Consider the following 144,179-nt stretch of genomic DNA (forward strand, 5'->3'; position numbering starts at 1 on the left):
GAAGTACTTTGCTTAGGTTATGATTAATATTTTCATTGCTGTTAATAGATTGACTTAAATTCATACCAATTCATCAATTCATTAGAATTACCAAAGCTTTATAACAATTTTTCTGTTAAGACATTTTATGGTGAAAGAACGAATTGGTTCCTTTTTGACCCTGTGGCCTTCTTTGGTTGTTATCACTTATCTGTTCTCCTCCTTTTGACCAATTTCTCTTTCCACTTTCTCAACACCTCCCCCTCTGTTCACCCAGCTGTCTACATCACGCTGGTTTATATTTCCCCCTTTGTTTATTGAAATTGCTTTGGATGTGGTCACTAATGATCTCCTGATTGTCAGATTCTATGATAACAGTAACAATAATAATGAGGATGATAGCTAAATTATCATCTTCAGGTTAATGATGTCAGCATGGTTCTAAGTGATTTACTTGTATTAATGAATTTAACTTTACACTGTCCTATGAAGTAGGCACTATTATCAATCGGATTTTAACAAGAAGGAAACTGTGGCACAGAGAGGTGTCTCTTGCCTCTGTCACAGAGTTAGAAAGTGGCAGAGCCAGGATGTGAACCCAGACGATCGTGCTCCAACCCCACACTTGTAACCACTACGTTATGCTACCTCTCCATTTGACTCTGCCCTCCGCTAGATGTGGATGTTGCTTCCACTGACAGTTGTTGGTTGGGGACATTGAAAAGCAGAGTGGGTGGGTGTACTAGAGCAGCGGAGCTGGCAGTTAGGTGTCGAGATGCCCCTACTCTTGACATTGAGATGTCTGCGGCATGAGCCACAGTTGGCAGCCTTTCTGAAAGTCCTTTGGTCTAGGGCTGTGACCGGGCAAGCGCAGAAGGGCTGGCTGCAGAGGCTGTAACTTAGGGATCCAAGGACATCTTAGCTGGGCATTTGGATGAGTCACTGGCAGGGAGAAGGGCTCAGTTCCTCCAGATCCGGGGCACAGGAAGGGTCAGGAGGATGGTCCCTGGGGAACCATGAGGACTTTCAAAGCCTCTCTGTGGCACTTTAGGGGCTTTAGGATCTGTGGTTTCCTGTCTACGAGTGGCTCTGTCTTTTCTTCAGGCTCCGTGATGATGATGAAAACCTAATGTGCCTTGGTGGTCCACACGTCTTCAGGACTTGGGTTCAAATGGCCCACTGGCTATTCTAATAAAGCAGACGGTATCCTCTTCTACCCTCATTGGTTCCCTCTCAGTCATCCGAGGGGAACAGTGAAGCTGGACGGAAAAGGCAGAGCCCGAGGCAGTGTACCCATGTACCTGTGTGTATCCTACAGAGATGTGAGAAAGAAGGAGGGAAGAGAAAGTGACATTTTGGAATGCTGTTTTGAGTAAAATCCCTCAACAATGAAATAAAGCTTTAATCAACTAGAATACAGATGCATTAGCTTGCCTGTTTGGGGACAAGTTATTTTTTTCAGATGTACATAAAGCAATTTAGCCACTCAAATTTGACGAGTCAAGACATGGTCCCTTAAAAAGCAGCGTTGAGTAATTTCCCTGTTATTTTACAGAAACCATTTAGTAACCATATAAAGTAAGTGAGAGTCGACAGCTTAAAGATTCCTAACACTCCTAATAAGTGAAGAGAATCGCTAAGGGAAGACCCTGGAAGCATCCTGGAGCAAGCTCACGCACTGTGTCTGTGAGTGTACACAAATGTGTGCGTGTGCACGTGGATGTGAATGTGTCATGGGTGAGGACAGCTTTGCTCGTGTAAGGACATTTTATTTTGTTAACAGAATGAAAATACTTTTACCATGGCAATCCTGACTCTGTATGGCAGAGAAGGCTTTGATTGGTCTCTCTCCAGAATAAGGCACCTTGGGTCTCTGGTAATCTTATGGCTACTTAAATAATTTACTCAAATAGGTGCCAAACAGGACAGTGTCTATTTTGGGAGCTCAATTTCTTCCAGAAATTTCCCACCTCCTTCTGAAATCCATACCCCTGTTGGAAACATCGCTCTGCTGCTCTGCTAATCCTATAGAAGCGCCCCAGTCTCTGTTCCCTGGGCAGAGGCTCTAATTACTTACCATTATCCTTTCTCACTCTCTTCCTCTTAATAATAGCACATTACCCCCACCCTGAGTTTTCGCTGGAACATGGCTGGCGTCCACCCAGATAAAGGCTGATTACTCAGCCTCCCTACTGTCTAACTGTGGCATGTAATTAAATTTTGGCCAAGAAAGTGAGAATGGAAGTGATGTATGCAAACTTCCAGATTGAATTTTATAATGAAGCTATGTGTCTTTCCCTCTTTCTTTCCCTCTCCCCTCTGGCTAGGGAATGGCAGTAGAAGCTGCTTTCTTGGACACAGAGATGGATGCTTCAGACTGAGGATAGCAAAGCTGCCCGAACTTCCTGGACTGTTTGATGAGAAAAATGAACTTTTATTTATTTAATCCTCCGGATTTGGGGTCTCTTTGTTATACCACCTTAACCTGTAACCCAACTAAGACATGACATAAAAGATCTACATGTAAAGCTCATTTGCACCCTGAAAAATTCTGGTCAACTTCTTCCCTGAGAGCCCAGAATTTACTTCCTGAAGACCAGACAGAGTTTCGTGAGAGCAGAACCCAAGACACTATGGTTTGTTTAATCTATTACTGCTCAGAGAGCTAAGAAATGGAATTCAGAATAGTAGCTGGGAGAACACCCCCAGAAATTCACAAGTAAATTGTTTTGTTGTTGTTGATTGTGTAACTTTATTTTGGTATAATTTCAAACTTACGCAAAGCTTATAGAAAAGTCTCAAGAACAGTACAAGAACTTCTACAAACCCCTTTTACAGATTCACCCACTGTTTTTATTATGTCCATTTACTCTATCATTCTCCTCTGTTATATGTGTGTGTGTGTGCATGTCAACCAATAAAGTATTTTTTTTATGAATTACTTGAGAGGAAAGAGACTGTCTTTCCTGATCTTGCACTTTTTGAAAAACGTAGCCCAGTTATTTGTAGAATGTTCCTCAGTCATGATTAGATTCAGGTTGTGCATTTTGGCAGGAATATCACAGAAGTGGTGAGCCTTATCAGTGCCTCATATCAGGAGGCAAACGGTGCCCTTTTGTCACTTTGATCACTGGGTTAAGATGGCATCCATCAGATTTTTCCATTGTAAATTCTCGACATTTTTTTTTTCTATCTAACTAGTAAATAATGTGTGGGCAGATTCTTTGAGACCATGTAAATGTTCTGTTACTCATTGCACTTTCACCAGCTGTTTTAATATCCATTGATGATTTTATATGCTAGGAATTTGCACATGGATTTACTTGGAGAAAGTGCATTATCTCAAAAGGGGTCTTAGGACTATCTACCTTGGAAGAAAGAGGACTGGAATCTAGTTTCAGTCCATCAACTCCAGAACTTGATTTCCTCTTTGGTGAAACAGATGGGAGGAGTCCTGTGCTTGGATGAAGTGCCCTCTATCCAGCTCTCCGAATCTGAGGATCTTGTGTTTGTGGACAGGAGCCCTCCTGGCATCCTGGGAAGACTAGGTCTTTGAGGTGCAAGACTATCATCTGCTTTGTAGGATTTTTTTTAGCATTTTTGGCTGCTGTTCACTGAAGTCTTCTGTCTTATTGCCTTGACACTGAAGACTGGGTAAATGGGGAGAGTGAGCACTTGTGAGTGATCCCTGTCTTGGCTTGACAGAGGTGCCGTGATTGCCTTCTCTTGACGTCTAAGGGCTGCCCAATCTGAGAGGGAAGCAGAACTCTAAATATTCCTCATTTGTTCATTCAACAAACCAGGAACTGTACTAGGCTTTGGTGATAGAGCATTGAAGAAGGCGCAGTTCCTGCCCTCATGGAGCTTACAGTAAACCTAGTAGGGCAATGAACAGTTGACTTACAAGTTTGGTGAATATGATAGCACTGTGCTTCTCAAACTATCTGTGGCAAAGGACCTGTTCATTCTTTCTATCTATCTATCTATCTATCTATCTATCTATCTATCTATCTTTCTATCTATCTTTCTAGCATTTTTGATTTCTAATCTGTCATGGATATATATATCTATTACATGTGACTGAATACAGTTTGAGCCAATGGGATTCACCACCCAAGTCTGACAATGCCCAGATTAATCTCTGCACTGTTCGAAAAAGATGAGTCCACAGATTACTTCCTTGGATGTTGTGGCAATGTAAAATTGCTATACAAGTATTGACATGTTTACTTTTAATTTCTGTATTTATCTCATTGCAGATGACTGACAAATAGTTCACACACTCGCCCTAGTCCAAGGACCACACTTTGAGTGACACAACTGTAGAGAAGTAGTGCAGGACGATATCACGTTGTCAGTTCCCCCCTTCACATCTTTCTTGACAAAAATAAGAAAATCAGAGGGAGTTTTCTCACAATGCACAGCCTGTCTTAACTTCTTATTCTTTAAGTCTAGGCTGATCAAGGAGAATTGATGAGCAGACGCCAGGAGTCATCACTTCATCTCTTAGACTCTACTAGGACATGCAGGGTCCTTTCTCATTGTTCCCAGGATCATTTGGTTCAGGGCATGGTGGGGAGGATGCAGACAGAGTTAACTTGTGGTATCTAAGTTCCTACCTAGTGCTGCTATGATTCTTGAAGGTACAGAGTTCTCTGGAGGGAAATTCTTAAGGAAGAAAGTGACTCTTAAAATAGCTTTAAATCACTCCACTTATGAAATTCTCAGTGATATCATCTGAATTTTACAGGTAAAGAAATGGTAACCTACTAATTAAGGAACTCTCTTGGGTGAACAGGTAAGTAAGAAAAGGGAACTCAAATTCTGAATAATTTTTTTTAGGATTTTAAAAACTGGAATACAAAACCAATTTCAAAGTTTGGAGGAGGGTAGCTTTTTATGACCCAGAATTTCTAAATAATTCCAATTAAAAATATTTTTCTTGTAAATAATTTCTCCTTAAAATTAAATAATCCCAAATGCAATGAACTATGAAGCAGCTAGGCAGAATATTGCCCTCTAATCCTAGCTTGATTTGAGCAAAATGAGGAAAAAAATGTGCCCTATCGCATGCTCTATCTCCCAGCCTGACCTGGGAGGACTGGCCTTGGGAGAATGCAGGGGGTGAGGGCTCCAGGGAAGATCACGTGATGCCTCTACTGCTCGTGTTGAATCTGGCCACAGAGCAGAAATTTGCAACAGAGTAGGGAAATCAGCTAATCGTTGACATCCTGCCAGCTGTGGAGTATATTCAGGGAGGAACTGGAGCTGGCAAATAAAGTCCTGTTGCTTGTGTCCAGATCTATTTGTCTGAAAAAAATTATTCCCACCTAAAAAAAAAAATACCAAAATGGCAACATGCAAACCACACAATAAATATAAAGGCCACCCAGTTGTCCTTTCTCCTGCTTTTCCTTCAAAATACTAGTGTTTATTTAGTAGACACACAATTCCAGGACGGAAACAAACAGATCAATTACTAGGGTGTTCCCCTGTGCCCAGCATCCTGATGTCTGTTGATGGTATTTATCTGAGTCTGAGAGTCAGCACCTGGTCACAGGTGCAGCTGATGTGGCATGACATTGGTGCTATATCAAGGGCTGTGAGTGACAGCGTAGAGGTAGAGGAAATTATGCCTGAGCACTCCAGGCAGCCAGCCCACCTCCCAACCCTCCTGCCTCCCTCTGCCTTACCAGAGTCACCTCCTGGTCATGGCCACCATGTCTCATCATCGACTTCAATAGCAGTTGGCCTTCTGCTTGCTTCCTGCTCTGCCTGTGTTCAAGACTGAGATGAATGTCTAATGGGCCCATCTTTCTCTGCTGGAAGGAGTTCATTTTTGTGTTACTCCCTCGCATGGAGCTGTGTTTATTTCTCAGACAGGATACAAGTTCCTGCGGATAGTCTGCCCATATCCAGAAGACAAAGACTGAGGCTTGAGATTTACGAGCTAAACAAGACTCTCGCACAAACCAGGAACTTAAGGACAGCAAAGGCAGTGCCTCAGCATTTTAACCACTGATTTGTGAATGGGGGAGAACAACTATCTGCCATGAGGGAGTCAAATCAAAGCTAAATAAATGAAATGCCACAAGAAACTTGAACTTGTCCTAGTCTTGCTGCGGGACTGGTGGCTTGAGTTGAAGGTCACACCCTGGGGATTTGGGCATGGTCATTGTGGAGAATAAGCAGCAGTCAGCAACATTTTGGTGATGGGCAAAGAGTCACCATCTACCCAGGATCTCAGAGTTGAAGCTCTGGTAGGAGCATCTGTCTACAAAGTGCATCTTTTGGGAGCCACTTGTGTGTTCTTAGGACGTAAAGTCTTATATAGAAAATTTCATAGATGTTCACGACTCCCCAAGAGCCCCGTTTCCAACCAGGAAGGAAAATATATCACTGAAGTCTGTCAAGTATGACGTGCATAGAACAAGCATGCACTAGGGCCCATGGCATGTTCATGGTAGGCATTGCCATGGGAGATGTGATGACCTACGAGTATAGGATAAGAGTAAAGTAGGTTAGGCCCATCTGGAAAGGAGATCACAAGGGAACTAAGCTAAGGAGTAGTAGGGATAATAACACCACCCTTATCCCTGTCCTGGTACCAGCATTCTAACCCAGGAAGCACACACACACACAAAGTCCAAATCATAGCATCCTGAAATGGTTATAACTCAAACTCAATCTAGATCAGTATCATTTTTCTCATCTGTAATGGACTGGTTTTGATGTCACTAAGGGCTCCCTAGGTAACTCAGTAGATTTTGTGGTCACCTGAACTTAGGACACTGTGCAAGGTGGGTTGTGTGTATAGGGGCAGTTGGGCTGGGGGTAGGAATGGGGCTAGGTGTCTTGTAGGACTCAGTGAGGGGAACTGGAAACTTTAGCTCTGCTACTGTGGCAAGCGTGGCTGTGTACAAGCCAGGCTAACTTCCCTCTCCTTCTCTTTACCCATTCCTCAAGCTTCAGCTCATGTGCCGCTTCTTCGAGGAAGCTCCCTGATTACAGCAGCTTGGTTATATACGGCTCCTCTGAGCGTCTCCATCTCTTAGTATCTGTCTGTACATTTCATGGAGGCCTCGAGGGCTTCATAGATCACGGAGGGCATATTGTCTCTCCCTGCCTAGACTCTGGCCTGCTTGGAGAGCAAGCACTAAGTGCTATCGCCGCCGTCTGTTCTTGAACAGTGCACACGTTGTTCCGCGGGCACTGATGACTTCATGATGCTACTTCAGTGGCCAGGTAGGTAGTTGGATCACTCTCTGAAGTTACCTTGGTGGGGTTTTCCGTACAGGAAAAACATAACCCCTGCAGCAGTGAGGCCCACCTCCAGCTGTTTCTGCTAGATGTTTAGTCCTTCGTGGTGCCTGGAGGGCTCCTGCTCTCATCTCTGCAGTTTCCTGTTGGAACTTTGCATGTGTCAGTTTGTCTGCCGACACGGCTATGGTGTCACAATTGCAACTTGATGAGAGTAATTTTCCCAAGTGAAACAATCCTGGTGATTAGCTCCAGCTTCCTTCTGCCAGTCAGTGCAGCTGGGATGGGCTGCACTGTCTATACACACACACACACACACACACACACACACACTCACACACACAGCATGGCATGAGGGTCCGGTTTCCTGGGTGCTCTAGGACCCACCGGAGTTCGCACTGTAAGCCCTCCCTCCCAGAGTTAACAGCAGTGTCCCAGATACATGCATAACAGGTTTCCAATTTATTTCTTTTCAACAGCCCTTGGCAAACATTTCTTCCCCTCTTTCTCTTTTTATTGCTTGCCTTTACTTTATCTGCTAAATCCCTGCTTGTGGGTCTCCAGCTGCCTTTATAGCACCTGCCCTTGTTAATATCTTCGTGTTGTTGCACTTGCTGCCTTGGGGTCTTAATGAGGAGCAGGTGGATATTATCAGGTCACTTTCAGGAAAGGAAGGGAAGGAAACCTATTACCAACCAAGGCATTATGTAGGTTATCTCATTTAAAACCATCCTTGTGCAGTAAATATTATTTCCCTGACTTTATGATGAGAAAACCTATCCCCAGGAAAGCCCCCAAATACCGTTCTTTTGAAATTCCCTCTAAGAGTCAATCTCTCTTCTGCTCAAGTTCTTTCAATGGAGTCCCAGGATCTATTACAGAATAAAGATCACATTCCTTGGCCTGATAGTCAAAAGCCCTCACAGCCTGGCGCCAGTCTACAATTTCTGTCCCATTGCTCCCGACATTATAAATATTTAGTTATAATCAAATTGAGCTTTTTATCCTTCTGCACAAGGACCTCTTTCCCACCTCTATGCCTTTGTTCCCGTAAGTCTCCCCTTTAGAATGCCCTTCTCAAACCATTTTTCCCACAAACACAGATTATGCTTAACTTTTAAGAAGCAGCTCAAAAATCATAATCTCCACACACCCCCCCGCCCCCCGACCTCCTCAGTTGGAAGTGAGAGCTACCAGCTCCACCTATTAGAGCATCTAATCCAGACCTCTCTCCTTATCATTGCCCCTTGTGAAGCTGTGATCTCTGTGAAGGTGAGACTCATGTCTGATTTTATTGTCCCACAGTATGGCCAGGGCGGGGCCTTTCTCAGAGCAATGCTTAACAAACAAGTTGTTGAATTAATGTTTTGGGAAAAGTCACTTCATCTTCTTCTAACTACCTTCTCCATCTGTGGTTAATAACTAGTCTAATTAAGATAATTCTGACTAAAACTTAAACACAAAAATCAGTGCTAAATGATTAGCTTTCTGAAAATTTTGCCTAATGAGGCTAGTTCTTTTATACTTCCTAAATGGTTTATCTTCAGTGCCTATCTTTGTATTCAGTTAAATAGACATGGGTCTATTTTAATGTAAATTTGAAGTTTCAAAATAGTTAAAATTTTTTTCCCCTCAGAATAGGACATATGCAAATCAGGTTCAAAGTAGGCTAATCCTTTTATCCATAGACAATTGGTGGTTATGCAAAAGGGTACACATGAAATATGAAATATGCTTACCAAAGAACTCATTTAGTGTTGCCTTACCTCTCTTGACCCGCATTTAACTATTCGTTTAATCAACAAACATTTATATGCATAGACATCTATCTTACCTAAATTTCAGACCTGTATATTCAATGATCAACTCAACAACTCTATGTAGATGATCCACATAGATGGAGATGTTGAGCCTTCTGGAACCCAGGTCACATAAAATTGAATTTATAATGCCATACCCTTGTCCAGCGACCAAGCCAAGTGACATATAACCTGTTCTGTCTGTTCTGTCTAGATCAAATAGCACTGCCCACACCATCTCCTTAGTAAATCTGATAATTATGCTGTATTTTACTTCTTCCCTCTTTTTCCTCAATCCTGCCCAACCAATCAATTATTCAGCAGTATTGATTATAATGTAGAAATATCTGTAATATATCCCTCCTTTTCCTTACCTCCACTGCTATTGTGTGCAGGTTTTTTGAATAAAACAATAAACTGGCCAATATCATTAACAATAAATTTAATGTATTAAGAATCTATGATGTCCTGACAACATACCAGCTTCTTTATAGAGGTTATCTCATTTAGCACTCACAGGAACCCCTTGAAGGAAGGCAGTACAAACAAAGTTTTTCTTAAGTTAAGAGACTGAGACTTAGAAAGTTGAACCGCTTGGAGTTTCACATCTAATAAGTGGCAAAATGTGATTTAAAGTTGGTCTCTGTGACTCCAAAGTCTAATCTTTTTGGCTATACTGTATTGTTTCTCAGTGAAGAAAATGATAGTTTCTATTAACAGCAGCCGTGAGTTTATTCAGCAGATCCATTGAGCACGCATATGTGCCTGGCTTTGTATTAGACTGAGAGCATCGTGATGGATACATTCCTAGAGGAACTCCCGGGATTGTCAGGATGGGCTAGGCTGTGCTGCTGTAACAGACATCTGGCACTTCTCAGTTGCTTCAAAACTACAAGTTGTATTATTGGCATTTATCACTTGCCTAGTGATGGTTGGCTGAGGGCACCACTCTGTGTCATCCCCTTCCTCACCCTGGGACCCAGGATGATGGAGCAGCCACTTTCTGGAATATTGCTAGTTACCATAAAGGTGGGATAGGAGAGTTTGATGAAGCAGGTACTGGCTTTTAAAGCTTCCAACCACAAGTATTGTCATCTAGTTGGAAACTCATACTTTGTTGGCCAAAAATAAAATCACATGACCACAGGCAGGAAAGCACGAAAGTATAGGGGAGGGCAGAAAATATTGTTGAACAGTAATGCAGTTTATCACAGGTAGCAAACACATCAATGTATAAAGTTAGTCATACACATACTACTGGGAAAGGATGTTTCAGTCCCATTGCCCTTCATCTGAAATGCCCTGAGGAAGGAAAACTTGCTGATATGGCTGATCATTGTTCAAGGTACTAATTGTGCTCCTTGGCACTTCCTGCTGCCCTGACATAGCCAGACCCTGATGGAGCTTGTCCTTAGGAAACAGCTAACTCACATCCTTCTCTCTCTATTCTGCAATATTTGATAAAGTTGGCAAAACAGGGTGGCACCTTCTTTGGTACCTGACCTCTCTTTTCCTCCTTGCTCTGGTCTTCCTTTCTTTATGTGGCCATCAAGATGGTGGTAAGAGGCCAGGTTTAGACTTCACAGCAGTGGGAGGGAGGAACCAGGAGGCCCTAGTTAGGCCTTGAACCAAATCCACTTCTCTAACCCAACTTTTAGGAGAGCTCAGCATATGGTGTGCGGCATTCTTTGAGCTATTAGCAGAATAGAGCCTTGTATCCCATTTGGCTACAGTTCCTTGAGACTATTTCCATCAGATTCCCATTGGGAGAAGTATTGATTAGTAGGATTCATTTTTTCTTTTTTGGACCTTTGCCTTAATACCATCAAATTCCCATCAGTATTCATAAAACATGCTGGTGGAAGCATACACATAATTTATGGATCACAGAGGAAAACAAAAGGAGCAGTATATTCTGCAGGTAGGTGAGTCAGGGAAGGATGAGTTCCTTAGGTCCTGAAGAGTGGGAGGAATGAGCAAGGTGGAAGAAATAACAAATACACAGAGTGGAGAATGAGCATAACTTCCTAGGCAAACAAAATGTGAATATGATGGATTCAGAGGAAAGGCTTGTTGGTGGACTTTATCAAAAACCAAAGCCAGAAAGGCCATTATTAAAGGCTGATGGACAATAAAAACCTTAAACCTCTATTTTTCATTTCAGAATCTCTAGTGCTTATTGTCCTTTCTAGGACAGAGTAGACCCTTAATTGTTATTCAGAGAATGAATGAATTAATGGATGAATAACATGTACACTGTGTATAGGTTATTTCCTATATGTGAACATTAGATTATTATATCTCTACAAGAGCTCAATATAATAAATTACTATTGTTATGCCCATAGTAAAGATGAGAAAACCGAGGCTTAGAGATATTAAGAATTTGATGGATCATGCATTTGTTAAGATGCCTTTGGCTGCAAGTAAAGCTATACTTGTTGTGAGATAACAGAAAATATATATATTGATCTCTGTCCCTGGTTCCTGGCACAGAACTCCTAAAACCCTGGTAATTTCCTAGTGATGAGAACACTAGGAGCATCTTTTCTTCTGTTGAGGTGACCCTGGGTGGGCTTCTGGATGGGGCTGGTCACAAGAAAGACTAATCTGTGGTTATAAGCTTTGAATTTTCAACAGCCTCCTCACCCCCTGCCCACACACACTTCTCCAGAGAAGGGAGAGGGGCTGGGAATGGAGTCAATAATTGATCATGCCCCTCAGTGAGGAAGGCTCTATAGAATCCCAACAAAAGGGGGTTCGAAGAGCTTCCAGGTTGAAGTTCTGTGAGCCACTCTAGCAAGTTAACTGAACCCAAGTTGGGGTTGTTGGAACCTTTGAGCTCTAGCCAGTTGGTCAGAAGCACAGGTGATAACCAGGCCTTGAAACGGGCATCTGAAGTGTGTGTGTATGGGGGCAGTCTTGTGGGACTGAGCCTTTAACCTGTGGGATCTGATGCTATCTCCAGGTAAATAATGTCAGAATTGAGTTGATACACTTATCTAAAAATGTTTTAGGGGCCAGCCCAGTTTGCCAATTCAGATCCTGGGCATGGACCTACACCCTCCTGGTCAAGCCATGCTGTGGTGGCATCCCACATACAAGGTAGGGGAAGATTGGCACAGATGTTAGCTCAGCAACAATTTTCCTCAAGAAAAAGGAGAAAGTTGACAACAGATGTTAGCTCAGGGCCTATCTTCCTCACCAAAAAAAAAAAAAAAGTTTTAAATAATGATAGAAAGGAACATTTATTATTTCTTGTAAAAAGAGTTATGGTGGTAATTCCTCCCAGGGTTAATTTTGCAGCTCAATAATGTTATAAGGGCTCTAGGCCCTTTCTACTCTTGTATTCTTGGCCTTATGTTTTCTCCCTATCGTTACAAAATGACTGCCACAGTCCCGGACATCACATGAAAGCATGATGACGTCAGCTGACAAAGAGGGAAGCTTACTCTCTGCTTGTCCTTATTATGAAAGAAGTCATCACCAACTATCTTTAGGAAAATATCTCAATAAACCTTTTGGTGTGGTCATGAGGGCATGAATCATCTGTAAATAGCAAAACAGAGAGTTACATTGCTCTGTTTATGGGGTTAGATAAAATTTGGGGTTCGGGCAAGCAGAGAAGTGAGAGAGAGGTAACAAGATTAAAACAGAAAAAAGGCAGTGAGTTGAGCAACATTACAGGGGCTAGTATTTAATCAGAAGTCTGGGAGGCTGAAGGAATTTTTTGAGAATTAAAAATTTTTCAATTTAAAACTTAAAGTATTTGTATTCCTGTGGTCTAGATCCCCCCCATTTTCCTGATTCCTCTCTAAAGACTGAAGCATGTACAAATTCTACATGTTTGTTTTGGAGAGAAAGTCAAGAAAAGGACTTTATTCTCTGACCTTAGATGGTATAAAGTTCTGAATTACGATTAATGTTGGAAAGACTTAGATCTCACTTGAAGAGCAAGCCCTGAGACTCATAAGAAATCTTGAAGAGGACATTGGAATTTCCATAGAATATGAGATAGAGTCTTGGGATGATTTTATTTAATTTTCAAAAGACAGGAAGGCCTCAGATGACATGTGGGTCACATACAAAATGTTGCATTAAGTATTCCTAAATGTCAATCTTCGCCTATATTTCTGATAATTCCCCATGTATAAATTCCCTTAAAAGCAATCACTGGTCGGAGGTTGTGGACATATAGAAAGCCCTTGAAATGCACTGCCAAGTGCTGTGAGGGGCCTCACTTCCCTGTACCCTGACCAACACTGGAAGGTATTGTGATGTTTCCAAAATCTCATGTCTGAAGATTTTAAGTACCTGGGCACTGATCCTAAGAAAGTGCCCATGTTTTCTTTTGGAAATCCCTGTCCGTCTCCAGCCACGGTCACTTTCCATAGTCTGGGTGTCTTTGATTATGTCTCCTCAATAGAAGAAGCGGAAAAATGTGTGGGGAGGAGACGAAAGGAGCATGGGTTGAATGAGGGATCCTGGATGCTTAGTGTCTAAGAAAGTGGAAATAGCGAGTGGTGAGGTGTTCAAGGAAATGAGCACCTACCCCGAGAAACTGAATTTCTGTGGAGGACCTTTAAGGCTGAGATATCTCAGCCCTGCACTTGAGGTGAGCTGCTGTCTGCAGGATGTCCTAATTTCCTCTTTATCTTTCCCACTACCTACTACCTCCACCGCCTGTAAGCACACACACACACCACAGTCCTGTGCCGCTTTCTGAGGTTGCAAAGCTATTGCTTCGTCCTGAAAATGTAGAGTGTAAGATTTTATCAAAACTCATCTCTTCGGAGTAGCTTTGAAGGCAGGACCCAGAGTGGCAAGGGGGTGGGTGAGGCATTCATTTTGCACGGACCAGCACACTCTCCTCTCAGCAGGCATCCACCTTCTGCCTTTGGCTACCCGGGTTAGAGGCAGGTCCACTCACAGGAAACAGAAGCCAGCACAGCTCTGGATGCCTGGGCTGTATTTGGGCCCCAGGGGGGATACCTAATGAGGGATAACACTAGGAAAAATTAACTAACCAGGTAGTATCTTGTTTCTTTTCTGCATCTGCTGCTGTCTGAATGCTGCATGCATCTGAGGGACAGAGCAGGACATGAGAAACGCTGCTGGGCACCAGAGAACTTGAGGTCCTTCCACGGGGAATTTCTATGTGATGGAGAGGCAGTTTCAATGACCTCCAGAGGAAACTTACCAAGCTCCAAAATCCCATTTGCCTAAATTAATTTCATTTAAATATATATGCTAATGAGGTTTGGGAATTCTTAAACTTAGGTTATGTCACTTCAAATGTAATGTTGTCATCCTCATCATCTCTCACCATGAGCACCATCATTTTCATCATCATCTTCATTTCCCTTAGACTCATAGAAGCCCAGAGTTGATTTACTCACAGTGGTCAGTTGTGTTCCTCAGTCCATCAGTATGAAGTTGCCTGGGGGCAGGGACCTTTCCTGTCCATTCATCTTTGTAATCCTATTGTACTTACAAGGCGCTCAACACGGACGTACCAGATCAATGAATGAATGCAGGCACAAATGAATAGTGCATTATCATTTGTGCAAGCTGCCGCTTTTGTTTTATTTAATTTTAATTTTTTCCCTAACTCCAATTCCCACTTCCCTTCTTGCGTAGGCATTCTCTGCAGTATATTAATGTGCATCCTCCCAAATGAACTTCCATATTTATTTATATATCTGTGTATCTTTAAAAAAACTGGTATTATGTGGATTTTAATTCATATGAACAACCTGTTAAATTTCTGTCTTTACTTTACTCTCTCACGTTATTCTGTATAAAACTAGTTGACAATTTCTGACTGTTGCAGAGTGTTTCAGGGCGGGCCTATAGCGCATTTCATGTGTCTATTTCCTAGTCACAGGCTTCTAGGTTGCCTCCATCTTCCTGGTCACAAATCATGTGGATGTGGGCCACATGTGAATAAATGTCTCCCTGTGGACCTATGAGAGGACTCCTCGGGGATATCCACTCAAGGATGGGAAGATTGGGGCATCATAGTCTACGTGTATGTTTAATTTCACTAAGTTTTACCAGATTCTCTCCAGAAAGGCACCTGCGGTGCATGAATATTTCTATTTCCAACATTTAGTTTTGCCTACATTCTAATTTTTGCTTATCAGATCATTGCACGGTGAAACTCACTGATGACTACTGAGTGTGAGAGTCTATCACTAGCCTTCTGGATCCCTCTGAGCTGCCTATTCTTATCCTTTGTCTAGATGGTCTATATTGCTTCTTATCTCTTCTAGGTGATTTACAGAAATTCTTCATATGTATAGATAGTAATTCCTTATTAATATCTTCTTCCAGGCTGCTCTTATTATTGCCTTGGCACAGAATGACATTTGAGGTACAAGGATCTTTTTCTGTTTAGTTTTTTTCCTCATGGTTTATGTATTTTTGAGTTTTGTTTAATAAAGCCTTTCCCACTATAAGATAAACACCTGTCCCATCTGAGGTAAATATATATTCTACATTTCCTACTACTGCTTTTCACAATCTGTGTTATTAATGCACATAGATAGCTGAACTTGGTATATGAGAGACAGCATCACAAATCAGTGGAAGAATGAATAGATCATTTAGCAAAGCTCTGAGAAGAATTAGCTCATCATTATGTTATAAGAAAATAAAATCCAAGCCAATTAAAGACCTAAATGTATTCCTTTTGGTGTATAGTCTATCTTCTGCTATTGCTTGTTCCATTTGTTGTTGTTTTTTTAATAGTGCATGTTGTCTTCAGATATCTCACTTTTCTCTGTGAGCTGCCCTTTCACACCCTTGGGGTCATCTGCTGCCTTGGCTGGTAAAGCCATAAGGATGGAAGAGAAACTTTAGGTCCTAGATTGTTGCTTTTGGTGAGTTTAGGGGGATGTGGAGGCTCTGGTGTTGATATTTGTGCTCGATCATTCCTTGTACCCTTTCTAGAGAATTTCCCAATGCTTCCTATTCCAGGGCATCCCCCCTGTGGTAATGTGGTGGGATGGTCGGGGAGTGGTAAATAGGTGCATTCCCACCCTGTGTTGAAGCAAACCAGAAAATGGTATTCTGTGGCCATCCTTGTACTCAAAGTGGTGGTATACCAGCTGTCTCCCAATTGAGCCCTGGCCTGACCCAGTTGAGGCCACTGCCCAAACTCAACCATCAATCTTCTGCCTCCCTAGAAACTTCACACACATTTTACTTAGTTTTTGAGTAACCGTCTTAAGTACGCAAGCTTGCTTTTCCTCTTCCGACTTCTTCACAGTTAGTTGGGGAGAGTGCCAACAGCCTGTACTCATTGGCCATGATGTGAAGAACTGGAAGCCTGTCAGAAACTTGTCACATTGGGCATCTGGTATTGGAGATTTGTGCATGTCAAGCGTAATTGTGGGATGCTTTATGAGATTTTACTGTATTAAATTGTTTTATTCAGATTGCATTTGTCATCTTTTAAGTTAAAAAGAAACTTTCAATATTTAGTCTTACTTGTTGGACACATAATTATAACATCAGCTTTGATTAAAATAATCATGTTAAACTGAGGAGCAATCTTCATGAAATTCTATGTGCTCATAATTAATCATTAATTTGATCTTCCAATTTCTTTGTAAGAGTAGTAGGGTTTCTGTTTTATTTTACAAGCGAAGAAACGAGGGTAAAGTTGCAAGTCACATACTCAAAACTACAGTCGGTATTGGTGACACTTCCTGAGACCCAGTTGTGGAAGTCTCTGTTAAAAGCCTTCTGCTTCAATGACAACATGTCATAGGGTCTCTGGTTAGGTCCTGCAGCCAGCCTGGCTCTATTTTCAGGTCGATGGAAGCTGTATTCACCGTTCAGCTCTCAGTAGGAAGGAGCAAACCACTGCCCATGTCACCCCCATTTAAGATAAGATGTGTGAATGGAAACCCAGAGATGTGGCTTCCAGCCCTGGTCCTGTGACCACCTGGATGCATGACTTTGGGCCAGTTTCCTATCTTCCCTCGACCTCAAGTTTCCAGTCTGTGAATGATGAAGATGACTTAGTACATCTCCCTTTTCACTCACTCTAAAGAGGTTGGGGTTTGTGAGTGGGGGTGGGGGCTCAAGCAGTCCCCATCCTTTATCCAGAAGAACTGAATTTGCTTCCCTTCCAGACCAGACAGTCTCAGCATCAAAGGTGGGAAAGGCCCTTTAGAGACAACCTAGGTAGATGTCAAGGCTGGGATTCCTTTTGCATTGTGTGAGTCCAGCAATGCATTAGGAGCGGAGATATCTTCCAGCATATTCCTAGGTTTTCCACGGAAGGGGCAGACAAAACCTGTTTGCTACAAGCGTTCATTGCCTTCAGAGTAGACCTGCCCCAACTTCTTTGCCTCACTCCTTTCCTGCTTTCGCCTTTTCTAGCCACCCTATGGTTTCCAGAGGCTGCTTTTGCAAGTGTGCAGTCTGGCACAGGGCCATGCCCACAGAAGGTACTCATAGAATATCTGTTTGTGATGTGATCATTGATCCCATTTTTGCAGCCATAATCTATTACTATCAACTCTGTCAACACGTGGGCCAGTTTTCATATTTGAAATCCAGGCAGATGCTACCCTTTTAAAGCTCCCAGTTGTGGAATGAGTTTGAATGGGGTAGGAGGAGACTAGGTGATATCCAGCACTGGGTGGAAGGATGAGAAGAGCGGCGGAACTGAGCAAGCCTGCCCCAGGCAGAGAGCTTCTGTTGCCGGCAGATCAGCAGGGAATAAGTGAGCTCAGCATCCCATCTTTCTGGGTTATCACTGAGACCCTGCTGAGGCCCAGGTGACTGCTCCCTTCCCGGAGGCAGCAGAGAGGTAAAGGATATCTTTAAAACTGCACAGCAGACGGCCGCTCCATAGGAGTATCCATTTTGACAAAATAAACTGTGGATTTGTCCTAAGAACTCAGGCAACAGAGATGGCATCCTCCTGCCTGGCCTCATGCTTGAAGACTTTTTCTCCCAGTAATGAGAGTGCCGAGCGAGCAGGCCTTTCCCCGACAGTGCTGGCAGCAGGACAACTTGTGGCCAGGATGGATTTTTCTTCATTGATTCTAATCTTCTTCCTGAGTGTCTGTCTTGGCTGCTTTGACATATTGAACACTGAATAGTCCCTGAGTAATTCTTGAACATTTGGGGATCGTTTTTATTTTTACAAGACAGTCGAATCCAATGGAGTGATTTATACATGTACTAGAAGAAAATGAAGAAAAAAATAACAAAGTGGTTTCCTTCTGGGAATAAGCACAGACTCAATGACGATTAAAAACCACACCAAACAAAAGGTTCGCAGCCAATCTTCGATAATTTCATAATTTCGTAAGGATGCACAGAATCATGTAGAGATGAACAGGAATGGGCAAAGGGCTTTCACAGCTGTGACTTCAGCCATGATTGATGAGAAAATGCTACTGGAGGGAGAAAAGGAAAATTAATATTTATTAATGGAATAAAGTGTCAGGGGCTTAAAATCTAAGGAGATCCATCATTTCATATTCAAGGTTGGATGCATTCAAAACAGAAGGTTCAATACAACAGCCCCATAGCTGAGCCATAGAGCAGAAAAATTCACAGGCAATTCTGTAATTTGGACCAAGGGGGACTTTCCAGAGATGTTATTCCCATCTCAGCCCCCATTAACATCACCTGAACAGGGCAACGTTACATGAGTTATCACTCCAAGAATGCTATGACAACAATTGCCTTCACATTTTAGAACACCCAGAGCTATGTGGTCTGGTCATTCACCCAGAAATTAATATATCATGTCTGCGTACTTTCTCTGTATATGGTAGTTATGTTCTCTGTGCTGACAGCTTGGGAATTATTGGTAAGATTTTTTCTATCATGCCTTCATCACTTCTCCCTTGTGCCTTAGGAGGGTAATGTTTAGCCAACTAGCAGCACCTCTTCAAACGTCCTTACATATGTTCCTCCCGTAGAACCCCTTCCCTCTGCTTGCTCTTTTTACCTTGGTCAATTAGTTAAGACTCAGAAAAGACTGTTTCCTTTTGGTGAAATGTTACTTACCTGACCTTAACATCTTTAAAAAAATGAAAATTGGAAATCCAAGGAAGGCACTGTGGATCTCTTTGGTGATGATATTGTTTCTCCATGTAAGCAGCTTGTTCAGACAATTAACAATAGTGATATCGTGGCTTGTGGTTTTGACAGGGAAGGAGAAATTGACCGATGGCATTTAACTACCTAACTTAACTTAAGGTGTTGAAGTTGTACTGGAAGTTTCAGTGTGTAGACTCCAGCTAATGGGTAGCCCCCAAGCACATCACCCCTACCCATGTAACCATATGCACACAATGTCCTCAGCTCCCCGGGCTTCCTTGGGATCTATCTTACTTTATTATAGAATATGGCAGCAGTGGCTTATTGGTCCTATAAATCCACCTACACTAAGCTTTTGAAATGACTGTGCTGATAGATGGTCTCGGTCTTTAGACTGTCATACTCTTATTATTTCTAGATATGGCTATTTCTAGGTGGCAAATCTTGGGCTGCAGGAGCTGGCTATTACTGGTTTTTTGTATATGTTATGCCAGAAGAAAAGTTGCTATTCTGTTAGACAGTGTGTTTCAATTTATTTTAAACCACTGTTTCTAGCAAATCCTTAGCAATAGACGTGGATGAGTTATCTCTGTCGGCTATTTTCAGGAGAAGGCCAAGAGAGTATGAATTTCATTGTTCATTCTTTTATATCATGTATATTTCCTACCTCCCAAGATACACTGGGCAGTTTTGTCCTTAGGAAAGGACTGGACGTAAGGTAGGTACCCAGCAAATATTTGGTGGGTTATCTAATTAATACAGTTTGTTAGTTTGACAAAAAGCAATATTGGAGTTTTATTCTTCTGGAGAGGAAGATTTGGATCCACTGATAATTATGTAACAATGGCCAGAAGGTATGTGTTCAGAGACACTGCCAATCTCAAAGGATATGGTTTAAAAAGACTCTGAGTTGAACAAAAACATCGATGATCTCTGCAGAGAGTTGTCTGGAATGACTGCAAATAGGGTGCTGGGCAAATGAGGAAGAATGATGAGACATGAAGCTAGAAATGGGTAGTTAGGGGCAAGACCCAGAATATCCTGGTATTTTCTGGGTAAAGACTTTCGTGTGTGCCCTACAAGCAATGAAGCATTAAGAATTTATGAGACCAAATTAAACAGATAATGCCTGATCATATTTGGATTTTAGAAAGATTTCCTTAACAGTCATAGATGGAATGGAAGTTGGCAATAGTGGAGGAAGAAAAAAAAAATGATGGAAGACTATTTCCACAAACTAAGACAATAGCCATAGTGTTACGTACTTAATTGTGTTTCCCCAAAATTCTTATGTTGAATTCCTAACCCCCAGTATCTCAGAATGAGATTGTTTTTGGAGAGAGGCCTTTAAATAGGTAATTAAGCTAAAGTGAGGCTGTTAGGGTGGGTTCCAATCCAATCTGACTATTGTCTTTATAAGAAGAGGAGGTTAGGTTACAAGACACACACCAAGGATGTGCATGCACAGAGAAAATTCTATGGGAGGATATGATGAGAAGGCGGCCACCTGCAAGTCAAGGAGAGGGGCCTCAAGAGAAACTAAACCAGCTGACACCTTGATCTGGGACTTCCAGAACTGTGAGAAAATAAATTTCTTTTGTTTAAGCTACCTAGTCTGTAGTATTTTGTTATGGCATCTGTGTTAGTCAGAGTTCTCCAAAGAAACAGAACTAACAGGATGTTTGTCTGTCTGTCTGTTTATCTGTCTATTTAATTATTTATTTTAAGGAATTGACTCACACAATTATGGAGGCTAAGAAATCCTTGTAGCTGGCAAGCTGGAGACTCAGGAGACCTGATGGTGTAGTTCCAGTCTGAGTCCAAATGTCCGAGAACCAGGAGAGCAGATGGTATAAGTTCCAGTCCAAAAGCCAGCAGGCTTGAGATCCAAGAAGAGCCAATGTTTCAGTTCAAGTTTAAAGGCATGAAAAGACTGGTGTCCCAGCTCAAGCAGTCAGGCAGGAGGAGTTCCCTCTTACTTAAGAAAGGGTCAGACGTTCTGTTCTATTCAGGTCCTCACCCAATCAACAGGTGACTGATGGACTGGGTGAGGACCACCTGCATCAGGGAGGTCAATCTACTCAGTCTACGGATTCAAATGTTAATCTCATCCAAAAACCCCCTCACAGACACATCCAGTATAATGTTTGACCAAATATCTGGGCACCCCATGGCACAGTCAAGTGACAAATAAAATTAACCACCACAGCTGCCCCAGCACACTAAGATACATAGTGATGGAATGCATAAGAGGAGATGGGTTTGAGAAATATTGGAAGTAGAATCAGAAGGACTTGGGGACTGATCAGATGTAAGGAGTAAAGAAGACTGATGACGAGTCAGTAGTATCTTCAGTATTCCTACCCCAGATGGCGGAGTGTGTGACGTGCAGGAGAAACACAATACACACACACACACTCACACCAGCTTCTATTAGATATGCATGAAAGTTAAGGGGTAATTTGAATTTTATTCACTACAAATATTCTTTGCAGCTATTAGCAACAAAACTTAAATAAGGATATATGCAAATTAATAAAGGTAAAGATGATGCATTAAGCTCATAGGAGAGACCTTGAGATCTTTAATCGAAACCTTTTAACTCATTTTTCATGGGTATGTTTTTTTTGTATTTCCACCCAAGCCCACATGGGATGAGAAGCACCACATTAGAGGGGAGTGTAAGTGGATGTGTGTTTTGATTTGCTTATAGGAGAGTGTTCTAGTCAGGCAGGTTAACCACATGTAGTAATGACTGTGAAGTCTAATTTTGAGAGAAGAGAGAACAAATCTGTAGGAAATGGCACATAAACTTAAAGGCACAAAGATTTGGGGCCATTTTGCCCAGAAACAAGCAGACATACACTCAGTGGTCCTGAGGTCATTGGTGTTTGGTAAATATGTCATCAGGAAAAGGTTATATGTGATGGTCAGATCTACTATCTAATTAGGCAGAGAAAAAATTGGTAGGTTTAGAAATAATCAAAACGTAAAAGAATTTTTGCAGTAGAACTAAAATGTGAGGTTACAGCCATTAGCAGGGGAGTGAAAATGTGGGCTGGAGATCCCTCATGATCAGGCAAAGCAGTGCACGGGGGCAGCAGGGCAGGAGAGAGACTTCCCCACACGGCCTCACCCTGGGCCCAGTCCTCCACGAGCCGACCTCCCAGACCTCCTCCTGCTGCCTCCTTCTGCTGCACCTGCCGTGTGAGATGCTAACCTGCAGAATGTCTGCCCTGAATGGCACTGCCACCACTGATTGTTTTTCTCTCCCACAATTTTCCAGCCCCACCCCGTGGTCCTCTGGCTGCTAGAGGTGGAGGATTTGTTGAACCTCAGCAAACAAAAGTATGGGGGAAGTGAAACACATCTTGTTCTAAAAGGCTTTTCCTTTCCTTGTTATTTCTAAAGCTGCAACTTCACATTCAGTCCAGTTGCTCTTCAGGTGGTCCCTTGGGTGGAATGAATTGGTTGGCAAAAGGATGGACAGTTGTTTTTTGAGAGATTGATGGCTTAGTTTTGAGAAGCCATTGGCATTCTGCTGTGCAGGGGACTGCTCCCTCTTTGGTCTTTAATCTGTTAGCACAATTGCAAGTGAAAACTCACAAAGAATTGTATTACAAGCCATTTTTTGGTAGAACTCACGTGATACAGGGAAGCTAGGTCTATGTAAGCTGCTGATTCAGCTTTTTGTGAAAATAAGTTTTTCCTATGATTAAAGGCCCATGTGTATGGGGAGAGGGTGAGAGCAGGGAGAGAAGGGAGTGGTGAGCAGATATAAATTCAGGATGAGAGTCATTTGTCTAGTTCACAGAAAAGGCAAGAGCAACATTTGTAAGAATTTGTCCAGCAACCCACCCACATACATACATGAAAGTATGTACCATGTTTGAGAGCTTGGAAGCACATCCTGCCCCAGTTGAGCCTTCGGATGATTGCAGCCTTGGGAGAGACCCTGAGATGAAAGATCTGGCTAAACCACATCTAGATTCCTGACCTAGAGATTCTGTCAGATAATAAATGTTGTGTTGTTTTAATCTGTTAAGTTATGGGATAATTTGTTACATAGCAATAGATAACTGATAGACCACCTAAGATTTTGGATAAGAATAATTTAAGCTAGGGTTAAGTTAATTACAGCAAAGAGATTTCTGTTGTTACTAGGTATATTCACATTCAAACTATCCTCCCCATCTCGCACTTCCCACCTCCACCTGCCCAGGAGTGTACATGGCCTGTGACATGCTATGCCAAATGTCAGTTTATTGAGATTGAAGTAGAGAAGTCAAGGTCAAAGTATTTGATTTCAAAGACTCCTTTTCTTATATATTAATCTTAAGCTTTTTTTTTTTTAATAAGAAATTAGGCCTAATCATCACAGCAAATTGTTCCCAAAGCTGATAAGGCATCAGTTAAGCCATACTTACCAGCCCATTTAGAGACACCAGGTTAGATAAACCATTAATATGAGTGAGCCCTGCGATGAGAGAAAAATGCAAGTTAAACCACAATAGCTCCTGCTTCAAGAATCTGTTTTTTTTTTTTCCACATCCAAATATGGCAAATACTTCCTGGCATTTTTCCTGCTTGGGGCTAAGGATGGGCGGTGATCCTGAGGCTGTGGTAATAGTCGCATTATTTATTACTCTTTACCCCAGATGGCAATCCCAGGGCTCGGAGCTCTGGAAAAATGAGTACGGACATCTGGTCAGAAAACAACTCTCATGCTACCACAAAGCTGGCTGGGGTGGCATCTACTTTTTTTTGAGTGTGAATGATTCTCTTTTCCCTTCATGAGGGTGAGAAGACTAACATCCTACTCAATTGAGAAAACTCAGTCTGGAACAGTGCTATCCATAGAAATATAATGCAAGCCACAAATGCTGGCCCCAGGAGTAATTTTAAATTTTCTGGTAGCCACATTAAAAAAGTAAAAAACAGTTGAAATTAATATTAATATTTTATTTAACTCAATATAGCCAATGTCTTATCATTTCAACATGGAATTGATATAAAAAATCATTAGTGAGATAATGCACGTTCTTTTTTACATACTAAATCTTCAAAATCCAGTGTGGATTTTATCGCACTTATAGCACATCTTAGTTTACCCACATTTCAAGTGCTCAGCAGCCACGTGCGATTGGTGGCTACTATGCTGGATAAAGCTGGTCTAGAATGTGTACAGAGCAGCCCCCACCTCTTGGGCTGCTTAGGACCTACCTTCATCCCACTCGGCAAGGTCCTAATGAACTGACATATTCTTTCTGCCTCGTGGCCTTCCTGCTTTGTGCCCCGCTCCCCTGTCAGCTCTTTGAATTTTCTGACTTTCTCATACTATATAATCCAGCTACGCATGGGAATGATTAATTCAACAGCAGGTTCTTGGGATGTTCCTCTAAAGCCCTCTCTTGAAAGAGGAAACATAACAGGATATATATTATGGCAACATTCAAACTGTTCATCAATTATCCATTACATCTGCCATCTCCCTTCTGCCAATCGAGGTAACTATGCTATTACCAAAAAAAAAGTCTTATTTTAATTATAATCCAATCAGAAGATGCATCCATTATGTAGAGTGCTTTGGCATTTCTAAGGATTTAATTTTTGCACAAATAGCAAGCAAATGCTGCATAGAGGAAAAGGCTTGTTCGTTTCTTCATGAATTCAGTCATTCAAAAATCACAGAGTACGTGCTATGTGGAAGCATTGTGTTTGGTGGGGACACAAAGTCCATGGACCCTGCTTTTAAGAAATGGACTGGGGAGATGAGCCCCAAACAGATGCCCAGTGTGGCCATGTGTCTCTATGAAGGCCCTGACTGGAGTGACCGGGGAGACATCTTGGAGGAGGTAAAATTGTACTAAGTATGGAACACGTGGGTGGGATTTTGGTGTGTCACCATGGGTGAGAAGGGGGAGGCAGGAAGATTGTTTCAAACAGTGACTGGCATAATTCTATGACACACAGAAGTAAAAGCATCCATTGAAAATATATGCAAGGGTACATCTTTTTGACAGGCTGGAACGGAGAGGGAGTGCGTAGGTCTCGTGGGCAGTGAGGATGAGCAGCTAGGTTGAGCTGGATTGTGGCAGCATTTTTGTGCTGGACTAGGAGACTATTTCATTCTCTGGGCTGGGTGGAGCCACGGAAGATTCTAATCCGGGCTGTAAGAGGATCATAGCTGTGCTTTTGAGGGATGGCCCTGACATGTATGTGCATTTGTGCACAGAAGTCTGGGGGGAGGCCCCAGGGGGAGGGCTCCAAACACTTTGTCTCTCGTGGGGACAAACAATATTAAAGTAATGGGTTTATGCATTTTTTGACCTTTAAAAAATGGTATTTTCAGCAAACTTCCTCCTCCCCACCTCACCCTTGTTAAATATTTCATCTCAACTGGAAAATACCCACAACAATGATTTTTTTTTTCTATGGTTTTAGCCTTTCAGTAATAAACCAAAACAAACAGTGGGAAGCTTAAAAGGCCTTTCAGCTGAGAAAGATGAAAGCAGATGCCTCTGGTTTAGATTATTGTTAGAAAGCGCAAGAGTCTGTTTCTTCTGGAAATCCTGTGAGGAAGAAAGAGCAGGAGGAACGGCTGGCACCATGACCACCCCATCCCCAACCTGACATTTCGGTACTATTTCTTACTTATCCAGGGTTTATACAAGAGCCCCAGAATCTCATTATCTGAAGCAGGATCCTGCTTCCTCTCCCTGAAGCTAAAACCCTCTTGTTTCTCAACCCATAGGGAAAGCCCCAGTGAGAGACAGGAAGAAATGGGGACCCATTTTTCACAAAGCTCTTGAGGAAACAGCAATGCCTTTATGGCTTGCTGCCCTTGGTGCAGCAACAAAAGTACCTTCAAGCTGGAGGGATAGCTTCTTAATGCAACTCTTTGTCTAGACCAGACTTCAGGTGCATCTGTCACTATGATCTTGAATGGCCCAGAGCTCCTATTTATAGCAATGAGCAAACATACTCTCCTTGTCTGCTTGCACCACTCCTTCCCATGAGCCTTTGCTCACTCCATTCCTCCCACCTGGGATAGCCTGCTGATTAATCTGCTCATGCATTTGTTCAGCCAATGTTTGATGAGAAGCTACCGTGTGCTAGAGCCCAAGGACTCAGAGACAAATAAAACATAGTTTTTCAGGATCTCATGGGCAAGTACACAGGTTTCAAAATATCTCTTGGCAAGTGCCATGATCAGCATCATACTCAAGGCTGTGGGGACACCCAGCCCAGCCTCCAATGTCAGGGAGATCTTCGCAGAAGAAAGGATGCCTTCTTCTCAATTAATGACCTAGGTGCTAATCTTCCTCCACGACCCCTCCACACTCAGCACAGCTCCCCTCACCTGGTGTCTCCTTCATCTCAGTGTTGCCACTTGCCCTTCATGGTCTTTTTTTTTTTTTGCCTTTTACCGTGATGTACATTATATTCATCCCCAGGACTTATTTATTTTATAACTGGAAGTTTGTATTTTAACTGCTTTCACCCATTTCACCGCGCCCCCCCCCCCACCTCCCCTCTCTGGCAACTACTAATCTGATCCCCTTTTCTATGAGTTTGTTTTTTGTAGATTCACATATAAGTGACATCATATAATATTTGTCTTTCTCTGACTTATTTCACTTAGCATAATGCCCTCAAGCTCCATCCATGTTGTTGCAAATGGTAAGATTTTCTTCTTTTTATGGCTGAATAATATTCCATTGTGTGCATAGTGTATACTGCATTTTCTTATCCATTCATCCATCAATGGACACTTCCATGTCTTGCCTGTTGTAAACAATGCTGCAGTAAACAGAGAGGTGCATATGCTTGCAAGTTAGTGTTTTCATCTCCTTTGGATAAATACTCAGAAGTGGAATTGCTGTATCACATGGTAGTTCTGTTTTTGATTTTTTGAGGAACCTACACACTGTTTTCCATAGTGGCTGCACCAATTTATGTTTCTACCAGCAGAGCTCAAGGGTTCCCTGTTCTCCACATCCTTGCCAATACTTGTTATCTCTTATCTTTTTGAAGACAAGAAGATTTGAAGATTGTTTGGTTTTTTGCTGAGTTGTATGAGTTCTTTGTAAATTTTGGATATTAATCTCTTATCAGATATATAATTTCAAGTATTTTCTCCTATTCCGTAGATTGCCTTTTCATTCTCTCGATGGTTTCCTTTCCCGTGCAGAAGCTTTTTAGTTTGATGTAATCCCGATTGTTTATTTTTGCTTTTGTTGCCTTTGCTTTTGGTGTCAAATCCAAAAAATCATCTCCAAGACCAATGTCAAGGGGCTTCCCACCTATGCTTTCTTTTAGGAGTTTTTTTGTTGTTATGTTTACTTTTAGACTGATGCCTGTCCCTTTATTGGAAAAGACAATTAAAGTATTGGGTTTATGTATATTTTGACTTTTTAAAGAAGAAGAATTTTAACAAACTTCCTTATCGCCCAAGTGTTTGTTAAATATTCTCTATCAACTGGGTAGCATATGACATCACTTGGTGGGATAGTCCATCAAGGTTGGGTTAGGTTAAGTGAGCTCATTTCTTCATTCTTTCATTTAATAAGCATGTTTTAAGCACCTATCTGTTTTATAGGTGAACCTATATTTTTATGTGAACAAAAAGTACACTCCTTCCCTTCATAAAGCTTACATGGCAGTGGTAGTATCAGCCAATAGATAAAAAACAAAAACAGACCAAAAAAACCCTGTAAGAAGCACTGTGAACCAAAATAATGAAAAAATAAAGCTTTTGGGGAGGTGGGCCTATGATTTTTCTCCTCTCATCCTGCTGTCATTTTCATAAATGTCTGTGTTGGCCACCTCCAGGGCTTGCAGGGAAGATGAGATGCTGACGGGTGCAATGCATGGGCTTGTAGGAGCAGCTCTGAGTCCCACAGGGGGCTGTGCTGGGGGCAGGTAGCAGCACAGGCTTGGATCCACTCCTAGGGAGGCTTACTGAGTTGATGTCAACTCTCAAGGGTGTCCTGAAGCAAACACCAAGGCATGCAGAGCCCTGTGAGGGTCCCCTGGGGACACAAACCTGCAGTGTATCCTGGGACATCCTATGCTCCTCCTGCACTTTCCTTGTAAATACAGCATCCATGGACTGAGTTTGGAGCCATTAGAAACTCCAGGCAAAAAAAGTGAGCAATTTCCTAAAGAGGTGAAAACTAAGAGTGCAAGGGAATGCTTCGATGACGGGCATATTTGGTTGCTGGGGAGACAAAGATGTAATGCAGGATGATAAAGCAACAACTGGCCATCCCCATGATGACCAGAGCCTCGTTCCAAGTGGATTTCTCTCCCTTTCCCAGAGTGAGGGACAGAAAGGACCAGACAGGCCACCCTTGAATAGTGAAGAATGTTTGCCATTTGCTCGCTATAGTTGGTATAAAGAACCACCAGAATAATTTACCATATTCAAGCAATTTGTGAGCCTGTACATCCGGTGGGAGAAATTCTTTTTTCAGTTTTATTGAAATATAATTGACATATGACATTGTATTAATTTAAGGTATACAACATAATGATTTGAAGTTTGTATATATTGCAAAACAATTGCCACAATAAGTTTAGTTAACATCCATCACCACACATAGTTACAAAATTTTTTTTCTTGTGATGAGAAGTTTTGAGATTTACTTTCTTAACAACTTTCAAATATACAATACAGTATAGTCATGCACCGCATAAAGATATTTCGGTCAATGACAGATTGCATATACGACAGAGGTCCTGTAAGATTAGTACCATATAGCCTAGGTATGTAGTAGGCTATACCATCTAGGTTTGTGTAAGTACACTCTAGGACGTTTGCACAGTGGTTAAATTGCCTGAGGACACATTTCTCAGAAAGTACCCCTATTGTTAAGCGACGCGTGACTGTATTGTTAATATAGTTACCATGCTGCACATTATATCTCCAGGACTTATTTATCTCATAACTGGAAATTTGTGCCTTTTCAACACCTTTACCCATTGGAAGTCTGTTTAAAGCAAGGCTCAAAATGTCTCTTGTCCTTTTTTGTGCAGCTCAAAAGCTTTAGTAATAAAGTGTGAAACTTGATGAAATACCAGAATTTGAAGAGATGTATAGTCCGAGGCTGTAAGAGAGCAAGATACTGTCAATGATAATGTGCTGACCCTCTCTGGGTTATTCTCAGGGTCCCAGCCAGAGTCCTCCTGGACCAGACCCAGATGGAGTGGCCTGACCAGCTGGCTCAGCAGTTGGCCTTTCTTATGTATTAGCTGTGAGATGTGTGCAGTGAACCATCCGACAACCAACCAACAAGCTTTAATTGGCACCTGCTGGGTGCCCTGCTCAAGCAAGATCACCACAGACCAGAGAGCCCAACAGGAGAGATGGGTATGCCACACTCAAGGCAGGTGACGCAGCCCAGAGGCCTTGCTGGCAGCCATGCACCTGCAGCTGGCCCTGGGCAGTGGTTCTTAACCTTTGGTGTAAAACAAGCATTGCTGGCGTGCTTGTTAGAATGGATTCCTGGATCCCACCCTGGCAGATTCTGGTTTATTTGGTATGAATTGGAGTTTAGAAATCTGAAGTGTTGGCAAGCACTCCAGGACATTCTACTATATGTAGATGACACAAGTTTGAGAAGCCCTGCCTCCATGTAGCTCAACCCAATCTTTTTTTTTTTCCAATCTACTAGAAACTTTATTTTTAAAACACTTTATTGAGAATATTATTGACATGCAAAAAGACGTATATATTTAATGTATACAACTCGATGAGTTTGGGGATAGTATATATCTGTGAAACTATCATCACCATCAAAGCCATAAACATATCCATCACCTCCCAAAGTTTCCTTCCATGCCATTTATTATTATTATTATTAACATTATTATTATTTTGCGGTAAGAACACTTCACGTAAGATCTACCCTCTTAGCAGATTTTAAATATGCAATACAGGATTGTTAGCTCTAGGCACTATCTTGTACAGTAGCTCTCTAGAACTTCTTTATCTTACATAACTGAAACTTTGCACCCTAGCCACCCCCTGCTCGTTTCCCCTCCTCCCAACCCCTGGCAACCACCATTGTACTCTTGGTTTCTTCAGTTTGATTATTTTAGATTCCACATATAAGTGAGATCATACAGTGTTTGTCTTTCTGTGTCTGGCTTATTTCACTCAGCATAATGCCCTGTAGGTCCATGTATGTTGTCACAATGGCAGGATTAACTTCTTTTTTAAGACAGCACAATCTTTGATGACAGTAAACGGTACAGGGTCCAGGAAGCAGGGCTGCTGGAGTCAGCTTTTTACAGCATCTAGCCTTTCTCTGGGCCTGATGTACCTACCCTGGACCTAATTCCTATACCTCTGACCATTCTGAGGCCGCTCACAGTCAGTGTTGGCAAAGGGAGGCCTCCAGAAGTTGTCCTCTCCCCACGTACAGAAAAGCAAAGGTCGTTCAAAGGAGACAAAAGAGGAGGTTTCCTGAAATACTGCAATCATTGTTACTGCTATTACCCATATTTAAAACTATGATCATTTGTTGAGAGCTACTATATGTCATGCACGCTTCTGAATTCTCTGCCTTGTTACTGTATTTGATTCTAACAACCGATCTTTGAGGTCTGTACTATCATTACCCCCATTTTAAAGATGAGGAAACTGAGGGAGAAAGAGGTTAAGTAACATGTCTGGGGTCACACAAGTGCTAATGAACAGGCTGTGGCTGAGGAACCCCAGTGTGCAGGCCTCCTACAGCATGAAAGTGACGTGGGACTGAAACAAGAGAATGGGTTCCATTCTGGACTTCAGTTTCCTCTCCCATAAAATAAGGGTTTTTGGGTTATATGACCTCTAATCTGAGCTGGCTTTGTGGGTGTGCAACTTGTAGAGTCAAACAGGGTCCCGCATCAGAAGGGTCCCAGGCTTGGTTTCATGCTCTGCTGTTGCTGTCTTGACATTGCTAATAATTTTTGAACAAGGAGCCCCACATTTTCATTTTTCACTGTATCTTGCAATATATGAAGCTTGTCTTGTCTCTTAAGGCTGTTAAGGTTGTCACACTGTTTTTTTGTTTTTTTCTCAATTCTCTTATACATCCTTGACAATTCCCTGTGTATCCTTGGCCATGGAATGACCATGTCATTGGCCGTGGAGCGATGGGCTGATCTGAACTTAGTGGTGAGTGGACTGTCTAGGCTGGTGACCGATGCCCCCAGCGTGTCTGCAGAGGCTGATGGTAGACGCCTTGTGGAGCAGAGCACATGGAGAACTCTTGGTAGCTAAAAGTGGTGTGCTGTGTGAGCCGTGACTGGCTCTTGGTAACAGCCACAGCCACAGCCGACCTGAGTGTTCCTGAGTTTTATCATAACTGGCCCATTTACAGCATGTTGGCAATCCTTCTGTGCAAAAGGCAGATGAGGATCCAGGTAGAAGGGATTAATGAATTCAGTTCTCCCAGAGATGCTTCTTGGGATTTGCTGACCTCCCCTCACCCCTTCTTTGCCACTGGCCCCCACCCCACTCCCTCACCAGCCAGCCCCACCCATATCAGCCTTGAATCCAAGAGTTTGTGCCCATCCATAGTACCTGGAACAAGCTTTTCAAAACATTGGTTTCTTCCTGACAATATCCAGTGTTACTATACGCACAGTGCACAAACTTCATTACACTCTCCGCTTGAAAGGTTTGGCTCAGGATCAAGGCAAGGAAATGTTTGTTGAGTGCTTATCACGTGACCTTCTTATTCTCTTTCCCCTAGCTCTTCCTTTGAGTAGAGTCCCAGTCCCACTTACCTTCTAAGGAAAAAAAATTAAAAGCTTAGCGGGGTTAATGACTTAGATTCTTATCAGCACCAAAACAAAAAATTCAGACACAGACAATCCATCCAAAATGTAGGATAAAAGGTGCATTCTTCACACCTAGAAGCTTATAGGCAGAACAAAGACAAGCCACAGAAGAGTCTGTGTGTGCTTGGGTGCTGTGTGTGTGTGTAGACTAGGAACGCAAAGAAAGATGAGACGAGTTCTCTGGCCTTCAGGGGGCATCTTCCCCGCTTCTTCCTCCCTCTCCCCTTCCAACTTCTAGATCTTATACAAATCACGTTTTGAACAGTCCTCCCCTCATCGAAGCTTAGCTGTCACTTCCTCCCAGAAACTTTCCTGCACCCCAGCCCAGATCTCGGTCAGATGTCTCCTTTTATACCCCCAGAGCACTCATACCTAGCCCATTAGCACCCACATGACTCTGTATTGCAATTATTCACTCATATGCTGCCCCGTGAGCCATGATCTCCATACAGGCTGGTGGTGGGACTGTCTTGTTCACTGTTAGAGCTCGAGTGAGGATTAATAAATGTTTGTTAAAAGAATGAGTAAACAGCATGAAGAGGAACTACAAATGGCAGCCACTGAGTCCTGATGTCTCAGATGTGAAGACAAGTACCTTGCACGGGGCACAGTGGAGGCAGCTCCATCTGTATGGCCCTGCCAGGAAAGGCTTTTATAAGTCTGTATTTCTTGAACATTCACCAGGTACCCCGTGCAAAGGAGCCTACTTGCATCATGCTATTTAATCCTTACAACAACTACACAAAGTAGGTCCTGACTAAGGTTTTACGGAGAAGGTAACTGAACCTTGAACTGCACTTTGAAATGTTGGTCGGGCATGGAAGACAGAGAAGGGCTTCCCATTCGCAGAGAGCAGATTGAGCTCTGTCCAAGGGACATGAAAATGGCTCAGGTGAGTGTGTCTATGGCTGGAGGACAGCGGAGAGTGGTTGAGCGAAATGCGATGACAGTGCTGAGCTTTACCTGAGCCCTGAGCTACCAGAGAGAGTGGCTGTTAGGAAATCTCCCCACCCTTCTGTGTTCCAAGAAAGCTAACCACAAAAAACCACTGTGATCTCGCATATTCCTAAATAGAGCCATCTCCATTCTTCTTTGTGATTTCTATAAGATTTGCCCATGGCTCCTAGTTTACCTGCCTCTACAAAATTCAAGGCTATTTCTTTGTTTTGATATGTTTCTCATTCATGAACATTCTTCCTATTGCAATAGCCTGAATAGCATCATCTAATTGATTGTCTGGTACATTTTGTCTTGCACAGGGGCTATATCTGGCAAAGGAGAGAGGGCCCAGACCATGGGGGCCTTGTAAGTCATGGGCAGGAGCTTGGACTTGATCCTGTGGGCATGGGAAGTCAATGATGGGGCTGAAGTGTTTTTAACAGAGGAATGGCAAAGTCGGATATACATTATAGAAAGATCATTCTGCATTCTGTACGTGAGAAAGATTGGAGGGAGAATTAACTAAAGGCAAAGAGATTTCCTATTCTGAAAAGAAAGGCTGGGGCTCTGAGCTAGTAGAGTCAGTTATGGGTAATGTGTCAAGGATAGTAGCCTCTGGGACATACATGGCTCCTGGATGTGAGGCCAAGGGAAGGGTCTAGGAATGCTCCTTGGCCTGTGTGGGCATTTGTGTCAGAGTGGTGGTAGTTCACTGGCATTGTCAACTGTCATTAGAGAGGCAGTCCGTAATCTGGACTGCGGGAGGCGAGCAGCATGGAAAGCCACAGGCAGGCCAACTGCATGTAAAAGGTTAAAGCAGGTTGTGATGGCAACATCAGAAACAGAACTCAGAAGCAGATGCCTGCAAGGCTCCCCAAATATCCTTATAAATGGAAATGGAGGGTGGGGGCTTAAGACATAGGTGACTCCCCTTCACCTAATTGGGCCATGACTTTATTTTTTATGAAACTACAATCCTGCTTCCATTGGAGTAGAGATCCCCTCGCATCATGATCCCAGCCTGTATCACTTCAGGAAAGATAGGAGAAGTGGACCTGAAGAGATGGCAGTTGTAGCTTTCATTTGGTCCGTCCTCTGGTCCACTGTTGGTTAGCGGGAATCGGGACTAACTGGAGACCTGCGTGCGTTCTGGGCCCCCTCAGCCTCTCACTTACTGAAGGGCAGATATTTTATGTCAAGGGGAGGGTTGTTTCTATGGTAGGTGCCACACCTCAAGGCAGCAGATGATTAAGGTGCTAATTCCTCAGGGAGGAAGGACCTTTGTTATCTGTCTTCACAAGCCTGTGCTCAGGCTGGAGCTGTGAACTGTAGACAGCCTGGTAAAATGTTCTTCTCAGTTGTTCTCAAGATATTTGTGGTTTTTTTTAAGTGTTTTTCACACTTTAATACCATTTTCAGGCTTGTTTTTTTTTTTCCCCTTGTCTTTGATTGCCTGAAAGCTTAGTGTAGATGTAAGCACTTCCCTGGTTCTCAGTGAGAAATGTTACATTAACGTAATTACAGTGATGATGACTCATATTGTCCCAGTCACGAATCTGGGCCTACAGAAAACTTCACAGAGAGCCTGACTTAATCTCTTTCCTCAGAATGCGACTTCTCCTTTCTGTATGGTGGCTGTCTGGGGATGCGTCAAGCCTGTGCTATCCCTGGGGACCACCTCCAAGCCAATGCCTTCAGGACGGTTCATATGCTGGGAGCTTCCTGAGCCCAGTCTTCTGCCTTGATATCCAGGCTGGAGGGCCAACTGTTTGCCTCTTATCACCATCTGGATTTTCCATGGAAACCATAAACCCCACATCTCAGTAGGGAATTAGTCATCTTTCCTATTCTCCAAACTACAATTATTTAAACATCAGAAGGGAAGCATCTGAGAAAGATTTCTAGAGGAAGTGATGCTAAACTTAAAGGATGAAGAAGGCTTAGCCAGGCAAACCCTGCAGTATGTGTGTGTATGCCATTGGGCCTGTGAATAGGTCAGGATTAGGCAAAGGGCTGCTTCCTGGGTCTTGAGTGGATGGCCAAGCTAGATAGTTAGATGGCCCAAGATCTCCTCCTGCTGAAGAATCGACACACAACATACAGTGTGCTAACAGACTATGGTATGTGCTCTCATAATTCATCTCTCTCCTCTTCCCTTTATTCTCCATATTTTAATTCTCAAATGGAAGCTTATTATAAAAATATCAAAGTCTTGACTTTTTATTAGCAAACTTCATAATTTTTATAATATTCTCTCTTAAAAATAATGAGACACTGGGCCGGCCCAGTGGCACAGGGGTCAAGTGCACACATTCCACTTCAGCTGCCCAGGGTTCACTGGTTCAGATCCCAGGTGCACACGTGGCACCACTTGGCAAGCCATGCTGTGGCAGGCGTCCCACATATAAAGTAGAGGAAGATGGGCCTGGATGTTAGCTCAGGGTCAGTCTTCCTCAGCAAAAAGAGGAGGATTGGCAGCAGTTAGCTCAGGGCTAATCTTTCTAAAAAAAAAAATAAATAATGAGAGAATGGTGACTTTCCCAAAGCAATACCCATATTGGTGATTGAATCCTATAAAGCCACAGACCTCCTTAAGAGAGGGCAAGGACTTGGTGTGTACCCGTGAGATACAGAGAAGAAGGGAGAGATTGAGGCTGGGGTAAAAAGTAGGACTATTTACGAAGGTCTTGTTTTTATTTAGCAATTCCTCCTTCTTTCAGGACTTTGGTTGGGGATTTAGGGTGTGTTGGTTCCAGGAAGGGAGTGAGCAGCAGCTACTCTAGGATTTATTTGCTACTCAGTGAAGCCTCTGAGGACAGTAGCTCCTGCTTTTTAAGAGGAGGTGATGTGTGCTTGGTGGCTATGGTGAGTGTGGGGGGATTGGTAAGGAAGTAGAGATTTGTGTGGGACAAACGATTGCTTTTCAAATGTGGATAAAGCATACTCACTAGGAAATGTGGTCAGCTTTCTGTCTTTTATAAGTGATTGTGATCAGTTGAATGACGACGTTTCCCACGCTATGTAATCTGTGCTCCTGTGGCTCCCTGCATGATAGCGTGAGATGTTCCTTCCATGCACAGGTTTTGAACCTGCACTGTCTATACCCCCAGTGCCAAGGGGTCAGGAGACCGTGGTGCAGAAGTAAAGGTGGTGGTGAAGGGGTGTGTGTGTGTACGTGTGTATGTATGCTTGTGCATGCGCATGTGTGTGAATGTGTTGGTTGCACTTGTGTGTGCTTCAGTGTAGAAGTGTGAGCTGTGTTCTTGTGTGAATACACTTATAAGGTGTTTTGCAAGTGAAGGCCCATTTCTTTATAAAAATAGAATTGCTTTTCTAAGACGGAAATGCTGAGTAAGTAGAAGGATGGCTCTGAGTTTTAGGAGCTTTCCAGAAATTGGTGCAAGGAACTTGCTAATGGTACTGGAAGATAGAAGGGGAGATGCACAGACCATGCTGTGTTTTGCATTTCAATCTCTGCAGATCCTCTCTCCCTGCCTATGCATATTTAAAATTCCTTTCAATATATAAATAGGATAATTCTCTCTCCTCATCCCCACCAGAGTTCATTTAACAGGCACAAAAAGAATTGCACATCCAGGCCTGTCTTTTCCTGCTTCCTGGTTTTACTATTTATTGATTTTTCTCATCTTCTTTTTTTCCCTCCCATCTTGCTCCCCTGAGATTAAACTGTGTTTCAGGATTGACTGGAGGGAAAATGCCATTTCTTCTAAACAAAGCTGAGCCCGTGGGAAGTGATCTCCAGGCTTGCTCTGCTCTTTGGCACCAACCCAGACCTTGCAGAACTCCACTTTGAATAGAATGCCCTGGACCTTAGACAACCCAGGTTTTTGCAACCTCCCCTTAATGCCACTTTTTCCCATTCTTGATGACAATTACCCATTTTTCCTGTGAGTGAAACCCCGGCATGCCCCAATGTCCCCAAGGCACAAGTGAAAGACAGAATTCTTCATGGAAAGGATACTGGGCAAGGATGTGAGCTGGGATCTGGTGAAAGGTGCCTATGACAACAGCTAATCCAGCTCTTCTTCCTAGAAAAAGGCTCTGGGAAGCTTTGGCTGAGTCAAATGGTCTTGCTTCATCTTGCCAATGTGAACAATTCAATCATTTTGGAAGAAGTTAGACCATATGTTCCAAGCATTCTCTAGATTTCAAAGTGCCAATTCGCAAGGCCTTAGGATGTGTGTTCTCAGGAAAGTGTCCTCCATCATTTTGCATTCAATGGAGGGAACACTGAATTGGGAGTCAGGAGTCTTGAGCTCTAGGCCTGCCTCTCCTAGTGTGGAACTCACACTTCACTTCCCATCTCTAGATCTCAGTTCATCTGTAAAAGGAGGAAGATGGTTTTAGTGATATCCAGTGACTTCTCCAATTATAACAAAATGACCAACTTTCATAAGGCCTTGGATCATATTTGGTGGCCAAAATACGTGTGGCCAAAATACAGGCGTAGAATGAGGTACTGACTTGTCACCTGTGATGTAAGAATGATATCAAGAACGGGAAGAGTTTTCCTATAAAGTGGGCTTGATTCTAGAACTCATTAGAATCTCCTTCCATGAGTCAAGCTCCCATTGAACAGGTCTGTGTATCTGATGGAAACCAGGAGCATGAGACCATGGGAAAATGTTACCTCCCTATGACTCAGCACAGAACCTAGGGGAAGTTTAAAGCAATTTCTCTCATTTAAAAGTAAGGTGAGCTATAGATGTGACCTTGAAGAACTTTAGAAATAAGTCAGAATGAGAGTACTTCTCAGAGATTAATTTTGGGTGCAACTTACCCCTAAATCTGATCTGTTTTATGAGGTACCTGCTGTTTCAGAAGGCTGCTACCCATATCAGAAGACTGAAGGAGAGACTTCTGGTCTGGACAGAGCAGAGGACACAAATGCAGTGCCCAAAGGTCACAGCTGGTGTCTCCACCTGGCAAACATTCCGCATATTTGGCTTCTTCTTCATACACTTTGCTGTCAAATAATATACTTTAGGAAACTGATCTCTGCAAGCCAGGCTATCCTTGGAGGCCCAAGGGATGTATCAGCCACATCAGGTTCCAGGCCTCAAGAACAAAGCAAGGACTCTCCTTATGGGCCATGTCAAATGGTACTTGGCATCACTCTATGAAACACTGAGAGGTAGGTGGGCACAAGCTGCAGGTTTCAGCTCCTCACATAGAGCACTTGACTTGGAGGACACCCCTGCTCCATGTTTCCTGCAGCAGCGGCTCTCATTTGGGATCAACAACCAGTAACTTTCTTATTTGTCCCACTATGGTTCATCCAGCCCTAGGTATGGATGAACACAGGTTAGGCTGTCCCACTGGGCATCCAGAAAAACTGACCTAGAGTGAGATCCTGAACAATGCCTCCAAGCATTCTTCACTTTTTCCTTTATTACAAATATAGGAAAATATGCAACTAATGCTGACTATTTCTCAAGCACTCTAGTGGGCTCATTGACTTGCATCACCTTATGTAATTGTTCCCAGACTAGAGTCATTGTCCTTCCAGATATATTCCTGGCATCAACTGGAGTGTGATGGGAGGGTCTGCACATTCCCTGTGAATTCATTATCAGAACTCAGGGACATCACCAAATCCCTATGTTGATATCATCCTAGAAACAAGCCAGACCCTCTTGAAGAAGGGTATTTCCTGATAGCAAGTGCAAGAGGTCAAGGCTTGAGCATTTGGAACCCACTGTGTCTGTGGTTAAATAGGCAGTGATCTAGGACCATTTTGATTACTGTGGAAGGACTCTAGGCTTTAAATAAGCTAAACTAAACGAAGAGTGTGCCTGTGATTTGTTGGAATACAAATTGTATTTTGCCTAAAGTTATTACGTGGTAGACCCTTGATACCTTCTTGACTCCCTAACCTTGCAAACACTATGATGATGATGGAAAATTCCACCATAGGATGCATGTGCAGAGTGGGCCATACCAGCAACCACCATAGAGTACTATTGAAAGGTAGCCCTGAGCGTTCAGCTAGGCTCACTCACCGCCCATCAATGTCAGCACTCCAGGCTCTCCACAGCCAAACCTTAGCAAAATTATAAATGAACAAAGGCCAGCTGCCTTCAGGGTCTCTCTAGAACCTTCAAAATCACAAAAATGGTATCTGCAAGTATCAAAAGTCTGTTGTGCTTGAATAGCAAATGTGGAGTTGAAGGTTTTGATTGCTGACCTTTTGTATATTCACAGTTTCTATTTCTGTTTTTGTTGTTGCTGGTTGTTTCAGGAACTGTAGATAGTAGCTGAGAGCATAGACTCTTGAGTTGAAATGAAGGGGATCAAATGTCAGCTCTGCCACTTCCTAGCTGTGTAATCTTAGACAAGTCACTTAACCTCGCTGTGCCTCAGTTTCTATACATGTAAAATGTGGACAATAGTAGGATTGTTGTAAGGATTAGGTGAGTTCATATGCTAAGATCACTTAGAAATGTGCCTGACAGCGGAAGCACTATATAAGTGTTCTCTTATTTCTCTTATTGTAAGTCACCATTGCTGTTGCAATTGACATCTGGAAGGTGTGCTGAATAGCATGTCCCGCATGAAAATATGATAATGGCTCTTATGTTTGCAACTAGTATCTATTAATTAAGAAACCTTCATTTGTGCTCTGTAATTATATTTATTAAACCCTAACTCCTATCATAACAATAATTAGTTCTTGCTAATTAAATTTATCAAATTCCCCCTGGATTCATATCTTAGGTAAATATTTAGTAGCCCTACACTAATTATTTTAATCAACATGGAGTGTATTTCAAATGACTACAAATAGTTCTAACTAATTAAATTGAGTACAAAATAATATCTTATGTAATAAATCTGCAGGTGCTAAAAAGACTGGGAATGAGCCACAGGATAATGTCTCAGTGACCTAGCCACGTGACTCAGCGACTACGGCATTTGCAAAGCTCAGCCAACATGCTGGGGAAGTAGCCTGAGAAGCTTTATTGTTCCTGTCCTGATTTGTTTTCTACTGCCAATGTTTTACGCACGGAGCAAGCTCTGTGCATGATTCAAGAACATGCCATATGATTTGAAATTGGACACATCAACACCAGTAATTAATGTGGAAGCAACAAGCCAGCAGCAGCAGCAATAGGATGAATCCCTGCTTCAGAGTCTGCAGGAAGAAAGGCAGATTCTCTGAGCTTCCTCCTTCTGCAGGCTTGGTTTCCTCATCCTCAAACCACATCGCACTGTCAGGTTTACCTCATGCTGGGAAGTTCTCTTGTGCCCCTCTGCTCCTAGCTCCTTCATAACAAAGAAGATGAATCCTTGAATTACAGCTTGCTGATTGGCATCCTGTTGCTAGGAGACTGTGAAATGAATGTATCATATTTCATGATAAAAATGCCTGTGACTCATCCTTAGAAAGTTGTGGCCCCACGCGGGACTGGCATACACTGACCGTCCACCTCTCCTCTCCTCTGCTCCCTTCTGGGGTCATTGTGATATAACCGGCTCTGGTTAATGGTGGTCACTCTCTGGCCACACACGGGGCTGTCTGTAGCCTGAATTAGCATTCTGTTTATGGCCAGGGTTGGGAGAGTGGCCATCTATGGCCAGAATAGGGGCTCAGTCTGTGACCAGGATGGCAGGATATTCAGTTCACAGCTGAGTTTCAATATTCAGTCTGGAATTAGGATTTAGGCTGTTGTGAAGTCCTATTAGGGAGAGAAAAGAAGAAAACAACCATTGATGTATTGGCAGTTGGATTATATTATGATAAAAATGGTTCACCTCAAGAATAAAACCAGTGAGTTCAAGTATCAAACAATCCATGTAGAAAACTAAATCTTTTCAAAATTGTCTCCAGCGCTTTCCTGTAAACGACAAGTGAATTATCATAAACAAGCAGCCAACAGTGGATGCTCAGGGCATGGCGTCCAGGATCACTCCAGGCTATGCTGACCTTCCATTTTCATCAACCGGCTGGTGAGGAGGGGGCTGCTTCCTTGCAGCTTACACGTTACATTTCTATTTTTGTGGAATAAGTATCTTGAGTGGGCACAGGAGGGATCACGGGAGACATATTTGACAGTGGATCTGCACTTATGCCTCTTGGAGAAGTGCACGTGCACATGAGAGTTATAGAAAATGCACGAGCTTTATCTCCCCCTCTCATTAAGCTGTCATCCTCTTTCCATGTGGATCTATCTCTTGCTTCTGAGTATCATTTCGCCCCGTTCTAGTTCTCCTTGGAGGATTTGTGATCTCATGCAGCCACCTTTATGATAGATGAATCATTCCTATGGCAACCGCAGTCATCATGAACCCTCTGAGTGAACTGCCAGGAGAAAACAGCTTTCAAGAGAACAGAGATCCTAGGGAGGACTTGGCTAATAGGGAAACCTGAGAACATTGGACTGATGGAGTTAGGATCACATCATGTCAGAACTACAAAGGATGAGATGATTGAGACCCGGAAAAGGGGCAAGATTTGCTTAATATCACGTAGAGCTAGAACACAGACCTCTTTTTTTTTCTTGCACTATGATGTCCAAGTAAATGAATGAGCACAGACTTGCCATGTGTCAACTGAAGGCAAATAGACCATGCACCAGAATCTTGATGTGTTCTTCATTTGAACCCATTGGCCTGAACGTGAAGTTTTGTTGAGAAAGTCTAATGCTTTAGGACCAAGACTGCATCTGGGCCCAAGACATGTTGTCTCTGAAATATCTCATTCTATTCTATCTCATTTCTTTTCCAGGGGGTGTGCTTACTTGTGAGGGTGGTAGTTTTGGGACCTCCAGCCAATGGAGGCAGCTCTGCAGATAGCAATGAGAAAGCCTCTCAGAGATGGGCCCCTAAGAGAGAGCATTGGGGGACATAGCCATGTCCTTGCTGTGGTTGGCAGTATGGTTTATTTAATAGTGCCTTATAGATGGGGCTTCATTTTAACTAAGAGAAGATCTTCCTGAATGGAGGTGAGACCAGGTCATATATACACATGGCTTGCTTTCCTTCTGGCCACCACAAGGTCATCCATTCACCTGTTGCTGACCTGTTAGTTCTGAAGAGCCACCATTGATAACTCAGCTTCACGCATGAGGATGCTCCCTCATCCAATCCTCGTCCAAATATATCCAGGGAATCCTTCTTTTAAAGGATGAAATGCCTTATTTTATGCTTTGAACAATTTTTATCCCAGATTGTGACTGAAGAATAGGAAGAAAGCTCACATCTTCTGAAAGAATCCACTACAAAAGAATGTGATGCGCACAGAAGGGAGGCACTGCAGCTGTTCCATTTCTGTGCCTTGCACAGGAGTCTCCTGAGATGGCGCCCTGAAGCCCACCTATTGTTCTTTTGCTTTAATGGGTTATCCAACAGAGATCCAAAGTCCTTGGCAGACTGGGCAGAAAACCACAAGGTCTGAGCACGTTACTACTCATTCTGAGAAGAGTGGAGTTCAAACTGTTACTTTTCAATCCCCGCTCATATGGCTGCTGTCCTGTTAATGGAACCCAGTTCTTCTACATGACTAAATCTAACAGATATTTTTTCAGTCCTGAACTTTGATCAAGATTTAACATAACTGACTGTACACATCTCACTCTCTTCTCTTGGCTCTCATAACAATACACTTTCCCAGATATTTCCTCTCTGTTGGATACATCTTAGCTTCTTTTGTTGGGTTTTCTCAATGCTTAATCCTAAAACTTGTTCTTTTCCAGATTTAGCTATTTTTACAGAATTCAATGATAACCTATGCCTGCATTGTCCAGTATGATAACCACTAACCAAATGTGGCTGCTGAGCATTTGGAATGTGGGTATCTGAATTAAGACACGCTGAAAGTGTAAAACGCACAACAGACTTCAGAGACTTATTAAAACAACAACAAAAAGAATGTAGTTGTCTCATTAGTAACTAATTTCACATTATATTTCTATTGGGCAGTATTGATCTATGCAATGAAAACACCCAAAATTATCTCTAGTTCAGATCTTTCCTTTAACCTCCAGACAATATAACTAATTGTTAAGTTAATATTTCTGTTGGGTGACCTGACAGACACTTCAAAATCAACATGTCCAAAGTGAATTGTGAGATATTTTCCCTCAAATTCAGCCCTATTTTAGTGACTGGTCCTACCATCATCCTCATTTCCCTCTTCTCTTCTCCACAGGGCTTCCTCTTCCAAAATTACAGAAATGTAGAATGTCCAAGTGGGAAGGCCTTGTCCATAACCACTAATCCTATGCTTGAGCCTTCTCTGCAAGGTTAAGTTTTTTTGTGTGTGTGAGGAAGATTGGCCCTGAGCTAACATCTGTTGCCAATCTTCCTCTTTTCTCTTGAGGAAGATGGTCTCTGAGCTACCATCTGTGCAAATCTTCCCCTACATTGTATATGGGATGCCATGACAGCATGGATGAGCTGTGTGTAGGTCTACACCCAGAATCCGAATCTGCGAACCCTGAGTTGCCAAAGCAGAGTGCATGAACTTAATCATTACGCCATTGAGCCCGCCCGGCAATGTTAAATTTTTCAGTGGACATCAGCAGTGATGGGAAGCTCACTTCCTTATAAAGCAGCCTATTCCATTTTTGGACAGCTCTGTAAGAAAATTTCCTAATATTCTGAACTAGAATTTGGCTTCTTGGAATTTCCATTCATTTTAATTCCATCTCCTGAAGCCATACAAAACAAGTTAATGCCTCTACTTGTGAAAACTGTTTAATGTTCTGGTTGCATTGACGTTTCTCAAGTTAAACATCTCCTGTTCCATTGGCATAATTTCAAGTCTTCTTACTTATTCTTGCCTCTTACATTCAAGCACAATGTAGTTTTTCTATCTATACAGAACGTGGTTGTCAAATGGCCCACCAATTTCAATAGGCTACTCAAAGACCAAAAAAAGCTTTTACTTTGGGTACCTTAAATTCTGTACCTCTGCTGTTACCACTTGGGAGTATATCTATTCATTTGGGAGTCACATCAAACACAGATGCTGTTTTGTACTGGAGTCACTTTCGTGTAAATCCATTATATCTTGGATGTGAAATTAATTAAGCCAAGCCTCTTTCATCCTCTACTTTTATAGGTTTATATACTATATTTAAAGTTTGCTGTTATATTTATAGTTTGGCCCATTATTTAGCAAGCCTATCTAAACACTATTGATTCTGATTCTTTCACTCGCTGTGATTTGTTTTGTGTCTTAGATTAATGTCATCCAACAAATTGATTAGTAAACCTGTATTTTCATACCAATCATCAGCAAACATGTGCAAAGTACAGGATGAAAGTCAGAACTCTGTTTTATATTATGAAAGTCTTTTGTCTAAATTATGCCATACTGTTAATTAACCCTCCAGATTATCGGGCATGGTCATTTAACCAACTACAGGTCTATGTAACAATGCTTGGTCAATTCTTTTTCATTATCCCTTCACATATTTCCTCCGTTCAGTTTTATCTATCTTCTTCTGGGACTCTACATTCCCACTGACCATTTGATACGTTCCACCGCTCTTGGATTTTCTGTTCTTTTCTTTCTCCCTTTTTTCTTCTTTCTGTGTTTCAATTTGGGTAATTTTTATTGGCATTGACGTATTTTCGAGCCCACTAATGCATTCCTACCCTGTTTTCACTATATTGCTGACCCATTGGAGGAATTCTTCATCTCTGATATCATTTTTATCTGTAGCATTTTCATTTGACTCAGTTTCCATCTCTCTGCTGAAATTCTTCATTTCTTTATGCACATTGTCAACTTTTTCCATTAGAACATAGATCAGCGAACTTTCCTCGGTAAAAGGCCAGATGATAAATGTTTTAGGCTTTACAGGCACCCTGGTCTCTCTCATAACTACTCAGTGCTGCCACTGTAGTGTAAAATCAGCCATAAAGCATCATAAATGAATAAGGGTGGCTATGTTCAATAAGATTTTATCTACAAAAACAAGCAGAAAGCTGAATTTGTCCTGTAGGACATAGTTTGCTGACCCCTGCTCTAGATTATTTAAAATATTAACTGTAGTTATTTTAGTGTTCCTTTCTGATAGTTCCAGTCACCTCTAAGTCTGGTTATATTGACTGCTATATCTCTTGACAATGAGTTCTTTTCCTTGTTCTTTCTTGTTTGTCTCATAATTTTTTTGATGAAATGTCAGAGATGGTATGTTGGAGAATAAAAGAGACTAAAGTAAATCTTATTTACAAAAGGAAATGGGCACAACTGTTGGGCCATTAATGAGGAGGATTGAATCACCCTGGTAAATATTTTAACTGGATTATTATTATTTTTGTGGTTGTTCTTACTGTGGTGCCTCTGGTGTAACGTGGCCTTCAAAGTCACCTAGTGGTGAGTTGCTTTCACTTGTGCTTTGGGTAGGGAATGGTGCTGAAGCCATTCCCTCACTGCTCCTGTTCTGCCCTCAGCTTTCAGTGCTTTTCATATGAACACGTTGCAGGGGGTGTCCCTCTCCCCCTCTTGCCCAGGTAGAACGGCGTTGCATGTTACTTGTTTGTCACTCGGGAGGAGGGAGGTTTCTGTTATGTGACAGTACTTGAATTAACTCATATTTCAGTGTTCCTGCTTCTTGTTTAAAATGATATTGTGATGATCCAAATAAGTGTTTTGAAAAATTTTCCTTTATAGACACTTCATTGTCTTGAATTATCAGACTAATAACTTTATGAAAGCAAAAATAAATAGTGATTGCAGATTTTTTTTTTACAGAGAAATCCTGGCTCCTAGTAACTGTTGTTTCCTCTATAGATCCTACTGAATCACACATAATTGATTCAATAATATTTTATGGAATTTTGCCAGGGGTTGGTGTCAAGACAATCTATCTCTTTATTCCAGAATCAATCTTATTCCTCTTTAAGCTGGAACAATATTTGCTTTTCTATAATTTTCCATGCCTCTCACACATTCTCTTGGGTTTAAGTCATTAATATAATCACAACCTTGAAATTTAAAGTCTCTTCACCTAGTTTGGCCTAAGTTTCCTTTTTTTTTAATATGTACATTCTTTACAGCTCAAAAATCACTGTAATTTACACTGTTACTCTAGGCAATTACATTCTTTATTCATCCAACAAAAGTTTATCTAGTGCCTAATATGTATCAAGTTTTAGGTTTAAATGTTGATAAACAAGCTTAAATAAAATTTAGCCCCTGCCTTCAAGAAGCTCCCAGTCAAGATGCTAAGGCAGACGTGTAACAAATGTTTGGTCAGGAGCATGTGATAAAGGCAATAACAGGAGAATGGCTGATACACTCTGACTAGGGGTGGGAAAGGAGAGTCCAGGCTTCGGAGGGTTGGTGATCTTCTTACTAAGTCTTAAAAACGGTAAAGACTTCCACTTGATACATGAAACAGGAAAGGACAGTCAAGGCAATGTAAAAAACATGTTGAGAGCTGTGGAGTTTTAAAGTACCCTCTTTCCTGCATTTGCATAAATTCCAGCAATGGTAGAACATGGCTGCATGGCATCTTCTGGCAAGAGATGAGATTGGAGAGGAGACTGGCGCCAGGCTGTGAAGGTCATGCTTGCCCATTTAAGAATTTGGACTTTATCCTGTAGGTGATTAGGATTAATGGAAGGATGTTAGACAGAAGAATCACATGATCAGATTTACCTTTTTAAAAGTGCACTTTGGCTGAATGAGTGTAATGAGTCAACGCCGCTTTATTGCTTAGGCTCTGCAGGCGCAGTGCCTAAGGTCTGTGAGTTTTACAAGGGACCTGAAATTGTCTGAGATGTGGAGGAGGAGAAATATTAGCTTCCTAATTGGAAAGCTGCCAAGTCAAAATAAAAATTATTTTAATTAAATGCCTATAAACCATGGACTTATGTTAATTACTTCACTACAGCTCAACTAAACTCTAAAATAGTTTCATACAAATTAGGGAAATGTTGTGCTGAATAAGCAGAACTTGGAGAGCACAATAATATAACAACTTTGCTTTAGCTTCCTTCTGTTCCTTCAAATGCATTCTGTTAGGCTAGTTCTTTCTCTTCTCCTTAGATAAAACATAAGGAAAGTTCTATGGTTTCTCTAGTCGCTCTTCAGGAACTAAAGTTTTATAGTCAGTCTAGTCCCCCAAGCAGTCTTAGTTCAACAACTAGAATCCCCAGCCCCACAAATAATCAAGACTACATAGTTAAAGTTTCTGGTTCTTTTCTCCTTTGCTTTGGGACTTTTCTGGACTGTCAGGCTGTGTAGAAAGAGAGATTTGGTTGGCTTTTTCTGTATTCAACAATTAGAATTTTTAATTTGCTTTTTCCATTCCCTAACTGCCTCTAGATCTTCTAGAGTTGAAACAAGATGGGGGTTGGTGGGAGGAGAGGGTAGGGTCAGGAAGAGACTGGTTAAAAATGGAAGGTACAAAATCTTCAAGAGTTATGGAAGAGGTAAGTAAATACACAGCTTGGCCACTTGGACATGAGAGTTAGAGAAAAAGGAGCATTTAGAATGACTTCTGTCTTGTGTGACATGCTATGGCAGTGCCTCTAATTGGACTAGGCTCTGTTTTTATTCATTTAAGAAACGTCAACTGCCTACCTTATATTTAGATCCATATGAATGAGACATTTCCAATCCTTGAACAGCTCACAGTCTGTTGGAGAGAGTACTAAACACATAACTAAAATGTTCTGTGATGAGAACTATGACAACATTATGCTTTGGAAATTATGGGAGCACAAAGACACATCACGCACAGCTTGGAGTAAAACGAGAAGGGGTGGCCTCTGGAAATGCAGGCTAGCCAGTCTTAGTTTGAGAATTATTGATTATGGTACCTGTGAAGAAGTGAAAATGGTTTTGCTCATGTAGATCTATGGCTAAGGAAAGGGCCTGATTTAACGTAGAAGTTTAGGAGTTATCAGCATACAGGTATAAGCAGAAGTGGATGAGGTGGATCATCTAGGGAGAATATTGGCTCTCTGCCTAATATTCGTGAGTGGTAAAATGGAAGCGTCGGGAGTATGCAAGGAATAAAGAAAAACTGGAGAAGGATGCTGAGGAGAAATGGACAGAGGAGTAGGAGGAGAACCCAGAGAAAGAAGAATCCTAGAGGCCAGAGCAGAACTTTTCAGAGAGGAGAGGATAATTGTGACTGTACATGTTGCACGGAGGTCCAGCATTTGGGTAGAGGACCAGCGTGATCACTAGGTCAGAGAGACCTGGATTTCCCCAGCTTCTGCTTACAATCTGTGACTTTGGGCAGTTGATCTAACCATTAAGCAGTGAACTATGGGTCTTTGTGCTCCTTCTATTTGTTCCTAGGAGCACAGGGTGCTGATTCTTTCTACACAAGAGTCATATAATCATTTGTGCTGAAAGACTACCAACATAGTGTGTTCAGAGACACTTCTCCTTCCCCGCCCTCTGCATCTTTATTCCCAGCATCTCCTTCCACATTATCTGAATCATTTAATTTCTGACTTCCTTTTAGTTTGAGTCCCTCCTCTCCCTGCTCCGTTCTCTAAGTTCTCCCCCTACTGCAACTCAAGGCTCCTGGAATGCAGAGCTGTGCACAGATGTTTCCATCCTGTGAATGCTGGGCTGTTTCTCAGACGGTGTCTCTGAGCAGATGTTCTGGTGTGTACTTCTCCCTTTTTCTGCTGTTGTTGTTTTCTGTACAAACACCAGATTGTATTGCTGCTTCCTTCTTTCTGGAGAGAACCCAATTCACAATGGTGATGGGGTAGGCTGTACTTTCAGGCTATTAGAGATGGTCTATGGTGCAAGGGCTTTGCAGAGCAAAGTGTTAGGCCAAAAAGGCTTAGGAAATGCAGCTTTGTGCTATGACTTTATCTACCCATGACCTGTTGTCGTTTCCCTCGTTCCTTTGCCTTGCTCTTTGTTCCCACATGCCTCTCTAGTTCTTTTGTACCTAGAGCCTTCCCAACACATTGGAATCTTTATCTCTTGCCAACATGTGGGGTTAAGAGACGGAGTCAAAGAGTCCTTGGGATCATTGTACTTTGCAATAATAGATTTGAAGAGCCTTAGTGGAAATGGAGAGGAAGCAAGTTTACCTGCTGGGCAGGCTTACAGGAGAGTGAACTGTCCCCGTGAGGGTTAACGGTGACATGTTGCAATGGTCTGCCTTCCATCTCTCCATTTTCTCTTGGTTTGTAAACTTGTCTTTGACTGCTTACTGAGAATTTGACTGTAGTAAGGGACCCAGGGATATGGAAGACAAACCTCTGCCTTTAAAAAGGATGCCCCTTTACCCTACCTCCTGATTTCCCTTTGGGAACTCATGATTAGGCAAAGGCTTTTCATTCCCTTCTTTGTCCCATTTATGGTAGGTAAACACCTTTAGACCTTCATGCGATAGAATGAGTTGCATTCACCTGTCACTGGCCATCTCTCCTTATTGGAAATGGCCCTCTTGTTGAAGCTGCCCATGGTCTCTGCCCAGACTCCTATAGACAGGGTGTACTCGTGCATTCATTTGAATGTTTAAGTAGAGCCCTAGAGAGTTAGGAAAAGACCGCAGGGAGAGTGGTGATGGGGTCAGGGGAGTTGAAGGAGAGGAGGGGCCTGGAGTGACTCACTACCCAACCAGCCTAAAGTTTTATCCATATCCAGACAAGGTAACTGAGTGATGAAAGGCAGGAGTGGACCTCAGACCTGGGAGGTGTTACTACATCAGTACAGAGTGTTTACAGTCCAGGCTTCCCTCACTTCACAAGGTTGATCGATTGTATTCTGAAAATTTATATGCTGCATTCTCTCTTTTAAAGAAGCCAGCAATATATTTATTTATAAAGTGAAGAGTATGCTGCAGGGAAAAAGTGTGACTCTCAGAAGCAGACACAATTGAATCAAACCACTTCATTCATTCATTTTATTCAGCCATTCATTCATTCAAAAATATTCATCAGGAGTATTCGGTGTCCCAGGCATAATGCCAAGAATGAGGGAGACGACACTGGTGAATTTTCTGTGTCAACCTGGATAATTTAGAGAGTTCTCTCAGCCTCAATTTCTTATCTATAAAATATGAATGATATTACTTATCGTGCAGGTTGTCATGAAGGTTGAAATAAGGATACAGTTTCTGGCATATATCAATTTTTTTTATATTGAGGATATAATTACGTGAGTAATGGCCCATTTCACATATTATGAGTTATTTTTATTAAGTGAAGCCCACCTATTTATAATGACTTACGATCATGTTATTTTTATCAAGGTTTCCCAAGTAAACATTTCTCTCCCACTAGTAGATTAAACTTCTACACACTCAAGCTCATTGAGATGGAGATTTCAGAAATCAGCTCAAGTTGTTAACGTTACAGCCACAACATTCGACTTGGCTTTCTTCTCTACAGAAGAGCTCCAGAGAGCACAGAATTGGGAGTCCCCAGGCTGGACTTAGTCTGAGCTTTGACACTATATAACCCGGGATTCTTTGCTTTGCTTTTCTCTGGACTCTGCTTTCTCCACCTATGAAATGCTTATAAGAGTAATTTCTTTGCTTTGCAGTGATTTTCTAGAGATTTGATGCAATAAACGTTCTGAGAGCATTTTAATCGTATGATGTTTTGTTTTACTTTCTTGTTTTTAAGGGAGGAATGAGAATAACTAGGGAAGCCTTGCTTAGTTCTGTATCTTCTTACAAATTACCTTTTTAAACCTTTTGTAAATTTGTACACTTAAATTTCTATTCTGAATTATAAGCAATAATGATGGTGGATCCTAATTTGAGAAAGGTGGGTTTGCGACATTTAAACTTACAAACTAGATACATTTGAGAATAAATGTTCATAATAGGAAGTATTTTATTTTACAAAAGGATTTTTTTTTTTACTTTCTTAAACCAGTCGGGGCCAACAGCAGTGCGTGTAAGGTATGATTTAACGTTTTAGAAATACAACTATTGAGCAATTTGAAATATACCTTCATAGTAATATCAGAGCACACGTTACTATTTGGATTTTTGTTCCAGACTCCAGCTCAGTGTGCACAGTGATGGGACTGAGCAGTGCCTACACCTACACAAAACGCTATTGATTCTGTTCCTATATGTTGAGTTTGGGGCTTTCGTTTAGGGGTTGGTTTTGAAGAAATTCCAAAGAAACATTTATAGCTAGGAAGTCTGAAAGAAAATAAATTGAACCAATTCTAATGATAATCGTTCAATCCCCAAGTCTAGCCTGAGCGCCTGTTTTGGGTACTTGGTCCTCTGCCGGGAGATGTGCAGTCAGGAAGGTTCACTGAAGAAGTGACGTTGGATCTTGAAAGTTCACCAAGTAAAAAAGGAGTCTAAGGGAAACCAAGGCACAGAGGGGTGTGTGACCAACTTAGAAGGAGGATGATAGGCCCTGGGGAGGGGATTTGAGTGCAGGGAGCATGTGGAGGAGCTCTGATGGGGGATGCTGGAGAGACAGCCAGGAGACAGATTGGGGAGGGTAGCCTATGCCATGTTGTAAAGTTGCTGCCAACGCAGACACAGGTGAGTGTTTAATAAAACAACGCTCACGAAGCGCATCAGCTCATTCTCCTCTGGACATTTGCTCTATGAATTTTCTCACCGAGCCAAGGCAAGGGCTATTTTGTTATTATGCAGAGAGAGATTAAGGTTTCTTTGCTAAAAATTGCACTCCTAGGTCGAGCATGCTGATGAGCTGAGGTTTACGGAGATACTCCTGCCTGGGAAGTCGTGTTTAATGTGTTCCACAATTAATTTGCAGTAATGATAAACCATATGGATTACTATTTTTCTTTCTGGAGTGCTTGCTGTCTCCTTAGTGTGTACAGTGTTTATGGAGTTATTAATAAGTTATCACAGAATTATATAAACTGGGGTTGGGAAAGTGCTTGATCTCTGAGAACACAGCCCAAGTAAAGTCAATCAGCTCTGGGGGCAGTGTTCAGAGGAAGGAGGTGGGTACAGGGGTCAAGGAATGGGTTAGGAGAGAGGGCATGAACCAATTAGTGTCCTGAAGGGGAACTTGGTGAGAGGACAATGAGCGATAGGAAATCCAAAAGCTTAAGCCCAGGACTCCCAATGTGATTTTGGAAGCACTTGGAAACAGAGTAAATTGTAAATGCTCATTTTTGCTGCGATGCGGAAATGACTTTGGTGAGAGCCAGCTGGGGAGTGAGCGTCAGCCACAAGGCAAAGACAGGCATGAAGCTATAAGGCTCGGCGGTCCTGAGCTTGCCTAAGATTGCAGAAATACGAAAGAAAAGCGTTTCGAGAAAAGTCAGAGGTTGTCAGCCGCAGCAGTTGGAGGCAGACTGAATGCAGGGAGCAGAGAAAAGCGGATTCAGGAGGACTCCTGGGCTTCTTGGCTGCCAGGACCCAGCAGGGAATGGCACTACTCAGTGCTTTCTTGTTGTTAATCATTTTTCTCATTTTCCCTAGTTGTTAACCCTGGGACCATACTAATCAACTCCTCGTTTCCCTGCCCGTGGCTTACATGCTTCCTTGGTTATTACATCTGAGTTTAATCATTGTCCAAACTGAGCTCCATGTCTTCCTTGCAATTTCACTCCTGATTCAGTTTGCATTTTGCCAGGAAATGTAGCTGTGTGGAAAAGGAAAGAACTTTTGGAGAGGAGAGGCAGGAAGGGAAAGCCCGGTCCAGGAAAGGGAAATGGGACTCTGAGGTGTTGTGGGGAAGATTTTTTTCTCCCTGATCCCCAAGACAGTGATGACAAAATTCAGGGGAAAAAAAGAAAAATCAACACTGACCATGACTTGCTGCATATCCTTTCTCTCGTTGCATAAAGAAGCTAGAGAGGTGAAAGGAGAAGGCAAAAGTGATTAACTTAAAAGCATCAAGATGCAGTCAACTTGACATTTAAGTAGGAATTGTCTGGAAGTCATGTTTGGCTTCTGCTCCTGTCTTTCTCTGCACAGGCTTCATCACTCTAGGAGTCCCTCACGTTTCAGAAACAGAGTGTGGAGGAGGCAGAACCAAGTCAAACACGGGTTCTTCAGTTACTAGAAACTGTCAATGCTGGCCAACTTCAAGTGATGCTCTAAGACATCAGAGATGTTGTTTATCTCTCCACTGTCTAAGATCATCTAATTTGGAGATGGCAAAGATTAAAATAAGCTCCTTAGAGAGCAGCTCCCGAAATCTTAAGGGAATTTATGAATAGATATGGATATATTTACCAGAAAATGCTGTCAGGTATTCTGATACCCTGAGGAACACCTCACTGTAGAGAATGGAGTGTTTTCCACCAGTAGAGAAACATCCCGTTATTTTCCCCATCTTTGAAACAACGTATGTCTTATCTCCCATTTTCCACATCAACAACCATCTCATTTTGCACCTTTAAAAGCAAATCTCCTTAGGGGCTGGCCCCGTGGCCGAGTGGTTAAGTTTGCGCGCTCTGCTGCAGGCGGCCCAGTGTTTCGTTGGTTCGAATCCTGGGCGCGGACATGGCACTGCTCATCAGACCACGCTGAGGCGGCGTCCCACATGCCACAACTAGAAGGACCCACAATGAAGACTACACAACTATGTACTAGGGGGCTTTGGGGAGAAAAAGGAAAAAAATAAAATCTTTAAAAAAAAAAAAAGCAAATCTCCTTAAAAGAATTGTGTATCCCCAATTTTTCTCTTCGTGTTCTTCTTTGATTCCACCCAAATTAGGCTTTCTCCTCCACCATTCCAATAAAAGTGTTCTTCACAGGATCACCAAGAACCCCTGTTTTATAAATCCAATAATTACTTCCTAGCCCTCACTATGCTGGACTTATCAGCAACATCTGATACAGTAGTTTACCTTTTCCTACCGGATACTGGATAATTCCTTTCTGAATTCGGCTTCCAGGTAAAACACATATTCCCAATTTCTCTCCAGTCTCCCAGGCTGCCTCCTCAGCCTTCACTGTTGGTTTCTTCTTATCTCCCTGACTTCTTCTTGTTGGAGTGTTGCAGAGTTTAGCACCCGGTCCTTTTTACCACTCTTACTTACTTCTTCATGATCTCATTCAATCTCATGGTTTCACACACCATCTACAAAACACGGCTTCCAAATTTACACTCCAAGCCCAGACCTCCTCTTTGAGTTCCACACATATATATGTATATATCCAACTCACTACTTAATATTTCCACTTGGATGTTTAATAGAAATTTTAAACTTCATATCTCAGGACAAACCTCCTGATCTTTTCCCAAAATCTGGCTCCTCCTGAAATTTTCGTTTTCTCATTTAGTGCCAAGACTATCCTTCCTATGGCATGGACCCCAGAGCTTGTTGGCATCCTTGACTCATCTCTGTTTTATAGCTCTCACCTAACCATGAGCGAATCAGAATTGACTTTACTTTTGAAATGTATCCAGAATTGGATCACTTCTCACCCATGCCACTGTTGCCATTCTGGTCCAAACCATTATCTTGGGTCTGGATTATGGTACTAGAGTTTAATCTTTGAATAGTAGAGAATAGCCACGTTCAGGTGAGATCAGAGCTGAAGGAGACTGGAGTCCACAAGATAATTTAGCTGCTGGTTCAGTGGTCTGAGAATGAAGAGAAAAGTGCATGGATGGCCTCCATAGCATTGATACACACAAAGGACTGTGCCAGTTAATTTTGTCTTCTGTCCACCTGCCCACCCCAGATCCATTATCCACCTTCTGAGTCCAGCTCTGTCCTCCAGAAGCCTGAGCTCTATGCACTACATCTTTTGGCCTCTCTCACCTTCCACTCTGCTGGGTTCAGGCAGTGGGAAACACGGGCAGGATGTCAGAGGGTAAGAGAACAGAAAGATAGACTCTTACTTACCTGCGCCCCCTCCCCCTCCCAGATACACACATACCTGGTAGTGAATTTGTTCCAGTCACAGCACATGTCAGCTTGTCCTTAGTACATAGTTTCAGCTGTCCCTGAGCTTTGGAAGCACCGTTTCACCTCCTTGCTCCTTCAGGATCATGAGTGTTAACAGCTTTCTTCTGTTGCTCATCCCTGGGTGTCTCAGCATTCCTTCCTAGTTCCTTTTACCCTGCCCAAACCTCTTTAAATAAAGCCTTGATTCACATCTATGAGTAAACCTCTTTAAGGGTATCCTCCCCTAACATGAATAAGAATTATTCTCTTGTTATGAAGATAAGTATTAGATTAATTATGTTTTGGGAAAATAAGTAAAATATTATGAAACACATTGCTCATAGAAATTTAGAGGCTACAAAATCTAGAGGGAAGAAAAATATTCAACCCTAATTGCAGTGCCACTATATAACCACTGTTAACATTTTGGGGAACTGTAAATAATTTTACAATTTTTTTATTGTATTTAATTTTTATTTGCATAGGTTTAATCTCCTTGTGATGTTTTAAAACATTAATATTTATTGTATAAAAGAAATGTATTCTAGAAAAATTTGAATATGGTGAAAATACGAAGAATAACAAAATCAGAAGTTCTAAAGCTAAGCTTGGAAAATTTTGTCATGTTTTCTTAGAATCTCTCTTTCTTTGGAGTTTAATATAGCTCCAACTTTATGCTACATGATGATTTTAAAGCATAGTGAATACAGCTCAGTTACAATTCATGGAGCAAAGGGGAAATGAAGAGAGGCTTGGGAAATAGTGACCACTGGTTAGCTTTTATTGCTCTGTCCTAATATAAAGAAAATTTAATTTAGCTGTTAAATTGGAGTTTAAATTATAAAAATCAGTTATTCAATTATCTTGATATTAACATGGCTTCTTTATAGGCTTTGTGCAACTCTGCTTTTGTGGATGGGAGAGAAAGCCTTAAGTAATTTCCTTGGTAGTAAACTAACAACTTGTAAATACTGCAACCATTGTTAGCGGTCTTTGTCACAGGACTGTCATTGTTTTCTCTTCGGATTCCCACACAACAATGGGAGGAGGGATGTTTCTCAAGAGAATTGCCTTTTCTGGGAGAAGAAACAAGTTTGCCAAGGTGTAGCCCCAGGAAGCAAAGCTCAGTTTGTCCCTGGGATTTTTAATCTAAATTTCGGCACATGAATAAACTGATTCTGAATTAGAGGTCCAAATGAGCAATGAAAGACTATCAGATCTTTTTCTTCTATCAAGCTTTCCTAATGGAGGTTTATTAATTTTCAATTTTCCTTGAGTCACTTGGTATGTCTTTTAAACAATTGTTTCGAAGGGGGTAGGTATATCAGTGCCATATATTCAGATCTCTTCAATATTTAACTCCCTCTCTGTTTCTAGGACATGAAGACAACTTATTTGTGTATGTGATAATTAGGTCTCAATATTTTTTTCTCAAAAGTTTAGGTATTTTATAGTTTTGATATAGCATTAGGAAGAGGTAAGAGTTAAGCAGATTCTTTGTGAATAACACATACTTTCCAGCATATTTGCTTAAAAATTTCGCAACTTTTTTTACTGACAATTTAAGGTAATTTCCAGCAGGTTATTAGATATGGCTTTTTCCTTTCATTGATTTTGTCAAGAATGTAGTCTTATTGAACATTAGTCAATATATATCACGTATCTGTTTTAACTCAAGACTTTTTTTTTTAAAAAAAAAACATTGCCATAATCGTGACTTCATTACGAAACATTCTTTCTTTTAGATCAGAAATGCATACTGTTGCTAGATTGAATCTCCATGTCTACTATTTCCTCTGTTATCTTCCATCTCCTGTTTGTTTTTCTCTTCCTTCTCAGGGAACTTCTCAAGGTTGTTCTACATGTCTGACTGGATTTTTCACAGAATCGAATCTGTTCGTCACTGCCTTCAGCATGGACTTTCATTCTGCCCTCCTCTTTTGATTTGGTTTATAATATTTCCCTTTTGCACTCCCATCCCTTTATATTTTAATTTCTGTCTATATTGTTCATATTTTTTTCTGCTCCTACTTCTTATAAGTATTTTAGAGGAAATACTTACTTTCTCTGATTTTCACTTTTTAGAATAAAGTTTTAGCTAATATTTCCTTATAGGATTTTTTCATCTTTCATTTCGAATTCTGTGTTCTCCATCGACTATTATGAGTGTTATTTATTTATTTATTTTTGCTGAGGAAGATTTACCCTGAGCCAACATGTGTGACAATCTTCCTCTGTTTTGTGTGTAGGTCACTGCCACAGCATGGCTGCCAACATGTGGTGTAGGTCTGTGCCTGGAAGCAAACCCCGGGCTGTCGAAGCAGAGTGCGCCAAACTTAACCACTAGGCTGTGGGGCCAGCCCCTCCATTAAATATCATTTTTTATTATCTTCTCCCTTGGTTTCTTGATGATTATTAATGAAGTCTTTTCTTTTTTCTTTTTTTCAGTGTTTTCAAAGAACTAACTTCTATATTGTTGAAACTCTCTTTTTATATTCATATTGTATTTTAATTAAGTTTATGCCCATTGTTTTTTTCTCATAAATTACTTGAGTTTATTTTATTATGTTGATCTCCTTTCTTAGGATGGATATTTAAACTATTAATTTTCAGCATTTCATTTTTTCTAATGTAAGGGTATCTATTTCCCTCTAAATACTGTGCTAGCTTTTCCTCCTATGTTTAATAAAAATTTTATTTCTTTCCTTTTTTTAACTTCTAATTTTTGTTTTTCATTGTAATTTTTTTTGATACATGAGTTATCGCAAGTGTATTTTATAGTTATCTTTCTGATTTTGAATCCTAACTTAGTTACATTATGGTCAAATCTGTCCTCCTCAATTCATTCCATGATTATTTATTGAGGTTAATTATGTCAAAGACACTGTTTTAGATGGTAGGATTTCATTAATGTATAAACCAGACAAACTCCTAACTCTTTGGAGCTTATATTCTACAGTAGGGAGAGAGACAGTGAAGGTAATTAGAAAGGAGACATTTTAGAAGATAGTCAGTGCCATGTAAATTAAAAAGCAGGATAAAGGAAATCAGCCATGCTGTGTATGTGTGTGCATGTATACATGTGTGGTGTGTAAGTGTTGTATGTGCTGTGGTGGGGAGATAAGAGTGGTTAGAGAAAGCCATGCCAAGAAGGTAAGATTTGGGTATATCTCGAAGGAGAAAAGGAATTCTCCCCTGAGGAAGAATATTCCAGTCAAACAGAACATCCAATCAAAAGCTCTGAGGCAAGATCGTGCCTGGCATTTGTGAAGAGACCAGTGTGACTGTGATGGAGTGACTGAGGGGGATGGCAGAACAGGAGATCAGAGAGAATAGCAGTGGGGACAGTTAATGTCATTTGGACATTGGTGAGGAAATCCAAGATCTTGATTTACTTTTATCATATCTTCATGAAAGAATTGTTTATTCAAAGACTATTTTATTTTTCAGAAATTATTTACAGAAATGGCTTTATTCTGACTTACAGGAATAATTAGGCGACTCTAATAGCTCAGGATCTTTCAGGTCCTTGTGAAAACTTTGCTGATAATCAATTAGTGTTAAAGAAAGTCAAGATTTCACTCTCTTTTAATTCCTTTATGTAGGAATCATTCATTTATTTAGTCAACAAATAAGGGTTTTTCCCCCTCAAAATTATTTATATAAATGTTCTTATGCTAACCTTTAGGAGATTTAGATAAATCAACACGAGCCATCCATCTGGTCATTTCATCTTAGAAATTTGAAGGACTTCAACAGTCATCACCATAACAACAGATCATTATCCACATTCTGCTTAAATGATCCCATACTTCTTATTTATAGCTGCATCCATTACTGGCTTAATTTAATTTTTGTTGATTTTATCTCGCAACCCATCAGATATTTGAAAATAAGTCCCAGATTCCCTTCAAGTCATATTTTCTCTTGCCCTTGCATTCTAGATCTTTCTACTGTTCCTCACATTCCTAATGTACCCCGTGTTTCAGATTTCTTGCCATTTAGTTCACCCTCCTTTAGACAAGGGCATTACAATTCTCATGTTTTTATATAAGAAAAATTCTTGGTCTTGAATTTGAATTTTTACTTCTTTTCTCATCAGTAAAATTCCAGCATTGGTTATAGACAAAAAATGTGGTGAAAGCAAACCAATTGGATCCCAGTGTTGGTGGTCATGTTAGGTATTTTGGCGCGTTGTGGAAAGGGTTTCCTGCCCTCACAGAAAACTTCTAGAGCAGATCTCCCTTCAGCACTAGCGAAATTGATTAATTACTTCAACTTGATTGACTGTATGCAGTCTCTCAACCTGTTCCAGATCTTAGTAACCAAACTCAGCCAAGAGTCAATGTCTTTCTATTTGGTTCCACCTGTGTTTATAATTACCAGAACTCCTGGTGCCAACGCAAGTGCCCAGTGTGTTGCAAAAGCAGAGAGGCTGGGTATTCCCCAGTTTCATTCCCTGTTTGTGTTATGGATGAGGTTAAGATGAACCTGATGAGGTGTAACTTTCCCGTTCTATTTTTGCCCTGGTGATGAATACCACTTTCCCAGCGTGTCACTTCTGAATATAGGATCTCAGTATAGAGTCTCAGTAGCCTGCGTGTTAGCTTGTTGCTTTTTTAAGTTTGCAGGGTTGTGGTGTTTGGTTGTGTTGGAAATCTCAAGCCTGAGAATCTTCCTGGACATTTGGAGTCATTAGGGGTTTAAAATACAAGAGGGGTGTAACTGAGTGGATTGCTCACCCCTCCTGCAGTGGGTGCTTTGGTACTGCAAATACCAGGGACCCAGGCACAGAAGAGAGAAGGTGGCACTAGGTTGTCTTCCCTTATTATAGTTTTGCTGGGTCTTGGTCTTGTTGAGGGATTCACAGAGATGAGAGCTTTCCAAACTCTGAGAACGGAAGAGCAGTGGTGGGTGGGGAAGCCCTATCTTTCCTATAACCAGACCCTCAGTGCACAGATACCCCTTGAATCCGGAAAATGGCCTGACATTTCCTGGTGGTTCCATTGCTCTGCCATCTCCTGCCTGGGGTCCCTTGGCATTGGCAGAGTCAAGGATGTGTATGTCGGGGGAGATGAGAATGTCAACCCCTCTGGGGAGACGCCCTCTGACGGCGTGTGATGAGTTTCCTTATGGACCCATGATGGAGGCTGGGATTCTGCTCAGCAGCTGCCACATAACCACACTGCTGCTTTTCCCCCCAGCCTCAGCGGAGCCCCGCTCCAGGTTTGTGCCACTTCACTGACTTCAGAAAGTATATGTTTCCACCTTGGAGAGTGAGGTAAGTGTGTTTACCAACCACTAGGCTTGGAATGAGAGTCTTCTCCTTGCGGGAATGCCATCGATAACTTCTCAGGAGTGACATTTAGTAGTAGCTCCCCTTGTAAAAGATGTTTTTCTTTTCCTGATTGCAGAGCAAAATGAGAACTTCATAACTGAGAATGTGGTAGACAAAGATCAGTGGCCCTCTGGGTTCCCAGTCCTCTCAAAATAGCATTCTGCTGTGTGGTATGGGGGTAGCGACTTTGGAAAAGATGAGCTAGATTGGGAATTCCTTTGGACTTCCTGGTTACAGTTAGGCAAAAGGATACTAGATGATTTCTCTATGACACTTGACCTCAAACACTGCTCTAGGTTTCTGCCCAGGAGCCTGCCATACCTCAGTTTATGCCAAACCAGTTAAGTAGAAAAGCCAACTGAAGCCTCTTGTGTTCATAGCGTATAATATGCAATGGAGCCTAAACACGCATCTTGTATGCCAAAATTGGAACAAAGGGGCATTGGTTCTCTGTCCTGGGTAGCTACAAGGCATTCTCAAGAACATTTGGACACAGAATTATGTTGATTTGACTTAGGATAAAAATCAATGAAAGATGAGAGGCCATCACTTCTTCACACGCCCCCTCCATCTCCTTTGGAAATAGACAGCCCATGAGAACATCATCCTTTGTGCTTATTAGCAGTACTTCTGGGCTGCTCCTATTAAATGAATTGTTTTGAGGTCAACATGAAACACTAACTGGAATGTAACAAAAAGATATGAGAATAGAACAGCCTCTTTCTAATCACTAAGACAAAGTTAAAAAGAGAGAAATCTATACTATTGACCCAACTTTGATATTTTCTGCTTTAGTTTAGGGTCATCACCACAAATCTCGGTTACTAAACTCATTACGTGTTGCAGAGGCTCCCTAAGCTGTGTGATTAATAATCTCCTTCTGAATCAAGGCATCACAAATAGCGTATTACTCTCTGGTGCATGAGAAATACAGCCCCCAGGGCTAACCAGTGTCATTGTAGCCCAGGACAGGGGCTTCTTCTGCGTGAGGCCCTGCTGACCAGTTCTTGGATCCTGAATCTCTTATGACTTAAGTTGTGCTGAATGACAAATAAACACTGGTAACAGTATTATGGGTCTTCGTTCCTTACTGGCTTCAGGTAGGTGCCATCAAGAATCCTTCTCATGATCAAAGGGGAATGCTGAGGGGGTGCCAAGATCATAAGCAATGCTGGGTGGCTCATCCGTCACCACTCACATCCTCTCTATAAATATTTTAATCTGGAAGTTAAAATATCTAACTCATAATAACAACAAGGACAATAGCAGTAACTACTATTTTTTTAGTATAATTACGTGATTATAATTAAATGATCCCCTGATACTGTGTAGGGGAGCTTCCTCACCGAAAGTTGGGTTATATTATTATATTACAATACTCCAAGGCTTGTTTTGGTATCTCCTGAGGGAGTTGGACATCATCAATGGAAGAACCTGATTTTAGCCAGGAAAACCAACATTTGGAAGGCAGACCCTGGAAAGACTGGAGTGGGAAGATGTGCAGACTCTCTCATGCTTTATCCTCTTGGATTTAGACTTTGAAAACGGGAATACAGCTCTTTGATTGTGGTTCTCTGCCCATAGATAGGATGGGACCCAGGTTCTGGATGCCTCAGAAAGATGGCTGCATCCTGTAAGTGGATCATCAAGGTAGGTGCTTTTCAGGGGTTTTGCTTATTTTCTTCTCTCTTACAATTTGAGATTCTTGGCAAAAAAATGTACTGTTAATTTTATAAACTATTCTTGAATTGTGCAATAGATTATTAGAAGAAAGATTTTGTCTCCTCCATTGTGCCAAGACTTTAAAGCAGAAACCATGCCTTCTTGAAGCCAGTGTAATCATAGCAGCAGTTTCAGGAAAGAATACCAAAATAATGGTGACTTGGGCTGCTGGTCCATACACTCCTTTGCAAATTGTCTTAGGAAACTGTCCTTTGGAAATTGTCTCTTTAGAAGTCTTGGTCTTTATTTTATTAATGATCAAAAATAAAGGAAATATAAAAAATCCTATATTACGGGTAGGGAAACTGAAGCTTAGAGAGGGTATGTATCATTCCAGTAACAAGACACCTAAGCAAAAGCAAAGGTGGAACTGGGACCCATGTTAGTCTGATGACAAAGCTCATACTACATATATGATAATAACCTTTCGTGGCTTAGAGGAGAAGCTCTAACTTGGCTTGACTGAAAAGAGAAACCCATATTTCCTCCTCACCTCATTATCCAACAGCCTCATACCACACACGTGTAAACTATGTAGAGTAGATTACTCTCTATGGTCACCATGGCCAAGGTAGTGATTGGGAAGCTGCCAAGCAGGAAGCCTTTTCTATGTGGCTTTAAACTGATGTGTGGCCTAAGGACCAAAGCCAGCAGCTATGATGATATATATATATATATATTTTGAGGAAGATTAGCCCTGAGCTAACATCTGCCACCAATCCTCCTCTTTTTGTTGAGGAAAACTGGCCCTGAGCTTACATCTGTGCCCATATTCCTCTACTTTACATGTAGGACTCCTGCCACAGCATGGCTTGACAAGCGGTGTATAGGTCTGCACCTGGGATCCCAACCGGCGACCCCGGGCTGTCGAAGCAGACCATGTGAACTTAACTGCTGTCCCACCAGGCTGACCCTATGACAATATTTCTTGGCAAGATAGAGAAGTCATCCATGTCATGTTTTCTGGCTGACAGTTGGTACTCAATAAATGTTTATGAAATTGAATAGAAGTTTCCAAGTTTGGTATAAACCTTAGGAAGCTATCTCATGAGCATAGTACTTTCATATCCATTATCTCATGTGAACTTCTTTACTCATCCATGAAAATATCCCCACTCTGCTGAGGAGATAACCTAGTTTCAAGAAGACTTGAGACTATCCCATGTTCACAGTACATGTCAGTGTTAAATTGGGGCAGGGAATCAAGTCTTAAAATTTGTGGGGCAGTGTCCTTATTGCTTCCTGAACACTTTGCATTGGTCTTTAAATGTCTTGAGAGGAGAGAGCCAATCTTTCTCTAAGTGCTGAGTTCTCTTCTTAAAAAGAGGGACTGGTGACAATGAAAATGATGGTGATGCCAAATAGTTCTGTGATGAGCAATTAATGCACATTCTTGCATTCTTGCCAGAACTCTCCTGATACTTGATTTCCCCTGGATGTCTGAGATCTGGAAATCTTAGTCCACCCCAGATCCCTGTAATCATGGGTTGGGGCCACACACTTTCCACAGGATTTTATTCTAAAGATCCTAAATAAGGCTGGTTCCCAAACACAGATAGTGCTGTCTTTAAGATTGGGTATTTTTATGACTTGGGGAAGAGCCAGTTGCCTTTTTTTGGTTGTAATTTGAGGTCTATTCAAAAGTTGGCTTCTAGCAGTGCAGGAAAATTGTGGTTGGAGGTGATGATGTGCCTGGGAGTTATCGCCATAAAGACATCAAGAGTCAGTTTTGGGACCCAAGCAAGCTGAACTGAACAGAGAGAGTTATTGGGTCGGGGACTCCAAAGTTCAGATACCACAATGTATGAAGTCACTAAAATTTCCCTTAGATCCTTTTTAGATTTGGTTCTGAGAGTAGCAGGATTGGTATCACCTGGGAATTTGCTAAAAATGTGGACTCTTGTGCCCTTCTCAGGACGGCTGAATCAGCATCTGCATTTTAGATAGGCCTCTAGGTGATTAACATGCATTTTACAGTTGGGAAGCCCTTCCTTGATATTGTGATTTATAATAAGAAATATCTATTTGCTCCTTGTCCCATTTCTGACACAGAGCTCCTAAAACCCCTGGAATTTCCTGTGAGGAGAGCAATAAAGATGTTGTGTGTTATGCTAATAAGATGATTTTTGGAAAGACCTAAGGAGGGGGCCTAGTTGTCAAGAGAGCCAACCAAATGATTAGAGGGTTGGAACTTTCAGTCCCATCCCCGACCTTGGGGGAAGGGAAAGGGGCTAAAGATTGAATCAATCACCAACTGCCAGTGATTTAATCAATTATGCCTATGTAATGAACCCTCCATAAAAACCCAAATGGAAGGGGGTTAAGAGAGCTTCTGGGTTGGTGAACATGAGGAGGTGCTGGGAGAGTGACACACCTGAAGAGGGCATGGGAGCTCTGTGCTTCTTCCCACATACCTCTTCCATCTGGATGTTCATCTGCATCCTTTATCATATCATTTTATAATAAACTGGTAAGCGTAAGTAAACTATTTTCCTGAGTTCTGTGAGCCACGCTAGCAAATTAATCCAACCTGAGGAGGGGGTCGTGGGAACCTCTGATTTCTAGCTGATCAATAAGAAACCTAGGTAACAACCTGGAATTGTGATTGACCTCTGAAGTGGGGAGTAGTCTGGGGGGACCTTAGCCTGTAACCTGTGGAATCCAATGCTATTTCTTGGTAGATAGTGTCAGAATTTAGCTGAATTGTTCAACACGCAGGCGGTGTCCAAGAATTGGCGGAGTGGGGAAAACCCTTCGCACATTGTAATTGGGTCCCAGAATCATTCACTTCTCAAGACAGTCTTAGGGGATACTGTATTAGTCAGGGTTCTTCAGAGAAACAGAATAGGAATTTAGGAATATATATATTCTTATTATACGTATATATGTACATAGAGACATGCCCAGAAATAATGTTTAGCCAAATATAAGAGCACTCTGTGATCCAGTTAAGTTGACACATAAAATAAACCATCATAAGATACCAAGGCACCTGACTGTGTCTGCTTTTAATTGAGAATTACATTGTTGCTTTTGCAGAACAAGGAGAGTAAGCTATCAACCTCCATTTATTTAGAGCCAAGGACATTGCTAAGTGAGTATTAAAGTTTATCGGAGGCTGTGTTGATTAGTTAACGTAAGCTTGACATTATGGTTCCAGCTAGGCAGCCACATGGACCACAGACCGGCAGCAATGGCATCACATGGGAGCTTGTTACACATGCGGAATCTCAAACCCACCTCAGTCATACTATATTATATTAGAACTTGCATATTAACAAGATCCTCAGGTGATTTGTATGCACATTAAAACGTGAGAGACCCTGCTGTTGTTCACTCCAACTGGAAGTGTCTGTCCCTGTTCTTCTTTAAGTGAAGAACATTTATTAGGGTTCCGCCACAGGTGTTTTTTGGGTAGTTTCTTCTGGGGGTGTTCTGAAGTGAAGAAAAATGACCAAACACCCTATGAAGCAGTGGTTCTCAGCTTTGGCCGCACATCAGAATCACCTTGAGAGCTGTAAAAGAAGCTAATGCCTGGGACCCACTCCTTGATAATCTGATTTTGTTGATCTTGGCTGGCCTGGCCGTGGAGAAGTTTCCAGTCTTTGCACATGAATAAAATACGCAGCCAAGCTTGGAAACCACTGCTGTAAATAGAGCATGGAAGCACTTCTTCAATCTAGCTGCAGATCTGAGGTGAAGCATTTGAATGCTTATTTGTGTTTTCTTAACTCTGAAGTTATCTTCGGAGTGTAGGGAAAATGTGGGCACCTTGTGGGACTGGGAAGAAAGGTTGAGGAAAAACGATGAAGGAGTGAGGCACACACAGGGAGGAGAGCAAAATGAAGCCTGATCTCAGTTCTCCATAAACACGGGCTCAATTCCTCCGTGTGATTCTGGTTTATTCCCAATGGCAGAAAATACTAGCTATGAAGTCAGGCACTGTAAAATTTCAAAGCTGAGGCAAACCATTTGGTGCAGTTCCTATTTTAATTTGACGAGTATCCACTTTTTCCAGCTCTGAGAAATGAATCTTCCCTTAAAGGTCGCAGAGATTTTACCCGTAACAGTCTCATTCGTTCTCTCTCATGCTACCATTTCTTTTTCTTCCTCCCTCCTTCTCTTCAGCCTTCATTCCCCATTGAACACACAATTATTAAGCATCTTCTGTGTGCTTGGACGTAATTTGTCATTTTTCCTTTGATTGTGTGTATATTGTGCTTTGCTGAAGTTTTTTTGTTTACTCACATTCCTTTTAAAGTTTTATGTCTAAACTGTAATCCAGAACTTTAATGATGATCTAGAAAAGAGAAAATGTGAGGGAAGTTTGACTTCTGTGCCTAGGATGTTTGTACTCAGCCTGTGGACAGCTTGGAACACTTGCTTATTTTTCCTAATCCCAAAGTGACCCACTAGAGAGTCACTTCATCTTGCCAAGATCAGTTTGAATTATATTCCTGTCCTGTGGAGGTATTAGCAAATTTGCCCAATTTAGGATAGTCTGCAAATTTGATGAGCACATTGTCGATTCCTTCATCTCAGCCATCAATAAAGGTATTGGATAGGCAATAAAGATATTGAATCCTGTCCTACTCTGGGACAAAGGCATGGGTGTTTACAACAACACTTATGACCCAAGCAATCCTGCTGATTGAACTCCATGCTTTCTTCTCAGAATCAAGCCTCCAGCTCATGGAGATTTTACTTACAGGGAACTTCAAATGTCACTAGAACTGATGTCAACCAGTCCCGTGATCTCCCTGCTCTTTTGATATCTCGTGTGCTTCCAACCACTCTCACTGGAGCCTACTCTCCTTCATTTTCACCCTCAACTGACTGGGTCTTTGTCTTGATCAGCAATTTGGGCTCTAGACCATGTCAGTGTTAAAACATCTGCATCTTGTCCTTGATGTCTTGTGATTTCTAGCCATCACTATTTCCACCGTAGCTTTTCCTCTTCCCCAATTCACACTGCCCTTCATATCATAAAATTCAGCCCCTGCAGTTCATTTGGAGAGCAGCACAGGATGCTGTTTTGATGTCAGTAGTTGGACCGAGGCATCTTTGTCAACGACCAAGAGAGGAGTGGGCTTTAGTTATTTTAAATGCTTGGAATATAGTTCCTTGTACCTGTGGTGAGATAGCAGCTTGAACGAACTCACTTTTGAGTTTTGCCATAACAGTTCCCCGATGGGGGTAAGAAGAAGTGCTCGGAATATTTCCGAGGCAATGATTCTTCATTCTGAAATGTCAGGTAGTCAGCAGCCTGTGGCAAAGCCTCTTCTCAGTGCTTCCTCTTTGTTTGGCCTTAGATTATCCCTTGACTTAGAAATAAAATGCCAGTACAGTTAATAATGAAACTGGTGGGGAGACATAGAGTCATTTGTCTCCATAGAGTGAAACAAAAACCTGTATCAGCCCAAACAAACAGATGACAGTCCTTCTCCTGCAAAAGAACTTTTGCTCATCACTGTCCATCCAGGGAACTTCCAGGTTTTGCTTTAATTTTAAATCACCCATTTGAAACACCAATCATAGCTGGAAATAAAGACAAATGATGTGCATACCTCCAGACTTTGAAATGGGCACCCTGCCTTTTCTCTGGTCCTGCAACTACACACACTCATTCTCCTGTAGTAGGCTATGAATCTCTTCACTGTTCTCCGTATATAAAAGGCTTGTCCCAGCCTCCAAGACTTTTTACCTGTTAATGTCAATACCCAGAAAGCAGTTTCCCCATCCACACCTCTTTAACTGTCTAAATTCTACTTCCACTCCCATCCTCCAGATCATTCCCTCCTCTGATCATTGCCCCCTCAGGAAAACTTCCTTCCCCTCCTCAGCTTTCTTCTCCTTATCCTTCTTTGCCAGACACTTGGACACTTAGTGATGATCTGGCTGTAACTTCTGCTGTTTACTCATTCACTCACTCATCAACAAATTATTATTGAGCATTCACTATGTGCCAAGGATTGTAATAGGATCCATGGCACCAGGGTGACGAAAAATGAAAGTACACCTACCCTCATACAACTTACAGTCTGGTGAAGGACACAGGATCACAAATAGTATAAAATTAAAAATGATTTTAAATGCTTTTCCAAGGACAAATATAGGGTACTTTGAGAACTTATGGTATACTTCCCCCTCATAAAGTAATTTTTGAGTTGAAATTGAAAGGATAATAGAGAATTATTTAGAAAAAGGGTAGGGGACAGGTAGACTATTCTTGCCTTGGGAAACATAAAGCACCATAGTGGAAACCAGAAGGTGAAAGTGATTTGGAGAGTGGAATGTGTGTGCTGTGGACGAGGCTGCAGAAGTGGCAGGTTGTGTCTTGTAGACCTTGCGAAGAATTTGAGTCTTTATTGTATGAGCAATCAGAAACCATTGAGGGCTTTGTAGCAGGGCAGGGCCATGGCCTTAGTATTGGTTTGCAAATTTCACTCTGCGGCTAGCTGAGAAACGATTAGACAAGAGCAAGAGTTTGGGTAAGATTTTGGGAAGATCATTTAATAAGTAATTGCAGTAAGCCAGGGAAGAAATGTTGGCACCTTTAGACAGGATGATAGTGGTGGAGACGGAGTGGGGTGGAACGATATGGGAGGTAAGACAAATAAGACTCCGTGATGGCATGGGTGTGGGGGTCAAGGAGAGGAAGAAGCCAAGGATAGTTCCAAGCTTTCTGAAAGGCAGTGTTATTCACAGAAGAGACTAAAAGAGAACCATATTGGAGAGGAGGAGATCATGGGTTTGGTCTTCACGCTGCTGAGTTTAATGTATTTTTCAGACATACAAGTGGAGCTCAACATACTGGTCAGCAGATCTGAAGAGAGATCTGACTAGAGCTATCAATGTGGGAAGTTTAGATGTACAGAAGGTAGTTGAACTCTGGATGTGGGTAACAATGCCCAGGAAAAGAGGGTGAAATGCTTGCAGATCTGACTAGACATTGTACAATTCTATTCTTTTTTTGTGCCCTTCATTATACAGAGCATAAGCCTGGGTTCATTCATCAAGTTTAATTAATACTTACCAAATGCTATGCTAGTCTATGACTATTTTTGCAACATTTATTAGTTATTTTACAATGTTTTAGTTAATGTTTACAAGACATTATGCACTATTCACCAGTCTGCTTAATTTTCATAGCTTTCCTACAATGTAGATGTGATTATTTCCATTTTAGAGGTAAATAAACTGAAACTCAGAGGGATTAAGCAAATATTCAACTCAGACAATTAGGAAGTACCAAAGCTGGATTAGAAACCAGGTTTGTTTGTTTTTTTTTCCAAACGTTCTGCCTGTAAAAACCAACCAAGGGAGATCTCAGTAAACTCTTTTTTGTTGATTGATTGATGCCAGATAAATCAAATGTCTAAGAATTAGTAAACGTTACTGATTTCCATTTTTCTAATCACCAGCTGTGAAATAAGCCTCATTCTTGGGTCCACCCAATACAAGCTCCTGTCTCTGGATTAGGAAATTGTACAGAGCATGTCAGAAGTGTTCTGGCCAACACGACCAAAAATAGGTGGCCCTGGGACCTAAATGTGTTTAAAAGAATACACAAACAACTATGCTCCTCTCCAGCCTTCATGAAACACTCCATGGTGTGGGACGCAAGTGTATTTGAGGTAATAAAAATTCACATAGAAAGAACATTTCTTGGAATTTATCTGTTCATAGGGAGGAACATGGAGGTAAGGTAGCTATATTAGTTGGCTCAGGTACCAAAACAAAATACCATAGACTGGGTGGCTTAAACAACAGACCTTTATTTCTTACAATTCTGAAGCTGCAAGTCTGAGATCAGGGTGCCACCATGGTCAGATTCTGATGAACGCTGTCTTCTTGGCTTGCAGATGGCCACTTTCTCCCTGTGCCCTCAATGGCAGAGAAAGAGAGAGCTCTCTGGTGTCTCTTCTCATAAGGACATTAATCCCATCGTGAGGGCCCCACCTTCATGACATCATCTATGCCTAATTAGCTCCCAAATGCCCCATCTCCAAATACCATCTTATTGGGAGTCAGAGCTTCAACATAAGAATTTCGAGGGGACACAATTTAGGCCATATAAGTGATGAACAGTCCCTGAGATTAAGAAGTTTCCCAGAACGTGGACTTTTAGTGCTAAAATTAGAACAGTCCTGGCAAAGCAGAATAGTTGGTCACCTTGCATGGAAGGGAAATCACTGTTTTCTCAGTTATTCATGAAAAGTCTCATGGAAGAAGCGGAATTTCAATGGTTATTTAAAGGATAGAAATAATTAAGAATGGTATTGAATTGGGAACAGGATAAGTGATACAAGCTGCCAGCCAGATTACCAGGAACATTAATCCCTTCAAGTCTATTAATGAGATGCTATTAGGACATAACCCTGAGCAGTTATGTGTACTTTTCCCAGGGCCTTCCAGATACAGTGACTGAATTGTTATCCTATGCTCTTCAGAAATTCCAGGGAGAGTTTCTAACCTGGTGACCGGAGAACTCGGTTCACTGAAGTTGAAGAAGTGAAATATTTTTTACTGACTTTTTCTCTGCCTTTTCCTTGAAACAGTCCTATTTAAAAAAGAATGTAAGATATTTTTGCAAAAATGCTGTAAACTACTACCAACAAGACAAAATATTCTATAATTAATTAGTTATCTGATATTCTAAGAAATGAGTTTTGCACACGAAAAAGTATCTTGTCTACCAATTATAAACCCTCCAAGACCAGGACTCTACAGTGTCTAGATTTAAGGTCCTTGAGTTCTTAGTCATGTCTAGTTTATCTTCAGTGCGTGCATGGAGTAGGTACTGAAAAGAAACACTTGCCAAAAAGTCATGGAAATGCTGTCTGTTCCATGAGAAGGCATCTTGACAGGCACCATATGCAAAAATGAAACTAGGCAATGTGTCCACGTAGGTGCATTCAATCAGTCCCTATTATGGCAGATGTCTCTGTCCTACTTTACCTGTTCTTTTGCTTAATGCTTCCAGGTTAAACTGTATTATATTTCCTGATGTATGGTCTTGTAATAATCAAAGCATTATGACTTATTGTCCCAAAGTTGATTTTTAAAAGCCTAAACAAGTACTATATGAAAGAGATGATTTTCTTTCATACGTTGCCAACGTCTTTTTTAAAAATGATGGCCAAAGGCAGTTGTTATGGTGTCATAAAGGTCCATGTTTTGTACATTTGTTTTAACAAAGAATTATTAACTCCAGAAGGAACCTCACAAGTCCTTTGTGAGACGTTCTTACTTTTATAATGACAGGAATCTAGTGGCTTCCTCCACACTACATCTCTGGTGGTAAGGCCAGAGCTCACCTGGATCCTCTTCTACGACCCTTCCGCTCTCACATGTCCATCACTGTATTTATGGGAAATCTTCAAATGCTTCTTGTCTGTTCAAGGGAAGATGACTGCTTAGTGTGGATGGAAGAGGCTTATTTGCTAAAAGTAGAAAAGGAGCTGGAGGAGGGGTCTCTACCTCGTACCTGTAGGGGCACAAAAACTAGCGGAGCCAGTGAGGGTGAGGGTGGAACTGGGAGCCGGTGGTCAGTAAACCGGTTCTAATGGGGTAGGGCTGAGGGTTGAGAACCAAAAATCTGAGGGACCAGGGAGCAGTAATCAGCCTAATGGATAATACACAAGACAGAAATAACCTGGGAAATTACTTGGCAAACCACTGCTGTCTGAAGCCAGTTTTTTTGTGCTGGCTGCTAGGCAGAGCGTGAGTGGGCCAGCTCATTTAAAGGGCCAGTCTGGCGCAGACATGAACAAAAGGAAAACACGCATGGGCACAGGAGGGAGTGTTGGTTTTATATTGCTTCCAGAATAAAAGGCAATTTGCTGAAGTAGAAAGGGAACACAGGCTTGGAGTCAAATAGACATGGGTGAAACCTTAGATACACGGCTCTGAGTGGATGATTGCCTTCTCTCCTTTGTAACCTGGGGTTTATGATATCCACCTGGGTGAGTTTATGTTGTTTCCATCCCCAGCACTAGGATTTCAGCACCCCAGTAATAGGATTTCAGCTTAGCAAATGCGAGTTTGCTTTTCTTCACACGTATGTCTCCTCTTGCTTTCTCACCTCACCATTCTTGCCCTCACTTCCCCATAGCTTCCCTCTCTGAAATGTATAGCTCTAAAAGAGCAATGAATAATGAAGCCCATCTCTGCCATTAAGGGAATTCCCTGTGACTTCCAGTGAAGGAGCCATCAGTGGGTGAAAAAATGGCCAAGGCACATGATTGCATTTGCTTGTTAGCAGGGCTGGAACTGTACGTGTGTGTGATCATGTGTATATTTGCTATGTCCTATGTATTAGGTCTTGAAGACCCTGCCCTGTGTGGGGAAATTTAACATGACCAAAGCCTCATCAGAGAACATGGTGGGTCTGTGACCACGTTGGCCTTCCTACATCTTCCCTCTTCCCTGCAGAGGAAGCCAACGTGGACTTCCAAGATTCCACAGATTCTTCTTTAGTGGCCCCTTCACTCCCCGCTGGTGGTTGTCAGACTTGCCCTATCTCAGGATCACGAAGTTTCTCTTTGTCACCTGTGCTTTATCATTTCCCCATGACTTGCTCATCCTCATTTAATCACTCCATCCAGAATTGTTGAACATCCATTATAAGCCCAGTATTGTATGAGGGATTTGCAATAAAAAAGATAAACAAAACCAATATTGTTCTAGTTTCCAAAGTTGATAATCCAGGAGGAAAGTCAGGTATTTCATGATTCATTATAATAGCATTTATATTAGTTTGTAAGGCTGTTGTAATAAAATACCACAAACCGAGAGGTTTAAACAATGGAAATTTATTGTCTCACTGTTCTGGAGGCTGCAAGTCTAAGGTCAAGGTATCGGCAGGGTCAAGCTCCCTCTGAAGGCACCAGGGAGGGATCTGTGCCATACATCTCTCCTAGCTTCTGGTGGTTGCTGGCAACTTTGATATTCCGTGACTTCCACATCACTGCATCTCTGCCTTCATCTGCACATGGCCTTCTCCCTGTATGTGTGCTTCTGTATCTAAATTTCCCCTTTTTCTACGGACACCAGCCAGTCGTATTGGATTACGGACCCAGCTTATTCCAGTATGACCTCATCTCAACTTAACTAAAGAAATCTGCAACTATCTTTTTTCCAAATAAGGTCACATTCTGAGGTACTGGGGGTTAGGACTTCAACATATGAATTTGGCAGGGGGCAAAATTCAATCTGTAACAGTGGTTAAAGAAGATTAAGGTAAGAGAAATCCAAAGTTCTGTGGGAAATATCTCTGTTCTCTTTAATTTCCTAAATCCTACATATTCCATAGGGTCTTCTTCCTCCTTGGGTCTTCCTTCTCCTTGGCTCCTCCACTCCACCGCGACCTTCCCACTTCACCTCACAACCCTTCCATGGGCCTCTTTCCTCCACTAGATTCTAAATTCTGCAAAAGCAAAGAGTGTGTCTTCTCCTTCCCTTTTGACTGTCTCAGCTGGAATTAATCACCAAAGCCATCATGCTTATTGGAACTGGTGACTCGGTGACTTTCCAGCCTGGAGCAGAGTGGCGCCAAGCACCAGCCTTCTCTGCCCTCGCTTCTGTCCTCTCCCCAGTCTGTATCCTGCAGCCCTGGCCGCCTCTTAATCATCAAGCCAACAGGAAATATCTCAGGAAACCTGGGCTCCTCCGGAACCCTGCCCTGTCTCAGGGATGCTGAAGAGAGTATTGGAAAGAGGAACCAGCGCATGTCTCAGCACCTGGACCACTCCCTGTGAGAAAAGCTGCAACACAGTAGCAAATTACATCCTTCATTAATGAAAAAAGACAACCTCATCAGAGAGCCTAAGGATATCCGTAAAACTCACGGGGTGTGCATACAGCGCTCAAGCTTTTAGCAGGAATATCAGAGCCAGGAATATATCCACAGAGCTGTTAGTGTTTTGACACATAACACAAAATGAAAAGGAAAAAAACCCATACGCATCTTTATTTGCATCTGTTAAAAAAATCTGAGGAATATATATGCACTTAATCGACATATAATATTCACATATTGTATAGAATATTGAGCCTGATTACAAACTTATGCTTCTGTGACCTTTTTGAATAAATGATTGGGTTTTGTGGACCTGAGGTTAGAGATTCTGGATGCTCGTAAGGCAGCAAAGCAGATGGTGCATTAATAATGGAGGTATTAGGAGGATAGGCTTCCCAATTCCAGTGTATTCATTAATACACTTTAGACAGTTTAATTGCTTCCTGAAACACTAATTGAAAGAGGTTCATTTGCAAATGCCTAGGTTCTAATAATATAAATCTGGCACGGTGCCACAAAAGCCCCTTAAATACCATTATAAGATAAATTGTGGCATTTAAATAAAGGCAGCTACATTTTTTAAATAAAATCGGTACAGAGAAATGTATAAAATTTTTCAGAGTGGGGAAAAGAGAGCACAAGTAGGTGCTGAATCCTTCCAATATTGGGGTTTATGAAATACTAACGACGTGCAACCGAGTCTTGGGATTGTGAACATCTGGCGCACTCTGCGACTTCAGCCACACAAAGCAGAATGTTCTCGTTTACATAAACTCATTTCCTAGAGGGATAGCTATGGAATCCGTTATTTCAAGAGAATATGTGACTAAATGTTGTTACACCTTTGAAGAAAGGCTTTTCCCCTTAGAATCATTCTGCCTACTGACCTTCCTTAAATTGTATTTCATGCCTTTATAGGCATATTGAGTCTACACACACTTCCCCAGTATTTACCAACCAAAACTCTGAGCAGTTAGGCTAAGAATACATAAGGAGTCTGCTTCCATGTGAAAAAACAAATGTGGATTGATCAGCACTAGATTTTAGTAATTCTCAGTTTCTTTTGGTGGAGTAACTATTCACTTAATAGACAGGACTGCTGCATGGACTGCTTATTAGCTCGTGAGGATGTGGGTAAGCTATGAACTTGTTCGATAACAGTGATCAGAAGAAGTTCCAAATCTTCCACCAATGAGTGGGACCTTTAACGGTTTCCTTTACTTATGGAGCAAGATGCTTTCCATAAATTATCATGGAATTAACTTCCAAGAGGTGAGCTCAGTTTGGTGCCCAGGGCTGTTTTAGGAATAGTTGAAATCTACTCAGAGGAAAGACAAGTGAGACCCACGCACAAGTGCAAGGCATGGCTTGCTATCCAGCTGGCCAGGGAGTTAGGAGTGCACCTGCTCCTTTTCAAGCAGACAAGGGGCATTAAATATGAGGTGGAAGGACCTCCTGGAGCCTTTGTGAAAAGGCAAAGAAACTACTTTGTATCAGGAGCTACTGGACTTGAGGCAGAAAATAGTTTCCTTCAAGAAAATGGGAAATAACTTGCTGCTTTCAAAATGATCTCTCAGTCCTGTTGATTGCTATCCAGGAGCGAATCTGTGCTCTCATTTCTACTTCAAGTCCTACCTGTGCTAAAGACCAGCTGGCTTCTGATAGTATCTATGTGTTAACCGTACATGATTCCTGCAGCACACATCAATCTATGATTATGCTTTCAAGTTTATTATGCCTTTAATGCCAGTTATAGTTTAAAAGTTATGTTTTTTTTGTTTAGAGGAAAATTAAATTTTTTTATTTAAAACATTTTAAATATAAATAATAAAAATGATATATCCCCCTTATATTATCTCTTCACCCTGTAAGCCCTCATTTTAATGAATATAAAGAAGTTCCACAGGTAGATGACTTGATAGCAAACATACTTTTCCAACTTGCTAAATCCTATCAGATCAGAGAAAGAGATTATGATTTTAATCAGATATTCTATAGAGTACTTAGCCCAGAAGCAGTTATTACAAAATAACTTATTTTATCCTCTTCTTATCTCATCTTCTGTTTTCTTACTTCTCTTTCTCTCTTGCCTTTATCCCCAGGAGTGATCACAAGTAGTCACTCAGTAAATTTTGGTTGAATTGAATTGAATCGAAATGGAGATAAATATTCTTTAGAATGAACTGAAAGAAAATTGGCTCTACTTCAGCCCAGGCTAGAGGTGTGCCCAGTCAAGGTGTCCCTATGTTGAGTTAGTTGCTGAGCATGTGGTACTGTTGGTTTAAGAGCCTGCAAAAGGATAAACTTCGAGAGAGATTATCTAACCCTCCGAAATAGAATGACTTTTCATGTAATCATTCTTGGGCCAGAAGGAAAATAGGACCCTACTGGTCTACTGAAGCCAACATGCTTTTTGTGTGTATGAACATCTTCACTTTACCCCATTTCCTTCCCTTTAGATGTGGCCACTCCTACCATGTTTCGTTGCATACCCACAGACCTCAGGCCAGGCTCAGCAACAAGGCACATCCCCATATAAACCATCTCCCTCCTCCTCCCTTTCTTCACTCCCCAACTCAGTGAACTTGGGAAACTCAGATTTATTCTCATCTCCTCCCCTATCTCATCATACCCTTATCGCATTGGCTGCTGATTTTTGCCTACCCTGTCTCCTGAGCTTCTAACTGGTCTTCTTGTCTTCTATCTCATCCTCTCCTAATCTGTCCTTCACCCAGTTTCCCAAGTGAAATTTCGAAACTTAAAGTCTGATCCAATCACCCTTCTGCTTGAAATCTACAGGATAAAGTTCAGATGCTTTAGGAAAGTGTTCTCTCTTCACAGCTGCTCAGATCTTTCTCAGTAGTAGTTCCGATCCCCACTCCAGGTGCCGTTATTCTCTCCTCTATGCCTCCGTAAAGCGTTTTGAGTTTCTCTGTTATAATACAATACATAGCCTGTAATCACTTGTTTATTTCTACATCTCTCTAACAATCAGCCCTTGGATACAGACTCCCTGTTTCATTTTTCTTTTAAATTTTTCTACCCCCAATCACTTACAGAAAGATTGGCATATAGTAGATGCTCCATAAATGACTATTGACTGTAATTGAATATAACAGGAAGGCAAACAGTAGCTTTGATTTTTGGTAAGAAAAAACTTAAGCAGAATAAGAACTGTATAGTGTCAAATTCGAGGGATAAAAGGCAGCTCAGATTACAACGTATTACGCTGAATATTTTAGTGCTACATCCGTATAGTCATATCTATACCATAGAAACCAGGCTATTGACACCTGAGATCCATTTGATGTAGTGACTCAGGCCTTCATAGCTCCGCTGTGTAGAGTATCTAGCTATCATAGAAATATATTGTTTCTGCATGTGGATACATGGATATATGTCTCTGTATTTCCGAAGACTGAGGATACATCTTAAAATGTATAAAAACTGACTCATTTTAAGGAATATAGAATAGTTACACAGGTAGATTACTTGATATCAAGTGTACTTTTTCAATTTGCTAAATCCTATCAGATCAGAGTTAAAAAGTCTCAAATTACCTTCCTTAGGAAGATACATCCGTAATGTAACACAGTCCCATAAACGATCTATTGTTGGCTCACAGGAAGGTCACCTGATACTCTTTTAGATAAGGACCCTGAGGGAAGAGGGTTAGAAAAACTAGATCCTAGACCTTAAGGAGGACAGACAATTGGCTGATTCTCTGGTGGGGGAAGGAAAGAGACGGGGAAAGGTGAAGAAGAGAGGCATGTTGCTCTTATTTGCTTTTGAGAAAACATCTATTCTGAGATTGTCTCTTATAACTGGTAATTAGTGAAAGCAGATTCAAGTGATAGGGAGGCATTTAAGTGAGGATAAAGGTAAAGTAAGGGGGAGGGTGCTTTAGGGTAGGCTACCATAGGGTAAGGATGTCCTAGGTTCTTGTGGCAGATCTAAAAGCGTCAGCTCTAAAGAGTTAACATGCTGCTTCTCAATATTTAAAGACTGACCAGGCTGAACCACTCTCACTGTTTCCTTCTCTCACCTCTCATTGTTGTAAGTGCCAAGTAGCCATGGAATTTCAACTGCACATAAAACATTGATTTAAGGGGGCTGGCCCCGTGGCAGAGTGGTTAAGTTCGCGCGCTCCGCTGCAGGCGGCCCAGTGTTTCGTTGGTTCGAATCCTGGGCGCGGACATGACACTGCTCATCAAACCACGCTGAGGCAGCGTCCCACATGCCACAACTAGAAGTACCCACAACGAAGAATATGCAACTATGTACTGGGGGGCTTTGGGGAGAAAAAGGAAAAAAATAAAATCTTTAAAAAAAAAACCAAAAAACAAAAAAAAAAACAAAAAAAAAACATTGATTTAAGGATTGTCATCAATATTTGGACCAAATCAAGTAAGGCGTTGGGGTTTAAATCAGGATTCCAAAGTTCTATCACCATAAAGGAGTCAGAGAATAAAGTGTCTGGTATTGATAATAACTCCTAAAACATCCTAATGAAAAAGTTTAAAGTTAGTTGCCTTAGAATTATATTCACTGGGGCCAATCCCGTGGCTGAGTGTGTGCTCTGCTTCGGCCGCCCAGGGTTCACTGGTTGGGATCCTGGGCATCCAAACCCACTTATCAAGCCAGGCTGTGGCGGCATCCCACATAGAGGAGCTAGAGTGACTTACAACTAAGATATACAACTGTGTCCTGGGGCTTTGGGGAGGAAAAACGAGGAAGACTGGCAACAGATGTTAGCTCAGAGCCATTCTTAAACAGAAGCCACATATTTAAAAAAATTGTATTCATTAATGTAGATATGACTAAGTGTTAATCATAAGGAAACTATTAAACATATCCATTCATTCTCAGACAAAACCAACTCACCCCCACCTCTTTATCTCTGTCATACACACACACACACACACACACACACACACAGAGTGTAGATCACTAAAATCTACAGTAAATTCACCTCAACTTGTGTGCATTTTCCTTTGTACAAGTCTTGAAAGAATTAGTCTTACAAATCAAATATCAAAATTGAGAGTGAAAGGAGGCATGTTTCAACTAGAAACAAGATTAGTTTTAAGCACGTGGTCTGAATTATGTGTGTGTGCAAGTAAATGCATCTTTCACACTCATTAAAGCAAGTTCAAATAAATTTCGGCTAGGGGACACTTCTTAGGCGTTGCCTGTACTTGAACATACTGAAACCTCTCTCTTAAATAATCTCCGATTTCACACTAAACATTTAGGCTGGTTTTATGTAAAGGATATTTGTCATATTTAGTTTGCCTAAATATCTCAATCCCCTTCCTATTTGGGTGGCATTTAACTTTTGTGAGTCTTGGTGGAAGACCTTGTGCTGGAATTTAAAGGCAGCCAGAGGCTCCATCCCCCCTCCGCTGGTTGAAAAGGTATAATCTTTTGAACTAGGCTTTGTCAATTGACTATTCCTGCTCCAAAGACAGAGATGCAAAGACCATTTAGAATTCATTTTTGTGGTGGTGAAGTCCAGTGTCAACAAGAGACGATCCATCAACAGGGTCCTAACCATTCTTTTCCTATAGCTGATTTTGGTCCTGACTTCTATCTACTCCGTCTACTCGCTTAATTTAGGTAAGAAAATTTTTTAAAAGATTATTAAAAAAAAATGACCTTTTTTGGTCAATTTATATAATGTGGGTCACTTTTTCACACGTGCAATTTTTATCCTTTCACAGGACAAATGTAAAATAATATGCATGTTCCTAACTGTTTAACATAATTTTAAATATATGCATTTCTATTTAATTTTACTTGGTAAAATTGTTGTGTTTATGAGTCGTCTCTGCTTGAACATAACGGAATGAGTTTTCAGTAAACTCATATTTTACACTGTCTCCTTTCCCTTCTCACAACTAATGCCCCAAATCTGGGAGAGTTTACTAGAGTTAAACTTTATAAAAGAGTACAGTTTGTTCCATTTTATATTTTTGCGTATTGAATTATCACTTGACATTATTATCTAATCTGGGTTATGTTTAAAAGTCAAAGTCATTAAATATTTTAAGCCTCCTTTGAGGTTTGTCTTTCTTATTAGGGCTGGGGCATGGAGAGAAGGTATATCTGAAAGAAATTGGTAATGAAGGTGCCAAATCTCAGGTGTAAAATGGGTCAAGTTCCTACACAAGACAGAAAAATTCTAGCTCCCGTAAAGATGAACTGAAGAGAACTTGATTCCAAGTCTGAGAGTTTCAAGGAGATGTAGAGGTCAACTTTTTCCTCCTTCTACCTAAATATGTAGATAATTTAAAAAAAACAAAAACAAAAACAAATGCCCAAGAAAGATGTGAGGCTGGAGGAAGGGCCTGGTAGCAACCTATAGGTCCTGACGGTAAAGCCATGAATAAATCTGCAAAGCCCAATGAGGTTTAAGGTTTGTTAAGTTGTAATAGGAATCCTGCTTTCTTGGTGGTGGTGGTGTATCTTATACTAACAGAGAAAAGGTCAGAATTGGGCTGATCGAAACCAGAGTGTTAGAAAATACTACTCCAGTTTTGCCTACTGGGGGCATTGTCTTAGATGACAGTCAAGCCAGCTCTCCAAAATGGTTCAGCAGCAAAGCAGGCTGCCCACCCAACACTGTGGACAGACCTTGTTCTTGGGACGTAGGTTTGTGCATCTTCTTTGTGAGGAAGTTTAAAGAGTTATTTTCTCTTTAATTTCTTTCCTTCCTCACTTCCTTGTTTCCTTCCTTCCTTCATTCCTACTGGGATTTGTCTATACCTCGTCCATTTTTTTTAATTGTAAAATATAGTCCCAAAGAGAATTCAGCAGACAACGGGCAAATCTGACTTTCTGCGTGGCTTCAGGTAGCTGATGTGACAGCTTTAGACAGACATATTGATTAATAATTCTGTCCCCATCAGTAAGTATCCTCACCAAGCTTATCTCCATTTTATTATTGTGTAAACATGTAATCTACACAAAATTAAAGCTGTTATGTCTTTGACATTTTGTCTGCTCAAGAGATGCTTATTGTAAAGAATAGCCATGGTTGAAGTTGATACTCTTTTTTTTTTTTTAATTTGGTACTAATTCTCCTTCTCTGCATTTCAAAACTGTATTCCCTTGTCATGATGCCTTTTGAACTATTCTGTTCTCCTTCTGAAACATCTCTGTATGGAGAGGGGAATGATTCTGAGTGTGAACATTCAGTGTTCATGTCACCACCTTTGCTGAAAACTGAACTGTTAAATTATGAATTTGTGGTCTTGTTTCACACCATGCTAGCCCAGGCTAAAACACTCCCATAAGAAATGTCAGTATTCATCTAAACGCACTGAACGGTAAATGTCTTCCCCCTGGAGCATGCCTTATTTGTTGAAAAGAGACATGGAAATTTCAGAGTTCACATGTTGCATTTGGGGATCACACAGCTGGTTTAAAAATTAGCACATTTGGAATAATTAATGGCTAACTGGAGGCATTCTGCTGTTAAGTATGGTCCAAAATGTTCTTGACAACTAGAATGTTAGAAATGTTCCCTAAAATTCTTAGATGTCAGTGTGTTTGGAAGGTGGCCTGAATGAATGAGATTCTAGGGAGGGTTAGCATAGAGTTTTTAATATAGACCCAAACTTCCAAGCTCATGACCAGTCTGCTCTAACATATCGTGAAGATTAAATGAGTTAAAACATATTAAGTAGCCACAATTATATCTCATCCATAGTAAGTCCTTAATAAAGTTGTCTATATTATTATTCCTTCTCTTAGTCCAGTGACTTGTCATGCCTTAGGGTATTTAGAAACTGACAATATTAAACTTCACATGATGGTCATACTGGAGAATGATGTGACTTCATGACCTGGGTGGTTTGTAGGGCTATGAAAAGGATTGCTTTTATATTTGCCAGCACCCTAAAGAAACAAATAACCTTACAAATTCCTGAAAGGTGTCTCTTACACCTTTCATTCATCTGTATTGGTTCTTATAGAACGATCGTAACTTCAAGCTTGAAAAGAACCTGGATAGAACCCTGTTTAGGAAACACAGATCCAGGTTTGCAAAACAGCTCATGCTCCACTCAGAAGTGTCAGACTCGACCTGTGAGCAAAACTTCCCCCAGTTTATTCCAACTTTCCTGGTGACTCCCCTCTCTTGCAGCTGGTGACTACAACACAACAAGTAGATATACACAGAGTGGTTTTCAACAAGGAAATCAAATGCTGAAAATTCAGGAAAGGACCGTGGAGACAAGAGCAGATAAGAAGAAGGATAAGATAAGAAGAAAGCCCCTGGTCTAGAAATTGTCTGTCACAGCCCCACTCCCAGCCCTCCTCTTTCTGCAAACTCCTACTGTGAATGGTGGAAAACCCAAAGTCTTTCAAGCCTGTTGGTTTTCTCTCCCCAGTAAGACTTGAATTCTGTGAGAGTAGGTACCGCATCTCAGATTCACACAGCACACAGGGCCAAGCACGGCGCCAAGCACAGGTAGCAACTGCTAAGATTGAAGCTATGCAGACTTAATGTCAGTATTACTGGAAAGGAACCAGAGATAAAGGATGTAGGAGATAGAATATCTGGGTTCTTGTCCCTCTATCAACAGTTTTGAGTTTAGACGAGTTGGCTAATGTTTAAGCTGCTTTTATAACTAAGATCACAGCTACTAGAAGGTACTTAGCACATTTCCATTTAAAGAATGAATGAATAAAAGAAATACATCAAGACCTTTAGAACTTTTCATAGATTTTTCTTACGTTTCTCATCTGAAGTAAAACCCATACCACCACATAGACCCTTGGAAACATTTTCTGCAATTCTTTCTGCTTTGAGTATAAAACCCCATGGTGTTAGTGAACTAGCGTGCAGGTGATTGGGGTCTAAGTCTTAGCTGGTCTTTGCTTGACCTTGACCTTGACCTTGACTTTGAACAGTTTCATGAAGAATGATCCAGAGGGTGACAAAAAGAAAACCAACCTAAGTCATACTGGCCTCACTGGGACAAAGTTGTAATACGTGCTATTGGGCTGTATAATATTCATTCATTATACAGTCCAATACGTGCTATGGGACTGTATAATATTCGTACATTCATGCATCCATTTATTCATTCAAAATATTTACTGAATGCCTAATATGGGCCAGGTATTGTTCTAGTTGCTAGGATATAGCAGTCAACAAAACTGACGAAGTTCCTGTTCCTAGAGCTTATATTTTAGGAGGAGGAGGAGAAAAACATCAAGTAAACATGAGACTGTACAGTACGTCAAATAATGAAAAGAACTATGCAGAACAACAGAGCAGGGGAAGGGGCAGAGCATGCGGGGGTTAGTGGAAGAGATACTCCTTAGTGGGAAGAACTTTCTAGTAAATCAATGCTTATATAACAACTTGAGACAAGTGAGAAGCAAGCCTCCTGGGCTTTCAGGAACTCAGCACTTGGAGAAGGTGAGAAGGTAAGGCAGATGTTCAGATAAAGATGCTGAAGTTGCAGTTCAGCAGCTACATATTGTAATCCGGACTTCAGAACTGGAGATAGATATTTTGGAGTGATCAGCTTATAGGAGGCAGAGTCATGAGGCTAAATGGTTTCACCAAGAAGAGAGTGTAGATAGTAGAGGCAAGGTCCAAGGACTGAGCCCTGAGGAACGCCAGATATAGAGGCTGGAGATGTGAGAAGCGAGCCCTGAAGGAGACTCAGAAGGTATAGTTAGTGAGATAAGAAAAGAAGCAAGAGAGAACAGTGGCTCAGAAATCAGGTGAAAAGACATTAATATCTAAAGGACTAATACCTAATTGATTAAATATTAGGTTAATATCTAATATCAAACAGATTGATATCCAACATCCATTATCTCTAATATCACTACAGCTAAAAGTCTTTGGAATCTTCTATATATTATTAAGCAATAATTTCCAGCATTGAGAAGGTAATATTGGCGTCTTAGAGGCATTTCCTCTGGCTTAAATGGAAACCAAATGTTTAAATTTGGAAATGACATAGGAATGGCTGAACAGCCCTTGTGCGTGTAGCTTCATTTCCGGGGAGGTGTGCCTGATCCTTGACAAAGTTTGGATTGATTGATTGAATTCCCAAACATGTTTCAACTTCAGCAGAGATGGAAACAGTTTTCTCACACCCACCGTCTGGGTCTGGTGTCCCAGATGGAGTGTGAGTTCTGATAACATTAGGTACCTCCGATGGAGGCTGTTTCTGGAAACAGTTCAAAAGTGAGGCTTCCTGTCAGCTCAGGAAAACTTAAGGATAAATAAAGAAAACAAACTCTGATTGCCAGTGAGTTATCTGTGGTGGAAGAAAGTTCACTGATTCATTTGACCAGTTGAGAACCTGTCCTGTGTCACAAAAACACCACTACTAGATAGTCAGGTTGAGCCAAACATAGTGGGGAAAAATACAACAAAGTTAAGCAAGAAAAGCAGGACACAAAGTTATGTTATATATGAGGCATTAAGCAAAAAAAAACAAAAAAAAGTTAAAAAAATCCGTATATTAAAAAAACTGGAAGTAAAGGAACTTAGGGAACTAGGAAATAGTCTAATTTCTTCTCTGCAACTTTCCATATTTTTCCAGTTTTTCTAACATGAGTATAATTGCTTTCATTAAAGGAAGGTAAACTTTAATGAAGGATATAAGAAACTGGAATCTTTATAAATTTATTTTTGCCTTAACATTCAATAGGGGCAAAAAGTAGTGCTTATGCCTAGTTATCCTTCCATGAAGATTACACCCTGTTTATGAAATTCAGCTTCATCTATGCTAATGGCTGTGAAAATCAGGCAGCCGCCCTACCTGCTCTCAGTGGATTGCCTGGGGTGCTGCCTTCTCAAGCTGCTGTTTTATTAATGATCTTGAAACTGGCATACTAAGGAATGAAGAAGTGTTAAAAAGACTTAGTGATATGCTACCAACATTTGCCAAGAAAATGAAATACGCTCAGATGAGAAAACACTGGGGAGGCCACAAGAAGCCAACTGTTCTGTTTTCTGAGCCTCTGACCTCTGCAGTCACGATTTCTAAAGATGAGCCTTCCTTGGCCAGACTTGGACTGTCCACTCTGCCTGCGTGCAGACATCAGTCCTCTGAGAGGTACAATTTGTCCTTGATAAAGCTTGGATTGGTTGATTTTATTTCCAAACTTGTTTCTGTTGCAGCACAGTTATAATTAGGAGGAAAAAAAGGCTTTAGCTTTCATAATACTCTCACTTTATTAAATTTTTTAATAAAGGAGAAGGATTATTCAAAATATGATTATCCAGTGGCCCAGTTTGCATAAGTTAAATTACATATCATTAATATGTTGAGTTTTGTAAAATTAAAAACGCTTTTAAATGGTTCCAGGATTTTTTTTCTTTCAGGCTACGTGTAGATATAGTTTCACCACTTGTTTTATTTAAACTGAAGAAGATAGTGTGTTTTCAGAGGCTGTGATAGACACCAGAAACAAATTAAAAACAAAAAAGGGAATTGTTGCAGAGGTGGTGTGTGTTTGCTTGCTTCTGTAGAGTCATTGTTGGGGCAGCTTTGCATAGAGATGCCTAGGTCTTTGGGATCACCAAGACACACTTGCTATAAAGAGACTGTGAAGCAAAATCTTTGTAGCATCAAAAGAGTTCACTCAATTTTTAAAGTAGCTGATGTCTCCTATGAGTAAATAACCCAACTGGATAGCCAAGACCTAAAGACTTATCTTACTGGCTGGTAGGTGTCAAACGTTTGATGCTTGGGTCTGGTTACCACAGTTTTGACAAAGCTGAAGGAGCCAGAGAGATGACTGGGCAAAATGTGTGGTAGCAGAAGGAGCAGGTGGTGGGCGTCATCATCCATTGAGTGCTTGCCAATGGGCAGCCTTGTATTTTATAAACTCTACCTTATTTACTGCTCACAGCTGATCTCTTAAGTGAGTAGTCACTGCTCATCTTCACAGATAAAGAAGGGGAAGCTTAGAGGTTTGATCATTTGCCCAAAAGGACATTGCACAGCAAGCTTTCAAACTTTGAGTCCAGAATCCATTTTCTTAAAAACTAAGCTAGTCCAGACTTTGACTTTATTAGACTCCATGTCTTTATGTTGCTTTGAGTTCTTCATTCATACTTTTAAAAACTTTCTTAAGAACTTCTAAAATCTTTTTTCTGTTGTCTCATCCTGAGCATCTACAAACAATCAACACCTCTAAAATGAAATTCACCCAAAATAGCAAGGCCTTCCAGTACTATGAAACCCATGAAAAGCACACCTGGCATTCTTGAAAAAAATGCTCTTTTTGATGGATTTAAATTGGACTTCAATAATAGACATATTTTACTATGTTATATTTGACCTAAGAATCACCTCGAAGTTGTCAGATGTACCTTTGTGAAAACTGACTTCAGATAGTGTGTGCTGATGTGATTTACTAAAAGAGATTTGACAAGAATGGCTAAGTTCTCAGAAGTAACGCAGCAGTGTAAAAAAGTGCGTTCCTCCACCCACCTAGAAATGATGAGACTCAGTAGCATAAGTGCCTGTGCTCTGGCCATCAGGCCTTTTCCGAGTGCCTAGCAATCCAAATGAATGACTTCTAATGGAGGACCGTTCAGACTCCTCATCACCTCCCTCTACTCGAGAGCTCCGATTGATTAGACAGTGATGGGTTATAAGGATTTTCTTGGAAAGTGTGTCCCTAGGCTTCCATACATCAATAACAGAAGATACAGGCCCCAAAGAGGCCTGAGAGTTATACTCCCAACTTCTCTCCTGTTCCTGGAGAGTTATCCTCTCAGCTTATCATAAGGGAATAAAATGATTTTAGCGTCCCCTTGGTTGATGATTGACCTGCTCCATCTGTTGCTGTCCTTCCGTTTCCTAACTTAGAATCCTCTTCTCTGCTTTTCCCACCAGAGGTCCTGCTTCCTTCTCTCATAGTAATTAGTTAGACTTTTCATTATTCATAATACACTATCAAGGATATGCCAGCACCAAAGAGGAATCTCTTTTGCACTGATTCATTAAACAAATATTTACTGAACCCACCCTAGGCACTGTTGCAGGCACTGGGGATAAATCAGTGAAGAAAAAGCCTCATGAAGCTCATGTCCTGGGGTGGGGGCAGATAACAAACAAATAAATAATTAGAAGGTCAGACTGTGATAAGGGCTCTAGAAAAAAATAATATAGGGACAAGGGATGGAGCTGCTGCAAGGGGGTGCCATTTTATTTTGAGTGATTAAGGAAGATCTCACTTATGACACTTGAGCAGAAAGCTGGAGGAAGTGAGGGAGAAATTCACGTGGCTATCTAGGGGAAGAGAGTCCTGGCAGAAGGACCAACAAGTGCAAAGGGCTTGAGAACAGGAAGAAAGTTGCTGTGGCTGCAGGGGAACGAGCAAGGGGGAGCAAGGTTAGAGGTGAGGCCAGGGAGAAAGCTAGATCCTGTAGGGTCTTACTGTAGACCATGATAAGGGCTTGGGCTTTTACAGCAAGTGATATATGAAGCCTCTGGATGGGTTTGTAGACAAAGAGTGACATAATCCGATTTTCATCTTAAAAGAATCACTGTAGCTGCTGAGATAAGAATAGATATGGGGGCGAGGGAGGAAGGTGGGAGACTATTGCAATAACCCAAGAGAAAGACGATCATGGCTTACATCAGGCGGAAGTAACAGAGGTGGAACACTCAGTTGAATTTGGATGTATGTTACAATGATTCTCTTAGGAAAGCTTGAAATTCGTTATTGCAAATGTTTTAAACTTCTCTAGCTCCTCAAATTCTTACATCCAGCAAGAAAGTTTCCAATCTTCTAGATGTCCTCTAGTCTTCTATCTCAGGTCAAAAGCTACCTTGTACCATAAAGAAAAAGAAAATGAGGTTGGTGATTGACAGACCTAAACTGAGTCCTGGTTCACTAGATTCGTGACTGTGGGAGAAATAACAACTTCCCTTAGCCTCAGTTTCTTCATCGAAAAAATGGAAATAAGAGTAGTATCCATCTCTTCGGTTTGCATTGAAGATTAAATGAGATAAATTTATGGAAAATACTTAGTGCAGTCACTGGCATTAGGAAGAATTCAATAAATACTAGCTATCATTCTTAAAATTATTTTAAATTATTGTTACTACTATTGCTATAGGCACACTCTTGCTTCTGAGTCCTCAGTGAAGGCCTCACAAGTTCTGTTCTTCTCCTCTGAGTCCTGAGGCTGCCCTTCTCAGCTTCTGAAGCAGTCTGCTTCCACTACACTCACATCACACTGCTTTGCTTAAAGCATCTAAGGATTGCAGCTCCCCATTCTTCCTTCCTGTACCTTCCAAGTGGTTCTCTCTCTTTCTCTTTCTCAAGCTTCCCAGTAGTTTTTGTTTTAAACGAAGGTTGCTTCTCCCTCCTTCACTCCCTAGGGCCATCTGGAAGCCTCTTCACTCTTATTTCCTAGATTTGAAACCCATGCCAACAAAGCCTGACTCTGAGGATTACTCATTAGATCCTTGTATCTATTTACATTTTTCAAATGTCTCTTTCATATCCTTTGCTCGTTCTAAACTGCCCTCTTCTCTGCTTCTGTCTTTTCTTTTTAATCAAAAGTCAGTCCAGAGAGGCTGGCAGAGCCTTGCTGGCTCCTTCCATTCCCTGCTTGCTAAGCCACTCTCGCAGTACGTGCCCCCTCCCCTTCTCCCACGTTTTGGGGGCAATCCTCTCCTGTCACTCCTTACCTGTCTTGAAGGGTGGGCATTTTGAGAATGGGCACCTGGGAGAAGGAGCATGTCCAGTACATCTTTGTCTGCTGGGTGTTTGCTTGTACGAGTTAGGAGGTCACTTAGTCCTCGATATGTCCTGATGAGCCCCAGTTTCTTCTTTGCTTTCCAACAGAAGCAAGTGTAAGCTCTGTCCCAGTGCTTCACCCTCCTGGGTCCACTGTGCCCTTTCCATGTTTCTGCTCCTTGGGGACCTAGATTATTCTGATGGACTTGCAGTTTCATAAAGCTGGGTGCGATCCTTGTAATCCTATGCTTATGAGGTGTGCTACGAACCTTCCCACATCTTGGCATTCATCCATGATAATACCAATGCGTTACTAGATTTTACCATTTCACATTTTCATGATTTCATGATGACAGCTCTTACATTCTAGATGCGTTCCAAAGAAGACTCAAGAGCTGTAATGCACACTCAATTTTTATTTAAAAAAGAAGATAAAAGAGGGTCCTTGGAGAAACTTGATGCCATTAAGAACTATTTTGGAATGTAAAGCTTCTAGGATGCGACATCGATATCCTGAAATTCTCTGTTTTTTTAAAATTTAAAACTTGCATTTTTTTCTCCTTTTAACTCCTTTCTAAACAAACAAAAGCATTTAAATAGCACTTTATAGTTGGTAATGTATATTCAAACAATATCTACAACACACAAATCTTCAGTGGAGGGAGACAAAAAGAAATCAGTTTTCTTCCTTCAAGGAGCTTCCTCTCTGGTGGGATAAAGATGTAATATAGTTAACTCACAATTATGCACTTAGAATTATCATAATTCTATAGTTGAGCTAGGGCTCTTTAATAGATAATATATCTAGACCAGAATGAGAAGGACTGAAGATGCTTCTGATGCATGTCTCTCTTTGCCGGCTGAGCAAACAGCTTAATCCTCAGCTTCTCCACCTGCCTTCTTGGGAGTGCCAACAAGTCCCCACCATTCCCCCAACTCTGGCCAACTGTGCTGGGCTGGGATTGTGAACTGATTGCATATGTTACCAAGGAAATTATTGGGATGTCAAATGGCAGTGTCATCTTCCTGGCAATATATTCTTGAGCAGATTGTGATCCAGTGACCCACAGGTACATCATTCAAAATGCCAGTCCCACTGCGGGTCTATCCCCTACCTTTGTTCTCCAGGCAGGAACCTCATCTGGCAAGGGAGAAGTACAAATAGATCCAGAAATCTACTTCTCCAGCCTTTTTTCTACAGCTGCAGCTCCCAGATTGTCAGCCAGTCCCAATGTCTGGCAAGGTAAAACTTGAGCCATATACATATATTCATTGCCTCTTTGTCCTCCTACATTAACTTTTTACACATCACACAAGAGCTCTCTTTGCAAGTGCAGTAAACTCTACAAAGATTGAAAAGAAGGATGACAATTTTCTTAAACTGTTTTGAACCATGAGTTTTCATACTTTAAGCCACAAAATGAATAAATACTTAACATATGTTAAAATATTTGCTCAGAATAGTTCCTCCTGGATATCAAATACTTTCTCATCCTTTTCTCTTTTCTTGAGATAATTGTGTGTCTGTGTTCTTGTACTGCCCCAGGTTTTTCCACGTCCCTTTGATGTAGACTTAGTTTGATATTCTAGATGAATATTGTGTTTATTTAATTACATAAAAACATAATTCTCTTCAAAAGTCAACAAGCATATTTGAGCTCCTCAAAGCCTACCTTACACACATCCAGTATGAAAGTCTAGCTTGTTTAATTTATTGATATGTAATCTTCCGTTAATTCACTCTACAAATTATTGTACTTCGAGTAAGGCATGATGCCAAGCAATTTGAGGCTAGAAAGATAATCAAACAGATCTTGTGCTGTGTGACAGGCAACATACAGTACAAAGTAAGTATAATTTAAAGTTGAATATGACAAATGTCCAAAGAGAGATACTTAAAAAGTGTTGTGGAGAAGAGTGAGATAATTAATGTTTTCTTTCTTTTTTAAGGTAAAGGGAAACCTTTCCATTTTTCTTACTGATACTATTGCTTGCCTATAAAACTCGTTTAAAATTTGTTTATTGAGGTGTAATTGACATACATTACATTAATTTTAGATGTACAACATGATTTGATATTTGTATGTATTGCGAAATGATCCTTACAATAAGTCCAGTTAACATCCTTTATCATGTATAGTTACAGAATTTTTTCTTCCTGTGATGAGAACTTTTAAGATCTACTCTCTTAACAACTTTCAAATGTGTAGTACAGTATTATTAACTATAGTTGCCATGCTGTACATTACATCCCCATGACGGACTTATTTTATGACTGGAAGTAAAGCTAATTTTTCTAGACTCATTTTTAACATAAAGGCTGCATCTACACTTGAGCAGGGAAATGATTTTAGGGTCATTCTAATATAGATGTAGGCTTAACTGGTGACCAATGGTCATCGTTGCTGATACTTTATCGATTTACTCGACATAGAATTGCTTTCTTCCTTTGTGCTATTACATATCTCAGACCTGGTTCCCATCCTCACAAGCAGAAAAAGACACCACCTCTATCCCCTAAGACCTTGTGGTGGAGCAGGGCCAGCAAAGAAGCACCCAACTAGTAGTTCCGTTCACATCATGAATGGTTTCATGTTGGACAAATTACTTAACGCCTCTTCTCCTTTTTCTTACCTGAAACTGGGGAAAATAATGTCTTCCTCACAGAATTCTTCTGCTATTCTTCTGAGAGCATGTAGTCACTGTGACTAGCGTGCATTATGAATTAGAGGACCTTCATACCCAATGAATGTCTTATTAAGCTGTGCCAATTTGGGTTCATGATGGCTTGTAAATTATGAAAGTATTATGAAAATTTTCACAAACAGATATAGATAAAAACACAACTTGAGGCATCTCTGTTACTCTGAGGGGAAAAAGAAACATTTGGACGCTTGGGATTTTCATAGTGGGAAACTGAAAAATCAAAAGAATTCATGTGCCTGCCAACTGGAGGATCAGATTTTTAACACTCATGGCATTCATCTCAATTTATAGAGAATGGTTTGCTTTCTCTTTCACTTCTATTCAAATAGAATCAGAAAGGTTTGATTGTTTGGTTCCCTCTGCATGAAGCACCTTTGTCTAGTTATTTATCTAGAAAACTTTTACTTAATCATTTACATCCTTGTTGCCTGATCTCTGATCTCTTCCCTCTCCTTCATAGTCAAGCTTAAAGACTCATGTTTCTGTACTCATATTAGTCTTCATGCATGACACTACAGTAATCTATTGTAATTTTTTTTAATCTTCACAATGTACACCAAATACATATGTCCTCACTACCTAGAACAGTAACTGGTTCATAACAAACCATTTGATAAATGTTGAAGGAAGAGAGAGAGAGAAGGAGGGATATGAGGACTAAGAAACAAAAGAAAAGAGAATAAAAAGAGAAAAATCTAGAAAATAATCTTTTGGTCAAATCATATCAAGTAATTTTTCCTCCTTTTCTTCCGTTTTTGGATTTAAACTAATATAAAAGTAAAATATGAACATTCTAAAATAGTCAACAGAATTACGTAGAGCTAAAATTTAGAAATGGGATTATGTTTTACTCTTTCCACTTAAAAATATATGCTGGTCTCATTTAATAGTCCTACATGTAGATCTATTAATTTATTTTTGTGAAGCAGCAAAGCATTCTGTAGTGTGGGTGGAGCATAAATTAAATTTCTACTTGTCTGCCAATGGATATTAAATGGTTTCCAATATTTTTCTTTTCAAATATTATTGTAAAAAATATCTTTGCACAAATGGGTCAATATTTATGTAGAACTCATTCTTAGCAGAATTGATGGATCCAAGCAAATGTGCTTTTAACCATTTGATGGATCCTGCCCAGACGTCCTTCACAATCCGTGGGAAGTTTTCCCACCATGGGCGACACTGCGCATTTTCACCCTCAACTTTCCTTCTGAGTCAATTTTATAGAGGAAAAAATAATACTTATTTTTTATTTTAATTTTCATTTACAAGATTACCAGTGAAGTGGAATATCACTTTGTACATATTGATCATTTTTTGGAATTTCTTTGTGCCCACCATTTATTCATAGTTGTGTCACGCTGTATTAAAGATTTTAACTCTATGTCTATTTTATACGCAGTCAATAATTTCTCCAAGTCATATACTAGGATTTTGGATAAAATGGTTATAAAGATCCACTGTGTAATGTAATCTAATTTCTTTCCGGTTGCTGATGCATGTGTCATTTGCACAGTACTTCTGTGTCCACAAGAATTAGCCAGAGCCCTCCAATCCCCAAAGGTGCTATATGACAAGGATTTCACACCACTTCGGTCCCAAAGGGAAGCAAATCCTATGTGTAAAACAAATTCTTCATGATGCTGAATATTTGCTGAAATTGTGCTCAGGTTGGACTGATATGATATGCATGTGCTGCTTCCTTTCTGTTCTGTGCTCCTTAGTGTTCTGAAAAGCATGATAGTGATTCCCACGTACCCTTCATGGTTTAGCAACTTCTTTCAAGGGAGAAACTGCACACCTGCAAATTATGCTTGCGTCTGATCTAGCATGATCAGAACCCTCATTATTCTATAGCAGGTAGATTCTCTTAAGTGTAATGTACAGAGTTGAAGTTTTCCATTTAATGTTTGTTTCAGACTACTAGGTCAGAGGATATTTATTATATTTGCAGGTTCATTTTCCTTTTGCTGTTGTTTGATTTGAGTGTCAGATGTAAAAATTTAGCCAATTTACATCACCTCTAAGGGAATCCATTAACTCATTGCTAGCCTTGAAAAATTACCTCCACCAGCTTCCATCACTCTGCGTTACCAACCAGAGTTTTACTACATACACAGAATAAATATATTTTTATAACTCCTTTCACTAAGGAATTTCCTAGGACTTCTCACAACTAGAAAATAAGAAAACACTTGTATGGAAAGCAGTCTAAGTTGTTTGTAAACCTCAGGAATATTATTTATTTATGACTCACCAATATGCTAATCTTGTATTGATATTGTTCATCATACCAAGTTTTTTTTTTTTTTTTGAGGAAAATTAGCTCTGAGCTAACATCTGCTGCCAATCCTCCTTTTTTTGCTGAGGAAGACTGGCCCTGAGCTAACATCCATGCGCATCTTCCTCTACTTTTATATATGGGACACCTACCACCACAGGGCTTGCCAAGCAGTGCCATGTTCGCATGCAGGATCCGAACCAGCGAAGCCCACCCCACCGAGTCGGAATGTGTGAATTTAACTGCTGTGCCATGGGGCTGGCCCCTCATCATACCAAGTTTAAGCTCAACTGTCTGCATTTTAAGACCAACATATTGCCATCTACCTACTTCCTCTCCAATTTTTTTATTAAGGTATAATTTACATATAATAAAATCTATCATATTAAAGTATACTATTTGGTTAGTTTTTATAACTGTATATAATCATGTATCCCCTGCCACAATCAGGATATGTATAGAATATTTTTACCACCTCAAAATGTTCCCTTGTGGCCCTGCCCAGTCAAAGGTACCCACAGACACCAGGCAAACACAATGTGTCCTGAGCCTATAGTTTTGGCTTTTCTAGAATTTCATAAAAAGTGAACCAAACAGTAAGTGATCATTTGTATCTCATGTCTTTTACTTAGTATAATATTTTGTAATTCATCCAGCTTGTCACATGTATAGATATCTTGTTCCTTTTTATTACTGAGTAGTATTCCATTGTATATATGTAACATGAGTTCTTAATTCACCAGTAGATGTATATGTAGGTTGTTTCTAATTTTTGGTTATTTAGAAACAAACTGCTGTCCATATTCTAGTAAAACACTTTGAGTGGGCATATGTATTTATTTAAATGTTTAAATACCTACTGGTAAATCTGCTGAATCATATGGTAAAAGTATGTTTAAATAGTTGAGAATTGCCGAACTATTCTCCAAAGTGATTACGTAATTTGCATTCCCGTCAGCAGCACACGGGAATTTTGGTTTCCACAAGCCTTCCCTAGCACCTGCTATTGTTAGTCTTTTCAATTTTAGCTATTTTAGTGGGAATGAAATGATATCTTGTTGTGGTTTTAGGTTTACATTTCCCTGGTAACTAATGACATTTAGCATTTTTTCATGTGGTTATTTATCATTTGTGTATCTTTGGCAAAGTTTCTGTTCAAATATTTTACCCATTTTTTAAAATTGAATTATTTGGATTTTAATTATTGAGTTGAAAGAATTCTTTATATATTCTGTATATAATCCTATGAAAGGTATCTGTTTTGAAATATTTTCTTGTAATCCCTGACTTGTCTTTCTATTTTCTTAAAAGCGTCTTTTGAAGAGCAATTTTTAAAATTTTGATAAAGTCTAATTTATTGTTTCTTTGTGGTTTGTGCCTTTGGTGTACTCTCTAAGAAATCTTTGCCCACCAAGATTACAATTATTTTCTCCTACATGTTCTTTAGAATGTTATAGCTTTAACTCTTATATTTAGGTCTAAAATCCATTTCAGGATAATGTTTGTATATTATGTGAAGTAACAATCAAGGTTCATTTTTTTGTATATTAAATTATCTCAGAATCATTTTCCACACAGAATTACCTTGGTATCTTTGTTAAAAATTTATCGACCATATATATGTCACTCCATTTCTGGACTCTCTTTTCTCTTCCAGAGATTATGTACGTACAGTCACACTAGTACAACATTCTCTTGATTATGTTAGCTTATAGAAATTTTTGAAATCAGGTTGTGTAAGTTAACCAACTTTGTATTTTTCAGAATTGCTTTGGCTATTCTACGTTCTTCACATTTCCATACAAATGTTACAATACACATGTCGATTTCCACACGAAAAAAGAAAACAAACAATCAAACAAGAAACCAAAATTTCTAGACCAATTTAGAGAGAACTGACATCTTAAAAATATTGAGCCACCTCATCCATGAACATGGTACATCTCTCCATTTTTGTGAGGTTTTAATTTCTCTCAATGTTTTGTAGTTTTCAGTGTACAGTTTTGCATATTTTTGTTAAATTTAGCAAAACTTTGTTAAATTTTGTAGATATGATTAAATTAAGGAATTTAAGATGAGAGAGTATCCTGAATTATCCGGGTAGGCCCAATGTATTCACAAAGATCCAAATGAGAGAGAAGCAAGAGTATGAGAGTCAAAGGACAGGTGACAACGGAAGCAAGGGTAAAAGTGACATGGGGCCATGTGCCAAGAAATGTCTTATCAGTAGATATACTGTTAAACCTATCTTTTGATTTTTCATTAACAGTTATATTTTTTAGTTCTCAAGTTACATTTGAAGATTTAAGCTTTATAATTTCAATCTCATCATCTATTTTCTTGACCTTGTCATATTAGTTTGTTGTATAATATTTGTTTTAAAGTCCGTACTGATAACCTCAATACCTCAGTCACCTTTGCATCCATTTTATTGTCTGTTTTATTTTCTGCGGTCCTGTTTCTTGTTATGCATGGAAAGTTTGGATTGAATACAAGACATTGTGTATAAGAAGATTATAGAATTTCTGGCTGACATCTTCCTCTGTGGGACAATTCCCTTTGTTTTCTGGCAGACAGCTATGGCAGACCAGATCACCTCTAATGAGGACTTGAGCTTATTAAGGGCTGGGTTGCCATTGTCATCAGACTCAGACTAGAATGGATCATCTCAGTCCTAAGGCACAGCTCTGCAGAGGAACCATATTAGAGCCTGGGTTGTTTGCTAGGGTTCCTCCCCATGGAAAACGCTAATATTTATCTCTTCAGTACCTTGGGCTTGAACATTCTGCTCTGTTATCCAGGGTTTTTTTTTTTTTTTTTTTTTTGCCTGCTTGGTTTCTTGGCCTCTTGTTCTGCACACCTTAAGAATTTGGCAAATATTTCAAGTGTCTAAACTCTTGATAATCAATCAGCATGATTTTGCTTCTCAGGGGACCTTGGACAATGTCTGAAGACATTTTTGGTTCTCATAACTCTGAGGGTGGGGGTGAGGGATGGGTTGCTACTGACATCTAGTGGGTAGAGGCCAGGGAATCTGCTAAACATTTTACAATGCACAGGGCAGCCCCCATGATAGAGAATCATCTGGCTCGACACATCAACCGTGTGGAGGATGAGAAGCCCTGGTCTACACCAAGTTTACTTCCCTCTATCTCTCTTGTCTCATAGATCTCACTTCCTCCAGACTTGATTGCCTTGGCAGCTTCAAAACTCCATATTTTTTAAAATCCTTAGCCTCTTGAGGTATTAAATGTCTTTGCTAGTTTTCTGTCTTGTAGCAGTTAGGTTCTGCCAAGCTTCTCAATTTCACCTCCTATGCCAAGAACAGGCAAATCCCCAAAGATAAACAAGGCATCCTGAAAATGGTGCTCACTTCAGTGTTCATCCTTTTCTTCATGATCAGACTCCTCAAGTCCAAGCTGCCTCCTTATACCTCCAAAGTCTTCAAACAAAGTTTTAAAAATTTTATCTAGCTTTCTCCAATTGTTCTTGATCAGAACATTGGCCTTTATGAGCTCCCCTTTTATAGCTTGAGGCCATGGTCCTCCTAGCTGATGAGAAAGCAAGATGTGGTAGACAGAAGTTGGGCTGAGAGGAGTAACTGTGAAGAAAAGTCCATGTCAGATTGGAGACAAGAGGCAGGCTCAGAGACTTTCACAGCCAGTAAGAAGAGGCTGAAAAAATCACTTGCAGAAAATCTGCTTTATCCATGGCTTTGTAGGAAGCTGTGGGCTAGAGAGGCAAGAAGAAAAAAAAGAAACTCAGGAGAAGAAAACCAGCAAAGCCACCAGCTCAACATGTAAGAGTCTCAAGAATCTCTATGAGGCAGAACCCAGGCATGCCATTTAAAACCTAGTTCTGGGGCCTCGCACGAGGCAAATTCTGACTTTCTACACTGAGAAGATAGAGTACAGAGGGAGAAGGTCCTCGCACCTCAAATGATGCTGCAACTGCAATTCTCAACCACACGAATAAATCAAATGTTAAGAAAGAAGACTAACATAACTAATCATTTCAATAGCAATTCATTCTTGTGAAATGAATTTTATGTTATTTTAAATAATTTATACAAGTATGTTTAAGATATCAAAAGATAAATAATTGGATAACACCCAGTAAAATTAAAAAGAAATTATAGCAAAAGTAAACTGAAAAAATGTAAAAGGGTTAAATTGAAATCTTGGAATTCATAAAAATTAAAATTAAAGAACATAATAGATTAGAGGAAATATAGAATGGACCAACAGAAAACAGTCATTTGAAGATGATGCCACAGAATTCACCCAGAATCCAGCAGTGACCAGAAAAAAGTAACAACTGGAAAATCATTAAGTAAGTGAAGTATAGATTGCTACATCCACCACATGTCTCGCAGGAATTCTAGGGGAAAAGATGGGTGGAGTGGTAGAGAAGCAATATATGAAGATGGGTAAAATTTTTCAGATTTTAAGAAACTCTGACTCCTTAGTCAGAAAATACACAAGAAATGCCTCTAGGAAAAAAGAGAAACAAATCCACAGCTTGACATGTAAGAGTGAAATTGTAAAACATTAAAGAGAAAGAGAAATCTTAAAAGCCAGCAGAAATAAAAGACAGATTACCTACACATGAATTGTAATTTGACTGAGAGCAAACATCACCCAGAAGAATGTCCAGAAGACAATAGAATCGTATATTCAAAATCCTGAGGGAAATTCACCGTTAACCTGGAATTTTATGCTCAGTTAAATCTTCATTCCTGTGTGAGGGTAAAGCAAAGGCATTTTTCAGTCACACGAAGACTGCTTTCCATTTACAGAATAATACCAAAAAATTTATTACAATGTGCACTTCAGGTAGAGAAGATGTGAACTCAGAGTCTGAAGGGGAGGCAAAAAAGCCAGTGTAGAAACAATAAAATTATGCCTGTAAATTAAAAAGAATTTTTGTGTGTTTAAAAAGGTAAAACTGGGGTTGGCCCATGGCCAAGTGGTTAAGTTTGCGTACTCTGCTTTGGCGGCCCAGGGTTTTGCCGGTTCGGATCCTGGGCAGGGACATGGCACCAGGCCATGCTGAGGTGGCATCCCACGTAGCATAACTAGAAGGACCCACAACTAAAATATACAATTATATACTGAGGGGATTTTGGGAGAAAAAGAAATTAAAAAAACAAAACAAAAAAAATAAAGATTAGCAACAGTTGTTAGCTCAGGTGCCAATCTTGAAAAAAATAAAAAATAAAAAAAATAAAAAGGTAAAACTAAAAATATAGACAGCAATAACATAATGGGAGTGTTGTGCATTTTAAATGCATGCTAAGATTTTTGACAAGTTTTGCAAAGGAGAAAAACATTGAATAGCTTTAGACTTTGTTAGAAAAATGTGAAGTTAAATTGGGATAAGGTATTTGAAGATTAGTAGCATCATTTATAGCTTCAAACCAAAGTGGAGAAAAAGTAAACTATACAAATCTTTATTCGTCCAATAGAAATCAGGAAGAAGAAAAAAGAAAACAAAGAAGTAGTTAACAGATCAATTTAAAAGTTACTATGATGTATAATTTATTTCAGAAAATAAAAAATGAGAAAATCATCCAACTTAGTCTATGAGACTTTTATAACAAAATAAGAAAAGGCTTGCACAAGAAAAAAAAGCCCACCAATTTCACTTTTGGTTGTAGACCCAAAGATCTGAAATAAATGCCAAGGAATAGAACTCAGTGGTGTCCTAAACAATAATGAACTATGACAAAATAGATTTTTATGTCAATAGAGTGACGCCACCCCAATATTAGGAAATATATTAACGGCAAAAAATTCAGAAACTTGATGATATGAAATGTTGGCAAGCAAACACAGAATTTCTCTGAAAAAACTGCCTTTGTCCTATGGCTGAAATAATTACTACAAATAAATTTGTTTGATGAAAAAGTCCAGTACATGGTCAAAAGTAGCTAAGCATGATCGGGGCTGGCCCCATGGCATAATGGTTAAGTTCAGCGCACTCTGCTTCGGTGGCCTGAGTTCGCAGGTTCGGATCCTGGGTGAGGACCTACACCACTCATCAGCCATGCTGAGGCAGTGACCCACACATAAAGTGGAGGAAGATTGGCACAGATGTTAGCTCAGGGCTGATCTTCCTCAGCAAAAAAAAAAAAAAAAAAACAAGAACTAAGCATCAAAGAAAGAAAACACGGTAAGAGTTTCCCCTAGGCATGCAAGATTATTTTAATATTAGAAAATCAGTCAATGTAATTCATTACATTTAAATAAACTAAAGACAAAAATCATAGTAAGTCAAAAGAAGTGTATTATAAACTTCAATACACACAGGATTTTAAAAATGTTTAGAGAATTAGGAATAGAATTTATTGTTAAAATCAACAATAATAGACTCTCTTGTTACACTGATAGCTTTCAAACAATCTACAGGAAACAAGATGCTTGATGGTGAAGGGAGTTTCCCTCTGAGACTGGTAACATCGTACAGTGTGTTGCCAGCCTTTCTCACTTGGATTATTACAGAGTTCTGATACAGTTCTCCCTGTAAAACTTTGAGATGTTTGTCCGGTTGTGACTGCCTTCTGCTCAAATCCTTACCGTGGCTCTCCGTTTCAAAGCAGGGTGGAGGTCCCTGCACGATCTGGCTCTGTGTCTCTCCTCCTATTATTTCTTACCCATACTCATGTTGGTTCAACCTCACTGGCCTCCCTAGGACTTCTTAAACATGCCAGGCACACTGCTGCCTCGGGGCCTTTGCCCTCGCTGTTTCCTGTGCCAGAGAAGCTCTTATCCCAGACATCTAACTGCCTATCTCATCACCTTTAAGTTTTTCCTGTCATCATCTTCTCTAGAGGATCACCCTGACTCCTCTATTTAATACTGCAGCCCCCACCTCCAGGCCCCCCTCATCTGATCTATATTCTCTTGTTCCCCTGGAACTTACCACAATATAATGTATTATATAATTTTTGTTACATGTACTATGTACTTTTTCTCTTCCCCTGCTACAGTGCAAGTTTCACCGGGGCTGGGATCGTGCCTGCTTTATATCCCAAATCCCCAGGAGCAGTATGCTGCATTTACTAAATGCATTCAAGAAATATTTGTTAAACGAAGAAATTATGTGTGAAAGCCACATACATTTAGAAGTGTGTTTTGAGAAATTTTAAAAAATTACATATGGTGACTTTGGGTCTTTTGAATTAATTATCTGTATTCTAAAATACACACCTTTTCATATATACATTAATAGTCTCTATTTTATTCATTTTAAATATTCATTTTTTCCCAGTAAGTCTTCAAGATATTTGTAAAAAATACTGTGTCTGATACTGCTTGCTTATGTTCCAAAGTGGTAAGAGAGGCTCTTTTCTCAATGCTGCTTTCAAGTGGAAAGCCAATCAATCAATATTTGATTGATTTTAAATACTAAGCACACAGCTTCAAGAGGCAAAACATACCAAATTACTCACTCTACTAAATGAATATTCCCAACATGCATACATATGTGTATATGTGTGTGTATTTATGTATATGTAAACACGTATATTTGGGTATATATCATGTATACATACATGCATTCACTGACACAGCATAAGTTCATTCGTGTTGCTGGAGACATTTGGATTCTAGCCTTGTAACTGCCATTTACTGCATTCAGTATGAGCGAAGAGCCCTCAGCCTCCCTGAGTTTCATTTTTCTCATTTGTGTTAAAGAAAGTCAACTAGGTAAGCTTTAACGATTTGCTTTACCAATTGTTTTCCTTATTTGCTTCCTTGCCTGTATGTTTATTTGTGTCTGTTAGTTTGGGTGGACTTTGGGAATGTGTTCACCCTGGAGTAAAGAGCTCTGCCGTTGCATGGGTTCAAATCTCAGACCTAAGATTTACTGGTCATACAACCTACAGAAAAAATACTTACCCCTTCTTGCTTTCCCTTTTCTCATCTGCAAAATAGGAGTATTATTAGTACCTGTCTCCCTGGGTGCTAGGTAAGTACCTAGTACTTATGACTTAGTAAGATCATAGCCATAAAGCATTTAGAATGATGTCTGGTACATAGTAAGCACCAGATAAATAATCCTTTTATTTATCTTGCAGAAGAGTGAAGATGGGTATTGGGAAACAAATGAGACCATTTTTAAGTTAATTCTCCCACACGCACCTTTTTCTCAGACAAGCCCAACTACTGTGTCTGCAACACATCCTGCCGTTTCAGGCATCTGTGTCTTCATACACGTTGTCCTCTCTTCTTGGAAACTTCCCACGTTTGGGTCTAAGTCCTGTCATCCTTCAAGACTTGCCTCCATGCTTACTCCCCCTGACCACTCTGCCTGGCCACCCGCTCTATGTCCCTTTTTGTTTCCCCCTTTGCATGCAATATATTTGTCAGTAAATACACACACAAATTGAATATCAAAACTTAACTAATAATTACTAGATTTTCATTCTGCATTCAGCATTATGCTCATAACTTTATTTATATTACCTAGTTTAATCCCTTTCAATGATGCTATGAGATGTTAAATGTTATTTCCAATATTTACAACCAAGAACACTGAAGTTCAGAGTCAAAAGTTGACTTCTCCAAATTCTCAGAAACAAGAAGTGGTAGAATTGGAATGGATTTGATTTCTTCAAGCCATGGACTTTTTCTGTTGAATTGTGGTGGTTAAGTTGTCTACCTCTTCAACTACATTAGAGGCCCATTTGGAAGAAAGGTTATCATTTAGGTTTCATTTATAGAGTTCTAGAACAATCTCTGATAAAAGGTCGGTATTAGGTAATGGTAGGTTGATTGAAAAGATGGATGAACAAAGTGCACGAAGCAGGTGGCAAGAGATTAGGAAATATACGGTAATTTGGAACCAAACTGGGGAGGGCTTTTTACAATATACTGATAAATTTGGGCTTCATCCTATAGATTTTTAGGTGTCAGTATTGCATTTGACATTGAAGATTGCACATCAGGTTATACATTTTCAAAAGACATCCATGACTGGCAAACTTGGAGGAGAGTAAAACTGGAGACAGAAAGAGCTGTTAGGAGGTTGTTGAGTAAATGAGAGCCAGAGCACTGACCAAACAGCAGGAATGTGAACAAATTACCACGAACTCAGTAACTTAAAACACAAGTCACGGGGCTGGGCAAGGCTTGGCTGGGTCCTCCGCCCAGAGTCTCACAAGGCTGCAGTCAAGGTGTTGGCTGGGCTGTGTTCTTATCTAAAGCTCAAGGCTCTCTTCCAAACTCATGTGGTTGTTGGCAGAATTCAGATAAGAATTCAGACCGGGGTCCCCATTTTCTTGCTGCCTGTTACCTGAGGGCTGCGGTCAGTTCTAGAGGCTGTCCACAGTTCCTTACCCTGTGGCCTTCTCATAGGCCCTTTCATAATATGGCAGCTCAGTTCTTCAAACCCAGTAGGAGAATCTCCTACTGGCCAGATTGGTAGGATGGAATCTCATATAACATAACGTAATCATAGGCGATCATTCCATCACCTTTGACATAGTCCATCACCTGGAAGCAGTCTCAAGTTCTGCCGGCACTTGAGGGGAGGGAACCACACAAGGTGTCACTCACTGTGGCTCACCTTAGGGTATGTCTGCCGCAGGATCCATTTTCAGGTCAGACGTTGAGGTGCCAGGGTTGACTGTGTACCATACCAACAGCAAGGAAGCTACAGAGAGTGGTTAAGATTGCAGACTTCAAAGTCAAATGGCCTGAGCTCTACGTAACAATGGTCAAGTGACCTAGCCTCTCTGCCCTTACTGTCCTCATCTGAAAATGAAGGAAATGCAACACTACTGTTAAATGAGGTAGTGCATGTGAAGAACCTAGAACTTAGTAAGCTCTCATTATATGTTCACCGATATTACTATATATTGACCAAGATGGCCTTAGCATTCCCTTCAGCTTAACTACTTTAGACTGGCCCCAGATCTCCCCTTTCTTAGAGCATTTATTTTAGGAAACTTGCAATTGTAAATTCCTTCTCTGCTCCTTTGAAATATAAATCTTCTCCCAGCCTCTTGCCGGTTTTTCAGCCCAGGAAAGTCTTTCTCAAGGACCTAGGAGCCATCTCTTTGAAATGAATTATCAAGAAAGACAGAGGCCAGCCCAGTGGTGCAACAGTGAAGTTCACATGTTCTGCTTCAGCAGCCTGGGGTTTGCTGGTTTGGATCCCAGGTGTGGACCTACACACAGTTTGTCAAGCCATGCTGTGGCAGGCATCCACATATAAAGTAGGGGAAGATGGGCACGGATGTTAGCTTAGGGCCAGTCTTCCTAGGCAAAAAAGAGGGGGATTGGCAGCAGATGTTAGCTCAGGGCTAATCTTCCTCAAAAAAAAAAAAAAAAAAGAGAGAGAAAGATAGCACGCTATCTCCCAGTCTCTGAGGGAGGGTAGGTGCCTGACTTTGATAAGGGGCAATTAACAAACACAGACAGCTTAACCACATTGGTCACGCTCCCTGCTAATGTCTTCCAGTAGGTTTCTACTAGCTCATCCCAGTGCTTAAAAACCTCCTACCATTCGACACTGAAGAACTTTGTTTTGGTGGAGTTGAGTTCAATCTCTCTCCCTTATTGAGATAGTCTTAAATAAAATCTTCCTTGACTATTTAAGTCTGTCTGGAACAATTTTTCTTTGGCAATATGACAGCAATCCATATGGGAACCCTTCTTTTCTGACCTAGCTCACAGGTAGCAGCTTTGAAATATGACAATTAGGCAAAGAAGAAAATCAATGATTTTTGGCATCTTTCTGCCTCCCCATTTCTCCACCTACTTCCCTGAGTGACTATTGCCTCATGGATGTTAAGACCCTTCATGTAATGCCCACACTCCAGATCCATTTTTTCCTTTTCCTGCTTGGTCCATTTAACGTCTGCTGTATAATAAAGGATGTCATATACAAATTTCTCAGAGGGATAAATGCCAGATACTGACTCCTGTAATATACCTTCCAGGAGAGTTTCCATTTTAACAAGGAAATTGGAGACTTTCCTTAACCCAAAAGAATTTTCTTGAATCATGGAATTTTGTCACTAATTCTAACCTGTGGGAACAGGCATTATTAGACATTGGCACTTCCTAGAAACTTGCAATTAACTGAACAAATTGCAACCTATTTAGTCTACAAGTAGGCCCTAGTTTATAGAAATGGACAGAACATACATTTACACAGAAAAGGAGCATGTGAGCAGATCCACAGTGAAACAGAGAAATCTAAATCTGAGTCATATGGGCACGATTGAGTAATGACTCATTACTTCTTTTCTGTAGCTTAGAAACAGATAAAATGGGATGTCTTCACATATAATTGTGACAAAGTTTAAAAATAATTTATTAAATCTAATATTATACAAATGCCACAGAAGCTTTATCTCTGGGGTATAAGCTGGAGTCTTAGCAGATTAATACATGTCCTTCCAGAGAGCTACGCACTCTTAATGGCTGATCATAATGGCACAGGACTCTGATGTTCAAATCAGTGTCTCCTTAATTGAGGCAATATAGGACCAAATATCAGAAACCTCGCGTGTGTAAATGTGTTTGTGTGTGTATAATGAAGGCATGTGGAAGAATAGGGTAAAATGCAGCTTTATTTGATCGGCTTTCTGATTTATGAATAGAGTGTGTGTGTGTGTGTGTGAGAGAGAGTGTGTGTGCGTGTGTGTTGGGGCTAGTGCCTGGAGTGCCTTTATAACAGGGTAGTTCTGCACGAGATCTTTCAAACTCAGGAAGGAGATGTGTAGAAGCTGTGGGAGGACATTCTGTTGCCTGAACAGAATATTAATATTTCAGAATATAGTGTCTGCATTTCTGGAGAAAGTGTCGATTCCGTGTGACTTCTGGTTTGGGAAACTTAGTTTGTACGGCTCCTTGTACTTGTACAGTCTGGAATATTGACTCCCTTCCCCGAGAATCCTGTTTCTAGGGGCTAGTTTTTGCGAAACTAGAAATTCTTATTTCCAGAATGAGGAATCCAGTAAAACCGGCTATAGACTCATCAAGATTTTGTCCTTGATTTTATTTTCCTTTAAAGTTTTAACAGAGTAAGAAAAGTGGTGGGGTTGGAGAATGAAAATAAATTGAAGAAGTGAAAATCCAAATGAGGCATGAAACCCAGTTCTCTTCACACTCAAAGAAGTAGTGGTTTCTTGATTTGTGTTCAATGTGGTGTCAGAGGATTTCCTGGTTGTTCAGGTGACGTGTTTTTACAAAAACCAGGCTGTTTCTGGCTGTTTTTGAGGCCTGGGATTTGGAGTGCAAAGACAGGTTGTGACCTAACCCCGTAGGTGTCATGCACCATTCAGCACAATAGGACTTAAGAGTTCCGAATAAAGCTCTCTGCTTGCTGAGGGCTATGCTATTCCGTAGGAAGACAGAAGTGCTGGGGAGAGGAGAGTTATGTTTCGGTGGCAGAGCGAGTTAAGCAGCGTGTTAGGCGCCGATCCACTGAAGGAGACCTTGTGAGCAAATGCCAGCTCCTTAAATCTCTTGCACTTTCATGCATGAGACGATGTCAGTGATAAATGACGTGGAAACTGAACCACGGCGAAGTGCTTCAGACAGTCTCTCTAGAATTAAGCTGGTCACGTAGAGATCTAGGAGTCAACCTTTTCAATCTGCAGGGAGCAGCCAAGATCATGACCTACAACCAAGGCAGGTGGGAAGGCTTAACTTGAATAAAAGGAAAAGTGCTGTGAGATAGGCAGCCTCTCACTTTATTAAACAGGGAGGCTGGGGCAGGAAATTAGATCCCAGGTTAGTGTGGACACAGATTTTTTGATACATTTCAAAAGACCTGGCTTGGCTTCCTGGAATTATTCATGCATGTGCACACACACACACACACACACACAGAGCCTCTTTCACATGGGGCTGGGCAGGGGAAGCATGTGGCATGCACTGTTGGTCCCTTGACGTGGAGCACCTGCCTTTTACTCTCAGTGAAATAACGAAGACTTCCAGCAGAGTGCCTCCCTCGGGCTGTTGTCCGCCCTACCTGCTACCTGGGGCTCTGCACAGAGCTGGTGTTTCCCTCCCCACCGCCCCCCTAGGTAGTCCTGTGATGCTGGGGACCACAAGTATGCAGACAGTAAAGGTGGGAGCAGTGATATCTTGGCTGTTGAACAGAATTGTGCAAATTTATGATTTCCCCATTGCTTTTCCCCAGTCCTGCTCTCTGACACAGGAGTTAAGCCTTTAATTTTGCAGAGGGATCAGGGCTAAAGCTCTGAGTCTGCCAGAAGGGAGCACAGAGACAAACCTTACTTACTCAGAGATTTGAGGCTGAGAGGGGAAGAGGAGAGGAAACTGGCAAGAGGGCTGTGGGGCTTCAAGGATCAAGGGGTTGGTGGTGAAGGCCTGTTCAGGAGAAAAGAAGGGAAATGCACAACTAGGCACCCTCTTCAGGCTCTCCTGGGCCAGCCCAGAAGGGGTTTCAGTCAAAAGGCCTAGTGAAGAAAGGAATTATTTCTGCTCTAAATGTCTCCCCACTTCTGATGGCATCTTTCTTTCAGTCTTATAACGTTATTCACACCTCCAACCAAAACTGACAGTTTCAAAAGTAAAACACGAAACATACTTCTAGAACCTATAAGCTTGACTGCACACTCCCCAAATGAACACACAGCCATTTGCAATCACTGGAGTGTAAAGAATGGCTGGTGCAGGGAAAAGAAGCCTGGGTTGCACGTGAAAAGTCTTGGCTCGAGTCATGGACCCATCATTTTACGTCTGTGTCCCAGTGAACAAGCAGTTCCTGAATATTCTGTATTTCACTTGAAAAGTACAGTGGAGGATATACAGCATCTCGCTACCTTACATAAGCATCAGGTAAAAAGTAGCATATAGACATGTCTTGTGGGCCACAGAGCGAGTTATTACTATACGTGTTGATTTTCTTGTTAGTGTCTCTTGTGTCTATGGGGCAGGAAAATAATAGCAAGGAAAAATATTTGTGAATAGTCATTGCCTGTTCTTCCCTGGCACTCCTTTTGGGGCAGTGTCCACAGTGTGTTGCAATGTTTAATTCTGATGTTTTACTGTCAAAACAATGGGATTTTTTAAAAAATCTATAAAACATGATCCAGAAATCTACCATTGTAACACAAATCTTTAATTCCTTTTATATTAACTTCTGACTTTAATTTTCGTAGATATTCATATTGTAAATAGATGCGATCCTGGAGTGCACATTGTGTTGAATACTATCAGTTAACATCCTATGGTAAACCTTCTAAGCATTCCCCTGTGCTTCTCTCTCATCTTCGTAATTGCTGCTTTCATGGATCCGTGATGTTTATCAAGTTGAGGGATCATGCTTAACCAACCCTCTCCTTCTGGTTTTTTATATTACTACCATTGTTTAGGCAATGAAGACACCTGCCAAAGAGGTGCTTTGTATTCATTTTCAAAAATATGGCTATGGATTCTAGCAGCTCGGGAGCCTGTAATGAATATTGTGGATTTTGTTTCCCAAATTAAGAAGATGGGGAGCTGGCCTTCATTTCAAGAGATGAACAATTGAGATTGAGTACTGCATACCCCAGTTCTTCCTCACTGACTTTTCTCGTAAGCCTCTATCCATGAAGAACTAAAGAGAAAATCAAATCCACTCTGCATAGGATTTGAAACCTATATTTTCTTCATAAGAAATGTAACGTATTTGAATGGAAAACTCCCCATAGTGTCCATTTGATTTAGCAAAATATATTAAGGGGTTACTACGCGGTGAAACTGCCATCTCTAGGGAGTCAGTAATGATTAAGCTCAAAGACTCCGACTCAAAGACCTGGGGTTACAGCTCTCCTCTGGTACATAATGATTGAGTACCACGGCGAGTTACTTCATATTTATAGACACAATTGCCTCAGTTGAAAATGGGGACCACATGAGATAACACAGGTAAGAAATTTAGCGCTTCTCTGCATAGAGTCAATGTACCATAAAGCATAGCTATTGTTATTATGATGATTCTTATGTGTCTTCCAGGCTAAGCACCTTGGGCAAGTTATTTAACTTCTCTAAGCTTCAATTTCCACATCTATAAAATGGAGCTCATACCAGGATCTACCTTATGGTCTGTTATAAAGATTAAAGAAAGCAATGCACTCAAATAGTTCAGAATATGCCCAGTACATAGCAATCTTCTAAAAATCGTGAGTTATTTTAGGTTTTTCTAAATGGTCACAGCAACGTGGTTGTATTACTATCTCTCCTTGGACTGGTAAGGAAATGGAACTGCTGATGGGCTAAATAGCCTGTCGGTCGCTCACCTATCGGATGTAAGTGCCAGCGTTTAAGCTAGATCTGCTTAACTTCAAAGCCTATGCTCTTCCACTCTTCCACACTCTGGGGGATTCCAGATAAACGAGACCAGGTTCTTGATGATTAGAATTCTGTAATCCAGCCAGTGGAACTGCCAAGCATGTGTATCCAGGATGGGAGGGAGGGAGGTGCACCGTGAGGGCTGAGGGAGGTGTGGGTGCCTATGCTGGGGGGACCAGAGCAAGATGAATCCTGCCTGAAGAGAGGGGGTTGGGAAGACCCCATGTAGGAGGGGGCCTATCCTGGCCTTGCTGCTGCTCCCAGAAATGATATCAATTGCGAATTCCAGGAGAGCAGTGTCAAAATGAACTTAATATTTCTCCAGATGAGAAAAGGTGCCCTTAGGGAAGTAAAACCTGGTTGGGCTTTGACATTCAATTTCCAGGCACTTTACTTTCTAAGAGAACTCTAAAGATGCCTTCCTAACCCACTTTTCTGCTCCATTTTCCTGGCCCCCTCTTCCTGCCCCCACCCTTTTCCCTGTAGGCTGCTGCTGGGTCCATAGGCCATTGATTCTTTTAGGACTTCACTCTGCTCTGGGCCCTCAGGAAACAGAATTCCTGACCTGGGCTTTTCTAGTAGGAGGGCCAAAATGGGGAGTTAAAAAGTGGGAGAGCAGAATGAAGGACTGAATGAGAAAACTGCACATACCTGCTTTCCTCGTCTTTAATTCGCTGGCAGCCAATTTAATGGAAATGTATTTCATTAAAAAAAATTAAAAATCTCAGGAAAGTTCTTGTAGTTTGGAATATAATTTTGCGTTTGACAGAGAGTTAACAAGCATCTTTCCATTTGATACTGAATTAATATTTGGAGTGACATCTTTCAGCGCTGACTGCAGTGGTGTGTTTGCCCGAAGGAAGTCCTAAGAACATTCCTAAGTAAGTCGTAAAGGACAGTTAGGTTGGGGAGGTGGACGGAAGCCACGCCACTTCATTTCCTGCACTTTCAGCAAACACCCAGGACAACTGGTTTAAGGGATCGGGGCAAAAATGGGCTGCCATTTCCACATTTCACCCAGAAGGTCGTTCTCCTCTATCCAGCATTTAGAAGAAGCAGCAGGCACCAGGTCAGAGCTGCCGTGCTTGGAAGTAGGTGGAGTTGGCCTTTGGTTGACTCCAGAAGGTTAAATGGAGCTGAGAACTCCAGTCCACACACATTTTTCTATCATCATGCATAATTTGGTCTGCGTAGTGGCAGCAACCATATCCCACTTGTCCCCTGAGGGGTTTGCCTCCCCAGTTTGGCTGCGAGCTCTTTGAGGCAAGATGTACTTGGTTCTATACAGATGTTAGACATGAGGCTGCTCAGTGGCAGTACGGCCCCGTGAGCTGTGAAAGCAGGGCTTCTGCTGGAGAGGCAGCCTGTGTTCTAACACCGGTTCTGCCACTCACCCTGTGATGCTGGCCAGACTACTTGACTTCTCTGTGCATCAACTTCTTCATCTACAAAGTCAGGTTACTTTTTAGTGCTTATCTGAAGGGGCAGGTGTGTGGATTAACTGAGATACCAACTGTGCTGAAGGCCTTGCTGGACCTTTGAATCCCTTCTCTGAGTAGGAGTCATTACTACCGTTACTTTTATTGTTGTCATTTTCATGCTTAAAACCATAGCATGAGAATGGGAAATAGCATTTGTTACAAAGAATATTCCAGTTTCACTTTATTTCTGTTCCTTCCTAGTCAGAGATTGGACTTCACAGGTAAGTATTTCTTTGGACAATGGGTTTCTGGCTGATCGCGTCTGATATACTTTATGTTTACTTGCATCTTGTTTCTCGTCTGTCTTCCTCTTCTAGCAGGCAGTGGACTTCTGTTCTGGTTCTTCACTGCATGGTGCCTAGCACACAGTAGTTACTTAGCAAATATTTGTTGAGTCAGTGACTTGATGATGGAAAACATCCATGGAGTTTTATATTTTCTGGTTTCAGACACCAGCAAGGAGCGTGCCGATCACTTACAAATTTAAAAATCCCAGGAAAGGGAGTTTTTGGCTTAGTTTGGGTTAAGTGCCGACTCAGTGGGTAGGGGACAGGATCACATGGTATTCTGACCCCTGCGTCTGTAGAATGGAGAGAGAAGAGGCAATCTCAGAACAAGAAGGCAGCGCTGAGCAGCTAAAACAGCAGATGCTGAACAAAAATTACACAATCCTTTCTTCAAAGGAATTTACCTATAGTAATTTCATCCTTTTCTCTCTAGTTTTGAATTTAGGAAGGGCAAGACCATCTTGACCCAGAAAAGTCCTTTATGCATTTACCTGAAAGAAGATTACTTCCATCTTATCCTACAATCAGGCAGCAAGTATTTACTGAGTAATGATTGCCTGCCAACAGCATGCAGTAAGTCCCCTGTGATGTAGAGAGATAGACATGCAAAGTAGAGAGGTAGATTTGGGAATCATTTACATCCTGGGGAGAGAGGAAGTGCTGCAAGCAGATGAGCTCTCGGAGAAGACAGGTGGAGAGGGGAAGGAATAGAATCCATAGTATTGGGAGAGACCTCCACAGAGGGAGAGAGGTCGGTGAAGATGTGCCAACCGGAGCCGAGTGAAGAAGTTCAGAGAGCCCTGGTTCTGCATGGGGCGGGGGACCTATACAAGGAGGGGCCCCTCCCACAAATACCACAGAGCAAGGGAGACTGAGAGGCCTATATGAGCACTTTGAGGACACAGGTTCTGTCTTACCCACAGGTGTTTTCTCACTCTCTAGCACAAGGCTCTTTTTCTTAAACAACCGCAGGTGGTGTATGTGTTAATAAAAATTCCGGTTCTAAATATACGCATTGCAGCCTTTAGTCATCACGAAGAAACGCCACTAGTCTCTGCCCTCCAAACTGAAAGGACAAATGGTCTAGTGCCGTTAGCTTTCCTGTCTGATGCTGGTTACGGTTAGTTATCTTAACAAGCCTCCGTGAGGTCGCTTCCATGCTTTTGAGTGATCCATAAACACGATAATCTCGGGAATATGTGGCGTCCTTAGGGATGTTCAAGCACACGGAGTTCTAGCAGTGTACGAACTCAGTTGATACACTTTTAAAAATGATTGACAATTACCAATAGCTTGAGGTTTTAAAACTTATTTCATGCACTCCATGAATACACTGCTTCAACTGCTGTTTCTTGGAGGGCTCATGATTCATCCACTGCAGAAGGAACATTTTTAAAACCGTTCTAGGGAAATTTGGTGAACAAAATAAACCAGGATAGATCAGATACTTGTTTGATAACTGAATCACACGTTGGTTACTTGGTTCACCCCCTGTGAGCCCTCCCACCAGGCCAAAGGCAATCTTGTTCATCCACTTGGCATGTCTTATACACCACACCATGGAAAAGGCACATCCTTGGCACTCAAGGAAGTTAACAACTGATGAGGGAAGTTAAGACAGGTGCACAGATAAGTATAACACGAGGCAACAGGTGGTCATTATTGAATGTCTGCATATTTCCAAGCAAGGTGAAATGTTTTTGAGTAAATGAATAAATGAAGGCATTAACTGGGACAGTGGCTGTGAGCTCAGAGGAGGGAGAGGGGATCTCATGAAGTGATAGTATGTACCTTCCTCTTGGATAAGGAATTGGAGAGGTAGGAGAGGATTTGGGCATGTAGAGATGGCAGGCAAGCTTGCTCAGAGGATATAAAGAACCTTGGAGAGTCATGACATTATCATGGCTAAACACAGTGTGCCAGGGGAATTGATTCTCATTTACAACATAGAAAATGAGCTCTCTGGACACAACAAGTATTCGGAGGTCAGGCTATCATATCATACGTGAGTCATTTTATTATATGGCGTTTTCAACAGATCTTTGTGCCTTTTACAGCAATAAACATAGGTAAAGACAAATAGCTTAAAATATTAAAAGTTAAAAATAACTTTAAGAGGACAACAATGTATACAATTATGTAATGGTATTCTTATTGGAAACCCTCTAACAAATATTATATGTCTACTTTAAACAAAATGGTACGTGGTGTCCTACGCACAGTCTCGTTGAAGTCTTTTGTTGTAAGAAACTAACTGCTATTCAATAGAGATTTCATGATTTCAAATACCTCAAATATATATAAGGAAAATAATTCACTCTTGTTCTCTTACTTTTTATCTTGAACAAATTGGATAAATATTGGGAACGTCTTTCAAGCATATAGTATCTGAACATTCTCAGAAGGAGGCTAACCTTGGTGGTCCTGACTTTGCTCACGATGTTACATGATGACGATATTCTATAATCTCTCTTCTCACTGTGTGATAATTTGTTGGAAGCTTAGCTACTAGTAGCCATTGGGAGAGGGCACCAGAAATATGAATGACTGATGGAGATGTTTCATTTGAATAAAACAACAAGTCTAAAACAGACAATTTCATTGGCTGATTTCATTGTAGACCCATCTTCTGCACACTGCAGCTTGGGCCATTGGTTTGTTTTTATGAAATTTAATTACTGTGTATTCTATTTGAAATAAATGGGGGTATAAATAAATAAGTAAATGAATAAATCTTTAAATGTGATATACTAGTGGGGCATTAAATTAAACAAAAGCAGCCATCACTCCATATCTGAAACAAAGATGTGAATTTATTGCTTGTCAAGCAAGGGACAGCTTTGCTCCTGAGGCGCCACTGAACAAAGCAGAGACCTGACCTTATATAGGGCTTCAGGAATTGTGGAGTTCAGGGAATGATAGAATTTCAAAAACAAGAGTGTCCAGGTATTGCCTGATCTTTAGCTGTGAAAGCATGATCACTTGAAAATCATTGTTACTCATTGGCTGGTTTTCAGATATATTGGGCTGTCAGTGATTGGCTGGCTTTCAAAAACCTAGTTACCCATGTGAAGTTGTCGTTGATCAATTAGGATGGTTTTAGAATTGGTTCTGGTGATTATTTGCTGCTCTGGTTGAAGAGAAATCAGTCTTTTTCTCATGAGGACAGGAACTTTTTTTGTCACTAGAAACCATCATTATCATCCTCCATACCTAAAATTTAAAACTCTAGTCTGACCTTTTTTTTCCGTGTTGAGAAACAGATAAAATTCTTTATACAAGATAAAGTATGAAAAAATACCAAATATTAAAATAGGCTGTCAGAAGTGTTGACAGGTGAAGATAACAAGTGATATATGAATCGTTAACTTTGGAATTAAAATTTTATATCTCTGGTTATATTACAGTCCTGGAATAGTCTAAATTTGACTATGTATTTGCATTGCCTGCCTTATTATCTAGAGCATATTCATTTACTTTAGATCTGTGTCTTCTGTTGGAGAAAAATGGACATGATAAATTGAATTAGTTTGACATATTAGTTTGGAAAAAAATAAAGGCATAAGAAGGTGTCAGGTTTAAATAATTATTCTTTTTTCCCCCTTTTGTAAAAGCTCTCTTTTGCCAGAAGCTTGCATTCAGGGGCTCTAATAAGGAGGATGGTACGAGGGCCACTGGCTGACAGGTGGTCTGAACAAGAGTGCGGAGGGAAGAAATAATTTGAGAGTGAGCAAAGAGGTTCAACCAAAAAAAAATTATTTATTTTTATTCATGAGTCAGTCTGGGACCAAAAGTTCACATTTTCTATATGTACCAAAAGTAAGCACATTGTATTTTGAGGATGTGGACCTCAACTCATTGTGCCTTATTTAGTCCCAGTGGAGAAATTTGTCGTCTCATACCCCTGAGACCATCCTCAGGACTACTAAAATCTTTCATTTTTAAACAACTGTAATTGCTGATGGCCCGTGCGGCCCTCTGGGGACCCCCACAGGCATTAACAAGAGGGCACTCGTTACAGAAGAAGATGGACTCTGGTGAAACGCAGACAAAGGAAATGATTGGCAAGTGAGGCGTCGATGAGGAAACCACCTGGGGGGTGTGGACACAGACCTGAGGGGAGTTGGAAAGGGGCCAGTGGAGGGGATTTCCGGCAGTAACAGGAGTATCAGCCAAAACAGAGCCAGCTGGACAGTGAACAGGAAGAAGGAGAGATGCGCCTGGCAGCTGTGCAGCGGGCGCCACGTCTGAAGCAGCTTGTGTTCGTTTCTGTTCATCCCAGTTGATGCAGCGAGGAAGAGGTGGAAAGGGCGATAATGAAGCCACAGAGAAAGGGCCCTTCCTTTACAACTGTCTGCCCTTGCTGGAGCCACACCTTTCAGCCCTTCAAAGCACTTATAATGGCTCTATGTAACCTTTTCTCTCTTAATTGCCTCTCGTCCTGTATTGTTCTCTCATTGTTTCAGGTGTCTCAGTCATGTTTCCTAGAGGGCAGAATTGCACACTGCTCTCTTCCTTCTACACAGCAGAATGAAGCGCAGGGCTGAGAGCCTAATTGAGTAAGCTCTTTTTTCAGACTTGATTGGCTGACTGATTAAAATGCAAGTAAACAGCCCAGCTGATTATTTTGTCCATTGGTAAGAAGACTGGAAGATGTTCATTTCATAACTGTCCCCAGACGGCTCTAAGAAAAGTTCTGGCTGCCCCTCATCCTTGAACCTCAGTTGGACGATCTGTAAAATGTGGTGAGTGAACTCTAGCAACACCAGCATCTCTCCAGAAGGCCTGGGAGTTACCCCTCGGACTGGGATTCCAGCCTGCTCGTTGCAAAGTGTTGGTAGCATCCCATGCAGAAGTGATGCACAGAGTTTTGTGCTTGGAATTTTAATGCCTGGGAAGAGCCAATGTGAATTATACTTCTTTTCCTGCATTTAAATTCTTTAAAAAAAATGGTGAAATGGTGAAAGCATCTTGAGAAATGTTTTACTATTTTACTTTTGGTTCCCAAATTATGCACTGCCTGGATTTGTGTACCCCTCGATAATGAGGGAACATCACAGGCAGGAAGATAACAATAACTCCCGAATAGGGTGAGAGAGTCGTTTATCTTTCTGTTTCCACTCTGCCGGCAAGCATCTGAAAATCACTAACATTCCTATTTGAATAAATATTTTGCTAAGATATGTTCATTTGAATTTTTACCCTCAATAACTTAGATTGTGATGGGAAGAAAGGAAAGAGATGAAATAGTTTTTATTAAGAATTTCAACTGCATTTCTGAAAGTGCTGTTAATATTAGAATATCTTTTTCTATTTGATATTTTCTCTTTTCCTGAACAGGTTTGACTCAGCGAGAGGCATACTGCTCAATAGGGATGTGTATATGAGGAATGACAACAGAAAAAGATTGAAGATATCCCTTATCCTCCTCATGCATTTGTCGCCTGCTCTCTGCAGGTGTTACCAATTAAGTTATAGCTTTTGCTACCCCAAAGCCTTTTTATTTCCTCTTTTGGATTTCGAAAAGTAGATACTAGAGTATCTAGACTCAGTTGAATTCTATGTCCCCTTGATACCAAATGCCTAACTTCTCCAATTAAGGCATCTAAGAGGTTGCTAACGATAACACATCTTGATGGCCCATATGGAAGATCAGGAGGAACAGCGAAGTTGAAGCAGAAAGTCTGCTCCAGATTGTGAACAGTGTTTAACCTAAAGCAAAAAAAGGACATGTTGGAGGAAATCAACAAATAGTCACCGAGGGCCTCCTGGAGTTAGTTCCATTTGCTGTGGGAATTATAGAGCTAAACAAGACAGGATCCCTGGCCTGGAGATGCTCCCAGGAGATTTGAGGAGACTAATTATAAACAATACAAGGTGAAAGAAAATGTGGCCCCAAAGTGAGTCAAGCTCAGCTGGATTGAACAATCCCAGAGAAGGCAGATGTCGCAGACAGTGATCCAGGCCACGTTGTACTCAGCTTGAGAATGCAATAACACAATTTAAAACGTGCATACATATAATTATTGTCATCAAATTGATATAATTTCTTCTCTTTTTGCCCTCAAGCATCACTTGCCCAACTCCTGTTTCCCAGGCTCCCACATCTTGCTCATGTAAAATCACCATGTGTGTTAATGACTCTTCTCAGCCTTTAGGTAACCATTATCAAAATTCTTCAGAATATCCATGCAGTTTCTTTCTTTAAATCTCATTCTATACTGCTTGGAAAGATTGAGAAATTAGATTTATTTACTCTCCTTGCTATAGGAAAAATGTTACATATTGCCAGAAGGCCATTTATTCTTTTTCACTATAACAATCTTACGGCCTCAACCCAAATTTCCAAATGGTCTCTAATGACTGCCTTTTATTTTTCCTCAGCGGCTAAGACTAAGGCTTCTTTGATTTGAGTTTGGTTCCTAAAGAGTTGCCTTATCATAGGGCAGGTTATTTGGTGCAGAAATAGTCAGCTTAAGTATCCAGAGTTGTCGTTTAACACATTTCTGAACAGGAGCCATAAAAAAATACCCTCTTCCCCGCTGTGCCTTCCCAAATGACTGATGTTGCTGTATGCTAATACTAACGGTCTGCTTCGGGCTGGAACAACACGCTGGAAAGCTGTGGTTTGCAGCGCATTTCCTTTGATGATATTCCTCGTCAGCTCAGCGGGGAGTTTGCACAACCTTGGCTGGGTGTAGTTCTCAAAGTTCAGAACTCTTACTTCAGTTCCACTTCTGGGGGCATCTCCCTGTACACAGCCATCACCTTCCGTTTCATTTAAGACTCTTGTACAAAGGACAGCTCATGGCTCCAAAGGAAATATATTGTCATTGCCACTCTTTAGGCAGCACTTGCTTACTTGTTGGTTTGAATATAATTATATTGTTATTATTATCATTACTGTTATTATTATTTTAAGTACAATGAAGTTTCAGAGGAGAAATGACATATTGACCATAAAAGATGCATTATTAGATAGCTCTAAAATGCTCTGTAATATTAAAACATCAGCTACAACTTCCACTCTAATAACACCATAACCACCCCCTCACCATGAAACACGGAAATTACTACCAAAGTGCAAAACATTTCTTAATGAGCCTTAGTGTAATAATAATATAATCACGGAAAATATATGTGCTGAATGCTTTCACCTGCATTATCTCATAAAATCCCCATAATAAGCCCACAATGTTGGTGCCATGATTAAAATTCCTTGCTCAGATCTGGCTCTAAATCAGCACCTGGGCCAAATCCTGCTGCACCTCTTACCTCCTGTGTTAAATTAGTGAAATTCTTTCACCTCTACAGGTCCCAGTTTTTCTATCTCTTAAATGTGGCTAATGATAGCGTATGTTTGTGTATACGTGTACATGTATACATATATTTATGTACGCATACATGTATACGTAAATATTACAGTATTGCTGTAAGAATCACCATAAGCTAATAGATGTAAAGTATTTGCCATAGTGCCTGGAAACGGTAATAAAAACAGCCAACGTTTAGTGAGTACTCTTCTTGTTGTAGCCACTGTCCTAAGAGCTTTTTGTACAGCATTAATTTAATCCTCACAAGGACTATTATCATCTCCAGTTTACATATTATGCACATGAGTGTTAGTGAGGTGCAGTAACTATTCCAAGGGTCCACAACTCACTGAGATGTAGACAAAGCAGGACTTGAATCTACACATATATGCACCTGGCTCATATTAATCAATGAACAATCATTTTTGTGGTGGTGGTTGGCGCTGCTAGCAACTCAAATATGAAAGCAGAAACCCTTCCCTAACATAATGAGGGAAGAGATGATTCCGCAATTGCTTCACAGGTCTAAATTTACGGACACAATCTAGTGAGCATGACTATTAGTATAATTAAACCACTTACTGAGCACTTCAAAGCTAGATAATACTAGAAACAGCCCTGTACAGTCTGTCATCGTACACTGCCTGGGTTTTACTAGGCAACAAACCAAGAACAAGTCTTAGGAAGGAGGTCAGACCTAAATCTCTCGTACCTGCGTGATGTTCCCTTGAAAAGCAAACATTCAATAAAGGGAGTCATTGGATGAATGAAATAACCACATGGAAATGTTTAACTCCCTGTAATAGTGCTGTCCGGTAGAACATTCTGTGATGATGGGAATACTCTGTATCTGTGCTGGCCATCACAGTAGCCACTACACACATGTGCCTATTGAGTACTTGAAATGTGGCTACTACAATTGAAGAACTACATTTTTAATTGTATTTAATTTTAATGAATTACAGTTACTATAACTTCAATTATTTTTCTTTTAATAAGGGGCAACCTTAAATAATATAGTCTGGCTTCCTCCCAGACCACCTCCTCCATATATTTCTCCCCATACCTTTTCCTCTAGGTCTGGAACTCATGCTTAAAATCATACAATGCTGGATGTAGGTGATTGGGTACTAGGTTTCATTTAATAATAACACAAAATGTATTCTTCCCTCACTCTCCATCAGATATAACATTCCAAAGCTGCAGTCTATTTATTCAGTCCCCTGTCTGGGTGGTTATCTTACAAATGATATGTACAAAACATGCCATAGAATTGAGAATGAGCAAACTTACAACAGCACTGAACAACGCAATAGATTTCCTTTTTTTCATTTTTAGAATGTTTACTTTTGGTGCTTGCCCCACATTATGGCATTTTGGCTTGGTGCCCTAGGTGCCACGTAGCCATCAGCATCTACTATTGACAAGTTTGACAAGCTGTTGACAACATTGTGGGATTATCGGCTGGTTGTACGTAATTTCTTGAGGACAGTGTTTCCAGTAACAAGGAACAAAGCATACGCCTTGGCACTTTGGAGATAGAAAGTATTGTTCTGCTTCTTAATTTGCAAAATCCCTGTCCCAAATATGAATTGAGGGAGTATTGAAGGACAAACCTGGAAGAGTGGAAGAAGAGAAATAAAATAACATATGCACCCTGAGATTAGTTATATTTTTGAATAAGCTTTCTTTAGAAGGGATAAAAATGCATTTGATCAGATGAGGCTGTGAGGACTCTTAGTTTGGCAGAGATTCAACGTTATGTTGCAGAATAGAATTTAGTGTTGACAGACAGCCTGGGGAGAAGAGGCAATGTACCTCTTCTGTTCTTCACTTCCGGTCCACAGGAGGATCAGATTTCGTGCTCTCTTCATTGACTGGGTGTTGGTGAAAATTTCTTAGTCATCATTTCAACAGCACAATATATTATAAAACTATTGCTTGTTTTAGAAGAACATTATACTAAAGTACCATAACACAAAGCGTCTTATCAACTCCAACATTTTTTTGACCTCAAATCCTATTTCATAGAGTTTACCAATTGGGAGTAGACAATTCTGGCCTCAGAATCCTAAAGATTTACATTTGAAACATAGTATAATACTTACAGATGTGTATTTTTCTTTTGCTCTGACTTTAAGAAAACTTTAACTTTCCTCTTGTATCTTAAGATATATGCCAATGTGATATAGGTAGGCCATGCATTATCAATAACAAGGCCAATCTAGCCACATGGTCAGAGATCATCCTTGAAGCAACAATGGAAGATGAGCAGGAATGATGAAGGTCTCCTTTTGTTCTCTTCGCCTGGGAGTCAGAAGACCAGGGTCCAACCTTGATGCTAATATCCAGGTTAGTTATTTAACCCCTGCTTTCCATTTCTTCGTTTGCAAAGAAGAAATGATATTCTTTCCTACCCCTATCTGAGTGCTATTTGAACAACAAATAAAACAATGTTTGTGAAACCACTTTGGGAATTATGCTGATTTGAAAATACTTTGGTTTGTTTACAGATAGAAATTTTCTGCAGTCTGATTTATAGAAGGATGACATAGGTATGGTAAGAAGGGTTTTTTTGGGGCAAAGGGGACAACCCCAGAGAACGGGTGTAGGAGGGAGAAAGGCATTCACAGGCTTTGCGATACATTTAGTAATGGAATGTGATGAAATTTCCTGGGTCCAGGAGAGGGTAAATTATCAAATACATTATAGAATAAATTCCAGTAACAACTTTATTCCATAAACAATAACGTCATCTGAATTCAGTTTGAAAATTGTTCAACTTTCCATACACCAGGCTAGTTTATATGCATTAAGTCCATAAGCGTGACATCTAACTATAGGTGAAATCCATATGTTAGGTTGAAATAATAATTTTTCCAAAGGAAAGAAGAAGAAGATCTGTAATGAAGTGCTGTGATTTTCCATGGTGTGTGTTGTGCTTGGACTTAGATTCTCAAGTCTAGGATAACATGATGTTGGGTTCCTTTGCACCAACAAGATACAAGCCATCGTGGGTTTTCCTGGAAACAAACAAAAAAAGTCTATGTTTGCGGCAATAATAATAACGTAAGAAAAAAAAAAGATTGTAAGATGAAAGGACAGAGCTTCCTGTTTGTTATTTTTCAAAATAATGACTGTGGGTTCTCTCCCCACAGAAAAGATGCTATTTATTTTTTAATGATGAGCTGTTTCCCAGAGAAACAAAGTGGCATTCTGTCGACACCATATGGAGGCGGAAAAACAGATTCCACCGTGTTCCATTTGTTAGACTGTCTTCTGCATTTCTGTATCCATAATTTATGTGGGGGCCTCTGTGATTGCCAAAATATTCAAATGGATTTCTCTTAGCAGGGCAGCCTGCATGGGGGGAGAAAGGTTTTCAAAACAGCAGGACCTGAACAGTCTCCTGCTGCTCAGAGAAGAGAACACTTCCAACTTCTGTCCTTCTGGCGGCTTTCATTGTAATACTAATTTACATCCTCGGTTTAGGGACCATGTTTGCATTCAGAAAAAGCAGCTTATGTTCTTTTATGCTAATACAATCATACTTGAATTATAACCCACACCCTTAAAGTCATATTACTCCTTCTGCCTCAGTGTAAGCATAGAACCTGGCCTTTAAGAAATTAATGGGAGCTGCTACATAGCAATGGCTGAACAATACCATTTTGAACACATTGATTCTGCAGCTGGTTTCCAAAAAGACATCTGAAGTGGTTATAGATACATTAAAAATAGTCATGAAAGGCTTCCTCTGCTGTCTAAGCATGTGATTACCATCTACGTATTCAGAGGCTGTTTTCAGTGGAAAGTTCGAGTGGTGTTTTCTGGTGCATAAATAGAAACATGTCCAATACATGATACAGAATATAAAGAGGGGACTTGATGAGCCAGACTAATTGATGTTTTGGCAAAATGGAATGTCTGAAAAAAGTTACATGTTCATTTGCATACCCAGATAGCAACAATCTAAACCATAAGCTTTCTATCACAAATAATTTTTTTTCCCGTGGAATCTTGGATGTTCTTTTAGTAAACTTAGCCATTGCATGTTCCATTGTTGTGCAGCAGGGAAATATCAAATAATTTCATATGGAAAAATAAAACAGATGAAGGAAATAGTGTTCAATTACAGATGAAAGGTATAGTAATAATGCAATCATGCTACTAGAAGGTTCTTTTCCTCAATCTATACTAGAAAGGCTAAAAGTTTAGGATTCCAAAAATGGATAGATCACTATTTGTTGTTTCTAAGTGTAAACAGAAGGTTAAGGCTTTGGGTTATAGGGGCAGAACTAAAGGCCCAGAGACCTTGATGGATTTCTGCTTCTTCGAAACTGATTTGGACAGACTTCTAGGAATCTCTACCACTTTTCAGGATGGAGGAAAGGGGACACACCAGAGTTCATTTTCCTGATGCTTATTCTTGTTAGGAAGCCAAATTTCAATGGTCCCAAGGTATTGCTCTTGATGCCGTAATTGTCCTAGAAATTTGCTCTTCCATTGGCCTTCGGTTGGAGGCTTGGAAGAATGAACAGGGAGCCCTCTCACTGGAGTTCACGAACACAGCATGGTCATTTGACTAACCAAGCGAGGTAAGTGAGGACCGCATCTTTTATCCTTTATGTAACACATGAAATCTTTTGCTTGGAGATGGGTCAAAATATCAGAGGTAGAGTTGAGCGTAGTTTCAACTGGTTTGCCACATTACTCACAGTGTCCTGTCACTTTGACCTGGATCAAACCCTGGTTTTAGATAATACAACACTGACTCATTTCTCCAAATTCCAAAATACTTTATTTGGGCAAGGTTGATACCTGACAATTAGGACATCTTTAAGAACCTCGATTCTCCCAGGAAAGCTTTTTGGAAGGGAAGGATTTTACTGGAGTCCCACCCTATTGTTAGAACTCAAATCTCATTCTTTTCCCCTTTTCAATTAAAAAGTTATACATTCAATTAGACTACATCTCTGAACCTGCTTTAGCAGTAATTAAGATGAACATTATGATATGGGTAATAAAAAGTAATAGTTTCCTTCAATCTCTTGGGTTTTTTGAAATACATTTTCTCAATGGAAATCAAATTATTTTATTGCATAGAAGTGATTCCTTTCTATTCAATAGGGTGAGACGATGCACGAGCAGTTGCTTGTATCACTGCTAAGTCAGAATCATTAAGAATGAAGTTTAGTAAATAAAGTCATTGGGTGGCTGCTTTTTCACAAAGGGTTTGGAACTGTATTATGTTAATAGGAAACAGGTCTGGAGTTTTCTCTTACTAACCTATCCTCAGTGGAGAACAGAAGTGAAATGGCCTTATTCAAGGACATCCATTTGAAATCCATAAATATTTTATAAGGATGGAATAAATTGCTTATTTTCAAACAGGTGCTATTGTAAAAATTATTTTGATTTCTCTTTTGCCTCAAGGCCCTTGAACAAAATAACAATATATCATGTACATAGTACTTAGACATTAGGATATGTCTGTGTTTTCCATAATTGGCTCAGGCAGAGGAGGCTCACACTTAGGGTTCCTCTATCTCCCCAGTGTCTTTCCCTAAGGAAAATCATGCCTTAAATAGGACCTTCATCTCATTGCTCTTTAGGCAAATTGTCGACTAAAATGGTACCATTTCCTTCAAGATAATGACAATAGATTAAAATGTATTCTGTCAACTTATTTGATAGATGATTTCTACCTTCCATCAACACATTCAAATATTACCTATATTTTGTGGGTGGTTTTACATTTGAACAACAGCAGAAACACTGTATTAGGGAAAATATTTTTTATTTATTTTTTATTTTGACCTCATTTTTATTTTGGACTGTAAGCTTTCTCTAAGTAATGTGTATATTACGGAAGTTTGAGATGGAAAAATTTGCTCCTTCAAAGAAATGATGTAAGGAAAGATGACACTGCTACCCGAGCATCTATTTACTTCTAGTTGTGTCTCTAAGAGAGGAAAGATCTGTGGATGGGGTCAGGGATCAGTGAGTGGCCAAAGACGTAATCCATTCCATGAAGCGTCTTAAGATATTGCTGAGATGAAGACTAGATCATTTTCTGGCCATGGTGAAGTGGTCATTAGTAATTGTGAAATACTGTGAAATGAACCAATTTCTATAAATATAAAAATCTTAGAAAAGAAGAATGTGTATATCTCAGGGGACAGATGCCCCCTAGAGAAGCCAAATGACTAGAAACCAAAAGAATTGCCAACAGAAAATGATGGAAATCAAAAGAAAACCACTGGGTGTGTATGTGATCATTGTCTCTCTGCTTGCATTCTCTGTAAGAGGATTTGTCCCTGACAAACCAGGGAACTCCTGACCCTAGAGGATCCACTGATAAGCCGGGTTGATGTAGTCAGATTCTTCCTTTTGAAAACTTGAACTAGAGAGACACAGAAAACATGAAGGTTTGTGGTAAGTCGAGATAATCATGATACCAGAATAAAGATTTGAAAACGGCCACTGCTGCTGCTGAGGCCACTGGGGCTTCTGTAGCTGTGCAATTGGCCACATGCGGGAGATTGCATTATTGGTCCTGATTCTACATTTCTATCTATCCAAATTCTTTGCCATAAAACTTTGCAATTCTTCCTACCAAAAGAGCAGAGTATATTTCCCTTTCCTTTGATATTGGATTTGGCTATTTGATTTAGCCAATTCAATTGCTTTGACCAATTAAATGAAGTCGAACTGACAGTGTGCCAGTTCTGAGTTGAGGCTTTAAGTAGCCATGATTATTTCAGCTCACCCTCTTGTGCCTCTGCTATAACAACAAGAAGAGCATGGCCCACCTCACCTTCTGGTTAGGGGGTATGAAAGACCCCTGGAGGAGGCTAGCACAACCAACTGACACACTGTGGTGAGACATGGTCACTCCAGCCACTGCAGCTTGAAGCAGAACTGCCCAGTGAGCCCAACTTGGATCAGTCAAATCTCACCAAACTCATAGACTCATAAGCAATTTAATAATTGCTGTTCGAACCACTGAGTTTCATAGTTGTTTTTTACACAGCAACAGCTAATCAATAGATGAAGAGTCCCGAGATTGGATCACTATTTCATTGGATGTCATGAGATCTGAATTCTTCTAATACAACCTCTTTATGATGCTACCTCAAGTGGATTTCCATTCCTTGAAAACATATTTCCTGCCTTAGACAATCCAAAGGACCTTTAGATAAGTTTGTAGCAAGGAAGCAAGAAAGAGTCCACTGCTTGGATCTGATGGCATAAGGCTGAGAGATGTCACAGAGAATGTAGCAGCTCCTCCCTCTGTTTCCAAATTCTCCTATGGAAATGGTCTTTAAATAAGCAAAGATAGAAAAAAGAACAAAAATCTGGCATTAAAATCCTGTCTCTCAGTGAAGGACTTCTAGTTTAATATTACGAGGTAATAGATAGGTCCAAAAGCCAACCTGGAGCATGCCCTTGCCAATATCAAGGAAACTTAGAAGCCAAATTTTCATCAGAAATTTCTTTGTGAGGATGGAATTAGAATAACGGGGTTTGCTGCAGGATTTAAATGTTTAAAGAGATCAAGCCCTATACGCCATCTCCATAACACCTGCCCAGGGACCTGGTGTGCCTGAATCACTGGGAGAGGGTCCTACGTATCAGATGACATTGCCAATGCCTGTACTTATCTCTATGGCATTTCCTTCCTGCCCTAGTGTTCTTCAGCCATGTCAATGCCTTGAATTTAGTGTTCTTCTGCCTTGAAACCATCTTTCTATTTAGCATGGCCTGTGGATCTCTCTTCTGATTGAATATATGTATTGATAGAATTTCATACTCAGAGAGAGTATTATAATTTCTCTTTGTGAAACATCTCAGGGGAGCACACTTCTGTTGATCCCAGGAAAAGTATAGACTGAACCTACGATCAAATTTTGTATAAATAACATGCGTTGTTTAACTTCTTTTACCTAACATTTCTGGGAAAATATGGCGACATCATTTTATCTTGTAAGCAACCTAATATCTTGCGTTTTTTCTTTGCCCTTCATGGTGTTCTGAGCGTGGTAATAGAGTTGAAAGTGTTATTATGTAGAGGAATTCGGACCTTCTCCTTCGGGGCTGAGAGATCACATAGAGAGCAGGATGCACGGGACCAGCGATCTGTTCCCGGTGGAGCTAATTGATAAGGAACATATTTTATGAATGAAGTTACAAGATAAAAACTGAGACTAATGAAATACCCCAATGACTCCAAAGTAATTAAGGAAGGCATTCCATACACTACCTCTAATTAGACACCGAGGCTGAGAATTCACAATTGACTTGCTATTCTCCAGTGGTGCTGACCCCTTGTTTAATACAACAGCAACTGAGAATATTTATAACTAAGGAAAGTAAAACCTTCCTCCTAAGGTGACAATGGGCCATTTAAGTGAGGCTGGAGTGGATACCAGACAATTGTAAGCATAGTGAATTTAACACAGTCTTCATATTTTTTAAATGATTCCTTGAGCCAAATAAGTTCAAGAGATGTTTTTAAAAATAATTTTTGTAAGATAACTCTTTTCAGCTTTTAAAAAAAAGATTAAAAATCAGGTCATAAGACTTTTAAAAATGTAGTTACCTATTTTTTCTCATTAGTCTTTTCTTCAACTCTTTAATCTGGTCTTGTAGTTTCCCTTAATTATTATTCCTATAAACTAGAATACTCTAAACCTTCATTGATTCTTGTACATCAAACAATGCTTGTTCCTCACTTCTTAGCTCTCTTTCAAAATACTTTCCTTTAAATTACTCTCACTGAATTCTTATTGTTTCTCGAAGCCTTGGTGAAACCATCATAGACAGAAGCCAAAGAATAAATTTTCGTCAGTAAGTATCTATTAATTTGAGTATCTAATGTGTGTTCTAGGCCTAATGGGAAAGCAGAAGAAAATTTGATTAGGTTCCTATGATCTAGAATATTACAGCCTGTTCTCAGAAATGAAACATACACTCAAGACAGAGAAACTAACAGCATAGGACAGAATATAACTATGTGTGGAATTGTGCACCAGACTTTGTTTTGTAGGAGTTTGGATGAGGGGAGATGAGCAAAGCCTAAAACACCAGGTAATGCTTCTGAGTGGAAGGAGAAACTAAGGGCATGTGAAAGACACTGAATTTGGACAAATGAAATGGTAAGCATCGGGCAGCAAGTTGAGTAAATGTGCCAGAAAGAGAATTTTCATGGGGTGTTCAAACCAAAGGGAGAAAGATGTTGAATAATCAGGGCCAGTTTGCCAGGTTATGAATAATTACAGAGGACAAGATGGAATAATTTAAAATCACTTTTAATCCTTCTTTATTTTAAAAATCTTCCCTAATGAACAGTAGAATCTTCGAGCAGACAGAGCCCCTGGGGGTTATCTACTTAAAGAGTCTGCCAAATGCAGAAACTTATTCTGAACCATTGATGGAGTGCATGGGATCAATAAGCCCCTAATATATTATGAAATATTTTGTTTAATATACGTATTTTTACATAGAGAAGTTTCATAGCTCTATTGCATTTCTATAGGCATCCAAAACCCTTACAAGTCTTAAGAACCAGTGATCTAGAGCACGTCTCCCAGGTGTTTTTCAACGAATAGTGACAGGGAGCTCACTACCCATAAATTTAGTCTGCTCTAATCTCAACAGCTCTAACTCTCCCTAAGTTACACTGAGCTGAAGTTTCCCAGTCAGAGGTCCTAGTTTGGCCCTACTTTGTGGGTGCAGATCTGCGTCCAGGAAGGTTGATCTAATTAGGAGCCAGTTTTGGTTTATAACCTCAGGAGTTTGGTTTGCAATCAGGGTGAAACGTGAAACTGGCCCTCATGCACAGAGGGCAAAGAGAGATGGCAGAAAGAGGCAGGCCACTCCAGATTGGTAGTTTTGACGTTTACTAACCAACAGAACTTACTTATGAGGCTTGTCTTGTGTGCCAGGTGGATGAATAGATCTCCCCATCTACCCACCAGAATCTCAAAAGTTTAGGTAGAGGCCTTAATGGGGTTTAGTTGCACGCACAGCCAAGATGGTCTCAACACCACCTTACGCTCTCAAGGTTGTGTCCTTGAAACTGGCTCATAGTGTGGGAGCAGTGGGCAGAACATACATTCCAAGGACAGGGGAGGGGGTAAGGATCCACCGATTGCCTGGGTCCAGCTCTGGAGTCAACCAGTGGTCACATCCTCTTGATGACCTCTTCCAACAGCCAGTCAAGATGAGACCCCGGTGCACGATGCTAAGGTATTTCTATCTGCAGCATTGATAACTAATGCATAGTCCCCTATCAGGAGGATGTGAAGATTGAGTCTTTTATTTGCTTTTACTCCCTTATAAAATGAAATTAAAATAAAGAATAAGACCTAGGAGACCGTTTGACTTAGCTCACGGAGCTCTGGATACCTGCAGAGCAGCATTAGAACGGTGAGCAAAAGAAAAACCCGTTTCCGTGGCTCCTCGTTGCTTTACTGAGTAGATGTGGGAGGCATTCTACTTTGGGTTCATAAGTTTCCTCCCTAATGAGTAGAAGCTGTTTAAAATAATGTACTGATTTAGAATTTTCTCTGACTTATTTTTTTAACATGATATATTAGAATCCCCTTTCCACTCACATCTTTCAGAAGTGGTGCCAATAACGTGAGGGACAATAAATTATTCAAAGTGGGGAAGCCACATAACAAACAGGAAGCCAGCGGTTTATTAAAGATGGCTGCACACAAATGCGCATTTGCTAGCAATGTCGACAACAAATCAGAAAAGATATATGACCTTTTTCACACGCCTGCAACATTTAATATCTTTGAAAGACATTAAAGATGTCAAATGTTTAAACCACAATCTGAGAAGCAGTGAAAATATAGTATCAGTGTTTACAAACAGGCTTAGGGCTTGGCTGCAATCACCTATGCCTGTCTTTTCCTAAAGGGTAAACATCTTTCACGTATTTGTTTGCTAGTATACTTTGCTTTGCAAAATAGTTCTGATCCTGAGGTGGTGTTTGTTAAGCCAATCCCACTTTACCATAAACCAGAATTATCATTTCAGAGGCAGTTATTCTTCATTTATGCTCAATTTCTGATTCATGTGGGCTCCATAATTCATATTTGTGTATCCCCCTTCCCCTGCCCTGAGTTTAATATTGAATGATTTATAAGGCAACTGCTTTAAAGCATTGAATAAACTGTTTCTTTTTAAACAGATGATAGTGAATACTTTTTGGAAGTAAAATATTTTACTAATTCTTTTGCTTTATAAGTTAGATTTTGTTTGCCTTCCTTTTTAAATTAATTTTATCATAAACTATAAATGTAAAATAGTAGATAGAATGGTATAATGAACCCCACGTGCCCATCACCCAACCTCAACAATTATCAAGTCATGATCAATCATGTTTTAACTATACCCTTGTGCTGCTTTATTTTAATCTGAAGCAAATATTAAACACTGTATTATATCAGTGTAATCCATAAATATTTGCTTGATGTGTCTTTTAAAAATATTTTATCAGTTCTTCCTCTCTCTCTCTTATTTTTTCTGGCATCTTATTTGTACAAAAAACTGAGCTATTTGTCCTGTAGAGTTTCCAAAAGTCTGTGTTTTGTTGTCTGAATCCATATGGTATCTTTAACGTGTATTTCTGTCCTCGTATTTCTTGTAAATTAGTAGTTAGGTTTAGAAGTTGATTAAATTTAGATTCCATTTTTTTTTTTTGGCAAGACTGCTTCATAGGTGATGTCACATGCTTCCATTAGGAAGACATGCGTCTCATTATCTTTTCGTGGTGTTTGCGGCTATTGATGTATCTGTAAGTACAGATAGCATGAAAATCTTACAACTGTGTATTTCTATTACTCTTTTCCTATCCTTAGTGCTCTTGTGTTTTTCTATCTTTTACTTCTACCCTGAAATATATTATTTGTTGCTTTAACAAGTCAATTATTTTTTAAGAGATGTAAATAAGAAGAATAAAACTTTGTTTACCAAGGCAGGTATCACTGCCTGTGTTCATTCCTTTTTGTCCCTCCAGGTGTCCATCTGATGTCATTTTCCTTCTGCTGGAAGGCATTCCTCTAACATTGCTTGCAGTGCAGATCTTCTGGTGGGGAATTCTTTAAGGTTCTTTTGTATCTGAAACTTTTGTTTCATCTTTTTTTCAAAGATATTTTCCTTGCGTATAGAACTTTTGGTTTACGGTTTTATTCTTTTAGACACCATTAAAGATTTTGTTGCACTTTTCTCACTTGCATGGTTTCTGAAGACACATCTGATCTCATCTTTATCTTTGTGCCTTTGTACTTAATATGACATTTTAAATCTGGCTGCCTTTAAGATTTAAATCTTTATCTCTGGTTTTAAGCAGTTTGACTATGATGCGACTTGATATCATCATGTTTCTTATACTATAATGGTTCCTTGAGCTTAGATTTCTGGGTTTATAATTTTTATCAAATTTGGAAAATTTTTGCTAGTATTTCTTCAAATACTTTTTTTTAAATCCTTCTTCTCTGTGGGGTCTCAAGTTACATGTAACGTGGCTGCCTGAAGTTGCCTGACTACTTATTGCTACTGTGTTAATGTTTCCCAAACTTTTCTCACTGTGTTTCACTTTGGATAATGTTTACTGCTATGTTTTCAGTTTCTCTAATGTATTCCTTTGCAATTTCTAATTTTCTTTTTGTTTTTTATTGCAGTAACATTGGATTATAGCATTATATAGCTTTCAGATGTACATCGTAATATATTTCGAATTCTGTGTAGATTACATCATGTTCACCACCCGAAAACTATAGTCCATCACCTCACATGTGAGCCTAATCACCCCTTTTGTTCTCCCTGCCCCTTCCCCTCTGGTAACCACCAATCCAATCTCCGTTGCTATGTGTTTGTTTGTCGTTGTTTTTATCTTCTACTTATGAGTGAGATCATACGGTATTTGACTTTCTCCCTCTGACTTATTTCACTTGGCATAATACCCTCAAGGTCCATCCATGTTGTCACACATGGCCATATTTCATCATTTCTTATGGCTGAGTAGTATTCCATTATGTATAAATACCACATCTTCTTTATCCATTTGTCCCTTGATGGGCACCTAGGTTGCTTCCAAAGTCTTGGCTATTGTGACTAATGCTGCAGTGAACATAGGGGTGCATGTATCTTTATGCGTTTGTGTTTTCAAGTTCTTTGGATAAATACCCAGCAGTAGAATAGCTGGATCATATGGCAGATCTGTTTTTAATTTTCTAAGGATACTCCATACTGCTTTCCATAATGGCTGCACCAGTTTTCACTCCTACCAGCAGTGTACGAAGGTTCCCTTCTCTCCTCATCCTCTCCAACACTTGTCTTTCCTGTCTTGTTAATTGTAGCCATTCTGACCAGAGTGAAGTGATACCTCACTGTAGTTTTGATTTGCGTTTCCCTGATAGTTAATGACGTTGAACATCTTTTCATATGCCTGTTGGCCATCTGTATATCTTCTTTGGAGAAATCTCTGTTTAGATCTTTTGCCCATTTTTTAATTGGGTTGTTGGTTTTTTTGTTGTTGAGCTGTATGAGTTCTTTGTATATTTCCGAGAATAGCCCTTATCTGATATATGGTTTGCAAATATCTTCTCTCAATTGTTAGGTTGTCTTTTCGTTTTGTTGGTGGTTTCCTTTGCTGTGCAGAAGATTTTAGTTTGATGTAATCCCATTTGTTCATTTTTTCTTTTGTTTCCCTTGCCCAGTCAGACATGGTATTTGAAAACATGCTGCTCAGACTGATGTCAAAGAGCATTGCCTATGTTTTCTTCTAGAAGTTTCATGGTTTCAGGTCTTACATTCAAGTCTTTAATCCATTTTGAGTTGATTTTTGTGCATGGTGTAAGACAATGGTCTACTTTCACTCTTTTGTATGTGGCTGTCCAGTTTTCCCAACACCATTTATTGAAGAGACTCTCCTTTCTCCATTGTGTGCTGTTGGCTCCCTTGTCGAATATCAGCTGTCTCTAAATGTGTGGGATTACTTCTGGGCTCTCGATTCTGTTCCATTGATCTGTGTGTCTGTTTTTGTGCCAGTACCATGCTGTTTTGGTTACTATGGCTTTGTAGTATATTTTGAAATCAGGGAGTGTGATATATCCCTTCAGCTTTGTTCTTTTTGCTTAGGAACCCTTTGGCTGTTTGAAGTCTTTTGTTGTTTCATATAAATTTTAGGATTCTTTGTTCTATTTCTGTGAAAAATGTTGTCGGAACTTTGATAGGGATTGCATTGAATATATAGATTGCTTTAGGAAGTATGGACATTTTAACTGTGTTAATTCTTCCAGTCCAAGGGCATGAAATATCTTTCCATTTCTTTGTGTCTTCTTTGATTTCTTTCAACAATGTTTTATAGTTTTCGGTGTTCTAATTTTCTTTTAATACTTTCAAGTATATTTTTAAATTTATTCATTATTGTTTCCATTTCCAAATTTCCATCTACTCTCAATTTGCATTAATTTGAAGAATTTCCTTTAGCACTTTTTATTGTGCAAGTCTGCGGGTAAAGGATTCTGTATTTGTTTGAGAATTTCTGTTTCCTCTTCGTTAAACAAACTCTTTTTATTTAGAAATAATTTTATGCTTTCATTAAATTTATAAGATTATTAAAACTAATAATTTTATAAACTTTATCAATATTCACTTCTTGTTAGTATTTTGCCAAACTACTTTATCATTTGTGCTCTCTTTGTTCCCTTTTCTCCTAAATTTTTCAGTGTATATTTCCTAGGAATAAGGATATTCTCTTATATAACCAAAGGATAGTTATCTATTTCAGTAAATTGAACATTGATAGAATACTTTACCTAGAGTACCATCCATGTTCCAATTGCTTTTAAAGCGTTTTTCTCCAATAAAAGATCCAGTCTAGGATCAATTATTATATTTAATGTTCATGTCTCTTGAGTATTCTCTAATCTGGAAGAGTTTCTTAGCTATTTGTGTGTGTGTGTCTTTTAAAACGTTAATAATTTAAGAGAATATAACAATCCTCACTTTGGGTTTGGTTGATATTTCCTCCTGATTAGATTTACTTTATGCATTCCAGGCCACAATATCACATAAGAGAAATGTAATTTTCAGGATGTGATCACATCTGAGGCATGTGATGACCTCTTGTCTTCTCCCTGGTGATGAAGTTTTGATCAACCAGCCCATATGTAGTCTGATTTTTCTAATGAAATATTTCTGTTTTTTTCCCTTATAACTAATAAGGAAATCATAGCCCTGCACATATCCTGATCATCATAATTCCTCACATTAGATTTAGAATCCGCTGATGATTCTTGCCTGAATTGATCTTTGCTTTGACAACTGTACAACAATTATTTTCCAGCTTGAGCACTTTTTGCATATTTATCCGTGAGCCCTCTACATTCTATTGTAAACGAGTGCCCTCTGGTCTTACCTTTGCTCCCTTCCTTCCTTCTTTTCTTTCTTCTTCTTCTTTCTTTCCTGCCTTCCTAATTAATTAATTATCACTAGGAATTCATGGGTTCCTATTTCTTGCATTCTGTATTTTGTAACTGAATAGTGAATTATTTTGATGCTCACAATGTTCCAAATTTAGTTAGCAGAACCTTCTTCGATCTATCTCCTTTATTTTACCTTCATTTTAAACATTTTTTTCACTGAACATAGAATTCTGGATTGAAACTTTTTATTGTTTTAGTACCTTATAAATGTTGTTCTGCTCTTTTTGCCCTCCACTGTTTCTGATGAGAAGCTTCCCATTATTCGTATTGCTATTCTCCTAAAAGAAAAAGTGCTATTTCTCTCTGGCTGCTTTCAGAATTTTCTTTATCTTTCTTTTCAGTTATCTGATTATGATATTCCTAGGTATAGTTTTCTTTGCAATTTTCCTTCTTTGGGTTGTTGAACTCATTAGATCTGGAAGTTGGTATTTTCTACACCATTTGGGAAATTTTCAGTCATTATTCTTTTCCACTCCAATCTCTTTCTCTTCTAGGATTCTAATTATGTGTATCTTAGATAAGTTGATCTTGTTCTATAGGTGACTAAGACTGTTTATATATTTTTTTTGTTTCAGTTCTTCAAATTAGGTAATTTCTATTGATAGCTTTTCAAGTTTCCTGACTCTTTGTTCTTTAATCTCCAATCACTCTTACTCACATCTAGTGAAATTTTTTTCTTTCAGCTATTATTCTTTTCATTCTAAAATTTCTACTTGAGTCTTCTTTTATAGTTCCCCTATATCTGTTTATTTATCATGACCATATTTTCATTTAAACCTTTGGACATATTTGTAAAAGTGGCTTTAAAGTCCTTCCTTGTTAGTTCCAACATCTGGATTCTTTTAGGATAAGTTACTATTGATTGCTTTTTCTACTGACTATGGGTCATATTTCCCTGTTTCCTTACATGTCTAATAATTTTTTATAGTATACTGGATACTATGTTTGATACATTATAGAAACTCTGGATTCTATCATCGTCCTCTGAAGAGTATTTTTGTTCTAGCTGGCAGTTAACTTGACTAGACTCAAACTCCAAATTCTGTGTCTTGTGTGATGGGTAGCACACAGAATCTCTGCTTAGTTCATTCAGTATCCTACCTTTTGCTTTCCTTTGGATCCATGGCATATCCCAAGATATTCTCAGGTGAGGTTCAACCAAGGATTTGGGTAGAGTTTATATACAGATGTTGGGGTTTCCTCTCTTTCAGTGGCTCCTTCCTTTCTCTTCACTTTTGAAGTACTTGGGAAGCCCTGACCTCCATTCTAGGACGTCTCAAGTTAGGAATACTATAACTCTCTGCTCAAGTTCCAGCAGACCTATGCTACACTTACTGAGACGATCTTCAGAAGAAGAGCCATTCAATGCAAATCTTACTCAGAATAGTTCTCTTATAAGTGATAGATCTCTTTCCAGTCTGCCTCATTTTTGGCTGCTCTCCTTTACTTTCATTTTCTAACATCTCAGTGGTTTGTTCCTCGTTCATTTAGATTTCTGTTTAAATGTCACCCTATTAGGGAGGCCTTCCCTGTTCTTCCTATTTAAAATAGCACCACCACCTTCACCATTATCTATTCCTTTACCCTGTTTTATAAAGATTCATGACATTGCTCTTGGCAATGATTTCTTGGATATGACACCAAAAGCACAAGCAACAAAAGCAAAAATAGGCAAGTGGGACTACATCAAACTAAAAAGCTTCTGCACAGAAAGAGAAACAATCAACAAAGTGAAAAGGGAACCTACAGAATAAGGAAAATGTTTGCAAGCCATATATCTGATAAGGGGCTAATATCCAAAATATATAAGGATGTCCTACAATTCAAGAGCAAAAAACCCAAATAATCCAATTGAAAAATGGACCAAGGATTTAACAGACATTTCTCCAAAGACATGTGAAGGGTCAATAGATATATGAAAAGACACTCAGCATCACTAGTAATCAGGAAAATTCAAATCAAAACCACAATAAAATCACCTTACACCTGTGAGGAAGGCTATTATCCAAACAACAAAAGATAACAAATGTTGGTGGGAAGGAAGAGAAATTTGAACACTTGCACACTATTGTTGGGAATATAAATTGGTGCAGCTACTATAGAAAACAGTATGGAGGTTCCTCCAAAAACTAAAAGTAGAACTACCATATGATTTAGGAGTCCCACTTCTGGCCATATATCCAAAAAAATTGAAATCAGGGTCTTAAAGCGATATCTGTATCCCCATGTTTACTGCTACATTATTCACAATAGCTAAGATTTGGAAACAATCTAAATATCCATCAACAGACGAATGGGTAAAACGTGGTGTATACATACAATGGAATATTAGTCAGCTTTAAAAAGAAGGAAATCCTGCCATCTATGACAACATGGCTGAACCTGGAGGAAATTATGCAAAATGAGATGAGCCAGTCACCAAAGGTCTAATACTGCATGATTCCACTTATGCGAAGTATCTCAAATAGTCAAATTTACAGAAACAGGGAGGAGAATGGTGGTTGCCAGAGGCTGAAGGAAGGCAGAAATGATGAGTTACTATTCATCGGTATACAGTTCCAGTTATATAAGATGACTAAGTTCTAGAGATATGCTGTACAACATTGTGCGTAAACATATAAATTTTAAGTCTTGAGATACATTGTTTGTTTAATGTCTATCTTCCTAGCAACAAAAATGTAAGCTTCCTATGCACAGGCACTTGGTCTTTTATGTTCGTTGCTGTATATTCAATACCCCAGTCAGTGCCTAGACCATAGTAGGTCTTCAATAATATTTGTGTAACAAATGAATGTAGGGAAAAGGAGCATAGTGCATTTTAGGAAATGAAAGAGGGCCGGTATGGGAAAATGGTGTGAGGGGAGGTGGTGAATTAGGCAGTGGTCAGACTGTAGAGAATTTTGTAGACCATACAAGAATTTTTTAAACAGAACAGAAAAATGCGTAGCCACTGGAGTGTTCTAAACAGATGGACTGATGTGATCAGATTTAAGTTTTGAAAAAACATCACTCTGATCTGGAAAGTGTATGATCAATAGGGCAATTGTTCTCAGCCCCAGACTAATTAAATCAGACCCTCCGGGGTTGGAGCCCAGGCCTCACTGATTTCTAAAGCTTTTCAAGTGATTCCAATGCACAGCCAAGATTAGAAACTAGTGGTTTTGGGTAAGCTTTCTAAGGAAGCGGGAGGAACAAGATTCAAAACACAGATGGAGGGACTTCTGGTTTCAGTTTTGATATGTTCAAAGCTTGGGAGTCATTACTCCTGTCCTTACAGTGAAAAAAAGCTGCATAAGCTGAAAATCAATGACTTTTTTGGATCAATCAGAGAACTCATGTTGCAGCGGAAACCATCACCCTGAAATGTGGAGGGTCAGGTTCATCTGGAGAGATACATCCACTGAGATCTGCTTACCCGGAGCAGAAGGGGCTGGGACCGTAAACTGGCAGAAACACTTAGACGATGATTTTGACACATTGCTGGAGTCTAAGTCTGGACTAGCACGGGAGTGAGAAGCTCCTATCATAAGGGGGTCTACTTAGTTTCCCAGAGTTTTCCTTCAGGAACCTATCACTTCCTCAGGAGGAGGATCTGAGAAGGCTGCTTATGAAGTCTTGGCAGGACAGGGATGGGGGAAGAAAAGGAGCTATGGTGAAACCTTCCCAAACGGAAGCCTAATCTTCCGGGTGAAGGACTTCCCTAGACGGCAGTTCTGAAAGCTTATGCCCTCTTGGGCAAGGGAACTCTGCCCCACTGCCTCCCGCTCCAGCCTTCCTAGCTCACCTAAGAGAAAAAGAAAAGCCTGGTCAATGGGGGACAAGGCTTCAAGGAATTAGACTGGGAATTCTGTGTCTAAGAAAGAGATCTGGGGCAGCGGGGAGAAGGCTCCACCCCTGGAGGAGGGACAGACACCTCTGAGGTCCACACCCCTGGGGCACAGCCCACTAAAGACGGAGCCTCAAATAGAAGGTTATGGAACACCCTTCCTCTACCCCTTACCACCATACACCACACGAATAAACTTCCGGTAATAATGACAGTGGACTGTAGGCAAAAAAGCTGCAAGACATAGACTCTGTCTGAGGAGGAGTACAGCATAGAGGGGAGGAGAAAACAATCCCACCAGAGAAATTGGAGCCTCTGTTGCTTCTAGCCTCAAGGAGTGTTAAACAGAGCCCAACTCCTAGCCAGATTAACATAATCCTTATGCTAAAGGCCTATTTACTGCCAGAAACAACACTGTGGCACAATTATTGCAGGTATGTTACTTGGGTGTTTTCTGTCTAAATAATATTTAAATCTAAATATTTTCTATGTAAATAAGGATGGGACCATTTGCAAGGGCATCTGTCAGGGCATTCGCGTACTTTATTTTCTACTACAATTGATTGGTGTTGTGGTTTTTCACACTCATGTCTGAAACATCATCGAGGAATCAGAATAATAAATATGCAATGATTTTTGATTCTAAGACTCATGTTTTGTCCTCGAGTTGTATCAGTTTGGAAGCTGGGATGCATCTTATCATTTTGTCAAGAGTAACTTTCCAGTGGCCAAGCAGAGGGGTAAGTTGTGATGGCTTTTTTTTAAATTATCACTTAAATAATGGAAAATTTCCCTCTATATTGGAGGTGACTGTTTATCTGATTTGCACTTCAGTTACATAATTTGCATTGGTGGCATTATACTCCCTTGATTTAAATGTAAATTTGGACTCCTAATGATTGCTTTTAATACCTTTACAAGATTATATTATGATGCAACATTGAAAAAAAGTTATTGTGACCTTGGAAAATTCCTTACCAAATTCAGGAAAATGCAATTAAAGGCAATGGAAATTGCTAAACATTTTTAAATAGGTCATATAATTTTGAAAACTTGAGAGAGTAAAGTGATCAAGTGATGCGTTATGAAGTACTCTCACCTGAACTTCTACGGTGAAAGCTTCCAGCCAGCTTATAAACAAAGATGTTTAACTTCCAGCAATACATAATACATTAAGAAAACTAAATAAACAGACAAAACAAAAGTTCAACCAGGTAGTCAATGCAGATAAAACTTTAGGCCTCAAATTTATTCTGTCAATAGCAGAGGAGCTAAAATGGCCCCTACTGATGGAGAATTTATGAAGTGTCGGGGGCGGGCGCAGACAGAGATGGAACTTCCACCAGAGAAGCTAAATAACAAGATTTCTCTAATACTATGCGAACATTATACAAGAGGGAGTTCCAGAGAAGCCTTAGCATATGATAGATAGTTGTTATGAGCATGAATTTATGAAGGGTTTGAAGGAAGAAGAATTATGTGTAATAGTGATTGAGATGGACCTTCTAGGAAAAGTGAGTATTGAAGGATGGTAAGAGTCTTAAGAGGTTGAAAAGTTAGGGACAGAGACTGAATCATATATGTACCTTCCTCCTCCGCTCAACTAGTGCTCATGACAGAATCTTCTACGTAGTTGCGCTAAAGAAATGTTTGAATAGCTGGAAAAAAATGGAGGACGACACTTCTAAATAGATATGGAATGTTTAAGGTCATGGAAGAGCATAAAAAAAGCCCAATAGAGACCTTTCCACTCTTCACACATCCACTCCAAGAACATTCTCAGAATCAGCACCATCTTATTTTTAAACATTTCATTTGTCAGCTTTTTATTATTAAAAAAATGTCCAATTTGCTGAAAGCGCCTCAGGCAATGTATGATCAAATTCATCGATGACAGTGACATTGAATAAGAATGGACAGGGACAGAAATACCAGGGCCCATTAAAATGGACCCGTGGATAAAGAGCGCTCTCCGCTCCATGCTCTACCATATCAGGCTTTAGTGAAATAAAACCAGAAACAATCATAGAGTGATTCACGATTGACCTTGGAGACCATGTTCTCACAGCCTAAGGGACTGAACTGTGCTATGGCCAGACCAAGAAATCCCAGGGGATTGTCTGAATAATATTCATCCTGTCTCCACATGCTATCTCAGCTTAAACTGTTCCCCTCAAGAATGTGTCAGGGAAGGAATATCCCTTGCCATTCTTCCATGTGGAAATGTTACCTCAAGCACACATAGATTTCGATGATTTTAAATCAGGGTTATTCGTATTCTATGAGCGAGTACAGCTGTGACATCTGTGATACATTAGGAAATGGAGAAGGCAAAGGAGAGCCCACATGGTTTCTGGTAGTCTCTTCCATTAGGATGTAAACAAGTGTTTGTCTATTATGTGAGCCAGATATCTGAGCATGACAAATTCTTTCAATATGGCAGCCATAAAATGGAGTAGTAAACAAGGAGCCAGGACACAGTCTGATGTGCTGTGAAATTGGGGAACCAAGTCCAGGGAATTCCAGACATGTTGCTTTAAAAATCCTATTTCCACAAGTGAGTTGTCACATCTAAGCAAGGGTGATATTTCTTTAGTTCTTTGAGATGAGGGTTGTTGAAGTAGATAGTGGAGAAGGCAAGGCAATTGAGCCAGCAGTAGAGAGGGCAGTTCTTGTTGGAATTCTTGAAGGTTTTTTAAGACTCACAGTCCTGCCCCTGTGGATGTACTTATCTTCTCTTTAAAGAGGCACTGAGCAGTGGGGAGGTTCCAGAGACCATGGCCTTGGTAGAAGGTCACAATTAAGGCTTTTGGAGGTCTTGGTGAAAAGGCAGGAGGCAAGGCACCATGGCAGGCAGAGAAGGCAGCCCTCAATGGATAGGGAAACAAAGGAGAAGACCAAATGGAGAGACCACCACTTCAAAGTGTCTGCTAAGTCTTTTCAACAAATGGTGCTAAAGCAATTGGACATCCATTGGCAGGAAAAAAAAAAAAAAAAAAAGAAGAAAAAAAAGGATAAAAGACCCTTGATCTAAACTTCACATCTGACAAAAATTTAACCCCAAATGGATCATGGACTTAAATGTAAAATGTAAAGTTATAAACTTAAAAAATACAGAAAGAAAATCTTTGAGATCTAGTGGTAGGCAAAGAACTCTCGGACATGGCACCAAAAGCACAATCTATAAAAGAAAAAAATGGTAAATTAGACCTCATCAAATTGAAAAATATTTTTATGTAAAAGACCGTATTAACAGGATGAAAAGACAAGCTATGGTATGAGAGAAAATATTTTCAAATTATATATCCTACAAAGATTTATTATTCAGAATATATAAATAGCACTCCAAACTCATCACTTAGAAAACAAACAATTCAGTTACAATACAGGTAAAAGATATGAACAGACATTTTATCAAAGAGTATATAAAATAACGAGCAAGTACATGAAAAGATGGTCATCAACATCTTCCATTAGGTAAAAACAAATTAAAACCACAATGAGATATCTCTCTACAACTATTAGAACAGCTAAAATTAGAAAAAAATAATAGTGACAACACCAAATGCTGGCACGGAGGTAGAGGAACTGGTTCACTTGTACATTGCAGGTGTCAATATAAAATAGTACAACCCCTCAGGAAAGCAGTTCGGCATTATCTTATAAAGCTAAACATGCAACTGCCATCCAGCTCAGAAATAGCACTTGTGGGCCATTATCCCAGAGAAATGAAGACTTATGCTCACATCCATATGTAGATGTGAAAGCAGTTTTACTTGCAATAGCCAGAATTTGGAAACAACCCAGATATCCTTCACAAGATGCATGATTTAAAAAATTGTGGTACATCCATACCATGGAATACATCTCAGCAATAAAAAGGAGCGAACTGTTGATACATGAAACAACTTGGATGAATCTACAGAGAATTATACTTCATGAAAAAAATCCCAAAAGGTTGCCTACTGTATGATTTTATTTATATAACACTCTTGAAATTATACAATTATAAGAATTGAGAACAGATTAGTAGTTTCCAGAGATTAGAGAAAAGGGTTGGAAGAGGGAAGGGAGGTAGGTAGATATGGCTATTAAAGGGCAATGAAAGAGCTCCTCGTGGTGATGGAAATGTTCTGTATCTTGACTGTAGCAACGTCAATATCTTGGTTGTGACAGTGTCCTACAGTTTGCAAGATGTTATCATTGGGGAAACTCTAGGGGGTACAAGGGACTTCTCTGTAGTATTTCTTAAAACTACACATCAATCTATACTTAACGTAAAATTAAAAGTTCAAAATTTAAAAGTATACCTGATAGTCCATAAAATTAAATAAAAGCAATTTATCATCTCCTTTCAAAAGTTTAAATCGTATATAAGTTAGCTTGATTCTGGGGCTACAGAGAGAAATGGATCTGAGGAGACACTTGGACTTTATTTTCTAGCTGTAGAATGACTTTGAAGTATTTTAAGCAAAGGAATACTGTGGCCAGATTTGTATTTAAGAAAAGTCATGAGTTTTCTATGTGATATGGATCTGAAGTGGTGGGCTGTTTAGGGCTTGGGTAGGGAGACTAGAGCGAGTGAGACCAGGTAGAGAGTGATTGCTACCAGCCACGAGAAACATGAGAAGCGGCTAGTCCACCAAGGCAAAAGCCTTGGGATGTTGAGGAGGGGGAAACACAGAGGACATATATAGGAGGTAGATGAACTGAGTGTAGCTATCGGTTTGACTTGACATGAGGCCAAGAAGAACAAGAGTCGAGAACTATTACCGGAGTCTTCAGTCACTGGAGGCATGACGGTGCTTTTCAGTGATCAGGTCACAGGAAGGCAATTGCTGGTGAGGGGCTGTAGGAAGAAGAATCCAGGTGTGTCGGCTAGTGCCGAATCGTTTCTCACATACACACCCCCATTACCTTTCTGTTGGGGAAAGTGTGGTCCAGAATGGTGGTCATTGGTCTAACGTACAAATCTTGACTTCCCACCTCCATGAACTTGAATTCTCTAAGAAATATCATATTAATTGCCCAGAAATTCCATCATCCCTAGAAGAGATCTATTTATTGACCTATTTGTGAAATTAAATGTAAGCAAGAGTTCATATAAACACATTACTGCACTCTATTTTGGGGAAGTAGAGAGAATCATATCTCTTGTGAATCTGCGCAAATACACAGGCTCTGTCTTGAGGAGGTGTTCAGGGTGAATGCAGTATGAAATAGGCTGTCTGTGTTTATTGACTGACTCAAGCAGGCTCCATCCAGATTGTGGTGTCAAATGCAGTCTTGCTTGTGGACTCCTAATCAGAGATAGGTACTAGAGACCTAAAACAGAAGAGTGTGTGCATGCAAAAGCTGCAGACCTTTTCCAGCCCTTCAACCAGAGTCCTATGGCCCAGAAATGATGCCAAGGGTTTCTGGGAATCTACAGATGCTCTTCTGGGGTTTCCTTGTTGGAGAGAGAGAGAATTTCGCCTTCCTTACCCATCCTTTATAGTATCCTGCAAACAACACTGCAATGTTAGGAGAAGGGAGATTCAGATTGTGAATTCCTTCTTTCAGACGCCCTCACTCTTATTTCTTGAGGAACTGTGGAACTCTGCAGGGGTCTGTCCTGGCATCAGTGCCCTGAGCAACTGGCCTCCTGATCAGTTCTCCCTGGAAAACACTGGTTAGTCTCCTAAACTTGACACAGATTCCCTTTTGCTGAGTAAGAACTGGAGTGAATGGGGGTGAGTTCTATTTGTGACATGCACTCACCTCCGTCCACAAGCCATTTCTATCAGAGCCTTCATGGGAGGAGAGAAGCAATACATAAAAACAAGCCACCCAAGTTGTCATGTGAACACTCCCTTGCACAGCAGATGCCTAAGGGAGTAATTAAATTTCTCTGATGCCCTATCATCTTTGAGGTTGGGTTTGATCCTTCCATAAATACTGAATTACCCTGTGGTGTTTATTTAACAAAATGCCCAGAAGATCCTACACGTGCTTTCACAGCAGACTTTTTTTCCCTTTCTCTACATCTGTCTCACTGTTTCTCTAGGTCCACTCGAGGGATTCAGCCCAACCCTGGAAAGTGCTTCTCGCTGGTGAGAGCTATGCTAAGTTTGGCCACGGGAAATGAAGCTCTTTCCAGGGAAATACTATTTTTGTTTTCATGTCTGCTTGAGTAGACATGGATAAAAAGTTAAATCTGGCCAGGGGGTTCATGCTGGAGCTTGTGAGGGAAAGGGGCATATGGAAGGGTCAGGGGTAGAGAGAAAAGCCTGGCTCGGATGTAGCTCCTAAGGTGGTAAAAAGAAGGTCTGGACACTGGCCAAAGCAGATCAGTGTGGCATTAGCAGTAGAAGAGACGTGCCAGCAGCTGATGAAATATGATCTTAAGGGGAAGCTCAGATCTAGTTATCAGTGGAGGGAGAGAACGAGCCTGGCCTAGAGAAGTGATGTGAAGTGGAGGGACATAAATAGAAACTATGATTAGATAATGCCAGTTGCTTACTTGCTGCCCAAAGATACTGGGAGGAAGAACTGGGCTACGTGTTAGGCTCCTGACAGACACACCAGGTTTGTCATTGTTGCTATTACATACAGCATGTAAAGAAGAGCTCGTGGGCACAGACCAGCCCATCTGTGCCTTGGCAGATGGGATGGGAGCTGCCTGAGTGAAGAGCACAGTATGATTTAGGGCTGGATATGAATGAACTTATATTTAGAATAGTTCAAATACAATTGCATTAATATGGCTGTCATAGATTTTTAACTGAATAGTTTCTGAATTTACTTTATTGTGTAAATTCGTGCTAGTTAATGGCTTTTCAAAATCAAATTGACTTTGACAAACAGCAACAGATTATTATTATTATTATTTTTTTTTCGATTTTATTTTTTCCTTTTTCTCCCCAAAGCCCCCCCGGTACACAGTTGTATATTCTTCGTTGTGGGTCCTTCTAGTTGTGGTATGTGAGACGCCGCCTCAGCGTGGTTTGATGAGCAGTGTCATGTCCGCGCCCAGGATTCGAACCAACGAAACACTGGGCCACCTGCAGCGGAGCGCGTGAACTTAACCACTCGGCCACGGGGCCAGCCCCAACAGCAACAGATTTTTAAAAATTAGTTTGATTGTATTTTAAGCCCCAAATCAAGATTTTTATAAAAT

Source organism: Equus asinus, chromosome 6 (genome assembly GCF_041296235.1).
Source record: "Equus asinus isolate D_3611 breed Donkey chromosome 6, EquAss-T2T_v2, whole genome shotgun sequence".
Classification (NCBI taxonomy): domain Eukaryota; kingdom Metazoa; phylum Chordata; class Mammalia; order Perissodactyla; family Equidae; genus Equus; species Equus asinus.